Source organism: Aotus nancymaae, unplaced genomic scaffold (assembly GCF_030222135.1).
Source record: "Aotus nancymaae isolate 86718 unplaced genomic scaffold, 86718_ANA_hifiasm-v0.15.2.pri h1tg000022l_1, whole genome shotgun sequence".
Taxonomy (NCBI): domain Eukaryota; kingdom Metazoa; phylum Chordata; class Mammalia; order Primates; family Aotidae; genus Aotus; species Aotus nancymaae.
Window position 1 is genome coordinate 31,939,977 of NW_026988435.1, and position 144,179 is coordinate 32,084,155.

The following is a 144,179-nucleotide window of genomic DNA, read 5'->3' on the forward strand; positions in this document are numbered from 1 at the left end:
CACAAAATTACATTTAAAATGGTCACAAATATATTTAGCACTAAGAAAAAAAATAAATTCAAGGTCAGACTGCCTAAGAGCTAATCACAGCTCTGCTACTCTCTGATGCTTCATTTTCTCATTTTAAATAGAGGCAAGAAAGTAAGTGCAGTGTTTTAAAACATATCCACAAGTTTTTTGACATGCTTTCTTTCAAAAGGTAATGTCTAATTCCCTTCCCCCTGAATATGGACGGGACATAATGACTCCCAATGAATAGAATGTTGCAGAAGTTGTGCCCATATGAGAAAAAAGGAGAGAACTAAAATTGACACCCTATCATCAAAATTGAAAGAGCTAGAGGAGCAAGATCAAAAAAACTCAAAACCTAGCAGAAGACAAGAAATAACTAAGATCAAAGCAGAAATGAAGGAGATAGAGACACGAAAAACCCTACAAAAAATCAATAAATCCAGGAGCTGGTTTTTTGAAAAGATCAACAAAATAGACAGACCACTAGCCAAACTAATAAAAAAGAAAAGAGAGAATAACCAAATAGATGCAATAAAAAATGATAAAGGGGATATCACCACAGATTCCACAGAAATTCAAACCATCATCAGAGATTATTACAAACAACTCTATGCACATAAATTAGAAAACCTGGAAGAAATGGATAAATTCCTGGACAGTAGTCTCCTCCCATGTCTAAGCCAGGAAGAAGTCGAAACCCTGAATAGACCAATAACAAGGTCTGAAGTCGAGGCAGCAATTAAGAGCCTACCACCCAAAAAAAGCCCAGGCCCAGACGGTTTCACAGCCGAATTCTACCAGACATACAAAGAGGAACTGGTACCATTCCTACTGAAACTATTCCAAATAATCCAAAAAGAGGGAATCCTCCCCAAATCATTTTATGAGACCAACATCATCCTAATACCAAAACCCGGCAGAGACTCAACAAGAAAAGAAAACTACAGGCCAATATCCATGATGAACATAGATGCAAAAATCTTCAATAAAATACTGGCAAGCCGATTACAACAGCACATCAAAAAGCTTATCCACCATGATCAAGTAGGATTCATCCCAGGGATGCAAGGCTGGTTCAATATACGCAAGTCTATAAATGTAATTCACCACATAAACAGAACCAAAAACAAAAACCACATGATTATCTCAATTGATGCAGAGAAGGCCTTTGACAAAATTCAACAGCCCTTTATGCTAAAAACACTCAATAAACTAGGTATCGACGGAACGTATCTCAAAATAATAAAAGCTATTTATGACAAACCGACAGCCAATATCATACTGAATGGGCAAAAACTGGAAGCATCCCCTTTGAAATCTGGCACTAGACAAGGATGCCCTCTCTCACCACTCCTATTCAATATAGTACTGAAAGTTCTAGCCAGAGCAATCAGGCAAGAAAAAGAAATAAAGGGTATTCGATTAGGAAAGGAGGAAGTCAAATTGTCTCTATTCGCAGACGACATGATTGTATATCTAGAAGACCCTATCACCTCAGCCCAAAATCTCCTGAAACTGATAAGCAACTTCAGCAAAGTCTCAGGATACAAAATCAATGTGCAAAAATCACAAGCATTCCTATACACCAATAACAGACTTAAAGAGAGCCAAATCAAGAACGAACTGCCATTCACAATTGCTACAAAGAGAATAAAATACCTAGGAATACAACTAACAAGGAACGTAAAGGACCTCTTCAAGGAGAACTACAAATCACTGCTCAACGAAATAAGAGAGGACACAAACAGATGGAGAAACATTCCATGTTCATGGTTAGGAAGAATTAATATCGTGAAAATGGCCATACTGCCCAAAGTAATTTACAGATTCAATGCTATCCCCATCAAGCTACCAATGACCTTCCTCACAGAACTGGAAAAAACCACCTTAAACTTCATATGGAACCAAAAGAGAGCCCGCATAGCCAAGTCAATTCTAAGCAAAAAGAACAAAGCGGGAGGCATCACACTACCAGACATCAAACTCTACTACAAGGCTACAGTAATCAAAACAGCATGGTACTGGTACCAAAACAGAGATATAGACCAATGGAACAGAACAGAGGCGTCGGAGGCGACACAACATATCTACAACCACCTGATCTTTGAGAAACCTGAAAAAAACAAGCAATGGGGAAAGGATTCCATGTTCAATAAGTGGTGTTGGGAAAACTGGCTAGCCATATGCAGAAAGCAGAAACTGGACCCCTTCCTGACACCTTACACTAAAATTGACTCCAGATGGATTAAAGACTTAAACATAAGACGTAACACCATAAAAACACTAGAAGGAAACCTAGGCAAAACCATTCAGGACATAGGCATAGGCAAGGACTTTATGACCAAAACACCAAAAGCATTGGCAACAAAAGCCAAAATAGACAAATGGGACCTAATCAAACTCCACAGCTTTTGCACGGCAAAAGAAACAGTCAATAGAGTGAATCGGCAACCAACAGAATGGGAAAAAATTTTTGCAGCCTACCCGTCTGACAAAGGGCTGATATCCAGAATTTACAATGAACTAAAAAAGATTTACAAGAAAAAAGCAAACAAGCCCATTCAAAAATGGGCGAAGGATATGAACAGATACTTTACAAAAGAAGACATACATGAGGCCAACAAACATATGAAAAAATGCTCATCATCACTGGTCATTAGAGAAATGCAAATCAAAACTACACTGAGATACCATCTCATGCCAGTTAGAATGGCGATCATTAAAAAATCTGGAGAAAACAGATGCTGGAGAGGATGTGGAGAAATAGGAACACTTTTACACTGTTGGTGGGAGTGTAAATTAGTTCAACCACTGTGGAAAACAGTGTGGCGATTCCTCAAGGACCTAGAAATAGAAATTCCATTTGACCCAGCAATCCCATTACTGGGCATATATCCAAAGGATTATAAATCGTTCTACTATAAGGACACATGCACACGATTGTTCATTGCAGCACAGTTTACAATAGCAAAGACCTGGAACCAGCCCAAATGCCCATCGATGATAGACTGGACAGGAAAAATGTGGCACATATACACCATGGAATATTATGCAGCCATTAAAAAGGAGGAGTTCACATCCTTCGTGGGGACATGGATGAACCTGGAAAACATCATTCTCAGCAAACTGACACAAGAACACAAAATCAAACACCACATGTTCTCACTCATAGGCGGGTGTTGAACAAGGAGAACACATGGACACAGGGAGGGGAGCACTATACACGGGGGTCTGTTGGGGGGGAGGGGGGATATTGGGGGGGTGGGGAGTTGGGGAGGGATAGCATGGGAAGAAATGCCAGATATAGGTGAAGGGGAGGGAGGCAGCAAATCATACTGCCACGTGTGCACCTGTGCAACAACCTTGCATGTTATTCACATGTACCCCAAAACCTAAAATGCAATAAAAAAATAATAATAATAATAATAATAATAATAAAAAGAATGTTGCAGAAGTTGTATTTGCATAATTCCCAAGCTTAAGTTAGAGCAAAAGATGATTCAGCTTCAACCTGACTCCCTCTCAGGATAATCGCACATAAAACACAACAGCCAAGATGGGTGAAACCCAAGTGGCTAAACAGAAAGGCCATGTAGAGATGTTTTGACTAAAAGCCCCAACAGAGGTTTCAGCCCACAGCTAGCATCATCTGCCAGACATACAAGTGATTGGGTTACAGATGATTCCAGTCCCCAACTTTTGGGGTAATACAATTGATGCCAAGTAGAGCAGAAATATTTGTCTACACAAGCCTTACCTAGATTGCAGAAACTTGAAACTTAAGTAAAATAAATTTTGTCATTATTTTAAACCACTAAGTTTTGGGGTGATTTGTTACATAGCAATAGATTGCCACAACATAAGGATTTCCAGAGACTCTCCAGTTATTACAATAAGAGAACTTTGTGGGAATCTCCATAATCTCTGGACCTACTCACTTGGATCTTCGTACCAAAGACAAGTATGTGTGTGCACTTAACTATTGATGAGAGCTTCTCAACCATCAAAGAGAACTCTGAGAAAGTAAGCCAGAATACCATCAAAAGCCACAGAGAGGATTTAAGAGGCTGAACCTAATGATCTAACTTGGAATTTGACCAAAACTCTAGGGTTGACACTTCCAGCTCTTTTTAAAACGATGTCATGGGACTTTCAATAACCAGCCTAGATCAGGACTAGAGCTGGCCAAACCATCTTTATGTGAAATGGAACACCACTGCAGAAAAATAGGCCAATGAATTTTGAACTAGAAAGCTTTGGCTTTAATTTATTTTGACCAGAATTCTTTTGAACAGAAATGTAAATCAAATTTCTAAGTTGGCTTCTAAGAGACATGAATGGCTACAGGTCAGTTACAATTGGTTAATTTAAGGTTCATTCTGAAGTTCAACATTATAAGATGGAGTGGGAAACAGAATGGCTACACTTTTTGATCTGACTATTGGGATAAAAACCTCTATGACTAGGACAATTCTTTCATAAAGACAAAGATAATACTAAGAATAAAAGAGAAAAGAGAGAATAAACCAAGAAACACAGGATTGTAGCTTGATGATACAACGTGTGGACGTTAGGTATGAAAAGAGAAGGTGTTGGTTATATAAGTGAGTAGGTGTGAGTGAATATAAATATTGAAATTAAAGAACAAGGCTTACAGAGAATGGAATGTCAGAAAGTCCTTCAACTTCATTTCTTTGCAGCATCTTTTTCCTTTCTGTAAACTACATGCTTTAGTGACACTGACCTACTTACTCATCCTTCAGTTTGCCATTTTTTCCAAAATGACATAACTTTGCTACTCTAGGACCTTTTCCTAGAATGTTCTCAGAGCAGTGTTTTGAAGTAGAAGAAACTTGGTGTCATGCAACCATGGATCCAGGGGTCACATCTGTCTCTATCTAACTGTGTAAACTTGAGCCATTGTTATTTATGATTAGTAAGACAATATTCATGGAACACTGACCACAATACTGCAAGACAACATGTAGAAAAGTTTAATAAAGATTAATCTTCTCAGTGCCCCCAATTTACTACTCCGTGACTTCTACTTAGGCTTTACAATCCTGTTGCAGTATCACCTCCTCCAGGTAGTCTTTGCCAAAGCCCCCAAGCAAAGTTTGGTATCTTTCTCCAAGCTGTCAAAGCATCTTAGTTATATTGTATGGTCTTAATATAATTACGTGTCTATCTACCCCATGTGGATTTGGATTTTATCAGTTCCTTGTGTTTCGTACCTTCATCATGATAGTCTAGGGATTTTTGTTTTGTAACAAAGGCATTAATCAAGATGACATTTATAAAAATTAGTATGTACTATTTGAGAATGTTGAAATGTGGATCACTCAGTTCTTGGAAGTGTTATAGCCTGCATTGCAAAGACCATCGCTCTCCCTCCTCTTGTTCCCATTTGCCCAGATATCACCGTTATTTGATTTATGGGGGGCCCTGTTCTTCTTTATGACCCTGCCTCTCATCTTCTCTCAAGTTAGTTTCTTTTTGTAAAACTATACCTTTGTTAATGAAATATGACCAATGGACTCTATGAAGTACTCTTGAAACATGTAATATAACACATTATACACGGCCCAAAGGGGTAGTACTAACTACAAAGGATGGAAAACCCACTACTATAAAAGTTTACTTTTAGGAATGTGTTTTTAGCCTATGTTTTCATCTCAAAAATGGCTTACACTCTGATCCGTTTACTTCAATCTACATATTCTTAAACTGCTAAATTTCTAGAAATAATTATAATACAGCTAATGTTTACTTAGTATTTACTATGGCACAACACCAGAAAAGCTTTTTATGTGTCATCTCATTTTTATTGCTATGGCAAACTCACAGGAGGGAGATTATTATTACGTCAATTTCACAGATGAGGAAGTCCAGCCATCATTTGACTAATTCTAATTTAAAAGCCTGGTTTGCACATTGTACATTATTTATACATGGACTTATATATTGACACAATTAGCCACCACCTAGGGTTTATGATTTTTCATTATTTTCTTTTCTAAAATTTAGGTGCATAAAGAGCCTATGTTAAGATTTTTCTAGCTATAAATAAAGTAGCTTTGCTTTTCTGATTGCCTCCTGTCATTTTACAGGAATGCATATAAATAGGAAACCAAGCATATACATTTTATTAAAAATAAGAAGCAGACAAAGAAAAAGTCAAAAAAAGTTCAAGATGGATGATTTTTAGTACAGGCACTGAAGGGGAGGAACCACGGCAGTCAAAGGGTTACACGAGAACATACAACTTCCTGAGCAGTTGAAATAATCGAAAAGAAACAGAAGCTATCCTAACAGTAACATTTATTTACTTTTACCGAAGTAGTAGGTGTCTAAGATCTACAGTAAGCTACTGATTTTTGCATTTACTCTACTGACTTCCTTGAAATAAGCAGAAAACTAGTCAAAGGTAGCCTTCTCAAATTACTTACATTTATTATAAGATTATTCTACCATAACAAACAAAACTCCAAAATAGAATAATTTGATTTTTGTGGACCAAATGTTGTTATTTATACACACTCGTTCTTCTTGACACACATTTGCTTTAGGGTAGAGGTAGAAGACCTTAGATGGATTCCTATCATGGTCTATTAATGCCTTAGGCCATTTGAGCTGCTATAACAAAGTACCTAAACTGAGTGGCTTATAAACAACATAAATTTGTTTCTCAAAGTTCTGAAGACTATGAAAAAGAAAGCCTTCAGTTGCCAGCAGATTGAGTGTTTGGTGAAGGCTTAATTTCTGGCTCATACACAGTGATATGGTTTGGCTGTGTCCCCCCAAAAATCTCATCTCAAATTGTAATCCTATGTCAAGGAAGGGACCTGGTGGGAGGTGACTGGATCATGGGGACAGTCTCCCCATGCTGTTCTCATGATTGTGAGTTCCCACAAGATCTGATTGTTTAAAAGTGTTTGGCAACTCCCCCGTCACTCACTCACTCTCCTGCTTCCTTATGAAGAAGGTGTCTGCTTCTTCTTTGCCTTCTGCCATGATTGTAAGTTTCCTGAGGCCTCCACAGCCATGCAGAAATGTGAGTCAAACCTCTTTTGTTTATAAATTGCCTAGTCTCAGGTAGTTATTTATAGCAATGTGAAAATAGACTAACACACACGACACCTTCTTACTGTGTCTTCTCCTGGGTATCTCAGACATCTTTTATAAGGGCATTGATCGCATTCACAGAAGCTCTGTACTCATGACCTAATCACCTCCCACAGCCCATGCCCTGCATCCTATCATAACCTTGGGGATTAGTTTTCAATATATATATCTGGGGGAACAATACTCAGACCACAGTAAATAGCAGTGTCTTGTGGGGATAAAGACTTGGGGCCCTTTTTGCAATATATCAAATGAATGCTTTCTCCTGGGTAGCTTCCTAGGCCATTGCTCTAGATTGAATCCAAATAAGAAATCTCTCTTGGGAGAAAATTCCAAAAACTAGACCTTCCAGAAAGAGGACAGAAGAGAGAGCACATAATCTGCATGTTTCAGTGGGACCAATTACCATGGACTGTAAGATATCTTATGCTTCTGTACTGTAATTAGTTCCTCCAAGAATTTTGCTGTTCACACCCTTGATAAGACTGCTTGCATGCAAATTATAAAACACCAATATATTGTTTCTAGATATGATTAGTTCCTATGCTGGTTCTATTATCTTACCAAAACTAGCATTTATAGTCATGCAAATGAGGTATCGCTAATATACTGATGCTAATAAGTTTAGTGGTGTTGATTAGTGGTATGGCCAGAAGTAGACTTAGAATCATAATTCATGCAGTCAAACACTCTGCAATTTTGCAGTGAAACACTAGTAAAAGACATCATTTTTGAGATCAGAGTGTCCTAGACTTAAATACAGCCTTTGATATTTATAAGATACATCAAAATAATTAACCTCTTTGCATCTTATTTTCCATCCATTTAAACCAAGAATAGTAATATTTTCCCTACAATATTATTTTGAGAATTAAACACTACAAAATTCATGATGCACACATTCGGAATATAATAAAAAATAATTAATATTATTGTAAAAGAAAAAATACCATAGAGAAAGTCAAAACACAAATGAATTTAAATGATTAACAAAAACCAATAAATGCCTATAAAGGAAGGACACATTAATAGCCAATTACCAATATCAGAAATAAATGTAATGATATCACCATATATCTTACATACATCCAAAGGCTAATAAGAAAATATTTTGAGTAAATTTATGCCAATAAATTTGATAAGTGAAACAAAAATTTTCTTGATAAAACATAACTCCCCAAAAGTGACACAAAAAGAGACAACGTGAATAGCACTAAATAAATTGAGGTCATAATTTAAAACTTTTCTACAATGGCACAAAGAAAGCCTCAAATCAAGACGACTTCACTGATGGATTCTATTAAACATTTACAATCAGTTTTATATAAACTCAGAATATAGGAAATAAGGGACTACTTCCCACATGGTGTTATGAAATTAGAAGAACTCTGATGCCAAAATATAATTGAAGTATTATAAGAAAAGGAATTACAGATAAATATCTCTCATGAAAATAAATGTAAATATTCTTATCAAATATTTAAGTCAGATCAACAATATATGAGGCTAATACATTATGATCGAGTATTCAATATTTTACATTTGTAAATCAGTCAACATAATTGATTAGCAGTATAAAAAAGAAAAATCATGTGAACATCTCAATGTATGCAGAAAAAGTTTTTGACAAAATTTAACATCAATTCAGGATTTTTAAAAAACCTCTTAGCAAACTATAACTACAGAGTAACTAAATCAATCTTACAACAGGCATCTGCAAAGAAACCTATAGCTAACTTATTTCTTAATGGTGAAATATGAACACTTTCCCAGATCAAAGATGTCTACTTTCACCACTTCCATTTAATATCATATGTAGGCTCTGCTGAAGACATAAGGTTGTTAAAAAGAAGCAAAGTAATAAAGGTTGACCAGAAGGAAATAAAAATGTATTAAGAGACTGTATGACTATATATATAGAAAATCCTAATGAATAGTATTGATATTCAGAATTTCCCAAATGTCAAATTAATTATGTGCCAATATGCAAGAATAATATTCATTTATTGCCAATGCATTTTATCAATACCATATTCATCAATAAATTACATATTGTATTTAACCATTATCTGTACCTATGAACAGAAGAAGAATATTAATTCAGGAATAAAACATGTTGAGTATCATGTAACACACCTACCATCAAAATTAGTCCCTGCCCTCAAAGAGTTTATAGTCTTGAGAAATTCAAGACTTAATATGGGACTTAGATAACATTTACATTTTACAATTGAATTCACAATTAATATGCATGATGGTTCTATTTTCCATGAGCCACAACTTATTGGCCTCTGCTTTTATTGTCACAGATAAGTCAATTGTCCCCATGGCCATTTACTAGTCAGATGGCATAATAAAAACTAAATCAGAGATGTGATAAGTCATGGCCCTCTCTACTTAATGCTATAATCACACTACTGCACTACAGCCTGAAACCCTGTCCCTATTTAAAAAATTAAGAAAGATAACTTAGAAGGTTCTACTTCTTAAACTCTATAGCTTGTTTGCAGTTTTCTAAAAAAACTAAGTGAGTTTGAACAATGACATTTGAGCTCCCTGATTTTTGCTTGATACAATTTTCCCATTAATAAAAAAAATGTTTATGAGAATGAGACATAATATGTAATCAACTGGAGTTTTAGAAAACTTGGCATGTGTTAATATTTGAGAATCCCATTTATTTTTTATTAACCCTTCAAGGACAGAGAAAATCTTACAAATCCTGCCAGAAAATATCAAAAAGTTTGGGCTATTTCAGATGGTGATAACTGCCCTAGTGACTTTTAATTAGCCATATTGTGCCTACCATTTAGAATGTTTGTTTTGGCTCTTGGAAGATTTTCAGAAACAATTAATAATAAAGAGCTAAACCATTTACAGATGCACATAACCAAACCAAAATCAGAGTATTCAGAAACATGTTAACCCAAGTATGCAGATCAAACAAAACATTAAACTGGGCACACAGAACCAAAGTGCGTGGATGGGGGAACCTCCCCACCAGCCAAGAGAATCAGTGAGGAATCGTGCTACCCACCAGGGGTACTATGCTTTTTCCACAGATTTTTGCAATCCACGGAGCAGAAAATACCCTCGTGAGCCTACATCAGCAGGGCCCTAAGTCTCAAGCACAAAACCAGGTGGCTATTTAGGCAGGCACTCAGTTGCAGGAGTTTTTACATACTCCAGTGGCACCTGGAACTCCAGAAAGACAAGAGAACCATCCACTCCCATAGAAAGGGGGCTGAAGCCAGGGAGTGAAGCAGTCTCGTTCAGTGGGTCCCACCCGCAGAGAGCCCAGCAAGCTAAGAACCACTGGCTTGAAAGTCTCACTGCCAGCACAGCAATCTGGAGTCTTCCTGAGATGTCCAAATTCTCAGGGGGAGGGGTGTCCACCATTACTGTGGCTGTAAGTCAGTGGTTTTCCTCTGACAGTGCTAAGGAGACTGGAAGATTTAGACTGGGTGGGAATGCCTCACAGCACAGCAAAATGGCTTACAGACAGAACTCTTATCTCCCTAGGACAGAGCACCCAGTGGGATGGGCACCCGTGGCCTTGGGTTCAACAGGCTTATCTTTCCTGCCTGCCAGCTCTGAAGAGACCAGCTGATTCTGATGCGGGGGATTCTCCCAGCACACCACACCATTTCTGCTAAGGGACAGACTGCCTCCTCAAGCAGGTCCCTGATCCCATGCCTCCTGACTGGGTGAGACCTCCCAAGAGAGGGTCAACAGACACCTCATACAGGAGAGCTCCAGCTGGCATCATGTCGGTTGCTTTCTGGGACAAAGCTTCTGCAAAAGAAGCAGGCAGCAATCGTTGCTGTTGTGCAGCCTCCACTGGTGATACCCAAGTGAACAGGGTCTGGAGTGGACCCCCAGCAAACTGCAGCAGACCTGCAGAAGAGGAACCTGTTAAAAGAAAAATAAACAAACAGAAACAACAACCATACCAAAATAAAAGACCCCAAAAAACCCCATCCAAAGGTCAACAGCCAGCCTTTGTAGATGAATCCACAAAGATAAGAAAAAACCCACGCAAACATGCTGAAAATCCCAAAAGCCAGAATGCCTCTTCTCCTCCAAATCATCACAACACTTCTCCAGCTAGGGCACTAAACAGGGCTGAAGCTGAGATAGATGAACTGATAGAAATAGGCTTCAGAAAGTGGAAATTTATAGGACTAAATGCCCACATCAAAAAGCTAGAAAGATCTCAAACATCACAACTAAAAGAACTAGAGAACCAAGAGCAAACAAGCCCCAGAGTTAACAAAAAACAAAAAATAACCAAGATCACAGTGGAACTGAAGGAGATAGAGACACGAAAACTCCTTCACAAAATCAATGTATCCAGGAGCTGGTTTTTTGAAAAGATCAATAAAATAGATGGACTGCTAGCAAAACTAATAAAGAAAAGAGAGAAGATTCAAACAAACACAATCAGAAACAATAAGGGGGATATAACCACTGACTCCACAGAAATACAAATAACCAACAGAAGATACTATAAACACCTCTATGCACATAAACTGGAAAACCTAGAAGAAATGGATAAATTCCTGGACACATACACCCTCCCAAGATTGGACCAGGAAGAACTTGAATCCCTTAATAGACCAATAACAAGTTCTGAAATTGAGGCAGTAATAAACTGCCTACCAATAAAAAAAAATCCCAGATCCAGATGGATTTACAGCTGAATTTTACCAGAGGTACAAAGAGGAGGTGGTACCATTCCTTCTGAAACTATTCCAAACAATAGAAAAAGAGGGAATTCTCCCTTACTCATTTTATGAGACCAGCATCATTCTGATACCAAAACCTGGCAGAGATACAAAATAGAAAAATTCAGATCAATATTCCTGATGAAAGTTGATGCAAAAATTCTCAATAAAATCCTGGCAAACCAAATCCAGCAGCATGCGTATGTTCACTGCAGCACTATTCACAATAACAAAGACATGGACTCAACCAAAATGCCCATCAATGATAGACTAGATAAAGAAAATATGGTACATATACATCATGGAATACTATGCAGCTATAAAAAGGAATGAGATGATGTCATTTGCAGGAACCTAGATGAAGCTGGAAGCAATTATCCTCAGCAAAATATTGCAGGAACAGAAAACCATATACCACATGTTCTCACTTACAAAGGCAAGCTGAACAATGAGTACACGTGGACACAGGGAGGGGAACAACACTTACTAGGCCTATCAGAGGAAGGTGGTGGGGAGGAAAGCATTTAGGGAAAAGAGCTAATGCATGCTGGGTTTAATAGCTATGTGATGGGTTGATAGGTCCAGCAGACCACCGTGACACACGTTTTTCTATGTAACAAACCTGCACATCCTGCACATGTACCATGGAACTTAAAAAATAAAATAAAAATATTTATTTTTTAAAAAAAGACAGAGTTGCCAGTGGGATTTTTAAAAAAGAAAAAAGAGTTATCCATCTGCTATCTTCAAGAGCCCCACTTTACATATAATGACATACATAGGCTCAAAGTAAAGGGTTGCAGAAAGATCTACCATGCAAAGGCCAAACAAAAAAGAGCAGGGGATGCTATTTTTATATCTGATAAAAGAGATTTTAAACTTACAACAGTAAAAAAGAACAAAGAAGGACATTACATAATGATAAGGGGTTTAATTCAACAAGACTTAATTATCCTAAGTATATATGCGCCCAACACTGGAGCACCTAGATTCATAAAACGAATTCTTGGAGACTTATGAAGAGATCCCAATAACCATACAATAATACTCGGAGATTTCAACACACCACTACAATTTTAAACAGATCATCAAGGCAAAATACTAACAAGGATATTCAGGACCTAAACTTGACACTTGACCCAACAAAAACAGAATACATATTCTTCTCATGCACACATGGCACATACTCTAAAACTGACCACATGCTCAGCCATAAAGCAATTCTCAAAAAAGTCAAAAAACTTTCAAAATCATACCAACCACACTCTTGAACCAGAGCACAATGAAAACGGAAACCAATACCAAAAAGACTTCTCAGAACCATGCAATTATATGAAAATTAAACAATCTATCCCTGAATGACCTTTGGGTAAACAGTGAAATTATGACAGAAATCCAGAAATAAAGAACCTAAAGAAAACAAGATGCAACATATCAGCATCTCTGAGACACCACTAAAGTAATGATAAGGGGACAGTTTAGAGTGCTAAATGCCTACATCAAAAAGTTAAAAAGATCTTAAATTAACAACCTAACATGACACCTAGAGGAAAAAGAATAAAACGAGCAAATCAACTCCAAAGCTAGCAGAAAAAAAGATAACTAAAATCAGAGCTGAACTGAATGAAACGAAGATGAGAAAAACATGATATTCCAAAGATCAGAATGAAACCAAAAGTTAATTTTTAAAGAATAAATAAAATTTAAAGACTTGTAACTAGACTAAAGAAAAAAAGGAGAAGATCCAAATAAACACAATCAGAAATAACAAAGGGGCTATTACCATTGAGCCCACAAAAGTACAAAATAAAAACCTAAGAGACCATGAGGAACACTTTCATGCACACAAACTAGAAAATCTAGAAGAAATAGATAAATTCCTGGAAACATACAACCTCTTAAGATTAAACCAGGAAGAAATTGAATACCTGAACGGACCAATAACAAATTCTGAAATTGAATCAGTAATAAACAGCCTATGAACCAAAAAAAATAAATAAAAACCCTGGACCAGAAATATTCACAGCCAAATTCTACCAGATATATGCAGAAGAACTGGTCCCAGTCCTATTGAAACTGTAAAATATTGAAAAGGAGAGACTCCTCTCTAACTCATTCTATGAGACCAGAATCATTCTGACACCAAAACCTGGCAGAGACATCACCAAAAAAAAAAAAAAAAAAAAAAAAAATTCAGGCCAATATCCCTAATGAACATAGATGCACAAATCCTTAACAAAATATTAGCAAACTAAATTCAGCAGCACATCAAAAAGCTAACCCACCAACATCAAGTAGGCCCTATTCCTTGGGTGCAAGATTGGTTCAACATATGCAAATCAATAAATGCTGTTCATTACATAAAAACAACAGAAAACAAAAACCAATGACTGCCTGAAATGGATACAGAAAAGGCTTTTTATAAACTCATCCCTTCATGTTAAAGGCTCTGAACAAACTGGGCATTGAAAGTACATACCTCAAATAATAAAAGATACCTATGACAAATTCACAGCAAACATCATATTGAACAGGCAAAAGGCTGGAAACGTTCCCCTTGAGAACCGTGACAAGACAAAGATGTCCACTCTCACCACTCCTATTCAACATACTACTGGAAGTTCTAGCCAGAGAAGTGAGGCAGGAGAAAGAAATAAAAAGCATGAAAATAGGAAGAGAAAGTCAATCTCTCTTCATAGGCAATATAATTCTATGCCTAGAAAATCCAAAGTCTCCAGGATTTGACAATAAACTTCAGCAAAGTTTTAGAATACAAAATCAATATACAAAATCAGTAGCATTTCTATACAGCAATAATGTCAAAGCTGAGAGTCAAATCAAGAACACAATTCCATTCACAACAGCCACAAGAAGAATAAAATGACTAGGAATAGAGCTAATCAGGGAGGTGAAAGATCTCTGCAACGAAAATTACAAAACACTACTCAAAGAAACCAGAGATGATACAAACAAATGGAAAAACATTTTAGGCTTATGGATAGAAATAATCAATATTGTTAAAATGACCATACTGCCCAAAGCAAATTATAGATTCAATGCTATTCCTATCAAACTCCCAATGACATTTTTCATAGAATTAGAAAAAAAATTTTTTAATTTACTTGAAACCAAAACAAGAGACCAAATAGCCAAAGGAATCCTAAGAAAAAAGAACAGAGTTGGAGACATCACATTGCCCAACTTCAAACTATAATACAAGGCCATAGTAACTAAAACAGCATGATACTGGTACCAAAACAGACATATCAACCAATGGAACAGGCTAGAGAACCCAGAAATAAAGCCACAAACCCACAACTATCTGATCTTCAACAAAGCAGACAATAACAAGCAATGGGGAAAGACTCCCTGTTCAATAATGTTGCCGGGATAACTGACTACCCATATGCAGAATATTAAAATTGAACAACTACATTTCACCATATATAATAACCAACTCAAGATGCATTAAAGGCTTAAACGTTAAACCTAAAACAATAAAATCCTGAGTAGAAAACCTAGAGAGTACCATTCTGGGCATCAGCCCTGGCAAGACTTCATGAAGAAAACGTCAAAAGCAGTTGCAACAAAAACAAAAATGACAGGTGGATTAAACTAAGGAGCTTCTGCACAGCAAAAGAAACTATCAACAGAGTCAATAGACAACATATAGCATAGGAAAATATATTTGCAAAATATACATTTGATAAAGATCTAATATCCAGAATCTATAAGGAACTTAAACAATTGAACAAGGAAAATACAAATATAACCCCCTTTAAATAGACAGTAGCTATAAACAGACACTTCTCAAAGGAAGATATACATGTGGCCAACAAACGTATGGAGAAAAAATGCTCCACAACACTAATAATCAGAGAAGTACAAGTCAAAACCATAATGAGATGTGATCTCACATCAATCAGAATGGCTACTACTAAAAACTTTAAAAAAAAAAAAAAACCATGCTGGTGGGGCTACGGAGGGAAGGAAATGCCTGTACACTTTTTCTTCCAGCCACTGTGGAAAGCAGTATGGAGATTTCTCAAAGAACATAAAACAGAACTACCATTGGAACCAGCAAGCCCATTACTAGGTATATACCCAAAAGAAAACAAATTGTTCTGCCAAAAAGACAAAGGAACTCTGGAACTCACATATTTATCCCAGCACTATTCACAATAGCAAAGACATGTAATTAACCTACGTATGCCTCAACAGTGGATTGGATAAAGAAAACATGATACATATATACCATGGAATTCTATGCAGCCATAAAAAGAATACAATCATTTTCTTTGCCACAATATGGATACAGGTAAAAGCCATTATCCTAAGCAAATTATGCAGGAACAGAAAACCAAATATTGCATGTTCTCACTTATAAGTGGGAGCTAATCATTGGGTACTCATGGACATAAAGATGACAACAATAGAACTGGGTAATACTAGAGGGGAAAGGAGGGATGGTCACAAAAGTTAACAAACTAGCTATTAGGTATCATGCTCACTTCCTGCGTGATGGGATCATTCATAACCCAAGTCCAATCATCTCTCAATATACCCAGATAGCAAACCTGCACGTGTACCCTCTGTAAAATGAAAGTTTTAAAAAAGAGAAAAACGATAAAACAAAAATTGACTTAAAAAATAAAGATTTTGTGTTTTTGTGGACACAGGGAGGGGAGCATCACACACTGGGGTCAGTTGGTTGGGGGGCTAGGGAAGGGACAGCAGGAGGTGAGGAGGGATAACGTGGGGAGAAATACCAGATATAGGTGATGGGGGGATGGAGGCAGCAAACCACCTTGCCATGTATGTACCTATGCAACAGCCCTGCATGATCTGCACATGTACCCCAGAACCTAAAGTACAATTAAAAAAAAAAGATTTTGTGTTTTATCCAAATGACTTGCTTTGTTGCCTTTATTAGATTTTTGATTACTTAGGAAAATTGAGCTTTAACAAAAAGTTTTTTATAACTATTTAACTTTATTGCTTTTGAAGTTTTTTACTTATAACTCTGATTAAATGAGTGACTATTGTTTCACCACCACTTATGATCCTGTTTTGATCAAGTGTTTTAAACCTTTGAGCATCTTTTATAGGCTTCTGCAATATCAAAATTCTATACTAAGTCTTTTTAACCTTAAGTTAACTTTGAGACTTTCTTGTTGGTCTCCTGAAGATCTTCAAAGGATGTATGTATTATTTGGGGTAGATAATAAATGATTTGTATTATACAGTAAATTATATGAGAAGTATTTATTGTCAAATGATGTGATACTAGACCTTTCAGTTACATTTATGGATATGTTATTGATACAAATTTTCCAAATTGTATAAAATTCTTAAGAATCTGATATGACATCAGAAATAATTCTGGTTATTATGTTGTATCCATAAAAATAACCAAAGTCCCCTGTCAATTGCTAAGTAAACTTTCATCAGATTTTTAACCATTGCTATTTTAAGTCTCTGTTACCCCATAGTTATTGTTTTTCCTTTTCACTAAAAGCATTTGCCCTCAGATTGATGGAAAAAACTCTAACAAGTACACTTAAATATAAATTTCTAATAATGTTAAGATTTATTAACTTAAAAATTTTCCAGAACTCTAAGGAAGAAATTGATGGGTTCCTACAACTGCAAATTAAGACCAAACAAAATTTAAAAATTAATTATGTGATATAAAATAACATCCAAAGACAATATTTTTATAAATTTTATTTGAAATGTTGGTTCTTCAGTGTTCTGTTTTTCACATTGAGGGAAATTTTCTCTCTTAAGCTATGTATTGTTTACATCAGTTTGGTAAAGTACATTTTTATGAACAAAACTGGAAACATCTGTTTTTTTCTCCTTCCTTGATTCTTCCAAAATTCAAAAGTTATTTATGTGTATTATTTTGTGGTGGGGGGAATTATTATTTTTATAAGTTAAATTAGAATCTGATAACAAGATACAATTGGAAACATTGGCTATATTACCAAGGCTTGGATTAAAATGTTATATTTGTGAATGTGCTTTGAATGTCTAACTTCAAGAATTCATAACCCTACAGTAAGCGAATAAAAATTATCAATTCCTGGCAGACCCAGAAACCTTAAGACTGTGGGTAGAATCTAAAGTCTGTTTTGCTTTGGCTTTCTAACCTCAAAAGGTTTTTAAATCTGAGATCCCTATGTGATCGGTGTAGAGAGAAAAAGTTGTTTCTAAAAGGAAGATCATAATATACCTGTTATTAGGTCGTAGCCCTGTACACTCCCTTCAAACCTCCCTTATTGCTCAAAGATGGCTAAAAGCGTTTCGACACTGCTTCTAACTGTCATTCACTCTGTCCAACATGGAACCAGACCAGCAACCAGAGACAGGTTCATCCCAGAACTGAAGAACAATTGAAAACTAACCACAGGATGATTTGCCAGAGATGCTTTTGGGGGAAAACTTTGATCAAAAGAGGAAATATTAAAGTTGTCAGAATCAAAATAGAGTCACCTGTGATACATACATACACACACACACACACACACACACACACACACTAGAGCTGGGGAATGCCATGAAAGGAGATTTCTCATGCATAAATGACTGACAAGAATTATCACAAAGACTATGCAAAAATTACAACCTTGCAAACAAAATAGTCACCTGTGATACATACATACACACACACACATACACACTACACACATACACACACACACTAGAGCTGGGGAATGCCATGAAAGGAGATTTCTCATGCATAAATGACTGACAAGAATTATCACAAAGACTATGCAAAAATTACAACCTTGCAAAAAGGCTATACAAACTTACACACACACACAAATACTTCTGTAAGGTTATCTGCTCAGCAACTGCTTTTCCAGCCTTGGACTGGAGCCACTCTTATTGAGCCTTGTTGCCATGGATAATTATCCCAAAGCAGTAATGTAATCCTCCCTATTTTTTCTTTAAAGTACTCTGTCTTCCTTTACCTCTCTGTATATATACTTAGTTTACTGTGGCACACATATTCCCATTGCAAATCTCTATTTTATATAAAATAATTTTTCTTTCAGAGAGTCTCTCTTTTATTTAGGTTGAAAATTCAGCAAGTCCCATAGTAAATTGCAAGAATATCCTTTAACAAAGAGAATCGGTGTGCTTTTATTGAAGGCAACAAAGAAGCAGGGATTGCGGGACACTATTCCTCACACGGAAGTCAAGGGACAGAGAAAAGAACTGGAGGATTTCTCAAGCAGAAATGATCAACAGGCTGAGTTCTGGCACCTGTTTTATGCTTCAAGAAAGAAAAAGAAGGAATTGGTTCAGATACAGGAACCCAAATGCCAAGCAGTTGAAAGTAGGTAGGTATGTGCAGACTCCTCACACATGTGACAGAGGAAAAATGACTTGCACAGTTATGTAGAGCACTGTCTCTGTCCCCCCATTTATGGCTTAGGTTGCGCTTCTTAATAAACTTACAGCATGGAAAAGCCAGAGCTTCAGGTGATGAGGCTGCAGCCACTACAAGAGGTATTATCAGAAATTACAGAAAACAAATAAAAATGGTTATTTCAGTAGGTATAACTGGAAAGTTATAGATGATATAGTTTCACTTCTTTCTTTGTATAATTTCATGGGGTTGAATGTATTGCAACTGAAGTCATTTTTACTTTGTGTGTGTGTGTGTATTCTTTTGTATTTTTAGAAGACAGTGATTAAATTCATATCATCAGAGTCAGCAAAATAGAACGTAAAAAGGGCAATACAAGTATGTCGTTTCCACCTTACTGCCATTTCACAACATAAGGGACTCTTCTGAGCTCAGTTAATATTTGAGACATCAAACTGTTACGTTGCTCTGTTTCTATTAGTATTTCCATTATTATATTTATTATTATTTGTATTACTGTAATATATAATACATATTATACAATATATATTTTTAATTTTATATTTGATAACTATAATACAGACATATAGTATATTACAAATTATTATTTTATTTTATTATTGTATTTTATTCAGTCACTTTCCTTTGCTTTGATCCATAATAGCCCTTGCATATTTCAATATCTTATACCCCAAAATATATATATGCATTTGGGATGAGTTAGATAAGTAAGTCCATTTATATAGGAAATAACATTTTAGTTTATAAGAACTGAAAAGCTGCTCCCTCCCATATGAGTGGAAACTCACTTCAGGAAAAAAAAAAAATGCAACTCACCCTAAAATGTTGCAAGACTTGCCTTTGGCAGTGACCTTTTTTGTGCTGTGTATTCACTAAATTCTTTGAAGCCCTGTGGTGTGGGCCAGAACACTTGATTATGTTTTGATAAGTCAGGTTCACTGTGACCTTTTATGTTCTCAATTCTTAAGAAGATTACTAGCTTAAAATGTCTAATAATATTTTGTAGAAGGGAAGACAAATGGCTGTAAGCAACAAGATAAATAATTACTATTCCAAAACTGAAACTAAACAAATCAGGTTGGAAAAGGTGATTTATTGCTCCAAAAATTTCAAAAGGAGATCACATCAACATAGATTTATGAAAGTGTTATCAAATAACTGAAATATCTTGCATGTGATCATTATTTGGGACATACTGATCATTTTCAATATGATTTATTCATATTAGCTATCAATGTGTTAATATTTTTCCTTAAATGAAAATTAGTTGTGAAAAGCACCCAGAATATTATTATCATTGATTAGTCAAAAAAAACCCAGTGCTCTTTTCGTCATATAAACAAAATTCAGCTCTGGATGGTCACGGAAGCAGGCAAGCTAAAGCCTATAGAATTTAAAGCTGAGGAGACTGGAAAAGTTAGAGCCATCTTCCTAAAACTGTGTATGTTCAGTTGATTTTTCAGGAAGTTATGAAATTTGAGGAAGTTTACTGAGGAAATTTAGAGGCGACCCAGAGAAAAAGTTTAAACACATATTTAAAACTTAAAGAAAAACAATCAAATTATGTTTTATACTGTATATAAAAGCAAAGCCTTGAAACCAGACAAGAGTGGATTTAAAATCTAGCTTCCAGGTAAAACATGTATAGCTTACTAATATATTTGCTCTGAGCCTCAGTTCACTTATGTGCAAACTGGGGATTAAATAGCTAGTTGATTCTCATTTTTTATCTCATTTATTGCACATGCCAATTTAATGGAGTTGGAGTGTCCCAGTCCAATTTAGTGGTGTGTGCAGTAAATGAGAGAGAAATGAGAATCAACTATTAATTTTTATTGTTTTTAATAATGAATTTCTGTTATATGAACATAATAGTGATAATTTTTATTATGATAATTGAAAGAGTCTAAAAAAGATACTGCTATTCACTTATCTGATTATGTTTTTTATTAAGCCTACATTTAATAATGCACCTATGCAACAACCTTGCATGTTTTTCACATGTACCCCAAAACCTAAAATGCAATTAAAAAAATAATAATAATAATAATAATATATTTTCCTCCTAAGGACAAAAACTTAACATTTTACTGCTTCTTTTAACCTTCTCTTTGTTTCTTCTACTCTTAACAAGATAACTTATTCTTTTCCCTAAAAGTGATTAACCTATGCAAGATAAATGAAAGTTCAGCACCTGTTTTGCAGCTTCTAAGAGAAAGGAGTGCAGGGATACTTGTCCTGGTCACTCCCTATATTTCCCATGACTGAGATAGCTTCTATTCTTAATTAAATTTTTTAAATTTAGGATAAAAACTGATATATAATGTGAAAATAAATATGCATACATGTATAAATAAAATAAAGGCATGCCTAATGGTGAGATTAAAACATTAATCTTATTAAATTCATCAAAAGGCAAAGATGCCTATACTTTTTATTATTATTTAACATTTTCCTACAAATGAAATATTTGAACCAATGAAATATAACATTAAAATAGATGAGAGGGCCGGGCGCGGTGGCTCACGCCTGTAATCCCAGCACTTTGGGAGGCCGAAGCGGGTGGATCACTAGGTCAAGAGATCGAGATCATCCTGGTCAACATGGTGAAACCCTGTCTCTACTAAAAATATAAAAAATTAGCTGGGCATGGTGGCGCGTGCCTGTAATCCCAGCTACTCAGGAGGCTGAGGCAGGAGAATTGCCTGAACCCAGGAGGCGGAGGTTGCACTGAGCCGAGATCGCGCCATTGCACTCCAGCCTGGGTAACAAGAGCGAAACTCCGTCTCAAAAAAAAAAAAAAAAAATAGATAGCAGAAGGAAGCACCATTGCAATTGTCAATGATACGTTACATATCTAGAAGCCCCAACTGAAAATCAATGAAAAATTCTAAGCTCAGAACGGTGAGAGAGAGTCAACTTAAAATAGCTATAAATCAGTAGCCGGATGAAGTGTCCCAGTCTCTTGAAATTCAGTTATTATGAGCCATTTTATGCACTGTTGAAGTTCAAAGCTTACCTCGATGCCTTTTTAACTTCCAAGAGGTTTATGTTGCCATCCTCACATTTGACCCTGGGCTCTTGTTTTTATATATGCTGTGTTTCTCTCCTTACTGTATCATTTTACTTGAGTTTGAAGATCATAGGAAATATTGAATATATAGGCTTTAAAATAAAAGTATGCACAGAAACATAATTTATGAACTTACTCATTTTTCATCCATGCAAAAATCAGATAACATTTATAAAACTGTTAAATAAAAGAGCAAAACATAGTCTCTCTGCAATTTTTGTCCATTTATTGCAGGATAAATGATATAATATTTAAAATTGAAATAGGATGTCTCTTATTCCTCATTTGGTAGAGTGCTTATTTTATAAGTGTTAAATTTACTGAAATGAAGGAAACTGTGAACTCTATTAAAGAAATACGCCATTGGAATCTCTGTAAAACAAGATTTCTCTTTTATACCTCTTGGAAATTCTCACTCCAGATATGAGAAGAGAGATATTTGAATTCAATCTTTAAGCTGTAAATAATATAATCATCATTTCATGAACACATTAATATTAACTCAATGTTACAAAACCATGTATTTTTTCATTTTTACTTCATTTCTGCTATCTTAATAAACTGATATACCTATCTCAGCATTCCTAGACAGGCTATGAATATTCTAAATTACTAAAACTATACTTAAAATACCTTCTACAGAATACAGTGCAGAGATTCTTGGGAAGAATATCCTGAGGGAAAAAATGTTGCTTAAAGTAGTCCTTTTTTTATCAAGATTAACAAAGTTAAGTATAATTTTAATTAGTGCTTTGAAGTGCAAAGTTCCTTTTTTCTTTTCATTATACTTTTATTTCTTTTATTATACTTTAAGTTTATTGTACTTTAAGTACAGAACACGCATGTTTGTTACATAGGTATACATGTGCAATGGTGGTTTGCTGTACCCATAAACCCATCATCTACGTTTGGTATTGCTCTTAATGCTATCCTTCCCCTTGCCCCCCATCCCCCACCCAACAGGACCCAGTTTGTTATGTTCCCCTCCCTATGTCCATATGTTTTTATTGCTCAACTCTCACTTATGAGTTGGAACATGCAGTGTTTGGTTTCCTGAGATCATCACTGATCCCACAGAAATACAAGCTACCATCAGAGAATACTATAAACACCTCTATGCAAATAAACTAGAAAATCTAGAAGAACTGGATAAATTCCTGGACAAATACACTATCCCAAGTCTAAACCAGGAACAAGTTGAATTCCTGAATAGACCAATAACAAATTCTGAAATTGAGACAGGAAATAATAGCTTACCAACTAAGAAAACCCCAGGACCAGACAGATTTACAGCCAAATTCTATCAGAGGTACAAAGAGGAGCTGGTACCATTCCTTCTGAAATGATTCCAAATAATAGAAAAAGAAGGATTCCTCCCTAACTCATTTTATGAGGCCAGCATCATTGTGATACCAAAACCTGGTGGAGACATGACAATAACAGAAATTTTCAGGCCAATATCCATGATGAACATCAATGCAAAAATCTTCAATAAAATACTGGCAAACCAAATCCAGCAGCACATCAAAAAGCTTATCCACCAGGATCAAGTGGCTTCATCCCTGGGATGCAAGGAGTCAGTATAGAAGAAATACTTTTGAGTAGACCTCTTAAAAGATTTTAATTAACTTAAAATCCAGTAATTAACCAGAAAAAAATATTTGAAAATGATACAACATAAGTTTTAAGCACAAAGCTCCTTAAAAACTTTTAGATTTTCTTCCAAGACTTTCTCTTTTTGTTACTATTGCGTTGATTCTATGTGCCTGATATCAACCCTGTGTGCTTTGATCTGGACAAATTCTTCAAGATGGTTAGCTGGTCACTATTCAGGACAGTAACACAAAGAGGAAGATAAAATAACTGATATTTACTGAGTACCTACTTAACACTTGGGCTTCTACCAAGCACTTTTACAAATATGTTTTATCCACATGGTCATAGAGCACTGAGCTTAAGAAACCTGGATAAGATTAAGTGAAGCCAGAGTACAAAATAGATATCAATAGATATAAGGAGATTTATTATAAGGTATGGGCTCACATGACCTATGGAGGCAGAGAAGAACCATGATCTGCATTCCACAAGCTGGAGATCCACAAAATCCTGTGGTGTAATCTGAAGGCCTGAGAGTTGAAGAGCAGAGAGCAGAAGACCAACGGCCCAGTTCAAGCGGTCAGGCAGAGAGTGAATTTAACCTTCCTCCTCCCCTTTGTTCCATTCAGGCCCTCAACCAATTGGATGATGCCAATCGTGGACTCAGTAAGGCAGATGGCTCTGTTTTACTCTGCTTTTACCCAGTCCACCAATTCAAATACTACTCAGATTCAAAAAGACTTTTAGAGATACACCCAGAAATACTGCTTAATCAGCTATCTGGGCATCCTGTGGCCCAGTCAAGTTGACACATTAAATTAACCATCACAATCACTCTAAATTTTTTTTATCTTTTAATTGAGGTATTATTTACATCCAATAAAATGCACGGTTTAGTATACACTTCAATAAATTTTGACAAATGTATATCCCCACATAACTACTACCCAGAACATTTCCATCACTCTAGAGTTTCCTTCCTTCCTTTTTCCAATCTATCTCACTTCATACTGCCTCAGAAGTGGTTGCCTCTGTTTTTATTTCTGTAATGTCTTATAAAGGGAACCACATAGTATGTTCTCTGTGTCTGTTCTTTCACTCAACATAAAATTTCTGAAACACATCCATGTTGTTCCACACATAGGCAGCTTGTTCCTTTTATCATTGAGTGGTACCCTTTGTATGATCATACCACACATTGTTTAATTATTCACCAGTTGACTGATACTTGGATTTTTTTTCTCTTTGGCGTTATCATGAACAAAATTGTAATGAGCATTCTGGTATAAATTTTTTATGAGTATATGTTTTCATGGCTCTCATATAAATACATAGGAAAAAAGGTCATATTGTAAATATATGTTTAATGTTATAAGAAACTGCCAAACTATTGCCCCAAGTGTTTGTACCATTTTATTCTCCAGCCAGCATATATGAGTTCCAGTTCCCTCAGGACTCTGCCAATAGAACTGTTAGTCCTTTTAATTTCAGGCTTTCTAATGGGTAAGTGCTATATTATTGTAGTCGTCAGGAAAATACATTTCCTCAAACACTAATGATATTGACATCCTTTCCATGAATTTATTGGCCATTCATATATTTCTCTTGTGAAGTGTCTTTCAGTTTTTTGCCTATTTTAAATTAGGTTTGTCTTTCCTTATTGAGTTTTGAAGTTTTAAATATATTCTTAATACAAGTTATTTGTCAGATATATGTATTTTTAATATTTTTATCAATCTCTGTCTTATCCTCATTTTCTTAACAATGTCTTTGATAAATAGAATTTTAATTTTTATAAAATTCAATTTATAACTTTTTTCTTTTATGCTCTTTCTGCATCCTATTTAAGAAATTTTTATCTGTGCCATGTTTATGAAGATGCACTCTAATGTTTTCTCCCAGAAGCTCTTTAAGTTTAGCTTTTTTTTTTTTTTTTTTTTTTTTTTTTTTTTTTTATTGCATTTTAGGTTTTGGGGTACATGTGAAAAACATGCAAGGTTGTTGCTTAGGTGCATACGTGGCAGTGTGATTTGCTGCCTTCCTCCCCTTCACCCATATCTGGCATTTCTCCCCATGCTATCCCTCCCCAATTCCCCACCCCCCCCGCTGTCCCCCCCCACTCCCCCACAACAGACCCCCATGTATAGTGCTCCCCTCCCTGTGTCCATGTGTTCTCCTTGTTCAACACCCGCCTATGAGTGAGAACATGTGGTGTTTGATTTTGTGTTCTTGTGTCAGTTTGCTGAGAATGATGGTTTCCAGGTTCATCCATGTCCCTACAAAGGACGCGAACTCCTCGTTTTTAATGGCTGCATAATATTCCATGGTGTATATGTGCCACATTTTTCCTGTCCAGTCTATCATCGATGGGCATTTGGGTTGGTTCCAGGTCTTTGCTATTGTAAACTGTGCTGCAATGAACATTCGTGTGCATGTGTCCTTATAGTAGAACGATTTATAATCCTTTGGATATATGCCCAGTAATGGGATTGCTGGGTCAAATGGAATTTCTATTTCTAGGTCCTTGAGGAATCGCCACACTGTTTTCCACAATGGTTGAACTAATTTACACTCCCACCAACAGTGTAAAAGTGTTCCTATTTCTCCACATCCTCTCCAGCATCTGTTGTCTCCAGATTTTTTAATGATTGCCATTCTAACTGGTGTGAGATGGTATCTCAATGTAGTTTTGATTTGCATTTCTCTAATGGCCAGTGATGATGAGCATTTTTTCATATGCTTGTTGGCCTCATGTATGTCTTCTTTTGTAAAGTATCTGTTCATGTCCTTCGCCCACTTTTGAATGGGCTTGTTTGTTTTTTTCTTGTAAATCTTTTTTAGCTCGTTGTAAATTCTGGATATCAGCCCTTTGTCAGATGGGTAGGCTGCAAAAATTTTTTCCCATTCTGTTGGTTGCCGATTCACTCTATTGACTGTTTCTTTTGCTGTGCAGAAGCTGTGGAGTTTGATTAGGTCCCATTTGTCTATTTTGGCTTTTGTTGCCAAAGCTTTTACTTTTTTTTTTTTTTTTGGAAATGGAGTCTCACTCTGTCACCCAGGCTGAAGTGCAATGGTGCAATCTCGGCTCACTGCAACCTCCACCTCCTGGGTTTAAGCAATTCCCCTGTCTTAGCCTCCCAAGTAGCTGGGATTGCAGGCACCTGCCACCACGCCTGGCTAATTTTCTTATTTTTAATAGAGATGGGATTTCACCATTTTAGCCAGGCTGGTCTCAAACTCCTGACCTCAAGTGAGCTGCCCTCCTCAGCCATTCAAAGTGCTGGGATTACAGGTGTGAGCCACCGTGCCCAGTCCTAGCTTTTACTTTTTGGTCTATGATTCCTCTCAAATTAATTTCTGTGAACCATTACCTTAAAATGCTGAGATTTAATGTCCAGAATCTCACTTGTTCACCTTTGAAAATTAAGAAACCCTGGCACAGTGTTGACTAGAGCTACTTCCCTTAATAGAAAGTAAAGCCCACATATATCTATAATGAAAATCAGAGACAAGCATAACCATAGTCACTTGACAGTTTAAACATCCAAGGCCAGGATCTTCTCAATTCAGGCCCCACTCACTTACTCCATAACAAACTTCTCTTCCTCAGCATCTACTGCTTGTGCTGGGACCTTGGTCCTCCCATCACTCACTTCATTCTTTTCCCCACAGTTCCCATTCTTTTCTCTCTGAGATAAAGAAACTTCAAAATATACCTTGTCTCATGAAGAGGACAAAATTGTAAAATTGCCTTCAGGAAGATGTGTTTTGATATGTTTTATTTATCCATAAGAAACTGATAGATTTGCAATAAGCGTTGATATTCTGGGAAATAAAAAACCCTTGTTTCACCCCCTGACAACTTCTTATTTCCAAAACACAGAACCCATCCTCAACTCTTTCATTTTCTTCAACCACATATCTAGGGCTGCCAGATAAAATTCAGGTTTCCCAGCTACATTAGAATTTCAGTTAAGCAATGAATAATTTTTCATATCTATCCTAAATATTGCCCTCATATTTTTTAAAAAGTGATTTATCTGAAATTCAAATGTAACTGTACATTCTGTAGTTTTATGTGATAAATCTAGTTCCCCTACCCACATCCAATTCTTCATTAAACCCTCTAAATCCTACTTCCTCAATATTACCCAAGTCAGTCCATTTATTTCTATCTCTAGTACCCTTGCTTTTGAAGATGACACCATGTTTATATCCTGATTGCTTTGATGATCTTTTAATTGGCTCCCAAACTCCAATCAAAACAACTTTTACTCTCTATTAAAGCTAAAACAGTTTTTTGAAAACAAAGCTGATTGTATCACACCCCTTCAATTGTTTCTATTGCATTTAAGATCAAGTCTAAGCTCCTAAACTCAGCTATCATTGCTGTATCCTACCTCTAAACAATCACTGTCTTGCACTCTGCATATACTCCAGCCAATTTCAAAAATTTTTCAGACTCTGGAAAAAGCTTAACTCTGCCCTTTGATTCTAATATTTACATAGAAAATTTTTTCTATCTAAAGCATTCTTTCAGCCAATAACATAAATCTCATTACCCCTTTCTGCTGAACCTAGATCTTTTTGCTCTCAGATAGACCATTTTCCCTTCCCATGCTCTGCTCTGATTCAGTTCTCCATAATAAGGCTGTAATCACCTCCTATTCACCCTTCTGGAGAAGGAAGGATTTCCACCCTCAGGTGATGGGGATCGTTGAACATCCAACCCTGACACAGGACAGATGATATTGACAGTTGCATATACTCACAGACCAGTGGAAACAGACAAAACACACAGGGCCACGGGGGGTTGCATTGAGGAACCGAGTGAACAATCAGGAGGTGTGGGAGGCAGGCCTTGTAGTTTAAAGAGGTAGGTGCCCCCTGGGTCCCATGGGAGGATCAGATTGGCTCATTTAAATTATCACATGGGCTAGCAGAGAACTGAAATCTTCCACTCAGGGATAAGCAGGAACTGTCCCTGGTTTCCTTGACACAAAGGGTTGTTTGACCAGGGGACCTTCTCCATGGAGCAGAGTGGACCTTCTCCATGGGAGCAGGTATTTGTGAACTTGTGGTTAAGCCATTTAAGGCCTTCTCAGTTTTACCAGATGTTACCAGCCCTTAATATTGGGACTTAATTTTAGGCATGACACACAACTAATAAATTTGTAAGTATGTGCAACGGTTCATGCTTGCTTCCAGAAAGGCACCTAAAAAAATAGATTTATCTCTCCCCAAATTCAGATGTGGAATTCAATGTAACGTCAGAAAAATTGTCCAAGAGTTGAAAATGGGAAAAAGATGTTCCTTCAGTGGAGTTATGGACTCCAGAGGTTATCAGATTCTATTGAATGATATATTTTTTATTGTATTTGTAACAATTAGGCTATTTGTGAACTTGGTAGGGGTAGAAGTCGAGTTGTAGAAAATGGATGTAATAGATGTAATGGAAGTGATTTTTGTTCGTATCAATGAAAATAAATTCTGTTGGTAGAAATGTTTATTTCCACCCTGTAGATACCCTAAACATATGTCATTACATTATATTTTATTGCCTTATAAACTATTAACCAATTTTAGATTATACAGTAGCAAATTTATTTCAGCATTCTTGTGTGTGTTTATATACATGTGCATATGCATTTAAGATATATAATTGTATATTCTTCAAATTCTTCTTTGAACAGGTTTGAACTTATTATTATTTCTCTCATTAAGGAGTTTAATAACACCTTTAATGCATGTCTATATTTTCATGAGAGTCATGATTTTACCTTTCTGGAAGTAATACTTCAGCAACCATGCTTTAAATAAACCATAATTTAAAATATCTATCTTAGAAAAAGAAAATAAAAGTATACTTAAATGTAAATGTTGTCTATTTTTTAATAACGTTTTTAATAATTTGTAAATTCAAAATAATAAATATTTAAGAGAGCTAGGTAAACATATCATAATACAAATAGAATGGAACAGGACTGACCCATGTTAAGGCAGTGTGGCAATTTTTACTTATTCAAAATTGTGCATATTTGTTAGTCCGATTTAACACTAAGAGCATTAGCTCAGATCCAATTCTTTGCTCAGTGATGTTGAAAGTGATACCCTTGAGGCACGCAAAGGGCCCCAGTTTTGCTTCCCTTCATATTCAAAGTTTGACCTGCTCACTCTGGTGACTAAAGTTTCTGTGAAAAGAGCTTAATTCCCAAGTTCTCTTCATCCTGTAAGTAGCTTACATCATGACAAAAAATTTCAAGCATCAATTTAACTGACAAAGCGTAAAAGAAGGGAAGCAGTGAGTTTTCTTGTACAAAGAGTTGCTAGTTCACAATTCTGAATCTCTAGGAGATTATTAAGGAATCTGACAGTAGGCAAAAATGGAGATTTTCTTGTCAAAAGTGAACACCATCAATTTCTGAATATAGTTGATATGTGACTTGGCTTCTATCACTTTGTACACTTATGTACATGAACTGGTGAGAAGCAGTGTCTGTAGGCAGCAGGTGGGTGAAGTTCCTCTAAGAGAAGCAAGCCATTATCCCCCTCCAGCATGAATAGAAGAAAGAAGACCCTGGAAATATACTCATTTCACAGTCTCTTGGCCTGTTCCCATCGTGATTGGGGCCCAGAGAGTTGTATTTTTCCACCTTAGGGCACGGGGTAGTTCTCTACAGAGCCCAGCAAGGTCACATGGTTCAGAAAAGGAATGCAACCTGGGGGAACGGCCAGCAAGGGCAGGGTAGAGCTCTCCAACAGGTGGCTCCCTGGATCTCATTTAGCCTCCCACCCTACTCCCCACCCATTTGAGCAAAACAGTATTCCCTGGCTTCTGGTACACCATCTCAGTCATTTTTACCAAGTTTAACTGGCTTGGCTAAAATGAGAAAAGTGTAATGCATTAAAAAGAAGAAGAAGCAACAGCTTTAGTATGCACAGTAAAAGTTCCTGCCCTGTTCCCTGCAAAATCAATGAAAAGAAAATATCACTGAAATTCACCACACATTCAGCCTCCTCCATGAAACTCCCTCCAACCCAATAGTCAACAATTGTCCTCTCAAACCTGGATATCTAAAACACTTATTTTCTCCCCTGCCCTCTTTCTGCTGTGTGAATATCCCATTCCTGTTGTGATTCACAAGTTTCTCTATAGATGTTTCCCAACTAGACAGCAAAGTACAAAAAAAAATCCTGATGAATCATTGGTTGTGCCTCTTATATCCCCAGTTCCTAGTATGGCCTTGATCAGCCTCTATACATAAGCAAATAAGGGTTTGATAATGATGAATTTACTCACACCCCCATCCCCAGTGTGAATAATAGCCTTTGCTCTGGTACCTGGGAATCTTATTTTTTTAACTTCAGAAAAAAGATAAAGAGTAAATATCTTGTCCCTTAATATCAAAACTAAAGTCCTTTTTGTCAAGTCGTTTCACTGTGCACTGGTTACTACCTTGTCTGAATCTGGTGAGACAGAACATACTTCTTCATACACGAGTTACATGGAGTGGATTTATTATTAGGTTGGTGCAAAAAGTAATGGCTTTTTTACACCTAGGCAGCAAGGAACAAAAGCAGCCCAGGATTCATTACGAGCAAGTCCCCTAAGACTCAAGAAAGGTGCCCAGGGCAGAGGGAGTCTGGACTGAGCATGCTGCAATTACACCACAACTGAGGGTCCTAAACAGCAGCCCACCCTGGGTTATATACCTTAAGGGCAATGTCAGTCACTGCACTAAAGCTTTGAAGGATATACTGCTTCCAGGGAAAGAGGAACAAAGCCTGTTCTCCTGAGCCATTTCTCCCTAATTCAAGATGTGATATTCCCTGGGAGAGACAAGGACAAGGCCTAGATTGGTCCAGGCAGCTGCTCTCTATCTCAGGGTCTTGTATTCCCAGCACGTTCTGTAGTTATTCTTGAGAACTACAAGAAAGAAAGGGGTAAAAACTAAGTTGGTTTAAAGCCACCTAGAGAACTGCCCAGTACTTTTGTTATTTCAGGCAAATTAAAAAAGAAAATTGAATCCAGTGATCTTAGTGAATTCTGGAATCAATATGAAGCTTGCAATGGCTGATACATTTTAAAAAGGGGGAAAAGGTTTAAAACGCCCTAACAGTCATTATTGACAATGTAGATACAATCGCTCACTATGTTCCTAAAGACTAGAGAAAGTATTTACAACATGCAAACTGTATTGGTCTTATTTTTATGCTTTTCTTATTATATTATAACCAGCAGAGTGTGATCCAAATTAACTGAAAAGAAGCCACAAACACTGAAGTGGTTTTTTCACCGGTTGGGATTACTTTATTGCTGAGTGTAATGGAAACTGGAATAGCAAAGGACTGAGCTATTCAGTTTTCTGTTTGGGGACCACTCAGTTCACGCAGTTTAAACTGAAGCTGACACTTTAAATGAATTTATTAGTCTCACTTTGTTCCAGGACCAGACGGTAGTCCAGCTCACACCCATAGACACCTCTGGTCTAAATCATTTAATCCAGAAGGGACATATTAATATCATTTCTTTTTCTCTGATGGTAAGCTTTCCAAGGCCAGTTCTTGATTTGATGTCATGTTGTCACTTGGAATTGAAACTTCCATTTAAACCACCTGGGGAATCAAGTATGTTTTACCAGTAACATATTATTCTGAAAATTGCATATCACAGCCTTCAGAGTGAGACTTTTATAAGACAGAGGAGTCACCCTCTAAAGTTCTGCAGAGGGTCTGCCAAGGTTCTCAGTCTTAGACCTAAACATTTAAAGTAAGAATGAAGCCCTCCCAGAGGACTAAGAAAATCAAGTTAAGAGTACACAGTAGAGAATAAATTAGAAAAGATTGAGAGGAAATACTGTAATCAGTAGCTTTTTTCATCCAAAATATTTTATTTCATTGACTCCAAGATACACAATTAATTGTATCTTATAAACAGTAGTAGCCAGGCTGCTGTCACAATGTCATTGCTATTGTCTACATGTAGATAAATTTGGTTATTTTCCCTGCTGGTATAAAAAATCAGCTAGCAAACCACTTAAGAACTATTTGAGAAAGAAATATGGATCCTGGCTGTTATCTGAAAACCTTTTCTTTTATACTAGTTGATAATATCAAGACAGTGCAACAATTAAAGTTTACAGAATGGATGTCATTGGAAGAGAATTTCACAGACAATAGAGGAACATTCTCAAGAAATGTGGTACTATCAATGCTCTTGATGACAGATAGAGTTATTATTGGAAAAACAGTATCAATGAGACTGAGTGAAAAGGTATTTCTGAAAAGTTGCTATCTGAATGTGAAAGCATTTTTAGAACACTTTTAACAATTTATTTTATTTTTACATAGCTAAATAATTATATAAGATGAAAATATATCTCTAAATATGAAAGAGATATTTTAGTGATTACAAAATAAAAATTCTAAGTGAAAAGAGAGCATTATTACATGATTCAATTGGGAGTGTTTGTTAATAGTACATAAAATAATGGAGCTTCTTCCAATAGTTGGTGTCTTAATTTAACAACATACAATGGCTGTAGATTATTGAGCCAAATGGCAAGACCCAAGATGAAAACCCTTTCGAGAATTCTTTTCTCTTTTTATCCAAAGCATGCAGCCCTTGTGAAAAGTCTTCCCTGCCCTCTGGTCACCCCTGAATGAGAAAGTTTCAGGTTATTAAGGGGATCACAAAAGAATACAGACCTTGAAATAGGGCTATGGCATCAAAATGAACGTCTGAATAAAGTCATTTCCTGAACACATCATTTCAAGTTTTGCATAAATCATAGTGCTCAAGAATGTGTCATCATTTTAATTCTATTAAATAATTTCAGGAAACACTTCTATCTTTATACCATGATTAGAAGTCTTGTTAAGAAAGGTGTGTTTAGTACCATAGCCGTATTTTGCCCAGATTGTGCAGCATCGCATGGTCCTATGAATGATTTCTCTTTGTTATCATTAATTTATCATAAACAGCTGCCATTTTATGCCAAGAACAGAAAGCAGAGCATCTTCACCCATACAGCTTAGTATTTACATTAACAGAGCTTTGTTCTTTCACTATCTCCATTAATATAACTTTACTATTTCAGGAGTATAAAAGTTGCTAATCACTTTATTTTTCATGCTAGAATCATTTTGAACGGCCCTTCAAATTTTCAATAAAAAGAATCAAAAGAAAATGTACAGAAGTCTCTGAAACATATATGCCAAAATCATCGTAGTGCACACAAGTCCTACACAAGTATATCACAGTCCTTACCCAGTCCTAACCTGTACTGACGAACTCACCTTAAACCAGACTTCAAAGTCTCATAAATATTCCAATTTTACCTTTTCCAATCTAAGATACTATTAAAATTCTCTCAAAATGGTGCTTTTCTTACCCCAGTAAGAATAAACTCAATTTTGAATTACCAACAGTTAATTTTGGTGATATTTTGGTGGAGCTGCCATTCGACACCAAAGCTTATTTTGTATGAATTATCAACAAATTAAAGAGTCAGGAACTTGAATTTAAGTTGTAAAGATTTTGTTTACAAAAGCAAATCAGTAATAACAGAATCAGTACTTACTAGTACATTGAAGACAGTTACAGTTCGGCTCATAGGTTCTGGGTGTGATTGAGGGAGATAATTAAAATAATTCATTATCTCTAAAGCCAGTTGAAGAATTTCTATCTATAATATCTTAGATCAAAGTCTTTCTAAAAAATATCTCAAAAATGTCAGGAAAGCAAACCCTTTTAATTTAGGGGAAGAGCATATAAGAAATTAAACAGGGTCACATCTCATTAAAATGAAAACACCACTCCAGAGAGTAAAGTTCCTCACACTCTCAGGATTTCAAAAGGGCCTGGTGGAATGGTAATCAGTTGGCCTGGGGGAGCAGGGTACTGTGGACTAAGTCTTGGACTTGGGCAGAGTAGGAAAGCAAACTGGAGACAATCCTACATAAAGCTGGAGCTAAGAGAGAGCTCCACTATAAGGCAGGGAGTGAAATGGATAAAAAGGGGCACAACAGAGATAGGAAGCAAAGAAAATCATCTGTCTCTGCAAAACAAGAGAACGAAGTCATCTACTATGACGCAAATGTTTACTATGTACCAAAGAAAAAGCCAACACTGAGAAGTTTAGTTAAAAGTGGATACTAGCTGATAGCAGCCATGAGTACTTGGCAGAAACAAAGACAATTCTTTTTCAGATAAAAGTGTCTTCCACCCAAGCCTCACAGGACTTAGAGGTGATTGCCACTATATGCTCACAACTTTTTTAAAAAATCAGAAGTAATCCAATAAGTATATCACCTTCAGTGAAAATCAGCTAAAACACCAAACCAGACCCATAAAGGCTTCAGATATTGGAATTATCAGATAAAGAACATAGAGTACCTATGTTAACATGTGTAAGGAAATCAGAGAAAGATCAAAGCAATCCTATGAAAAATGACAAGGCAGACTTTTTAAAATAAAGAATTTCTAGAAATAAAATTGTAATAAGTAAAATGGGAAACTCAATGGAAACATAAAGTTAGCAGGTTAGACAAACCTGTAGAGGGAATTAGTGAGCTGGATGATAGATCTAAAAAGTGTGTATGGACAATAAGAGAGAAAGGTTCAGACACGTGGAGGAAAGAGTAAGAAAGCCCAATATTTGCCTATTCTGAGTTCTAGAGGCAAATTCTAGGGAGAGTAAGGAAGGGGAAACATAAAAATAGATAATGGTTGAAAATTTTACCAAATTATTAAAAGATATAAATCCTCAGATAAATGAAGTCCAATAAATCTTGAATAAAACAAATTATGATATAACCGTATTGAAAGGAAAGAAGAAATCATAAGGTACAATATCAGATAGTTCAATCCTCAGCCTCAATAATATCCAGAGTATATATGCCCTTAAATTCATGAATTATAAGATGGCAGGATGCATGTATTATTTACAATGCTAGTGATGCACAACTATTTGGCAAAACAACTGAACAATGCCTTTAAAACGTTGCCCCTCAGAAAGATTTGCGAGCAGGAAAGTGGTGGGATAGAGAAATGGTGCATTTGCAATAAGCATCTTTGTGATGTTTGAATTTCTAAACTATGAGCCTACACTAAAAATTAACTTAAAAAATAAACTTAAATTAGTGGAGCTAAACATTATGAATATGTTTGTGAATAAAAAGTGGACTAAAAATTTCTATCACAGTTTTCAAAGAAAAAGTCTTACACTACCATAAAAAGATTACAAATGAATCCACATCAGTCTATTCAGGCTGCTACAACAATATCTTAAACTGGTGTTAAAGCAAAATGAGAACAACAGAATAACTTGGGTTATTTCTTGCAAATACCTCTGATAATCATAAATAAAGCTTAAGTTGTCTTTCAAAAATAGTATAAGATGATTTCTTGCTACCAATACTCTGCCATCATGAAACCCCCATGGTAATAACCAATCACTGCAAAGGCTAAACAACTACCTCATTTGCATTTCATAAGCCATCCTATAACGCCATCACTTTCATCTAAAGATTCCTGGTTTGCAAACTGTTCTTTTATATCCACAATAAATTTTTAAAACTTTCAATTGTATCTGATTTTAATTTTGACGCTGAATAGATTATAAATAACAGAAATCCATTGTTCATAGTTTTTAACACTGGACAGTTCAAGACGCAGTCTCTGGTAGAGTCTGTGTCTGGTGAGAACCCACTTTCTGGTTCATAGGATTGTGTTTTCTCACTGTGTTCTCACATGAGGGTAGCTATGAACTCCCTTGGGCCTATTTTATAAGGACATTAATCCCACCTAGGAGGGCTCTGCCCTATGACCTAATCACCTCCCAAAAGGTTCCACCTTCTAATACCTTGGGGTTAGAATTTCAACCTATGAAATGTGAGAGGATGCAAGCATTTAGACCATAGCAGCATCTGTATACTTTGTGTAAAAATAAAATATTTATGGTTACAAAAAAACTAAATTCAAGAAAACCCAATGGTAGATAGTTTAGCCATAAAAGATAAATTAGCAATCTTAAAATTGCAAGCCATCCTATTTCATAGCAACACATGGTAAATGGAGTAGCCATATCAGACAAGGAAATGAACAAAAAAATACTTCAAACCCAGGCTTTATGATTCCACAACTCTTGCTCTAAAGTACTCATGCCAATTTATACCAAGCCTAATGTTTCCTTTAGAAGATTCATTCACCCAAAGTGGGTTGTGGGTTGTATTCAATTGATTTTTTATTATCTTACCCCAATCCTTATAATAGTTGTGATATATTTATATGGTAAATTATAAATGTAATAGATTAATTCATTGGTTTTTAATCCAATAGATTAGTTGATTGATCTACTCCTGGTGGTACAGAAAGTATATGAAATTCCTGTTACAAATTGCTGAGACGCTCAGTAGTAGTAGGCAACCTAGGACACTAATTTACTACATGTGTAAGCCAGCTTTTCCTCCTGGCATAGGTTATTTGTCCTTTCTTTCCACAAGTTTCCAATTGTGGTTTCTAATGGGTGTGTCCAGCCCATTTCTTAATAATTAACTGTTATCCCACTAAATGGCATTTTCAACTATCTACAAATGCCAATGGGTTCGGATTTTTTTAATTTAAGAAGTTGATCTACAGTCTATCATCTCTTTACTTACTATATAATGAAGATTCCAGAAATTCAAAATGCAAACTGTTCAGAAACTCTTCTAAGCCCAAACAGATAAATAAATGATCAAGTTTTATTGACCATCATAGTCCCTTAGAGGTGACTCATTTGCTTGCAGAGATTATAATAGTGTACTCTGGTATTCTCCACATGCAGAATATATGCAGAGAGCATTCTGGTCAAAAGACAAGGAGAAGTGTGATGTTGCAAGACAACTTGCATGCCAACCCCAGCTGTGGCTGGCAAAAAGATCAGTTATTAAATGCAGGGTGTTCTCTCTTCCTCCCCAGTGAGCATCTGAGACTAATATAAGCTCTTGAATAGCTAAACGTTCATAGATTTCGAAAGACAACCTCTTAGATCTTTTAAAGGTAGACATAAATTATGAGGCAAATAAAATTCACACATAGTAAAAAGAGACTCTCCACATTCTTGAAGTAATATTTAGGCAAACTGGAAAAAAAAGTGTCCTAAGAAAGCTGATTTTGGGCACCAAAAAGGCCTATTAAGCTTCGTGCTCTACCCGTTACTTCATTTAGTGGAAACTAGCACCCTCACACTACAGGCTTTGCCCAGGAGAACTTTAGGCAGTTCCTTACACGTCGATGCTTTATTCTGTAACAGCTACACATATTTTCTGTGACCCAACACCCTGATTGATCTAGGACAGCTAAGGGCTGAAAATCTCAAAGTTTGTCATCCCACTCAGTAGGCGACCAGAAATTAAACAGAAATTCTGCCTACTTTAGATTTTTTGCTAGCAAACTGGAAGCCATTATAAGTACTACCATCTTTATGGCAACCACAAAATGCTGGAAGTTTTCCCATAGTACCTCATCTCATCCTCTGAGATAACTGATTTATTTATTTTACAAATAAGAAGATAGAGGATTGGGAAAATTAAAGAACTTGCCTGAGGTCACAGAAGGATGTTCAGATCTAATGTCCACATTCTCCCTTTAACTTTACCAAGGTATTTCTCAGAGATTTACAAAGAAGGACTCATCATAGAAGTTTGCCTAATCTGAAAAGTCCATCAAGGTGAAAATTCAATGTCATTATTGAGTAGGCCAGATACTAAAACGACCACATTTAGTATTCAATATTAAAGTCTTAAAGTCTATTTAAAAATCATCTGCTTAAAGACCTAAAGGCCCAGTGTATTATCCCCTAATAATGTATGTTTCTACTTTAAAAAATGCAATGCCTCCATAAATACAAAAGAAACTCCTTTCAGAAGAATCTAACCAGTATTCAATTTATATTGGAGTAAATCTATACTGGTGAGAAAAGTGTCTCATGCCTCATCTGAATTGAATAGTTAGTACTTTTGACCATAATTAGAGGAGTTAAAAATTATAGTATAAATTATACTGCATAATTTTCTTAAAAGATTTCAAAAAACATAATCAATGACCACATTATCCTGATTAGGATATCATTTTTCAGGCATAAAAAGCCACCTAATGTATATTCCTATAATTAGAATAATTTACTTAAACCACCAAAGCCTGATCTTTTGGAAACCATAACCACAGTAACCACCTCTGGTCAATTTCTGCAAATAAAGACCAATATGATCATTCCAAAAAAACAGAAGCCAAAACGTCTCTATGGCATTCATCATTTGGCTGTCACTGTAGAGTTACTTCTCCCACAAGCCTGTGTCTTTTATGTCATATCTCTACATACAGCAATTGCTTTGCACTTAATAGGTGATTTTAAGAACATTTATTAGCCTAGGTAACATGACAAAACCCTGTCTCTACAAAAAAAAAAATAGTGTGTGTGTGTATAGATATATATATGTGTGTGTGTGTGTCTATACACACACACACACATATATATATATATATATATATATCAGCACACCCTGTAGTCCCAGCTACTCAGGAGGCTGAAGTGGGAGGATCACTTAAGCCCACTGCACCACTGTGTTTGCACTACTGCACCACAACCTGGGCAACAGAATAAGACCTGTCTCAAAAAGAAAAAAGAAGAACATTTATTAAATGATTAGAAATCAGAAGTCTAAGCCTTTGTCAATATTTTAATCAGGTTATTTGGCTTTTCTTGCCATTTAATGGTAGGAGTTGCTCACATATTTTCAATATTAACTGCTTATCAGAAAAATGGCTTGCATTTTCTTACTTGTTTTCTTTGCTGTACAGAATCTTTTTTATTTGATACAGACATATTTCTTTATTTTTGTTTTTTTTTTGCTTTTACTTTTAGTGTCATGTTTAAGAAATTGTTGCCAAAACTAATGTTATGAAGATTTTTCACTATTTCCTTCTAGAACTTTTACAGTTTTGAGTTTTAAATTTAATTTTGAGTTAGTCTTTCATATGGTGTAGAATAAGTGCCCAATTTCATTCTTTTGCATGTGAACATCTAGTTTTCCCCAAAATCAGACCATTTGTTGAAGAGACTGTTCTTTCCCCATTGTGTATTCTTGGTATCTTGTCCAAGATCAGTTGATCATATATGCGTGAGTTTATTTCTGCTATCTCTACTGTATTCCATTCATCTTTATATCTCTTTTTATGCCAGCACCATGCTGGTTTAATTACTATAGCTTTATAATATATTTTAAAATCAGGAATGCAATGCCTCCAGTTTTTGTCCTTTCTCAAGATTGGGTAGTCAGAGTCTTTGGCCATTCAGAGTCTTTCATGATTCTATATAAATTTTAGAATTTCTTTTTCAATTTCTGTAAAGATATATCATTATAATTTTGATAGATTGCATTGACTCTATAGATTACTTTGTGGAGTACGGACATTGTAACAATATTAATTCTTTCTAGCCATGAACACAGAATGTCCTTCCACTTATTAGTCTTCTTTAATTTCCTTCATCAATGTTTTGTAGGGTCTCAGTGTGCAAGTTTTTCACTTCTTTAAGTTTATTCATAATTGTTTTATTATTTTTGATGTTATTAGAAATGGGGTTTTCTTCATTTTCTTTTCAGATGGTCCATTGTTAGTGTATAGAAATGTGACTGATTTTTGTATGTTAATTTTGTATACTGTAATTTTGCTGAATTTGTTTAGTAGTTGGAAAAGCTTTTCTGTGTGTGTGTGGAGCCTGCAGGATTTTCTATATAGAAGATTATGTCAGCTACAAAAGATCATTTTGCTTTTCCTTTCCAATTTTGATGCTTTTTATTTCTTTTTCTTACTCAATTGCTCTGGTGTGCACTTTCAGTACTATGTTGAAAACAAGTAGCAAGAGTCAGTATCTTTGTTTTTCCTAATCTTAGAGATGGCAAGAATGTGGAGCAACTATGCAAGATTAATAAGTTTTAGAGATCTGCACAACATTGTATCCATGTTTACAATATCATACTAGGTGCTTAAAAATTTAAGAGGGTAGATCTCATATTGTGTTCTTACAACAATTTTTTAAAAGACAACAACATTTCAAATACCAATATTGTAAATAGAACATATGATATTATTCAATAATTCCATTAATCAAACAATATTTATGAAAGTACTCTTGGACATACCAAGCCATTAAGAATCAGCCTATAGCTTTAAAAACCTTGGGGTCTCATAGAGAATTTCAAACAGGAAGCGACCTCAACCAGCTGGAGACATCAAGAAAGAGTTATTTGGGTAAAATGACATATTATCTGAGTTTGAAATAAAACTCAGATAATATGTCAAGATTTAAGCCAGTTTGAATGAAAACTAGCTTAAATCTTGAAAGGCAAAGATGTGAAACATGGTATAGATTACAGCAATTAGAAATTTAAAGTTAGTTTATATGAGAAGGCATCTGTATTAGTCCATTTTCACACTGCTGATATAGACATACCCGAGACTGGGAACTAAAAGAGGTTTAATTGGACTTACAGTTTCACATGGTTGAGGAGGCCTCAGAATCATGGTGGGAGGTGAAAGGCACTTCTTACATTGTGGCAGCAAGAGAAAATGAGGAAGAAGCAAAAGCAGAAACTCTGATAAATCCATCAGATCTCACGAGATTTATTCACTATCCCAAGAATAGCACAGGAAAGACCAGCCCCCATGATTCAATTACCTCCCCCAAGGTCTCTCCCACAACATGTGGGAATTCTGGGAGATACAGTTCAAATTGAGATTTGGGTGTGGACACAGCCAAACCATATCATTCCACCCCAGCCTTTACAAATCTCATGTCCTCACATTTCAAAATCAGTCATGCCTTCCCAACAGTTCCCCAGTCTGAACTGATTTCAGCATTAACCCAAAAGTCCATAGTTTTAAGTCTCATCTGAGACAAGCCAAGTCGCTTCTGCCTATGAGCCTGCAAAATCAAAAGCAAGCTAGTTACTTCCAAGTTACAATGGGGTACAGGTATTGGGTAAATATAGCCATTCCAAATGGGAGAAATTGGCCAAAACGAAGGGGTTACAGGGTCCATGCAAGTCTGAAATTCAGCAGGGAAGTTGAATTTTAAAGCTCCAAAATGATCTCCATTGACTCCAGGTCTCACATCCAGGTCACCCTGATATAAGAGGTGGAGTCCCATGGTCTTGGGCATCTCTGCTTCTGTGGCTTTGCAGGGTATAGCCTCCCTCACACCTGCTTTCATGGTAGCATTAATTGTCTGCAGCCTTTCCAGGTGCACAGTGCAAGTTGTCGATGGATCTACCATTCTGGGGTTTAAAGGACGGTGGCTCTTTTCTAACAGCTCCTCTAAGCAGTATCCCAGTAGGGACTCTGGGTCGGGGCTCTTACCTCACATTTCCCTTCTGACTAACCTAGCAGAGGTTCTTCATGAGGGCCCTGCCCTTCCACCAAACTTCTGTATAGGCATCCAGTAGTTTCCATACATCTTCTGAAATCTAGGCAGAGTTTCCCAAACCTCAATTCCTGACTTCTGTGCACTTGCAGGCTCAACATCACATGGAAGCTGTCAAGGCTTGGGGCTTCCACCCTCTGAAGCCACAGCCTGACCTCTACATTGGCCCCTTTCAGCCACAGCTGGAGCTGCTGGGACACAAGGCATCAAATCCATAGACTGCATACAGTACAGTGACCCTGGGTCTGGCCCATAAAACACTTTTTCCTCCTGGGCCTCCAGGCCTCTGATGGGAGGGCTGCCATGAAGTTCTTTGACATGGCCTGGAGACATTTTCCCCATGGTCTTGGGGATTAATATTAGGCTCTTTGCTACTTACGTATATTTCTTCAGCCAGCTTGGGCTTGAATTTCTCCCCAGAAAATTGGTTTTTCTTTTCTATTGCATAGTCAGGCTGCAAATTGTCCAATCGTTTATGCTCTGCTTTCCTAATAAAACTGAATGCCTTTAAGAGTACCCAAGTCACCCCTTAAATGCTTTGCTGTTTAGAAATTTCTTCAACCATATACCCTAAATCATCTCTCTCTAATTAAAGTTCCACAAGTCTCTAGGGCAGAGGCAAAATGCTGCCAGTCTCTTTGCTAAAACATAGCAAGAGTCATCTTTGCTCCAGTTCCTAACAAGTTCCTCATCTTTATCTAAGACCATCTCAGCCTAGATTTTATTGTCCATATCTCTATCAGCATTTTGAGCAAAGCCATTCAACAAGTCTCTAGGAGGTTCCAAACTTTCCCACATTTTCCTGTCTTCTTCTGAGCCCTCCAGACGTTCCAACTACTGCCTGTTACCCAGTTCCAAAGTCACTTCCACATTTTCAGGTATCTTTTCAGCAACGTCCCACTCCACTGGTACCAATTTACTGTATTAGTCTGTTTTCATGCTGCTGATAAAAACATACCTGAGACTGGGAACAAGAGATTTTGTTGGACTTACAGTTCCACATGGCTGGAGAGACCTCAGAATCATAGTGGGAAGTGAAAGGCACTTATTACATGGTGGCATCAAAAGAAAATGAGAAAGAAGCAAAAGCAGAAACCCCTGGTGAACCCACCAGATTTCATGAGACTTATTCACTATCACAAGAATAGTACAGGAAAGACCAGCTCCCATGATACAATTACCTCTCCCCAGAGTCTCTCCCACAACATGTGGGAATTCTGGGAGATACAATTCAAGTTGAGATTTGGGTGGGGATATAGCCAAACTACAACAGCATCATAATCTTACTGGAGAAAAAGAAGTAGTATTATACATAGCAAAATTTCTGAGAACTATTGTAAAATGCAAATAGCATAATTTTGACACATTTAGGGGGATGGGTGAATTTAGAAGGGTTAAAATGAAAAGCTAATTTCATTTACCTTCAGATCATTATATGTTTTTATTTAGTAATTTCCTGTGTCTGAAGCGAGACAAGGTTTACTGAGCACTTTATACATGCAAGTACTATACATATACCATTAATCACTACTGTCCAACAATCATCCAGATCAGTATTATTATTATTATCACTACTTAAGGTAAGGCTTAGAGAGGCTATGTAATTTGAACAATCATACAGCTAGCAACTATTCAAGGATTCAAAATCAGAAAGTAAGTTACCACTACACATTTATTAAAATGGATAAAATTCAAAAAATTAACAATACTATTTGCAGACAAAGATGTGGACCAACAGAAACTCAAATGCATTGCTGTTGAGAATAAAAAATGGTACAGCCACTTTGGAAGACAGTTTGAAAATTTTTTACAAAGCTACACATAGTCTTACTATATAACCCAGCAATCAAGCTCCTAGATATTTACTCATAAGTGAAGACTTATGCTCACACAAAATCCTGCACATGAACATGTATAGCAATTTTGTGTATAATCACCATAACTGGAAGTAACCAACATGTCTTTCAATATGCAAACAAATAAGCAAACTGGGCACATCCATACAATGGAGTACTATCCAGTCATAAAAAGGAATGAGTTATTGAGCCATACACAATCATCTCAAATTAATATCCCTAAGTGAAAAAAACCAGTCTGAAAAGATTCTATACTATATATTTTCATTTATGCACTTCATTCAAGTTACTGATGGACCCTGAAAGTATATTATTTGCATAAGTAAGGAGGTCATGCATCATTTTTTTTCTCACTTGGCATACAAAATTCTTCAAAGTCATCACCTTGTTCATCATTATTACTGAACATACTCACAGACCAGAGGTTGTGCCAGGCATGCAACAGCTATGTCTGTAGTCACTATGCTCCAAGCATTGGCAACAGCATATATATGCCATTCTTCATGCTAACTTTCTTTTGAAAACCTTCCACACCTAAGTGTCTGTTCACTGCTGTTAGCCTGTTGCTCAAGGAAGTGTTTTTTATATTTAATCTTCATTGATCTGGTTACATTGGCTGAATTAATGCAGTCATATCTGGGAAAAAGTACATGGTATAGATATTATTTTTTATGGGAATTTCAGCCAGAGGATCAGCCAAATCGTTGTGAAGGAATAATAAATTCTTGCCATCCAATCATTATCCAATCCAGCTTCCCTGCAGTCAGAGGAGGTGCTGGCACAAAATGTTTGTGAAACTAATCAGAAAAGATGTCATTGGTGATCCGTGACTTCTTGTTAGCATAATAATAGACTGGTAAGAAATTCATTCCTTGAAAACAGAGAGGATGCAAGCTTTTGTCTAAGCAAAGTTTACACTTAAGTGTACTTGCTGCATTAGCACATCTCAGCACAGTTACTCTGTCCTCGGCATCCTTAATTCCTGGAGGGGCTGTCTCATCAGCTGTAGCAAGTGTGTTTTTGGAGCAATAACGCTCAAGCATTCATGTTTTATAAGCATTATAGACTTGTTCCATGCCAAATTTTTATCAGTGATGACTTTGGCAAACTCATCAATTAATAAATTTCCCTGCTGCTTCATGATTGGCATATGCTTTATGAACACAAATCTTTAAAAACTTAATCCTCTTTTCTTAAATTTCTGCAACCAGCTTGTTACATATATTTTCAGTTCCCTACAAATTTCAGTTCACCATGATAGAGCTTTGCTTGTTTCATGATCGGTATACCATTAACTGGTGTCTGCTCTCCGCAATGCTAATGGATCACTCTTTCAATACATAATCAGGATATTCATGTTTAGCTTTTTTCAGTGTTTTTCTATTTTTCATTGATGTTTCTTCATTACCATCAGCACAGAACTTCAACGGTTCATCTTTCTGTTTCTTCAGGTTGTATATGGTAGTTATTTCAATACCATTTTCTTCTGTGAGCTGTTTCACTTACACTGCTGTCCAGTTTCTCCAACAGCTTGACTTTCTGTGCTACAGAAAAACATTAACGCTTCCTCTTTTTCTTACACTTTCTGATGATTCCATGTTCACAAACTGTTTCATGTATAAAATTATTCAAAATATTATATCAGCCAGGTGTAGTATCACACACCTATAATCCCAGCTACTTAGGAGGCTGATACAGGAGAATTGTTTGAACCCGGGAGGCAGAGGTTGCAGTGAGCCATGATTTGTGCCATTGCACTGCAGCCTGGGTGACAAAGCAAGACTTTTTCTTTTGAGAAAATTACAAATGGAACTACAAATGTAATTTTATGTTTTGCTTAATCCAGTAACTATGGCTAGAATCTGTAAAAGATAATTTAAATTCAGTCTTGGCAGATGGAAGATACACTGATTTTAATTCAAGATATATCAAGAAATCACTGTATGTTACTGGGAATTTTAAAAGAAGTACCTAGATGCACAGTGTGCTCCATACTGAAAATGGAAAGATACTCCTGGGAGTTTATAGGTCCCACAGTTTCAGTAATAATAAATAATTAGAATCAAGTGCCACAAATATACACATTATTTTTTTAAAGATATATAATTTAGAAAGAATTTCCTTAGCTTTTTTTTTAATTCAGATCCCACCCATCTATTAAACTTGCCTATTTTGATTCCTACTCTGTCAGTCACTGAAGTTGGGAAATCAATGACCAGAGCATTCTGCTCCGATGAAAGAAATAGATATGCAAAACAAATTCCTTCAACACAGTAAGATATGATAGGCAAAGGGAACAAGAATGCAATGAAAAAATTTGGCAAAAGCACCACAGAAAATTTAATATTTGAGCTACGTCTTGAAGGATAAATAGCACATCGACAGGTGAAAAATAAAGAGAATGACATTTTAGATGGAGGGAATTTCCTGAACAAGCAAGCCCATAGCTTAGTCTTAGAACTGTCAGGCATCTGTTAAGGCAGGAGGTGGGTGAGAACAGAAAAGAGACTACACTGGAAGGTAAGAGAGCACCATTGTAGAAAGTCTTATAAATCATGCTAAATAGTTTCTGCTGTATTTAGTACACAAGGAGTAACTAACAGAAACTTTACATCATTCAGGGAAGTGATCAAATTCTTTTTCTGGTTGTTTTCAGGAAAGACTTGACAAACAGCAGACATTGGAGGCAGAGTAACCAGTTAGGTTTCTGTCATGATGCTATATGGAATTCATCATAAACTAGGCAGTACCAGTTTGGAAATGAAGAAGAAAATCCTGATGGGAAAGACATTTGAGATAAGGAATCAATAGGACATTCACACACCAGGGGTCTTATTAGAAAGAAGAGAAGTTTTTTTTTTTTAGGCTAAGAGAGATCTGATCAGGATTTTAGGCTGGTGGGAAAAGAGTCATAAGAGATGAATTTTAGAAGTTTCTAAAAGAAAGGAGATGAGATGAAGTTTTTTTTAAATATAAAATTGCAAATTCTAGGTAGAAATAAATATAGATCTTTCCTAGAGATAACAAGGAAATATGAGTTCAGATAAGATCATTTGAAGTTAAGGATGGAAGAAACTTAAACAGAAATCGTCATTTTTGCCATTGTGATAGGAGCAACTAAACAAGTATGAACTTAAACAGAGAAGTGAGAGCTGAAAAGTTACACTGAGGAAGGGAAAAGAAAGCAGACTAAGAAATGAGTTTCAGTAAGAGCCTAAAAAAAAGATCATAATCATGTATGAAATGACTGCTAACTCACAGGTGCACAGGAAAGTGTTCACTCAGCAGGCCTGGGTTGCTCAAACTGAACATTTCCAAGAAAATCCCATCTTCAGGATTTGCCCTGGAAGATGAGCTCTAAGCCTTTGAAAATATTTGCCTTATAAGAGTCTTTTGTGTTCCTGAGGCCTTAGACCATGCAGCACTAGTTTGATCACAAAGTTTATGATGATGATATGATCTATGGTGAATGATTTTTTAATGGTTGCATATGAATGACATGTTTTCCTCTGAGGTGCTGGAGTAGGAATAGCTGAGGTCAGTCAGATAGTCATTGTATGTCTTTGTGATAAATCTCCAAAAATAACCCTGGATACCATGATTCAGGTGAGCTTAACTGGTTGGCAACACATCCTTGGAAGTATTAAGCACAACCATGCAATTCCACTGTGAAGGACATCTGCAAGCTCATGCCTGGTTTCTCCTGGATTTTGCCCTATGCACCTTTTCTCTTAGCTTATTTTAATATTTATCCTTTTACTGTAAGAAACCATAGCCATGAGTTAATGAGTTTTCTGAGTCCTGCAAGTACTTCTACTAAATTATTGAGCCTGAGGGTGGTCTTAGGGATCTCTGATTCTATAGATTACCCATTCTGCAACTCCAAGTCAAAAGCAATGAGTAGAAGTTGACTGGAAGTTTTCCTCAATCGCAGAACAGTGAGTGAAAAGAGTTGGGACACTGGGAACAGAGTTATAGAAAAAAATGCCACAGAATCCAACGTAAATTAGCATTAACATGAAGTCAAGATGGAACAGCATGCTGAAAGAAGAGTCCTCCCTGTAGTTACTGATAAGATCAGAAAGAAGAATAGTGGCAGTGAAAGACTGAAGGTAGTGAGGACACGATGTTGGAGCTTAGCACTTCAGAAATGATGGGCAAAGTTGCAAGGGATCCTAGGGTTTAGTCTGCACCATGGAACTAGTACACAGATTGAGAGTGAAGGTAAAAGCAAATATAGTTGAAAGGATTCACAACTATGATGCTAATGTGGTCCAGGGTACGTGCACTTGGAGGTATACAGAAGACAGTGAAATAAATGAATATCAACATTCTTGATGGTCAGGTAGTATTGTACTAGTCCACTTTCATCCTGCTGTTAAAGACATACTTGAGACTGACAATTTATAAAGAAAAAGAAGTTTAATGGACTCATAGTTCCATGTAGCTGGGGAGACCTCACAATCACGACGAAGGCAAAAGGCAGAACTTACATGGAGGCAGACAAGCGAGAGAATGAGAACCAAGCGAAAGGGGTTTCCCCTCATAAAACCATCAGACTTCATGAGACTTATTCGCTGTGGGGGAAACCACCTCCATGATTCAATTATTTCCCACCGAATTCCTCCCACAACAAGTGGGAATAATGGGAGCTACCATTCAACATGAGATTTGGATGGGGTCACAGAGCTGAACCATTTCACTCTGCCCATAGCCCCTCCAGAATCTCAACTCCTCACATTTCAAAACCAATCATGTCTTTCCAACAGTCCCCCAAAGTCTTAACTAATTTTGGAATTAACTCAAAAGTCCATAGTCCAAAGTCTCATCTGAGACAAGGCAAGCCCCTTTTACCTATGAGTTGGTAAAATTAAAAGCAAGTTAGTTACTTCCTAGATACAATGGGAGTACAGACATTGGATAAATATACACATTCCAAATGAAAGAAATTGGCCAAAACAAAGGGGCTACAGATACCATGCAAGTCCAAAATCCAATGGGGCAGATAAATCTTAAAGCTTCAGAATTATGTCCTCTGATTTCCATGTCTCACATCCAGGTCACGCTGATGCAAGAGGTGGGTTCCTACGGTCTTGGGCAGCTCCACCTTTGTGGCTTTGCAGTGCACAGCTTCCCCCAGCTGCTTTCACAGGCTGACATTGAGTGTATGCAACTTTTCCAGGTGCATGGTGCAAGCTGTAGGTGGATCTACCATTCTGGTGCTTGGAGGACTGTGGCCCTCTTTTCACAGCTTCATTAGGCAGTTCCCAAATGGGGACTCTGTGTAGGGGATTCGACACCACATTTCCCTTCTGCACCACCCTAGCAGAGGTTCTCCACGATGGCCCCACCCCTGCAGCAGACTTGAGTATGGACATCTAGGCATTTTCATACATCTTCTGAAATCTAGGCAGAAGCTCCCAAACCTCACTTCTTGACTTCTGTGCACCTCAGGCTCAACACCACATGGAAGCTGACAAGGGTTTCACACTCTGAAGCCACCACCTGAGCTGTACCTTGGCCCCTTTTGGCCATGGCTAGAATGGCTGTGATGCAGGGCACAAAGTCCCTAGGCTGCAAACAGCAGGGGTACCCTGGGCCTGGCCCATAAAACCTTTTTTTCTTCCTAGGCCTCTGGGCTTGTGAAGAGAAGGGCTGTGTCAAAGGTCTCTGGCATGCCCTGGAGCCATTTTCCCCACTGTCTTAGTGATCAATATTTGGCTCCTTGTTACTTATGCAAATTTCTACAACTAGCTTGAATTTCTCCTCAGAAAATGGGTTTTTCTTTTCTATTGCACTGTCAGGCTGCAAATTTTCTGAACTTTAATCCCCTACTTCTCTTTTAAAACTAAATTCTTGTAACACCACCAAGTCACCTCTTAGACGCTTTGCTGCTTAGAAATTTCTTCCACCAGATAACCTAAGCAAAGTTGATCTCTCCACATTCTGCCTGCTTTTATTCTGATCGTGTTGGCATCTGATTAGACTGTGCCCACCAAGATTAAGAGTGGGTCTCCCTTTCCCAGACCACTGACTCAAATGTTAATCTCCTTTGGCAACACCCTCATAGACACACCTGGGATCAATACTTTGCATCCTTCAATGCCATCAAGTCGACACAAAGTATTAACTGTCACAAGTACTTTGTTTTAACAACTTTCCCTTCTGACCTACAACAATATATTTCCCTTTCCTGGTCCATTTCTGTTTGCAAACAAATCTGCTATTACTCCAACATTAAAGAAAGGTTAATTCTTTCTTAATCCTACTATCTCTTCCCACCACTGTGATATTTTCTATTCCCCTTTACAGAAAAACTCTTCAAGCATTCTCCGACCTCATTGTCCACCAGCTTCTCCTCTCCCATTTGTTCTGGAATCCATTCCAATTAGGTCCTTCTCCAGCTACTCCATCAAAACTGCTCTTGTCAAGATCAGAGAGCTTCTTGTTGCTAAAACCAAACCAGTTTTTTTCATTTTACTTGTTTGTTTGCAACATTTAATGCAGTTGGACACTCTCTCCTCCTTAGATAGGTTTTAATTGGCTTCCAGTAACTACACTTCCTACTTCACAGGATCTCCTCAGTCCTGTGCAGTTCCCTCCTCATCTTCCCCTTTCCAGGTTGAAGTATTCCAGGACTTTGACCTATACTCCCTCCCCTAGTGCTTCAGCCTCATCTTTTTAATACCATCTATATGCTTATAACTTCCAAATGTACTTTTATGGCCGTTTCCCCTGAACTCCAGACTCCAAATGCCTACTCAATATCTTTACTTGAATGCCATATCTAAAACCAAACTCCTGATCAGCCCAAACCTTCACTCCTCCATAATAATAAATCTCAGTTAATGGTTACTTCATTCTTCTGGCTGATTAAGCCAAAAACCATGGAGTTATCCTTCACTCAGGTTTTTCTCAAACTAAATGTTTAATCTTCTAACATATTATGCGTCAACTCTGCTTCAAAATGTATTCAGCTGCAACCATTGCTCACTACCTCCAAGGCACCAGCATCACATGCCTGGTTCCTTTCCTCACCCTCATGCTCCATCCCAGCATATTCTACCCAGCAGTGAGAGGGATCCTGGTAAAACACGATCAGGTCATGTCACTTATCCCCAAGCACTACCATCTTACTGGGAGCAAACATCCAAATCTGCCAGTGGCTTTCAAGGACCTGCATTTATTGAACCAGTAGCATTCTCACTGCACTTCCCCTCACCCGCTGTTCCCCAGCCTAACTGACCTCTTTGGTGCGCCCTGGCTTTCTACACCAGCTGATTCCTCTTCTTAGAACATTAGTCTCCCAGATAACCATGTTTCTCTCCTTCAGCTTATTAGGGTTTTTGCTCAAATGTCATCTTCCAATTGAGATTTCTTTTTCTACTAACATTTTTTACTATTTGCAATTTTACAATTGCACTTCCCCCGACTTCACCACCTAGTGATCCCTACCTCCTCCCTTGGTTTTAGTTTTTTTCTCCCTAGCAGTAGTCACCTTCTGACCTCTCTCTCTCTCTCTCTCTCTCTCTCTCTCTCTCTCTCTCTCTTTTTTTCTGTGTGTGTGTGTGTCTGTCTGTCTGTCTGTCTGTCTCTGTAATTTATTCATTTAGCATTGCTCTTTCTTTCTAGTATGTAAGCCCCAAGGGGCAAGGAGATTTTCTATTCACTGCTATTTTTCTAGCTCCAAGAACTGAGGCTAGCACAGGCTACGAAGTACTCAACAGAGACTGTATGTGTTGAATGAATGAATGTCTGAAAAGCAATGGAAAGTGTTACATAACTGATCATTTTGTAATCAGTAGACTCACCACTAAACCCAGCCCTTGGACACATCCTGTTATAATCACGTCTGGAAGCAACAAGTGTGAGGACCAAGAAACAGCTGCCCAATAGAGCACTGTCCTTCTTGTAGTGAATTATGCAATGCTTCTACCATTTAATTCATTGTACATTGTCATCAGATAACGGCTTGTGCAAGCCCAATTTCCTCAGTGGAAAGAATTCCAGCTTCCTAAACAAGGAAAACTTTAAATTATATATTCCTTTAACTATGAAGGAAAAAAAGGACTATCTCTGCGTCTTTTTCTTCTTGGAAAACTGGACTTCATAGATTGTCTTTGGTAACTTAAATATACGGACTGTGCTTTTTAAATTACTGTATTCATTTTTACATGTTTTATGGAGCACCTACAATGTCTTCATTTATTATTCAATTATTAAGTATCTTATATATGCCAAGGGATGTGCCAGATTACTCAATAAAACTCACATTTTACTTGATTTCAATGTTCATTACAATAAAAATTATATAAAATAAACAAATAAATATCTGGGACTTTAGAATTGTTATATTCTACATTTTGTACATATTAATTCTAAAAGTGAATAATGATTCACTGCATGCCATTCTAAGACTTTGCCTCCAGAAATCCACTAGGACATCTCTGATGCTCCCATGCTGTTTTCACTATGAATGCACAATTGTAACTACAGCCTTAAAAGTGCATAGAAATCAGGAGAGAAGTTCTAGGTCACAGTATGAAAAATCTGTGGCACATTAGAAGGCAAGATCCCTGAGCCAAAAGAGGGTGAAAGGAATCTTGCATGTGTAGTGGAAATGATAGATAACAGTTTTAGCCTTGGGACCAACCTCAGGGGAGGAATGATTAGAGCCCATATCACTAACCCTCCAGCCATCATATTCAGTTAGCCACCACTGAATGGCATGAATTTCATGCAGTGCATCTGAGCAGTCAACAAGAGGAGTAGCCTGCTAGACACCCAGTGCTTCTCCTAGACCCCTTTGTATTCCTTTTACCATTTCTGTACTTTACTGCCTATTTTCTCCCAATGGTCAGCACCTGACACTGGTCTTAGGACAACTGCCCTCAGGGGTTCCTGAAGCCCATTCGCCTGCAGGCATCATGGAAAGCCACAGGTGCTGGGGAGTTCTAATCTCAATGAGGAAAGTTCAGCTCCTTGGCCTCCAGTGGAGACATACTAAGGCTTAACTCACACACCAGCGTATCCTTGCAGAATCAGGCTGACCATATCCTCAACAACTCATTAGCTGCATCCCCATTCCTGCCCTGCTTCTTCAGCCCTCCAATAAATTTCTCTTGGGAACACTTCTCTAATAAACCATTTGCCACTAATCCTAATCTCAAAGTTCACTTCCAGGTAACCCAATCTAGGTCACCCTTCTTAGTCTCATTTTCAAGCAGTGCCTCGTAGAGCCAACCCCAGGAAGGTTTTTGTTTACTGAGTTGTTTTCTGAAGGAACTCATCCTGCCACGACATTACTCCCACAGTGTCATTTTGTTTCAGCAGCTCAGTTGGAATCTGCACTTGCAAAAAATGAACTTTCACTCTCAGCTCAAATATAGTGACAGCAGTGTTGTCTTCAGTTGTCTTTATGGCAGGGCTCTGGTTCCCACCTGGTTCATTCCAAGGTACGGGTCTACCCAGAAGTTGGTGGTGAGCCATGCAGGTGGCCTGCCTAAACTCTTCCATGCAGCAAGCTCTGCATACTCATCTGGTCCAGGCAGGCCAACTGCTACAGGGAGAGGTCAACACAGCCCTTAGAATTCAAGGATTCTATGGCTGGAAGATCATGCAAGTCATCCTGGTTCAATCCCTACTTCCTGAGGAGAAAATTGAGGCTCCTCATCGTCACACAAAGTTTTGTTGCCCAATCTGAGATCAGAATCAGTGTTCAGACCCTCAGTCTTCCCTGCTTCATGCAGAACTGGATTTTGTCTTGTTTCCTTTAAAAGAGGTCCCTTTAAATTTCTGCCGGTCACAGGAGTAGTTTGTACCACACCCTATAAGAAAGACAGATGGAGACTTTCCAGGCTAATAACAAATTTGATTTTCATTCAGAAAATGTCTAGAGTGGGTGAAGATAGAACATGTCCATTTTATTCCACGTTGACCAGTAAATGACCTGGTATACAAACTGCTCAGCAATTCTCCTCATTTTGCAGATGAGAAAATAGGAGCTCTCTGTAAGTTACAATGACTTAACCTGAGATCATATGGTAAAAAATATTTTCAGGGTATACTCTACATAGCACTCTGCCTCCCCAAAGCCTCACACCAGTTGCTCTTTAGCTTGACACAGATCTTCCGAAAACGTCTTTGTCCACTCTCCTGCTTTGGTAGTACAGTGGAGTGGTCAGAGTTGAAGCCTTCTTTGATGCACTGGGACCATGTTGTGCCACTGACAATTGTTCTTGAGCATGAATTTTTCTTGTACGGGTCTGTGCATGTAGCTATCTGAAGGAGACAGGATTGTCCTAAATCTGCACTAACAACAGAGTATGTCCTTGGACATTGCTTTCCCTCTGATTTTAGGCATGTATCATGTAGGATTGATCCACATGTGGATGCACTTATGTCAACAAAAAGCATGCATAATTTCAAACATTCAGGCCTTGGTCTGCTCTTGCTCATAGCACCTCCACACAGCCAAGGCAGAATTCCCATTTGGGAACCAGAAGCTCTGCAAAGGAACTCCACTGGCAAGTATTAGAATGCTGGTCTTTTTGCCAGACCCACGACTTCACTGAGCTCAACTGCACACAGATATTAATGCTGAGTTTCAAATATAGTGAAAGCGGAAGAAGGACAGATTGTTCCTCTGTGTAGTGGTTTCATTCTGAAGAACCCTCTTTGAAGTCAAGGAAATAGATGCCTGCAACAGATAGAGAGTGCAGTGGAGAATGGCACTCATGTGTCACTCTTAACTACTTTCAACTTGGCTATTTTTGAGTCAAATATCTTCAAATATGTCAGACACTTGTTCTAATTAAGAATAAAGGCCGGGTTGGAGATCCAAGATGGCCGCTTAGGAGGAACTCGGGAATGCAGCTCCTAGAGAAAGCACAGAGGGTGAGTGGACGCCGTATTTCCAGACTGATTTTTACTGCCCACAGAACAGGAGATTCACACGCAGAGAAGCCACACGGGTCGCCAGCGCCGCTGGCGCCGCTGGCTTGAACGGCGCAGCCGCTGGGCTGGCACCCTGAGGCAACGGCTCACTGTATAAAGTGAGAGAGTCTGAGTCCCCTATAAGCCAGCAAGGGGAGCTGAAACGGGGAGCCAGGCCAGCGCCACGAATCTCAGAGCCGCGGCTTTAGCCAACGCAGCGGCTCCGGAGGCAGATCGGATGAGACGGTGTCCCCTCTTACCCAGCAAGAAGACCTGAAACACAACTGAAACCGGGACGGTCCAGCTCTGTGGAGGAGGGGCGTTCTCCATAGGCACCCTGCTGTTCTGTACCAAGGCAATCCGCCACTACAGAGACTCCGTCACTACAGGGGCGGGCCAACATAGCGGAAGCAGTTCTAACTACACCCAGAAGTTCACACGGAAGCTGGGTGGAGCCCACAGCAGCTTAGCGAAGCCTCTGCAACCTGAGTGTGACTAGGCTGCCACCTTGTGGGCAGGGAAAACAGCAACCGCACAGGGGAACATCAGAAAACAGTAACTCCCTGGGACAGAACACCTCGGGGGAAGAGCAGGGGGTTTATGAGTTCTGCCACAGCAGACTTAAAATTACCAAAATCAGAAAGACAACAACTACAAAGTCAGCAGGTGGAAAAATCCACAAAGATGGGAAGAAACCAGCGCAAAAAGGATGAAAACACCCAAAACCAGAACACTTCTCCTCCTACAAGGGATCACAACTCCCAACCAGCAAGGGAACAAGACTGGACGGAGAATGAATGTGATGAAATGACAGAATCAGCTTTCAGAAAGTGGATAATAAGAAACTTCCGTGAGCTAAAAGAACATGTTCTAACCCAATGCAAAGAAACTAAGAACCTTGAAAAAAGACTTGACGAAATGCTAACAAGAATGGACAACTTAGAGAGGAATATGAGCGAATTGATGGAGCTGAAAAACACAACACGAGAACTTCGTGAAGCATGCACAAGTTTCAACAGCCGAATTGACCAAGCAGAAGAAAGGATATCAGAGGTCGAAGATCAACTCAATGAAATAAAACGAGAAGGCAAGATTAGAGAAAACAGGGTAAAAAGGAATGAACAAAGTCAACAAGAAATATGGGACTATGTGAAAAGACCTAATCTACGTTTGATAGGTGTACCTGAATGTGACGAAGAGAATGCATCCAAGCTGGAAAATACTCTTCAGGATATTATCCAGGAAAACTTCCCCAACCTAACAAGGCAGGCCGAGATTCAAGTCCAGGAAATACAGAGAACACCACAAAGATACTCCTCTAGAAGAGCAACCCCAAGACACATAATCATCAGATTCACCAGGGTTGAAATGAAGGAGAAAATACTAAGGGCAGCCAGAGAGAAAGGTCGGGTTACCCACAAAGGGAAGCCCATCAGACTCACTGCAGATCTCTCAGCAGAAACCCTACAGGCCAGAAGAGAGTGGGGGCCGATATTCAACATCCTTAAGGAAAAGAACTTTCAACCCAGAATTTCGTATCCAGCCAAACTAAGCTTCATAAGTGAAGGAAAAATAAAATCCTTTGTGAACAAGCAAGAACTCAGAGAGTTCATCACCACCAGACCAGCTCTACAAGAGCTCCTGAAGGAGGCACTACACATAGAAAAGAACAACCAGTACCAGCCACTCCAAAAACACACGAAAAGGTAAAGAGCATCAACACAATGAAGAATCTGCATCAACCAAAGGGCAAAACAGCCACCTAGCACCAAAATGACAGGATTGAATTCACACATAACAATATTAACCCTAAATGTAAACGGACTAAATGCCCCAATCAAAAGACACAGACTGGCAAATTGGATAAAAAGCCAAAACCCATCAGTGTGCTGTATCCAGGAAACCCATCTCGCATGCAAGGATACACAAAGGCTCAAAATAAAGGGATGGAGGAAGATTTACCAAGCAAATGGAGAGCAAAAAAAAGCAGGAGTTGCAATTCTCATCTCTGATAAAATAGACTTTAAAGCAACAAAGATCAAAAGAGACAAAGAAGGACATTACATAATGGTAAAAGGATCAATGCAGCAAGAAGAGCTAACGATCCTAAATATATATGCACCTAATACAGGAGCACCCAGATACATAAGGCAAGTTCTTAAAGACTTACAAAGAGACTTAGACTCCCACACAATAATAGTGGGAGACTTCAACACACCACTGTCAATATTAGACAGATCAACGAGACAGAAAATTAACAAGGATATCCAGGACTTGAACTCAGACCTGGAACAAGCAAACCTAATAGACATTTACAGAACTCTCCACCCCAAATCCACAGAATATACATTCTTCTCAGCACCACATCACACCTACTCTAAAATTGACCACATAATTGGAAGTAAATCACTCCTCAGCAAATGCAAAAGAACGGAAACCATAACAAACAGTCTCTCAGACCACAGTGCAATCAAGTTAGAACTCAGAATTCAGAAACCAACCCAGAACCGCACAGCCTCATGGAAAATGAACAACTTTCTCCTGAATGTTGACTGGATAAACAATGAAATGAAGGCAGAAATAAAGACGTTCTTCGAAACCAACGAGAATGAAGACACCACATACCAGAATCTCTGGGACACATTTAAAGCAGTCTCTAGAGGAAAATATATAGCAATAAGTGCCCACATGAGAAGAAAGGAGAGATCTAAAATTGACACCCTATCGTCAAAATTGAAAGAGCTAGAGGAGCAAGATCAAAAAAATTCAAAACCTAGCAGAAGACAAGAAATAACTAAGATCAAAGCAGAATTGAAGGAGATAGAGACACGAAAAACCCTTCAAAAAATCAATAAATCCAGGAGCTGGTTTTTTGAAAAGATCAGCAAAATAGACAGACCACTAGCCAGACTAATAAAAAAGAAAAGAGAGAATAACCAAATAGATGCAATAAAAAATGACAAAGGCGATATCACCACAGATTCCACAGAAATTCAAACCATCATCAGAGATTATTACAAACAACTCTATGCACATAAATTAGAAAACCTGGAGGAAATGGATAAATTCCTGGACAGCTGCCTCCTGCCAAGCCTAAACCAGGAAGAAGTCGAAACCCTGAATAGACCAATAACAAGGTCTGAAGTCGAGGCAGCAATTAAGAGCCTACCACCCAAAAAAAGCCCAGGTCCAGATGGGTTCACAGCCGAATTCTACCAGACATACAAAGAGGAACTGATACCATTCATACTGAAACTATTCCAAATAATCCAAAAAGAGGGAATCCTTCCCAAATCATTTTATGAGACCAACATCATCCTAATACCAAAACCTGGCAGAGACTCAACAAGAAAAGAAAACTACAGGCCAATATCCATGATGAACATAGATGCAAAAATCTTCAATAAAATAATGGCAAGCCGATTACAACAGCACATCAAAAAGCTTATCCACCATGATCAAGTAGGATTCATCCCGGGGATGCAAGGCTGGTTCAATATACGCAAGTCTATAAATGTAATTCACCACATAAACAGAACCAAAGACAAAAACCACATGATTATCTCAATTGATGCAGAGAAGGCCTTCGACAAAATTCAACAGCCCTTTATGCTAAAAACCCTCAATAAACTAGGTATCGATGGAACGTATCTCAAAATAATAAAAGCTATTTACGACAAACCGACAGCCAATATCATACTGAACGGGCAAAAACTGGAAGCATTCCCTTTGAAATCTGGCACTAGACAAGGATGCCCTCTCTCACCACTCCTATTCAATATAGTACTGGAAGTTCTAGCCAGAGCAATCAGGCAAGAAAAAGAAATAAAGGGTATTCAATTAGGAAAGGAGGAAGTCAAATTGTCTCTATTTGCAGACGACATGATTGTATATCTAGAAGACCCCCTCATCTCAGCCCAAAAGCTCCTGAAACTGATAAGCAACTTCAGCAAAGTCTCAGGATACAAAATCAATGTGCAAAAATCACAAGCGTTCCTATACACCAATAACAGACTTAAAGAGAGCCAAATCAAGAACGAACTGCCATTCACAATCGCTACAAAGAGAATAAAATACCTAGGAATACAACTAACAAGGAATGTAAAGGACCTCTTCAAGGAGAACTACAAATCACTGCTCAACGAAATAAGAGAGGACACAAACAGATGGAGAAACATTCCATGTTCATGGTTAGGAAGAATTAATATCGTGAAAATGGCCATACTGCCCAAAGTAATATACAGATTCAATGCTATCCCCATCAAGCTACCAATGACCTTCTTCACAGAACTGGAAAAAACCACCTTAAACTTCATATGGAACCAAAAGAGAGCCCGCATAGCCAAGTCAATTCTAAGCAAAAAGAACAAAGCAGGAGGCATCACACTACCAGACATCAAACTCTACTACAAGGCTACAGTAATCAAAACAGCATGGTACTGGTACCAAAACAGAGATATAGACCAATGGAACAGAACAGAGGCATCGGAGGCAACACAACATATCTACAACCACCTGATCTTTGACAAACCTGATAAAAACAAGCAATGGGGAAAGGATTCCATGTTCAATAAGTGGTGTTGGGAAAACTGGCTAGCCATATGCAGAAAGCAGAAAATGGACCCCTTCCTGACACCTTACACTAAAATTGACTCCAGATGGATTAAAGACTTAAACATAAGACCTAACACCATAAAAACACTAGAAGGAAACCTAGGCAAAACCATTCAGGACATAGGCGTAGGCAAGGACTTCATGACCAAAACACCAAAAGCATTGGCAACAAAAGCCAAAATAGACAAATGGGACCTAATCAAACTCCACAGCTTCTGCACAGCAAAAGAAACAGTCAATAGAGTGAATCGGCAACCAACAGAATGGGAAAAAATTTTTGCAGCCTACCCATCTGACAAAGGGCTGATATCCAGAATTTACAACGAGCTAAAAAAGATTTACAAGAAAAAAACAAACAAGCCCATTCAAAAGTGGGCGAAGGACATGAACAGATACTTTACAAAAGAAGACATACATGAGGCCAACAAGCATATGAAAAAATGCTCATCATCACTGGCCATTAGAGAAATGCAAATCAAAACTACATTGAGATACCATCTCACACCAGTTAGAATGGCAATCATTAAAAAATCTGGAGACAACAGATGCTGGAGAGGATGTGGAGAAATAGGAACACTTTTACACTGTTGGTGGGAGTGTAAATTAGTTCAACCATTGTGGAAAACAGTGTGGCGATTCCTCAAGGACCTAGAAATAGAAATTCCATTTGACCCAGCAATCCCACTACTGGGCATATATCCAAAGGATTATAAATCATTCTACTATAAGGACACATGCACACGAATGTTCATTGCAGCACAGTTTACAATAGCAAAGACCTGGAACCAACCCAAATGCCCATCGATGATAGACTGGACAGGAAAAATGTGGCACATATACACCATGGAATATTATGCAGCCATTAAAAACGAGGAGTTCGCGTCCTTTGTAGGGACATGGATGAACCTGGAAAACATCATTCTCAGCAAACTGACACAAGAACACAAAATCAAACACCACATGTTCTCACTCATAGGCGGGTGTTGAACAAGGAGAACACATGGACACAGGGAGGGGAGCACTATACATGGGGGTCTGTTGTGGGGGAGTGGGGGGGACAGCGGGGGGGTGGGGAATTGGGGAGGGATAGCATGGGGAGAAATGCCAGATATGGGTGAAGGGGAGGAAGGCAGCAAATCACACTGCCACGTATGCACCTAAGCAACAACCTTGCATGTTTTTCACATGTACCCCAAAACCTAAAATGCAATAAAAAAAAAAAAAAAAAAAAAAAAAAAAAAAAAAAAAAACAATAAGAATAAAGGCCATGGTAAGTTGCGATTTTTTTAACTAAGTCAGTTTTTTAGCTCTTTAAACATGACTGAATGCATATGGAAGCTTTTGTTCAATATGAAAACCATATTTTTCCATCTTCATGAATAGCCAATCCAAATTTCCTCATGCTCAAATATTTATAGACACCTGTAATTCCAGCACTTTGGGAACCCAAGGCAGACGGATTACTTGAAGTCAGGAGTTCAAGACCATCCTGGCCAACATGGCAAAACTCCATCTCTTCTAAAAATACAAAAATTAGTTGTATATGGTGGCGGGCACCTGTAGTCCTAGCTACTCAGAAGGCTGGGGCAGGGAAATCACTTGAACCCAGGAGGGAAGCAGAGGTTACAGTGAGCCAAGATTGTGCCATTGCATTCCAGTCTGGGTGACAGAGAGGGACACCATCTCAAAAAAAAAAAAAAGTTCCAACAAAAAAATTTCAGGACAGATGAATTCACAGCTAAATTCCATCTGACATTCAAAGAAAATTTGCTACCAATCCTACTGGCACTATTCCAAAAGATAGAGATAGAGGGAATCCTCCGTAAATTATGCTATGAAGCCAGTGTCGTCCTAATACCAAAACCAGAAAAGTACATAACAAGAAAAGGAAACTACAGACCAATATCCCTGATGAACATACATGCAAAAATCCTCAAAAAAAAAAAAAATACTAGCTAGACAAATCCAACAGCATATCAAAAAGATAATCCACCATGATCAAGTGTGTTTCATACCAGGAATGCATGAATAGTTTAATATTTGCAAGTCAACATATGTTATATATCACAAAAACATGATTAAAAACAAAAATTACACTATCATCTCAATAGATGCAGGAAACAGCATTTGACAAAATCCAACATCCCTTTATGATTAAAACTCTCAGCAAAATCAGTATACAAGGGACATACCTTAAAGTAATAAAAGCCACCTGTGACAAACCCACAGGTAACATTATATTGAATGGGGAAACGTTGAAAGTAATCCCCCTGAGAACTGCAACAAGACAAGGATGCCCATTTTCACCACTTCTATTCAACATAGTACTGAAAGTCCTAGCCAGAGCAATCAGACAAGAGAAAGAAATAAAGGGCATCTGAATAGGCAAAGAGGAAGTCAAACGGTCACTGTTTGCTGATGATATGATCGTTTACCTAGAACACCTTAAAAACTCCTCCAGAAAGCTCCCAGAACTGATAAAATAATTCAGCAAAGTTTTCAGATGTAAAATTAATGTACACAAATTAGTAGCTCTTCTATACACCAACAGCAACCAAGCTGAGAATCAAGTTAAGAACTCAACACCTTTTACAACAGCTGCAAAAATAAAAAATAAAATACTTCGGAATATACTTAATCAAGGAAGTGACAGACCTCTACAAGGAAAACTACAAAACACTCCTGAAAGACATCATAGATGACACAAACAAATAGAAACATATCCCATGCTCATAGATAGGTAGAATCAATATTGTGAAAATGACCATACTGCCAAAAGAGATCTACAAATTCAATGCAATTCCCATTCAAATACCACCATCATTCTTCACAAAACTAGAAAAAAATAATCTTAAAATTCATATGGAGCCAAAAAAGAATCCACATAGCAAGACTAAGCAAAAAGAACAAATCTGGAGGCATCACATTACCCGACTTCAAACTATACTGTAAGGCCATAGTCACCAAAACAGCATGGTACTGGTATAAAAACAGACATATAGACTAATGGAACAGAATAGAGAACCCAGAAATACAGCCAAATACTTACAGCCAATTGATCTTCAAGATAGCAAAGAAAATTATAAAATAGGAAAATGACACCCTATTCGACAAATGGTGCTGGGATAATTGGCAAGCCACATATAGAAGACTGAAACTGTATCCTCATCTCTCACCTTACACAAAAATCAACTCAAGATGAATCAAAGACTTAAATCTGAAACCAAAAAACCATAAAAATTCTAGAAGATGACATTGGAGAAACCCTTCTAGACATTGGCTTAGGCAAAGACTTTATGACCAAGAACTGAAAAGCAAGTGCAACAAAAACAAATATAAATAGATGGGACTCAATTATACTAAAAAGCTTCTGCACAGTAAAAGAAATAATCAGCAGAGTAACAGACAATGCACAGAGTGGGAGAAAAAACTTCTCAATCTATACATCTGACAAAAGACTAATATCCAGAATCTATAAGGAATTCAAACCAGAAAAAAAAAAAACTGTCAAAAAGTAGGCTAAGAATATGAATAGATAATCCTTAAAAGGAGATATACAAATGGCCAAGAAACATATTAAAATTATTCAATTTCACTAAACATCAGGGAAATGCAAAGCAAAACCACAATATGATACCATCTTACTCCTGCAAGAATGGCCATAATCAAAAAATTAAGAAATGATAGATTTTGGCATGACTGTGGTGAAAAGGGAACACTTTTACACTGTTGGTGGGAATGTAGACTAGTACGACCATTATGGAAAACAGTAGTTTCCTTAAAAAACTAAGAAGAGATCTACTGTTTGATCCAGCAGTCCCACTCCTGGGTATCTACCTAGAGGAAAAGAAGTCATTATACAAAAAGATACTTGCACATGCATGTCTATAGCAGCACAATTCCCAATTGCAAAAATATGGAACTAGTCCAAATGCCCATGAATTAACGAGTAGATGAAGAAAATGTGGGATATATACATCACAATGTGGTACATATTTTCACAATGTAGTGAACACACACACACACCATGGAATACTACTCAACCACAAAAAGGAATGAAATAATGGCATTTGCAGCAACCTGGATGGAAATGGAGACCATAATTTTAAGACCATTATTTTAATTCAGGAATGGAAAACCAAACAGCATACGTTCTCATTCATGAGTGGGAGCTAAGCTATGAGGACACATAGGTATAAAAATGATACAACAGACTTTGGGGACTTGAGGAAAAGGATGGGGGGGCGGTGAGGGATAAATGACTACACACTGGGTACAGTGTACACTGCTCAGGTGATGGGTGCACCAAAATCTCAGAAATCACCACTAAAGAATTTATTCATGTGACCAAACACAATGTTTCCAAAAACATATTTTAAATATATTTTAATAGGTTTTGGGGAACAGATGATATATATATTTTTATGAAACCCCAGAGTGGCTTGAATACTGGTGGGTCCAAAGAGGTTCACATGATCAGAGTAACTTGCAGTAAATTTTGACTCTGGAATCAAGAACTTCTATATTTGCTGATACCAATGCTGCCCCCCATCCATAATGTAACTGTGACTATACATAGCTTGCACTCATTTTAGCCAGCAGCAAAAAGCTTAGTCAAAATAAAGAAACTTTTCAAAGTTCAAAGAGAAAAATTAATTAAAGTAAATAAAATAGGACACCATCAATATTTCCATACTATGGATGAGGAAACCATGGTATAGAGAGATTAAATAACTTTTTCAAATTACCCACCAGCAAAAGATCTCACCTTGTCTTCTCAGGATCCTCAATACTGTGGTAGCCTTCTCTCCTTTCTTTTTTTTTTTTTTGGCCCTTAACTAAAACTTACATATTCTGTGTCCCCAGGACCTATCTAACAATAAAATTAATTCACTAAAGAGAGTCATGCGAAGTCATTTAGCTTAATATGTCACATTTCCAAGATAACATTTGTATTAAATAAAGACCTCAAGTGTTTTAAAAGGAAAAAAAAAAGAAATGGAGTTAAACATGCAGACAATGTCCTCGAATCTAAGTTGCAGTACTCCTACACTGATGAAGCTTGCTGACTAGGATTTACATTTCCACTGTAAAGCATCACTGCAAAAGTGCAATTTCTTCAGGGAAAAAGATACCCATGACTTTCTTCCAGGGATTAAGTGCAGTGCTGTGTTTTCTTCATTAGGAGAATATTTTCTATAAACACCAACAAACCAATGCCTGTCTCTTGCATACATATTGCAAGGCCCTATTGCAGCAATGCATGTCAATTTATAATTCCTTTCCCTCTCTTTTTCTCCCCCACCTCCATCCAGGAATTGAATCCATAATCATAGTGTAATATACAAAACTTTCTAACCATGGTAGATAATTGACTGAGAAAAGAGGAATTATGTATAGTTTACAAAATTAGAACTACCTAAGATGTCTATTCCTATCTATGAACATATATATCCTTTACATTAGATTGATATATTTTTTTAAGTTTTTACAATAGTGCTTTTAATTTTTTTTCAACTATTAGCTATGGAGCATAATTTTAGTTAGGATTACTGCTTATAATTCACTACACTGTTTTTCACACATTAAAAAAAACTTACTGAAACCTGTCCATCAGACATTTTGCAATTTAAGAAAACTTTGAAATAAAAAGTTTTCCAGAAGTTTTTAGAGTGAAAAATACGATCAAATAGTATAAGTCAAGCCAAGATTTCAACTTGAGTCTTCACCATTTTCTTGGGCTCTATGGCTATTAAGAAAAACATGGTAGGCAATTTGTAAAACCAAATGACATTTTTTGGAAGAAAAAGTCCTTATATAAATTAGATTACAGTGACATTTTGCTGACATATGAACCACTAGAATATGAAACTTAATAGATGACATCTGACTTAAATCCCATCCAAGAACTTTGTTATCGGAAGTACCACAAATGCCTCCACATGGCACATGGCACAGGCTCACCTGGAGAATTAGCTAACACAGCAGCCTCTACGGACAGCAGGAAAGTGGTTCTCTTTTGAATTTCAAAACCCTTTAGAGCATTGAGTGATATTTTTCAATCTTGTAAGCAATGCTTTTTCAGTGAGACCTTTTCCCACTCTATATAAAATTCCATGACCCCTTTCTAATCTCCAAATGTTTCTCTGGAATGCATGGTTCAGAATGCCTCTTCTTGTCTACAGGGACAGATAACTGCAGAGTAGGAATGCTCTAGCATGGTGAGATACAAGGATAATATGGGAGTCTTCTCTCTATCCTCATTGATTAATAAAACTGACTCTTATTTGCCTGCAAATAAGGGAAGAACTTAATTCCCACTGCATTCAAATGATTCTTAGAAAGATCTGTAGTTCATGACCCCAAAGGGAACAGAAAGATGCAGGGAGTAAGATGCTGGAAGGAAGAAAGGAATACATTCTTCAGGATTTTACTAGGCCCATCTCTCTCTTTCCCATTTCCTTTCCTCACTCCTCCCTTTGCCGAGTCTATCCCTGAGACTCTGGCGGAGCAAGAAATGAAAGGAGTACTCAGACCCAAGTATTTTGCCTGAGAATGGCTAGGGGACTACTGGAGAGTGGGCAGATCTGATAAGCCAAAGTCATTTGTATTTATTCATTACTGGTATAATGTCGAAGACCTGCAGCCAACACAATTTGTGGGTAATTAACATTGTCTTCCCCCCTTGCAGGGAGCAGTCTTGTGGCAGATGATCAAAGGTCTGTCTCTGGATAACACAAGTAAATAAACTTATCTAGACAGATTTCTTTACACTCCCTTGTTACCTACTCCTCTCCCTTAGCCTCAAGTTAAGAGAATTAGCTGCCTTCGGCTTTATTCTCTTCCAAAGCTTTTGCAAGACCTTCCAACCTTCTAGAAGGCTTGCGTCTTTCCTTGTAGTTTCTCCTACCACCCTGACCAATCTCCTACACCCCTTTTCCCCTTCTCCTCTTCCTTCTCTTCCTTCTTCTTTTCCTCTCTCTCTCTCTCTCTCTCTCTCTCTCCCTCCCCCTCTCTCTTCCCCACAAACCCCCATCTCTGAGAACGAGATTAGACCACAGGACCAGCAAAGAGGAATGTTGAGTCACAGAGCTGGGGTCAGAAGCACACCAGCATCTGGACCAAAATGTCAGGAATGAACTGAGCTTTCAGACTCTGCTCATTACAATAAATTCTTGCCAAAAAAAACAAGTCTAAATTTTATTTCCCCTCTGGTTATTTCAAAACCAGGAACAGGGGTACTTTTCTTTGGTCCCTTGTTTAAATTTTATACTGGAAAACCCCAAGTGAAATCATTAGAATCATAATCCACATGGTATGGAATGCCATATTTGTCTGCCTTCCACAAGGCTAGAATTTTATTCATTAATGCATTATAATTAGATTCAAAATAGAAAGGCTTAATGATTGGTCATACATACATATATATATATATATATATATATTTTTTTTTTTTTTTTTTAAGACCGAGTCTCACTCTGTCACCCAGACTGGAGTACAGTGGTACATTCTCACCTCACTCCTCTACCTCCCGGGTTCAAGCAATTCTCCTGCCTCTGCCTCCCAGCTAATTTTTGTATTTTTAGTAGAGACAGGGATTCACTATATTAACCAGTCTGGTCTCGAACTCCTAACCTTGTGTTCCACCTGCGCCAGCCTCCCAGAGTGCTGGGATTACAGGTGTGAGCTACTGTGCCTGGCTGCTCTTATATTTTTAATATTATGTGTTATCTAGGAGCTAGTTCTGTGATCTCCAGGGTGGGGTAGATAAATCACAGAAGTCTAAGATAGCCCACTGAGGTATGAAAACAAGTTTTAAAAGTTCTGTTGATTTTTATAACAAGAAGGAAAAAATAATCATAACTAATATTTAAAGTACAAATAATGGCATCTTCACTAGGTCCATATATCAAGTGCCACTAGTCATGTTTAGTACATGAGGTCTCCAGAGGAAACGTTTTGTAATAAACAGGGGTTGACAGCGGGAGCTTCAGTCACTGATCACTTTTGGCTTACAGATCAAATTGTCTAGACATAATTTCTCTAATCCTCAAAAAGTAGAAAAGTAGCTTAAAAAGATTTTTTGAGGTTGAAGACAGTGCTAATAATATAAGCAAAATGAAATGTAGACCTAAGTCTTCTTCTGCTTTGGGAGAAGTTCTTTGCTAATCTCATCACGAGATTTTGAAAAAAATGGCAATTTTCATCAGATATGACAAGAAGTCTTGCCACTGAAACAATAAAAACATTATTGTAAATATGGATTTATATCCAGCAGTATTGAGAATGAACCTTGCCTTAAATGTATTAGCTAAAGATAATTTGTAAAAATTAGTCTTGCTTGAAAAGGTATGAATTTTTATGAAAAGTCTTATACCAATAAAATGTTATATTTTTAAGAAACCGTAGTTTTTAAAATTCTATTACCTGCAAAATTCTCTAAAATTTCCCTGATACATCAAAATTTCCTGTGCTGAAATGGTAGCCTATGCCACTGTAGTAAGGCTCAAAATTATCAGAAAATTATTCTTTTAACAAGTTGAAAACTGTGTTCTTGTAATTTGTTTTTCTATTTCTCGGTCATTTAAATATTTTCCAGATTGAATATTGCCAGTTCCTATCCTGTAAGTACCATTTGTATATCCTTTGCTATTCTAGTTTCTCATTTGTGGATGGATTCCAGTTTCTCTCTCTCCAGCTCAAAAACCTCAACACATCACTCAAGATTGGATCTAATCATTGTGGCAGGCAATAAAATAATTGTCATTCTTGCTCATTTGCTTCACAAATATTGAATAAGAAACCATCATATGCCAAGCACTTTTTCAAGGCATTGAGGTATAGTGATACGAAGTATATAAAGTGTTGCTATGATAGAGCTTAGGCTCCAGTGAGCTGGTAAGAAAAATAAATAAACAAACAAACAAACAAGAAAAATAAGACCTAGACATAGGAACCAGAAAGTGAAATACAACAAGGCGATAGGTCAGAGACTGACTTAGTGGCTAATTTGCATTGAGTGGTCTGGAATAGCCTTGCTGAGGAAGGTTACATGTATGCTAAGATCTAGGTGCACCTTGCCCACAGAGGCACAGCTAGTGCCAAGGCCCTAACATGGGAAGCAGTTTAGCATCGAGAAACTGAAGCACATCTGGCATGGCTGGAGTATAGGGAGGCAGGGAGAACAGTGTAAAGTGAGACTGGGGATGCAAACAAAGACCAGCTATTGAAGGGCCTTGCATGACACACTAAGAATGTGTTATTTTGTGCTGATTTCATACTGAAGATCCTTAATGGTGTCAATATCAAATCTCTCACTACCTCCCTTTCACAACTTATAACTACTTACTGCTAATCAGCCACCCATTGCTGTAAGCTCTCAGATTGCCACCTCTAGTTACAGTACTATGGGTTCTCTCAGCTCTACAAAGCATTGGCCATTGCCACATGGAGAGATGCACATAAAAGTGGTTTCTTCATAATCCAAGTAATCTACTGATTCTTGCTACCTTAGCGGCTCATGATGTGGCACTTCCTTGTTCAGTGCCTGGACAAAATAATAATTCTAAAGGTCTTAAATTAAAATTGTAAACTATTCCTGGAATAGCAAAATGAGAATGCCTGATTAATCTCTAATGTGCTGGCATTTGGTATTCTTGACTGTCTTTTTTTTTTTTTTTTTTTTAGACAGGATCTCTTACTCCCATCACTCAGGCTGGAGTGCAGTGCATGATCGTGGCTTACTGCAGCCTCGACTTCCCAGGCTCGAGTGAAGTGGCATGATCATGGTCTCCCACCTCATCCTCCTGAGTAGCTTGGACTGTAAGCATATGCCACCAAGCCTGGCTAATTTTTGTACTGTTTGTAAAGATGGAGTTTCACTATGTTGCCCAGGTGGGTCTCAAACCCCTGGGCTCAAGTGATCCTCCCACCTCAGACTCCCAAAGGGCTGAAATTACAGGTGTGAGCCACCACGCCCAGCCTTGGCTGTTTTAAAGTTAAAAAGAAAAACAGGACAAATAAAATCAAGAGTTATCAAAAGTAGCACAAGAATTTTAAATTAATAGTATGAGTGGTACAATAAGCAGTTCTCCTTGAAATGTCACTTAAGAATTTCAAATACCTCATAGTTTCTTCCTCTGCCACCTCACTTTTCAAAATAAAATGTTCAGGTTTTCATGACTTACAACTGTATATTCACAAAAACAAATATGTTTTTTGCTTGAACTTATGAAAGGAATTTGCTGACCTATTTTCTTGTAGTTACCGTGCACTTAATCTTGATTAATGGCTTATATGTTGACACATAGTTCATAGTTTGTTTCACACTTCTAAATCATTTTCTACTATAAATAAAAGATTTGTGTCAAAACTGTACTTGGAAATTTTATTTTGAATTGATTATTAAAGCAAAGCGAGGTCCACTAGTAAAATATTGTTGAATCACAGGTGAACCCCATTTAACTGTATATTTTGGATTGATCTCCATTTTCTTCACAATTACCATGTAAATTGATATTGTTGGAAAAACTGGTTTGTAATGTGTCAATGATTCTATAAAACACTATCCCGTAACTCATCCTTGCACATATGAGTGCATATCCTCTGGCACTTTTACTTTTTGACAGTACATTGGCACACACTCACTCAATGCTAGTGATCATTTTTTACATTTATTAGTGTGACCGTGGGAAATTAACCTTTAGTTCTTAAATTTTCTGAACTTAAGTTTATATATAATAATAAACTAACTTTTGATGGGGTATTCCATGTACATTGGTTATTATGAGCTGAATTGTGTCTATTAAAAAAAAAATTCACGTAAAGTCCAACCCCCAGTACCTCAGAGTATGACTGTATTGGTGAGAGGATCTTTACAGAAGCTATGAAGTTAACATTAGGTCACTAGGGAGGGCCTTAACCTAATATGACTGCTGTACGTATAAGACGAGGAAGTTTAGATACATACATGCACAGAGGGAAGATGATATGAAGACACAGAGAGAAGACTGCCATCTGCATGCCAAGGAGAGAAGCCTGGAATGGATTCTTCCCTCATAGACCTCAGAAGGAATCAATCCTGTCAATACCTTGAATTAAGACTCATGGCATTCAGAGCTTGGAGAAGATATACGACTGTTGTTACAGCAGCCCTAGCAAATGAATACACTGGTTTACAATAAAGAGTCTGCAAAGATTAGAGACAGCTCATATAATTTTTTGCCTTATAAGAAGTCATTTTCTGGCAATATATATTTAAGAGCACGTGAAGTAAATACCATAAGGTGACATAAAGGCATTGAAATAACAAATGAAAGCCAAAGCAAATTGACTGCCTTTTTGTAAATGGAATTTACTTTCACCAAATCACATGGTCCTAAAAAAGATGACATTTGTGAAGCATTCATTTTACTACCCATTGGTGCTTCTCACAAAGATACTAAAACAAACTAGTAAAAGAGCTCTTAGTCTTTTCTAGGCATTGGCTACCATCAAAATCTTCATTTTATTTCTGCTCTTCCTTTATATACCTTCTTTCACAGTCCTTTAATTTTGGGAACAGACTGCATTTTTATTACAAAATGACTGAATAGAAGAACTATTGATTCAGTGCTTTCCTTTTTTCTCCACTGTCAACAATAATTGATGTTCCTATTGAAGTAATATGGTTTTAATTTCAGTTTGGGTTGCTAAGGACTAAGAATAGCATGCGAATCAATAGAAGATTAAGAAACTATTATTCCCACAAACCATAATCCGAGATAAACACCATATGACTTCGTAAATCTAAGGAAATGTCTCTTAAAATTCTACTGCCAGGAGATTTTGGGCTGAGACAATGGGGTTTTCTAAGTATACAGTCATGTCATCTGCAAACAGAGACAATTTTACTTCCTCTCTTTCTACTTGAATACCTTTATTTATTTCTCTTGCCTGATTGCCCTGGCCAGAACTACCAATACTATGTTGAATAAGAGTGGTGAGAGAGGGCATACTTGTCTTGTGCCAGCTTTCAAAGGAAATGCTTCCAGTTTTTGCCCATTTAGTAAGATATTGGCTGTGGATCTGTCATAAATAGCTCTTATTATTTTGAGATGCATTCCATCAATATCTAGTTTACTGACAGTTTTTAGCATGAAGGGCTGTTGAATATTGTCAAAGGCCTTTTCTGTATCTATAGAGATAATCAAGTGGCTTTTGTCATTGGTTCTGTTTATGTGATGTATTACGTTTAATGATTTGCATATGTTGAACCAGCCTTGCATCCCAAGGATGACACTGACTTGACGAGGTGGATAAGCTTTTTGATGTGCTGCTGGATTTGGTTTGCCAGTATTTTTTTTTGTGTGTGTGTACTTTAAGTTCTGGGGTTTATGTACAGAATGTGCAGGTTTGTTACATAGGTATACACTTGCCATGGTGGTTGGCTGCATCCATCACCCTGTCATCTACATTAGGTATTGTTCTAATGCTATCCCTCCCCTAGCCTTCCACCTCCCAACAGGCCCTGGTGTGTGAAATTCCTCTCCCTGTGTCTGTGTGTTCTCATTGTACAACTACCACTTATCAGTGGGAACATGTGGTGTTTTGTTTTCTGTTCTTGTGTTAGTTTACTGAGAATGATGGTTTCCAGCTTCATCCATGTCTCTGCAAAGGACATAAACTCATCCTTTTTTATGGCTGCATAGTATTCCATGGTGTATATGTGCCATATTTTCTTTATCAAGATTTTTTTTAGCCAGATGGGCATTTGGATTGGTTGCAAGTCTTTGCTATTGTGAACAGTGCCGCCATAAACATACGTGTGCATGTGTCTTTATAGTAGAATGATTTATAACCTTTTAGGTATATACTCAGCAATGGGATTGCCGGGTCAAATGGTATTTCTAGTGCTAGATCCTTGAGGAGTTGCCACACTGTCTTCCACAATGGCTGAAATAATTTACACTTTCACCAATAGTGTAAAAACATTCCTATTTCTCCACATCCTCTCCAGCATCTGCTGTCTCCTGACTTTTTAATGATCGCCATACTAACTGGCATGAGATGGTATCTCAGTGTGGTTTTAATTTGCATTTCTCTAATGACCAGTGATGATGAGCTTTTTTTCATATGTTTTTTGGGGTTTTGCCAGTATTTTATTGAGGATTTTCACATTGATGTTCATCAGGGATATTTGGCCTGAAATTTTCTCTTTTTATTGTGTCTCTGCCAGGTTTTGGAATCAGGATGTTGCTGGCCTCACAAAATGAGTTACAGAGGAGTCCCTCTTTTTCTACTGCTAGGAATAGTTTCAGAAGGAATGGTACCAGCTCCTCTTTGTACCTCTGGTAGAATTCAGCTGTGAATCCATCCAGTCCCAGGCTTTTTTTGATTGGTAGGCTATTAATTACTGCCTCAATTTAAGAACTTGTTATTGGTCTATTCAGGGATTCAACTTGTTCCTGGTTTAGTTTTGGGAGAGTGTATGTGTCCAGGAATTTATCCATTTCTTCTACATTTTCTAGTTTATTTGCGTAGAGGCGTTTATAGTATTCTCTGATGGTAGTTTGTACTTCTATGGAATCAACGGTGATATTTCCTTTATCATTTTTTATTGTGTCTCTTTGAATCTTCTCTCTTTTCTTCTTTATTAGTCTGGCTAGTGGTTTATCTATTTTGTTAATCTTTTCAAAAAATCAACTCTTGGATTTATTGATTTTGTGAAGAGTTTTTCATGTCTCTATCTCCTTCAGTTCTGCTTTGATCTTAGTTATGTCTTGTCTTCTGCTAGCTTCTGAATTTTTTTTGCTCTTGCTTCTCTAATTCTTTTAATTGTGATGTTAGGGTGTCAATTTTAGATCTTTCCCACTTTCTTCTGTGGGTATCTACTGCTATAAATTTCCCTCTTAGCACTGCTTTAGCTCTGTCCCAGAGATGCTGATACATTGTGTCTTTGTTCTCATTGGTTTCAAATAACTTATTTATTTCTGCCTAATTTTGATATTTCCAGTAGTCATTCAGGAGCAGGTTGTCAATTTCCATGTAGTTGTGTGGTTTTGAGTGAGTTTCTTAATCCTGCATTCTAATTTGATTGCACTGTGGTCTGAGAGACTTTTTGTTATGATTCTTTTGCATTTGCTGAGGAGTGTTTAACTTCCAATTATGTGGTTAGTTTTAGAATAAATGTGATGTAGTGCTGAGAAAAGTGTATGTCTTGTTGATTTGAGGTATAGAGTTCTGTAGATGTCTATTATGTCCACTTGGTCCAGAGCTAAGCTCAAGTCCTGAATATCCTAATTAATTTTATGTCTCATTTATCTAATATTGACAGTGGGGTATTAAGTCTCCCACTATTATTGTGTGGGAGTCTAAGTCTCTTTGTAGACTTGCATTATGAATTTGGGTATATATATATATATATATATATTTAGGATAGTTAGGAGATATATATATATATATATATATATATATATATATATATTTAGGATAGTTAGCTCTTCTTGTTGCATTGATCCCTTTACCATTAGGTAATGCCCTTCTTTGTCTTTTTTTATCTTTGTTGGTTTAAAGTCTGTTTTATCAGAAATTAGGATTGCAACCCCTCCTTTTTTGCTTTCCATTTGCTTGGTAAATATTCCTCTATCTCTTTATTTTGAGCCTAAGTGTGCCTTTGCATGTGAGATGGGTCAGCCTAAAATCTACTTAAGTTAATAATCAACTTTGGCAAAGTCTCAAGATATATCAATGTGCAAAAATCACAAGCATTCCTATACATCAATAACAGACAAACAGAGAGCCAATTCATGAGTGAACTCCCATTCACAATTGCTACAAAGAGAATAAAATACCTAGGAATACAACTTACAAGGGATGTGAAGGACCACTTGAAGGAAAACTACAAACCACTTCTCCAGGAAATAAGAGAGGACACAAACAAATGGAAAAACATTCCACATTCATGGATAGGAATAATCAATATCATAAAAATGGCCATATTGCCCAAAGTAATTTATAGATTCAATGCTATCCCCATCAAGTTACCATTGACTTTCTTCACAGAATTAGAAAAAACTACTTTATATTTCATATGGAACCTAAAAAGAGCCTATATTTCCAAGGTAATCCTAAGCAAAAAGAATAAAGCCAAAGGCATCACAGTACCTGACTTCAAACTATAAGGCTACAATAACCAAAACAGCATGGTAGTGGTACCAAAACAGATATATAGACCAATGGAACAGAACAGAGACCTCAGAAATAATGCCACACATCTACAACCATCTGATCTTTGACAAACCTAACAAAAACAAGCAGTGGGGAAAGGATCTCCTATTCAATAGATGGTGTTGGGAAAACTGGCTAGCCATATGCAGAAAACTGAAATGGGACCCCTTCCTTACACCTTATACAAAAATTAACTCAAGATAGGTTAAAGACTTAAACATAAGACCTAAAACCATAAAAACCCTAGGAGAAAACCTAGGCAATACCATTCAGGACATAGGCATGGGCAAATGCTTCATGACTAAAACACCAAAAGCAATGGCAACAAAAGCCAAAATTGACAAATGGGATCTAGTTAAATGAAAGAGCTTCTGCACAGCAGAAGAAACTGTCACTAGAGTGAACAGGCAACCTACAGAATGGGAGAAAATTTTTCCAATCTACCCATCTGACAAAAAGCTAATATCCAGAATCTACAAGGAACTTAAACAAATTTGCAAGAAAAACAACCCCGTGAAAAAGTGGGCAAAGAATATGAACAGACACTTCTCAAAAGAAGATATTTATGCAGCCAACAAACATAAACAAAAGCTCATCATCACTGGTCACTAGAGAAACACAAATCAAAACTACAATGAGATACCATCTCATGCCAGTTAGAATGGTTATCATTAAAAAGTCAGGAAACTACAGACTGGTGGAGAAATGGCAACACTTTAACACTGTTGGTGTGAGTATAAATTAGACCAACCATGTTAAAGATAATTCTGTGATTTCTCAAGGATCTAGAACCAGAAATATCATCTGACCCAGCAATCCCATTACTGGGTATACACCCAAAAGATTATAAATCATTCTGCTATAAAGACACATGCACACGTATGTTTAGTGCAGCACTGTTCACAACAGCAAACACTTGGAAACAATCCAAATGGCCATCTGGATAAAGAAAACTTGATAAAGAAAATGTAGCACATATACACCGTGGAATGCTATGCAGCCATAAAAAAGAATGAGTTCGTGTCCTTTGCAGGAACATGGATGAAGCTGGAAACCATCGTTCTCAGTAAACTAACACAAGAGCAGAAAATCAAACGCTGCATGTTCTCACTCATAAGTGGGAGTTGAACTATGAGAACATATTGATTCAGAGAGGGGAATTTCACACACTAGGGCCTGTTGTGGGGTACGGGGGTAGGGGACGGATAGCACTAGGAGAAATACCTAATGTAGATAATGGGCTGATGAGTGCAGCAAACCACCATGGCAGGTGTATACCTATGTAACAAACCTGCACATTCTGCACATGTATCCCAGAACTTAAATTATAAAAGTTAAAAAAAAAGAAACTCTAGTGCCAACTTGCAACGCGAAGCAAATGCCAGCAGTTTCAGACTCATGAGTAAGAAAAAACTAGAAGTCTGTACAACTCAGAAAAAGTTACTGTTTTATCAGCAAAATAATTTTCATGTGTGTTCTGTTAGCTGTATTAACTGGAGTGTATGAGCCATCTTTTAAAAAGAAACAAATGACAATAACAAAGTTCATTTCTAGTCTTGTAATGCCAGAAGCACAGAGAAAAAAATACATTCATATTTTGTACAGAATTTTAGAGAAAGTTTATGCTCACATCTAATATGAGAATTTTGAATGCTAAAGCAAAGTAGCCTCTCCTCTCCATTGAGAAGTTCCATCATCCTGTCCATAAAATTGGTGATTTGACAGAGTTCTAAGTCAATCACTTCTCTCCATAATATGTAAGAAGTCACATTCTTTTATTCCTATCTAAAACAAAGGTTAAGAGAATGAGAATGTAAACAGAGTTCTGTGGGATCTGTTTGCTGCTGTCATAGAAGGGGAATATTCACCTAGTCAGAAGAGGGTGGTTTTTAGGACATGGTGACACCTACAGTCATGTGTCTGGTCCCATCACAGTCCCAAGACAATGGCCTGTTTTGTTATCAGGCTCAAGTCAAGTGACTATAATTATTTGGGATCTAGACACGCTAGAGAAGGACCCTGGAAAGAGCTGGGAAGAATATCAAATGCCTGGCTTAATGGGCTGGAATATGGAACCAGACACAGACAGAACTAGGAACACTAATCAGGAACCCAAGGCAGAAAGCCAGATCACCAAGCAAACTAACAAGGTGGGCTGTCTGCACCTGAGGCACTCACACTTACCCATGATTCTGGTTGACTCCACCAAGCACCAAAGAGGTCAGCCACAGACCTAGGCCTAGGCTAGGCTTCTGTACTAAGCAGAATTAGCTCATAGATGTCAAGGCTCAGCCAAACTAGGGACAAAAGGCAAAGTGTAAGAATTTTGTCTGGTAGGTAAGCAGATATATCTGCATTATGCTACTTTGGTTTACTATTAGAACAGGCCTCAGCCTTTTTACAAATCCTCAACCTTTTACAAATTGCTAAGGTTGTAATGCACCCATCTTACTGAAACTAACGAAAAGTAACATTGTCAATAAGCTCTGCCCATAGGTCAGTAGAAAATGACAAAAGGAGAGATTAGATTCAAAAACAAACAGGAAAGTTTCTGCAGAGCTGTCTTGTTTCAAGAATAGTTAGTTTAGGAGAAGGATTATTCAAAAATTTTCTACAAAGAAAAAAGCTAGTTATTGCAAAAGATACTTGTGGAACTTACATTAAAATAAGCCCAGCAATCAAAATATACTTTTAGAAGATTCTTGAAATTATTACAACATGTAGGAACCCTAACACATTCCAGTCTAATTCTTTTGTTTTTCTTATGAGAAAACTAAAATTCAAAGTGATTATTTTTGGTGCCTCATGCCTGGAATCTCAGCACTTTGGGAGGCCGAGGTGGGCAGATCACTTGAGGTCAGGAGTTTCGAGACCAGCCTGACCTACATGGTGAAACCTCGTCTCTACTAAAAATACAAAACCTTAGCCATGAGTGGTGGCACATGCCTGTAATCTCAGCTACTCCAGAGGCTGAGACATGAGAATCACTTGAACCCAGGAGGTGAAAGTTGCAGTGAGCTGAGGTCTGGAGTTGCACCACTGCACTCCAGCCTGGGCCACAGAGTAAGACTCTGTCTCAAAAAACAAAACAAAACAAAAAAAAAAACAGAGATTATTTCTGTTACCTTATTTGGCAAGGTAGGTAGATTGAGGTAGATAGGGAATGATATCAGATGGAAATATGGATTGACACAGGGAAATGAAAATCACCAGAAATGTAAAACAACAAGGATGAATATATATTGAAAATATCCTGTAAAAGAAAGGATTTAAAAAATCATTCTAAGATAAAAAAAGCTGAAAGAATTTGTCAGCATCAATCTGCACTAAAAGAAATGCTAAAGGCCATTCTCCAAGCTGCGGGAAAAAATGATACCAAATAGAAACTGAAAAATACCAAGATTGAAAACAGTAAATAACAAATACATTTTTATTGTTGTTCTTGTAATTTCCTTAAAAGACAACTGACTATTTAAAAATATATATATTAAGTGGTGGACTTTTTATGTTACATGTAAAAGATGGCACAAAATGCCACAAAGGATGGGTGGAGTGGAAAATAGAATTAAACTATTATAAGGTTATTGCAATGAGAAGTGTAAGTGTTAACTAGGAACTGTGAACTGTGAGGTAGTAAACTTCGATAAGTTTTATGGCTAGAAAAACTACTAAATATTAATAAAAGTAGTATAGCTAAGAAGCCAATAGAGCAAATAAAATAAATACTTAAAAAATTTTAGTTCATTATTAAGAAAACAATATGGTAAGCCACAGAACAGGAGTAAATCTTTGAAATACACATATTCAAAAAGAGCCTATATCACAATACATAAAGAACTCTTACAAGTCAATAATAAGAAGACAAACAATGCAATAAAAAAAAAGGAGAGGCCAACCACAGTGGCTTATGTCTGTAATCCCAATAACTTGGGAGGCTAGAGTGAGAGGATCATTTAGCCAGGAGATTGAGACCAGCCTGGGAAACATAGCCAGGCCCCATCTCCACATAAACAATCAAATAACTTAAAACTTTTAAAAATGGGCAAAAAACTTGAACAAGCAAAAGAAGAAATACAAGTAGCCAAGAAGCACATGTAAAGATGCTAAAGGTCACTAGTAATCAGAGAAATGCAGATTAAAATTGCAATGAGATACCACTTCAAACTCACTCATATAATATGACCCAACAATTCTAAGTTTTTAATTTAAAAAAATAAAAATTTATATTCACAGAAACATTTGTATATGAATATCTACAGCAGTTTTTTCATAAGAGCTAAAAACTACAAACAACCCAAATGTACATTAACAGCTGAGTGAATATGCCAATTGTGGTATAAATAAAACACTGATCAGCAATAAAAAGGAACAAACTACTGAAATAAGCAACAACATGAAAGAATTTCAGTGATACTACATTGAACAAAAGAAGCCAAGCACAAAAGAGCACACATGGTATGATTCCATTTATATGAGATTCTAGAACAGGTAAAATTAATCTATAATCATAGAAATCAGAGCAGTGTACTGCAAGGGGCATGAGAGAAATTTCTGGAGTTACGGAAATGCTACCTGCTTTGATCAGGACAGTTGTTGCACAAGGGCATACGTTTGTCAAAACTTAATAAACACTGAAAATGGGTGCATTTCCTATTACATAAATTATGTTTTGATAAATTTGATTTAAAATAAAATTAAAATGTGCTCTGAGCAAAAATTGACAGTAACAGTTCTTGTCCATGCTCCAACAACAACCATCTGTTTCATTTTAGCCTCCCCAAGTTTCAGTATTCCAATAAGTAAGATGAAGTAGTTGAAATGAATTATTTATAAGCTCTCTTCCATTTGAACTGTTTTTAACGCTAAAATTAATGTAAGTCAGGTACCATCCATAAACGTTCTATACTTAGTGTTACTCATGTACCTTATATATATAAAGATATATGTATATAGTGAGGCAGGAGACTAGGATCTGGAGGCTGAGAACCTAAGGCCAATTCACATTGAACTCCTAGAACTAAATCAAAAGGAAAACCCCAAGTTTCCACACCTAAGTAACAAAAGGACCAGAGGCTACTCCCTTTGCAACCTCCCTGGCAGATGGAAAATTGAAAGTACCACTGATTGATTGCTTTCCACAACCAATCAGACATTTGCATAGGGTGTAAACTTTGTAACTTCACTTCAGTCTCTGACTGGTTGCTTTCCACAACCAATCAGACTGATTTCAAGCCACTACTTCATTTGCATGGGGTGTACATCAGGTGTCCAATGGGAAACCTCTAGAGGGTATTTAAACCCCAGAAAATTTGGTAACTGGGCTCTTGAGTCCCTATGCTCAGCCCATTCCAAATCTGGGGAGTGTATTTTCATTTTCTTTTTTCATCAATCTTTTTTTTTATACATTAACTTCTGGGGTACATGTGCAGATCATGCAGGTTTGTTACATAGGTATACATGTGCCATGGTGGTTTGCTGCATTCATCCCCCCATCACCTAAATCTCTGCTTTTGTTGCTTCATTCTTTCCTTGCTCTGTTTGTGCATTTTGTCCAATTTCTTGTTCAAAAGCCAAGAGCCTGGAAATCCTCCACCAGTAACAATAGCATATGTATCTATACACCTATACACATATGTATATAAACAATGCATATATTTATATACACAGAGTATAAGAAGCTTCCTTTTTATTTGACATGGTAACTTAATAGTATTGATATTTTAAAATATCAAAAATGTGGTGTTTTTATTTCATAAATGTTGGATATTGGCCGGGCGCGGTGGCTCAAGCCTGTAATCCCAGCACTTTGGGAGGCCGAGGCGGGTGGATCACGAGGTCAAGAGATCGAGACCATCCTGGTCAACATGGTGAAACCCCGTCTCTACTAATACAAAAAATTAGCTGGGCATGGTGGCGCGTGCCTGTAATCCCAGCTACTCAGGAGGCTGAGGCAGGAGAATTGCCTAAACCCAGGAGGCGGAGGTTGCGGTGAGCCGAGATCGCGCCATTGCACTCCAGCCTGGGTAACGAGCGAAACTCCGTCTCAAAAAAAAAAAAAAAAAAAAAAAAAAAAAAATGTTGGATATGGTGTTGATCTTTGCAACTACTAGGAGTTAAGGATTGCTTATTTTGACCACTTTACTATAAATAAAGGCAACTTTAGTTTCTGTGATATTCTTAGGAAGTCAGATTAGATCATAGGTTCTACAAAGGTTTTCTTGAACACTCCTACTGCTTAGAACAAGTGAGCTTCACATGCTGCCATTGGCTTTTTCAGAATCACAAGCAGCATTTAGCACCCTTCATTCATATGTTCTGGAATTAACTGTGTTCATCCACATCCCTAGTCATCATTAATTGAGCTTGCAGTATTCATAGGACATCAGAATGAAATAAATCCCAAAACATTAGTTAAAGCAGGGATTCTTGAAGTTACCTGTTCGTAAGAATCACCTGCTCCCACCTCCAACAGACCCAGTGAGTGAAAATTCCTGGGAAGGCCTGGGATCTATATTTTTTAAGCACAGCTCTTCTTCATTCCACCCCACACGCAAGAACTTTTAAGATCAGGGAAGTCTGGGAAACATAGGCATAATGTGAGAAACCATAGAATTTACCCCAGAGTCTTGGCAGGTCTCTTCTCAAAGACATTTGACGCATTTAGCGTGCTTGGATTTGGATTACCTCCTTTTCAAAAGTCTCATTGGTAATTAGAGAAGAGGAGGTGGGTGGCAAATTATAACCAGACAGCCAGATTCTGAAGCCAAGAGAGACACTGCTGTGGTGTTTTCTTCAGTTATAAGTAAGTGTGCCTAGGTTCAGCATGGTCACGCAATCACCTCAACATCAAGCAGATGTCCAATCCAGATCCTACACATCAAAATAAATCATGGCATTTTTCATTCAAAATAGCCAGAAAGTGCACTTCCAAAGCAAAGGCCCTAATGTAAACAAATGTTCATGTAGACGTTGGGTATGTATCTGACAGCCAAATATTGGAACTATGCAGAGCAGCTAGAAGAGTGGACCGCAGGCAGGGTGGCAAGTCCAGAAGACAGCTCACTTAAAACATCATTTTTAAAACCTACATTCTTAAAGCCTTAAAGACAAGACTCAAATCTGATCCAGGAATAACTGTAGCTGCCATCTCTAATTTAAAAGGCAGGTGATAATCTCATTTTCCAGCCCTCCTGTCATGTGAAGGTTATTTATCTTTCCATAGATCCATAACCTACCACTATCCAGGTTTCCTCAGGAGCATGGAAGGCATTTAGTGGCTACATAAGCCAGATCAGGGGATTGAAGGACAAGCTTAGTCCACGGTCCAGAGGGAATCAGTACAGCTCAGTCTTCTCAAAATCCCCTGTGCTCAGTTTGTTATGTTGGTTTAACAGTGACTAAGGAAACAGGAAGTCACTAGAGAGTAATGAATCTCCCCAAGGAAAGTATGTGTGCCTCTCTAACCAGCTTCAGTGGGGTTGGGGTGCAGAGGAAAATTTAGATATTCCAAAACTGACAGGGAAATTTTGATCCAAATCTCTCCCTCTTCCTGGTTTATAAATGGACAGTTTCAGAGGGACCAGCTGGTTCAGTCCCAGGAAAACTTCAACATCAGACCAGGAAAGGAGACAATATCCAAAAGATTATCTGTGGAATCAGATGAGATTGTTTTTATTGTAAAAGTTCTGGAAATTCTTTAGCAAATGTGCTAGTAACATTCTTAAAATATCAAAACCTGTAAAAGTTTTTCTACTTCTGTAACATTGCTTGGTCAACCACGATTCTCTAATTCAATAACTTCCAATAAATGAATGCCAGGTCTTTTCAAAAATACATATTCTAAACCCCACCTTAATTCAGTGGTCTTGGATGAGATGTGGAAATATGTGTAGTAGAAACCCTGACAAAATTATAACTAGCCTACAATTTGCTCAACCCAAAAGTTTCATAAAGCAAGAAACCAGCAAGAAAATATGACATATGTACATCTTTAACACATAATACTTTATATGAAACTAAAACATAAACACATGCATTTGACAGACTTTCATGTCGAGTATGGGCTTTTTCTCATATAGGTCTAGTGACTAAACAGTAAAGCCATCTTTCTTGTGTATTTCTCACACAAAGTCAAGATATACAATTTCCAGTTTCAGTTTCTTTGAAGTCTTGAAGACTTTAAAGAAACAGGAACATAACCTCTTAGATTTTTACAACTTTCTAATCACTTACAGTTGCCTTGTCCACATACAACAACAAATAAATGGTATCACTCTCTTCACACTCAGATTGCATCAATTTACATTACTTACATTGCATCATTAGCAGGCTTAGGAACAAACACAACAGTAACTGGTAAGCACATACAATCAAGCACAGTGTGCAGAAATGCTCTGGAATACTAGAGAATTAGCTACAAACCAGGATTAGTCAGCTTGCTGTGGTCACTAGTCAATATCTTACTGAAGCAAAGGAGAAAGTTTGTTAAACAAGTGAGTTGAATAAGACTCATTATCTCTGTACGATATTTCTGAAGAGCTCTACACATAAACAATAATGATGGTTATCTAAGTCTGGGAAACATTACCCGAGATCAGAGTTTCTCAAACTTAAATGCGCATACAAATTCCCTGAGAGTCTTATTAAAATGCAGATTCTAGATATCAGTATGTCTTGGGTGGAGTCCCAAAATCTAACAGTCTCCCAGCTTTTATCAGAGTAAGAGATCTAAATGAGCTCTCTACAATGTCACAGGTTTTATTCAGTTGTGGCAGCAAAATTGTAGCTGAAAGTGGATTTTCTTGTATTTTAACCGTTTTAATTAATTTCAATTTTTTTAAACAGAAGAGTTTCTCAACCAATTATTTTCAATAACAGTGTAAGATTTTTTTCATTTTTTTCCAACCATTTTCTGAAATAAAGCTTCAGTTTAGTAGAAAGAAGTGTTAGGGAGCAGTCACAAATGTGGCATTTTCTATTGATGTCAACATTACCAACTCTGTTCCTCTGTCCACACAGTAAAATAGAAATCAATCTATTTGTTCTTGTAACTTTTGGCTTACAGGGGAGAAAGTTATATTTACAGAAAACTTTATCAGGATGCCTTCTTCTAACTCTCTCTTCCAATTCTTGCTGTACAGTTTAAATTTAGCTAATAACAGTAGCTAACAGAAAACCAAAATAAGTGATTTCTTGGTAGCAAATGCCCCCGATGAGTCACCATAGAAAAGATAGCCCTGGAGCTTGACGGTGGGATGAGAGAAAAGTAGAGGCAGTGCTGACAGGTTTTCTCCTGCTGCAAGTGATTTATTTCAACTGTCAACACATCACATAAGAAATGTATAGTCAGAGTCCCATTTCCTCCCATTCCTATGGTTCATACCATGATCGCCACTTGATCAGACCCATTTTTTGAAATCCGTGGCTTTTCTCTAAAACCAGCCACCAAACTCTGATTGTGATAAACTCACCCACTGGATGAGATTATGGGGACTGACATCACTATAGAAGGAGCATTTGCTCCAGGTGGCCTGAGAGGAAGCAAGTCTGAACCTATGCACTGGAAGGGCGAGACTGGGTCTCTGTAGAGGTCAGGAATGCAGTCCTCAATTGTCAGAAAGTCTGCCAGCTCTAGTGTGCAGAGTCACGAAGAGAAAATTAACACAGCTGGCTCTCCGTACAAACCAGGATGCTCCACAAATACCTTATCTTTACTACTGACAACATTTACTATTGAAAATCCACAGGTAAGATCTTAAACTCCTGCTTAGGTGGAAACTGTGACTTTAAAAACACACAGGGCAATTCTCTGGGTCTATTTGTCTTCAAAATCACGGCAACTTTTTTGAGGAATAGAAGAGACTGAGCAGGAAGCCTAACAAATATATAGGCTGTTAGTAGCTAAGTCTGGCAGGGTAGTCATACCCACATTCCCAAGTATTTTTTTAAATACCAAGTATTTTTTAAAGTTCTGTTCTTTTAGAAACCAGAGAGCCCTTTCAGAATATAATAGGCACTGTGAACCTTTTTTCGGGACACAAAATCAACCTTCTGTATATGACTTTGAGATGACTTAGAGAGCTTTTTTCTCTGCATGAATACCAGGTTACAAATTCCCATTGTAATACAATATGAATAGTTCTCTAAGCCATTCCACAAAAAGGAAAGGTGTCAGTAAATAAGCACTGTATACTCTGCTCAGGGTAAGAAGCTCAGCCACTTCTGTCCTTCTGAAACCTATCTGCCATCAGCCCCACACCAGGAAAATGTTGGGGCGGTAACAGGAACAACCTACTGTGAAGTTCTGATAGTCACCAGCTTCCTGTGCTGGGGCCAATGGAACAGGCTTCGGTTATCTAAGATAATTCATTTGGTGCCAGCTACAGTGCCTGTTTCATTGTTCAGCGTTTCATGTTCGGGAACTCCTTTCTAATGACTGACTGCCTGTGGCGTCACTGCCATTCTGAATCATGCAAATGAGGATGTCATATCCTCTGACTCAAGATGCTTTATCTCATTGAAAATTATTTTGAGAACTGCAAACAGAGAGTTGGTCTTTCCTTAGACCTGACTTCTCAAACACATCACTTTTCCTTTTCTCATGGGGATCCAGCTGATGCTGAAGGAGACTCGGAAGTGTGCAAGGGGGAAATCCTATGGAATTGAGCTTGGGAAGCAGGCATTTGCTGGCAGGGACATTCTCCTCCTTTGCTGAGAGGCTATGGTCCACAGCCCTTGCCAAATCTGTTATAGTAGCTAATAGTACATTTCCATGTATGTACTTTTCTCCCAATTTTCCCCAAGGAAAGGGCGAGGCAGGATATGCACGCTAGCATGCAGGACTGAAATAGCCCTGTTTAAGTGTTAAGTATCTATTAAGTGAAGTTCCTTGACTCTGGGTATTCTGAGCACCAACGCAAAAATCACAGTATTCTGCACTAGTCAGGCAGCATCCCCCTAGGTCGACTACCTGTGTATTCCTGAAAGGCAGAATGCACAGGGCTTATGAAAACAGACATTATAGGTAGGATTTGAGTCCTTGGGCTTGTTGCGTGACTTACTGGTTATATGAACTTAGACAATTTACTGAACTCTCTGAGCTTAAATTTACTCATTTATAAAATGAGGTAATACTAATCTGTATCTCATAGACTTATTGTAAGGATAAAATTCATAAATATACTGCATACTAAGTTTCTATTTCAGCGACTGGCATATGTGACATACTGTGTGATGCATATGTTAAGTGCTTGTGATGATTAGCTGCTACTATTACACCAGGTATTCTTGAACATTTTTTTAACTCAGCAGCAAAGCCAGGAGAGACATGTGTTACGTTTAGTTTAAATGATAAAAGACAATATGCATAGACTTGGGAGTTTGGTAGTTCATCACACTGGGAAATGCTATAGCAGTTAAAAGTCAGCAAAGTTTAAAATTATCTCTGAATGATCTATGTGTTTAATGTCCTCATCTATTAAGTAATAATCAAGTCTTCCTCATGAGATTTTAATAGTACTTAAATCAAAGGAAGTTAAACATCAAGCCCACAAAGATTAAGTGTACAATTAGTCATCATTACCACTAAAAATTAATATGAGCTTAAATATATACAAACTATAGAATATAGACAGCAGGCATCCATTCATTTAAAAACTACTGATATTGCACTACTGTGTTCCAAGCATGGGTCTACACATCTTATTTAAAAATAACTCATTTAATCCTCATAATAATTCTAGGAGGTAGGTACTGTTACCTAGCGCTATTCTAAATACGAGGAAACAGACGCCACTCTATCACTAACTTGCAGACTCGGGATTCACTTATAGCTCCCAAAACAATGTTCTTTCAGTGCTGTCTAATAGAACTTTCCACAATAATGGAACTGATTTGTCTGTGCTGCCCAGTACAGAAAGCCCTGGGCACAAGTAGTAATTGAGCTCTTAAATTGTGGTGAATATGCTTGAGGAATAGAATTTTTCATTTCATCTCATTTTAATTAATTTAAATTAAATTTAAATAGCCACAGGTAGTTCGTGGCTATTGGACAACACATGCCCAGACCATCCTGCTGCCTTGCTTTATTAAAGGGCCAGTTCCACTGAAGAAACTAGTGGAGACCCTTGTCCACACTGTTCTTGTTCCACACTTGCCTGCACTGGTTGTAGTTTCTTCATTTGGGACCTTTATTACTATCTTCTTTAAAACATAAGTGGCCTTTTTTGATACATTGATTATCTTCAGTAAAAGGAGATTTTGCCTTCAAAATACTCCACTAATAATGGCTCACTCTGTAACTGTTTATCCCTTGTGCCTACTTGCTGTACTTGCTTGAAGTCAGACACTATTCTATAGCCATAGGTCACATGCAGACAGTTTTCTGCACATTTCTACCCCATGTTCTCTGCTTAGGACACGAGTTCTATTTTGCTCTCTTTTGTAGAGCAACTACTTTATTGTTGTCTGAGCTGAAAATGGAGGCTTGTTGGACAAAAGTAGCCATCATATCACTTTTTATGTAGTACCATCAAACTTGGCTTTCTATTGATCCACCAAATTATGCTTTTGCTTTAGCCTGTATTTCACAAAATTAACTACCCTAAGCATGCCTGTCTCATTCCAAATGGCCAGTCCCTCATCTCCAACCTCTGTCTCCCTCTGCACCACTGTAATTTGCCAAGTGTAACCTGTCCAAGTCCAGAGAGACTCAGGAAAACAAAAATCACAAAAAAGAAGTATTTTTTTTCTCCCGAGTTAAATTGCAACCAAGAAAATAATTTCATCTGAATGGCAGTATATGCATCTTGCTTTCCATTCCCATTTTATTTAATTATCTGTGTTGTGATGCTCTATCCAAACAAATGCTGTCCTATTTGTCATCAGGGCAGAGAGTATGACTCTGTCACTTTTACCCAAGTCCCTCATACAGCATTGCTTGTAATCAGCATTTTCAAAACTGCATTTCCAAAATCACAACTGGGATCATTTTGCTTAGAAGCCAAGTGACAGAAGCCTCACAGACAAACCTGAAATCTTAAACAAGCTTTAAAAGTATGGCATAATGATTATACAATAATGTCTAAAAGTGACTGGTATGTTCAGGTAGTTCAGTTTGATTTGCTGTGGTCAGAGTTGACTGGGTAGCTCATGTGCAAATCTTCTTCTAAGTCATTTCCTCTCTTTGTTTTCAGACTGGGTTTCCAAGCAAAATATTCATGTTTTTTTCTGTTAATAGACTGACTCAGCCTTGCCACAATTTTGTGGGCAGAGAGGGTATGTGTGTTATGTATTTATCTTATCCATCGTTGTATAATATTAGGGTGGTGATTCTGAGATATGTTAATTTTTCTTGTTTTCATTGGATTCTTTTCTTTCCAACCTTCATTCCTATTGATGTGTTCATAGGTTATCATTTGTGTGATTTTTGAGACACAGTGAATCAAAGGGATTAAAAGATCACTTGGATACACAATTTTTTCATTGATGTTAATAGTGGGCACTGGCCTCTGCATGTAACAGAAACTTTTAAAAAAGAAGAAGAAGAAGCTTCATGTATTGCTCTCAAGAGAGCTAACCTGGGTATAGCAAAAGATTTTCAGTCAGCACTTGCATGTATGGCTCATAAATGTTGAGACCTGAGCAGCCGTCCCTGCTAGGTGGGTTTCTATGGTTGGGTAGGAGTTTACTTTGAAATTAACTGTAGAATTTCTCTAGGAAGTCAAGCTAGATGAATTCATCAATTCTGAGTTCAGAATTATGCAAAAGTAAGACCAGTTTTAAGTTTCACATTTTGAAGCATTTTAATGTAAGCATGATAGTTTACAACTGCTGTGAGTGGGAAAAAATGTTCTCTGTGTTCTTGCTTCTAATTTGGTTTGAATCCACAATGTATATATCAATCAGAAAGCAACTCTTTGAATAGGAGAAAAATAGAATTCATAGACATGAAAATAAATAAATTAAAATCATGGGTATTTATTATTGATCTTTAGAAGGTACAAAGTAGCCACAAATTATGGGTACCATTTTCTTCCATATTTTATTTTTATATTCCTGAAACTTGGGGTATACATTTATTCAATAGTCCACCCTGCTAGGTAGAGGAAACACAAGAAAAATAGATATAAACTTTGCCCTCAAGAAGCTCACAATCTACTTAGAGGGTATTAACATAAATATTTTAAATGAAAGTCCTGGAGTGAAGTTATAGGAATATGAATGGAGTATCAGAAAAGCATAGGGGAAAGGTGTCTAACCCATCGGGCTTCCTAGAGGAGGTGGGATCTGGTCTGCAATTGAAGAATATGTAGAGGGGTCACTATGTGAAAAGGAGGTATAGGAAGAGCAAATGGGCTGAAAGGAGGAGCATGGTGCAGAGGAGAATGAAGTGTTCCCACACTTCCAGAGGGGAAACCATGAGGTAGAGAGTAATGAGAGCTAAGTCTACAGAGGCCAGCAAGATCCTGATCTCGAGGGTCTTATTTATAGCACATGGTGGAAAGAAAGCATTCTGGGGTTTTCAGCAAAGGAGAGGACATGTCTGATTTTGGTTTTAGTGGTGTGAGTTGGTTTGTGCTGCAAAACAAACTGCCTCAAAACCTAGAGGTTTAGAAGAATTAATAGCCCATGATCCTGAGGGCAGTTCTTCTGAGCAAATCAGCTCAGCTCACTCTTCCTGGCCCTCTCCTGTGTATGGGATCAGCTGCAAAACTGGCCAGTAGCTAGATGATCCAAGCTGGCCTCTTGTACATGCTGGTTGGAGGCTGTCTGCCGGAGCTCCTTGGTTTTCTGCCATGGGGCCTTGTATGCACCAGCAGGCTAGCATGAGCTCACTCACATGGTCTCAGGGTTCTAAGACAAGCAAGAGTGAAATCTGCCAGTGTATTTGAGGCCCAAGCTCACGATGTGGACAATGTTATCATCACCACATTCCATTTCTTAAAGCCAGTCACAAGGCCAGCCTAGATTCAAGAGAGATGTAGAGGAGAGGAATAGGCTCACTTTTAATGGGAGAAACTGCAAGTTTTACCAAACTGGCACAGAGAAGTACAACCAAAGACAAGAAAGCTAGTTAGGAGATACTGTGTACTGTCCCCTAAAGATGAGATAATGGGCCTAATCAAAAGAAGTGATAGCAACGGAGAAAAGGAAACCAAGTTAAGAAACCTTCATGGATAAAATGGCAGAATTTCATGATTGATTGGATCAAGATGAGGAAGACAAAATCTCTAGTTTGACCAAAAGAAAGATAGAAACTAAATATTTTTGTGCCTTAAGTGTTTATTGAATTATCTTAACAACATACCAATGGCCAATCCTTATGCAAGTATCAAATGTGCATCAAAAAAGTAGAGAAAAATGTGGATCAATTTCATTTATCTCATATTAAGTTAACACTCTCAGTTCTAGTGCCAATTAATGACCTTACCTTCAAGGAACTGATACTTCAGTCCAGGAAACAAAGTAGAAAATCAGGTAATAATAGAAAATAGTAACTTATCAAATGATAAAATATATAGTAAAGATAGAAAGTGATACAGAAAAGATAAGGAAAGTTCAGAAGAATCAGGGAGGTCTTCATGGAGCAGGTGGCACCCAAACAAGGTGGATTTTATAATCAAAAAGTCTCATAAATATTAGTATTATATTAATTTATCTGCGTATCAACTATCTGACTAGTATACATACTTTTTAATCTCTTTTCCACATTCTATTGTTAAGAGAATTGAAAAAAAAATAGTTATTTAAATCATGGTCAATATCCTGTGGTTCAGACGAGGAACCCTGATTAAGAAAATCTGGTTTACACATTATTTCTTGGGCTTCAGACTCTAGTTGTTAAAAATCTGTCAAAACTTGCGCCAGTAATGAGCCAATCATCCAGTACAAAGGCATGCTAGGAGCAAAGCCAGACTGAACCAAGAGAAGGTATTAGGAAACCAGCAGGGATCTGAGGGGGTGGAGGTTGGAGGGAGAGAAAGAAAGGCTGGGTTGTAATCCTGGAGACAAGGTCCTATTAGCAAAGAGGCCTAGGGAACATTCACTCCAATTTAGAAGAGAAAACAAAGTCTAGAGGAAACCCACAGCATCTGGCACATAGCAAATAACAATTTTTAAATGAATCTACAGATAGATAGATGAATGCAAACCAGGGAGTGTTGAGGGAAGGTATTAAGCTGTCATTCTGACAGTTTCACAGTGTGGAATTAGGAAATGAAGAGTAGCAGACACAAGCAGGAAGCACTTTCCACCAGCCTCCCATGATGACTAGTGCCCTTGGGAGATGGAGACACAATGGAGCGCCAAGATATTTGGGATCATCATGGCTCAGGAAGAGGGGTCACCATCTAAGAGTCCTTCAAAAGTGCCTGGAGCTCCTGTGTAAGGGCACAGGATGGACATGAATATTTCTAAATTCTTCAAATATCCAGCAAGGACATTATTCACATAATAATTCATTGAATTTGGGGAAGAGTTGAATCAACATGCAGATCCTAGAAACAATCAGAATGGTGCTACGGAGGAATCGAGGGCAACCACAAACCAGGAGAAACATTCTCTCCCTAAATCAAATTAAGGTACCTCTGAAATCCCTGCTTCTGCAGAAATCTAGCTACCTGGAAAGTCTCCTTTGACCACTACTACTATCACTGAATACTTCTTGGAGTCCCTAGTGGATGTCTAATCTAGGCTTCAAAACAAATCCAATCAGCTAGGACTTGGCTGATTGATCAGATGTTTCTTTCTCACCTGCCCAGCTGCCTTCTGGTTTACATGATATGCCATCATCCAACACCCTGCCTTTCATTCTAGGTGCATCCATTTCTTTCTTTTTTTTTTTTTTTTTTTTTTTTTGGAGACAGAGTCTTACTCTGTCACCCAGGCTCACTGCAACCTCCACCTCCTAAGTTCAAACAATTCTCTGCCTCAGTCTCCCGAGTAGCTGAGATTACATGCGCCTGCTACCACACCCAGTTAATTTTTTTTGCATTTTTAGTAGAGACAGGGTTTCAACATCTTGGCCAGCTGGTCTTGAACTTGTGACCTAGTGATCCACCTGCCTCACCCTCTCAAAGTGCTGAGATTACAAGCCTGAGCCACCACACCCAGCCGCATCCACTTCTAACTCACATTTCAGCTTCTGCCTGACTCTGGTTTGCCCTTCAGGAGATCATGGCTGCTGTGAAGAACAGTCACAGTGCCAAGTATGTATGATGTTAGGCAAAGACACTCTTTGACATTCTCAGGAGGAAATTAAAGGAATATTCTACCCTACCGCAAACATTAGGCATTTTAGTAAAAATTGTTGAAAAAATTTACTGTTAAGAAAAACTCACTAGTGTCTCTTTGTTACTGTTTTTTCTTTCTATTCCTTTTTGGGGGGGTGGGAGGCTTTTTTCTTCTTTTGTTTTGCTTTTGCTGCTATAAACTCACAAAGGAATAAAAAAATCTTTGTTACTTTGCTTTCACCACTGATAGAAGGTGCCAGCATTTGTGCCTTTTAAAGTGTAAACTCTCCTTCAACTATAACTCCAGGGGAAAGTACAGTTTTCATATTTCAGATCCATAAAGACAGAAGAAGTCAAAAAGAGTAATGGAAGGTAATGCTTTGAACTGAAGAGAAATGACCCAATTCCTGAGTTAAAAGAAGGCAGCGGTGACAATGAACTTGAACTGTGCCCCCTCCTACCCCCACACAAGGTCAGCAGAACCTCTAAAAAAAGGGGGGCTATATAATAGCTTGAGGCCTGACCACCTGGAAGTCTTCTTATCCTGAGCCCAGAGCCACTCACTTCCTATTAGAACAGATAACCCTAAACAATGAGAGTCTCAAAAGAGACAACCATGGGCTGAGGACCAAAGGATTTACCCCAATCTTCTGGATTGGAAAAGCTCTTGGTTGTTGTAAAGACTGGACACCCGCCAAAACATAACCAAGTTTAAGTATTCTACAAACCCTAATGAACAGGAACTGAGATAGCTATTTCACTTAGAAAAATACAGTGGTTTTTGCACACACAAGTGAAGCACAGTGATACCGATTATACAATTTCTTCAGTTTTTATTACCAAGCCTCTCTTTCTCTTAGCTAGAACTGGGCCAGGGATGGATCCAAAAACAAACAGAAACCCATATTCAGAGCAGCCACGTCCCTCACACAAACCACTGCTTTACTGTCAGGCCAAGCTTATCTTTCTGGATCTCTGTCCCTGAGGATAAATTCTCTCCCACAAGACTCAACAATGTCTCCTGCAAACAGGCCTCTGGTGTATCTGCCACATCAGTTAGCCAAATGTGCAGATGATTCTGAATTCCAGAGGTGGGTGAACACATGTGAGACTCAAGCCCTCACATTGGGGCTCAAAAGAAATTTGATGTTGGAAAAGTGGGAACCCCTGACAGTAATAAATAGGCATCTTCAGGAGCTGTCTGAATATTAATGTTCCATTAAATGCTGAAACAACCCCAACATCTCAGTGAACAAACACATTAACAGTTTATTTCTTGCTGCTCTAGGATGAATGCATGTGTTCCCCCAAAATTGATAAGCTGAAATCCTAACTCTGAAGGTGATAGTGAGGCAGGATAGTTCCCTTGACTCCCTTCATGGGCGGGAACTGGAGGGACTGACTTCAGTCAGCCTGCCACAGGCCACTCCTCATGGGAGGCAGCGTGCAAGCGAGTGTGGGAACCAGAGTGAACAAATGATAGAGGCACCTGGTCACTCTTCTCTGGTGGTAGCAGGCTCAATGCAGGCCCAGTAGCAGTGTCCAAGCACATTACCACCAATCCTGTTTCAGCTCTGCCATTTGGGGATTGCCAAGTGCCAACCAGCTCAGTAGAGGGTCAGGGTGGCAGCCCCTGCCCTCTCAGCACCCAGCTTCTTGTCCAGCATCCAGGAAGAATCAGGTCACATGAACTGTTTGAAAGGTGATGAATGTGGAAGACTATTGATCTCAGCATTGGGTGGCTTTCAGCAGAAAGGGATGGGGAGGTGATCTTTCCCTGAAGCCCAGCCCTCTCCAGTCCTGCCCTCTCCAAAGCTGTCCCATCTGAAGTTAGCTGTGTCTAACTGTAGTCTCTGACACTCAGTTGCTTCTCTGCTCACTGCTCAGCTGCTTGTATCCTCGACGCTCAGCCACTTGTGTTGTTCTGCCAGCTAAGTCTTTTATAGGCACAGGATAGGGGTGAGGCAGGCCAAAAAGGCACCATTTGGGTGGAAAAATATGGTCAGCTGTTTTCACTTAGGGTTGCAGTTCCAGGGTAAGGGTGGGGTTTAGCTGGGAGCCCAGCCTTTCTGTATCAAAAGTACTAGAAGCTTGGGCCTTTGGGCAATGGTCACATATCCTACAGTCTAAGGCTGGCTGGGTAGCTACTGCCCTCGTTCTTCACAGTCCTCACCAGTTCCTACTGCTTTGCTACACTAAAGGTGTCAGCAACCACTTATTGCACTTGCTGAGCACTATGGTCTGAATGTTTGTGCACCTTCAAAATTCATATGCAGAAATCTTCACTCCTAAGGTGATGGTGATAGGAGGTTGGGACTTCAGAGGGGGATTAAGTCATGGGGGTAGAGCCCTCATAAATGGGATTAGTACCCTTATAAAAGAGGCTCAAGAGAGACTCCCCACTTCTGACAGATGAGAAAACAGAGAAAAGATTATGTTGACTGAGTGCAGTGGCTCATGCCTATAATTGCATATCAGAAGGCTGAGGCAGGAGGACTGACTGAGGTCAGGAGTCCAAAATAAGCCTGGACAATACAGCAAGACCCCTTCTCTACAGAAAATTTTTAAAAATTATCCAGGCAAGGTCGTGCACACCTGTAGTCCCAGCTGCTGGGAGGCTTAGGTGGGAGGACTGCTTGAGCCTAGGAGTTCAACGCTGCATTGAGCCAGGACTACAGCACTGCACAACAGCCTGGGCAACAGAGTGACCAGTAAGCAAGCCCTTACCAGATACCTATCCTGTAGGCCTTAACCTTGGACTTCCAAGCCTCCAGAACTGTGAGAAATGAATGCCTATTGTTTATAAGCTACCCGGTTTATGATAATTTGTTCTAGCAGCCTGAATAGACTAAGTCACAAGCTCACATAAGAATCAAATGAAGTCAGCAGGAATCTCTGCTCCATGTACTCATTCAGGGATGCAGTTTCCTGCCATCTTGTGGTAGCAGCATGTTGTAAGGCTTCATATTCTTGTACATTAAGCCAGTGATAGGATGAGAGCATGAAGAACTACATGTGAGAAGGTTCCATGGCCTAAGACTCGAGGTTGTGTGCAACACTTACCTCCAAATTCCATTGACATGAATTTGAGCACATAAAACCCCACTGTACTGGTCTGTTCTCACATTACTATAAGGAAATACCCAAAACTGGGTAGTTTGTAAAGGAAAGAGGTTTAATTGACTCATAGTTTCACATGGCTTGGGAGGCCTCAGGAAACTTACAATCATGGTGAAGGGCAAATGGGAAGCAAGGCACCTTCTTCACAAGGCAGCAGGAAGAAGAATGACCACAGGAAAAACTTGCCAAACGTAAAACCGTGAGATCTCATGAGAACTCACTCACTATCACAAGAGCAGCATGGGGGACACTGCCCCCATGACTAAATCACCTCAACCTGGTCTCTCCCTTGACATATGGTGATTATGGGAATCACAATTCAAGATGAGATTTTGGGTGGAGTCACAGCAAAACCATATGACCCATCATCCCATCACCATCACTTATTGGCCACTGCAAAGAAATATGGGAAATTGTGCCTAGAAATTAGTGGAAATTAGTCTGGTAAACAACTAACCCATTTCAAGTCTCAGCCACAGAACATCATAGCTCTTTCTCCCTGCTTATATTTCTTCACTCTCCTGGATTAAATGAGCTAATAACTGAGGAAATAACAAAACAAAGTATTAAATTCTGACTACTTTCCAATGGCCTAAACAACTCACAGAATCTTAATTCTTTTGTGAAAGTTAAATCCTGAAAACATTTAGGTAGATAAATTTCTCATTCCAATAACTATTTCATAATAAATTGCTAATTTGTTCTGGTGGTTTTGATGACTAGGCAATGTAAAATACTGGAAATCTAATTTTTCGTTTCTCAGAAATGTACCAATACTGCCTCACTCCATATTTTTGCTAATCTGATGAGAGATTGGCATTTGAGCTCAAGAACCTCTCTAGATTGAGGCCAGTGCTCTGGGGCTTGGAGACTTGGCTTTGGGAAGCCAAACCGCAGATCCAAAGGTTTCTTGGTGCGTTATAGGAATGGAACTGAATGTGCATGCCCTTGGGGTAGGAGTGTCCTCATCAGGGAAGCTACAGAGTTACCTCCTCCTCATCTCAAAGACTGTGAAGTGAGTCTTTGAGGCCAGACAGGTGATCTGCTTGTCCTCCCTTTGGGAGTTCCGGAGACACACAGGGTACACTTTCCTGCCAGACTCTGTTGAATACTTCATGCTGCACTGCCCTTTTACTAACTGCATGCATCCCCAAGCTTACACCAGGAAACTCATTTAGGGATGGTCTCAGATAAGACTTCTCTTAATATTCTATGAATTTCATCTATCTCTGTCAGTCTCTGATTTCTATAAATGTCTTCTACTCTAAACACATTTGAAATTATTCCATTTATCTCACTGTCAAGTTTTGTCAAAGATCCTGTTCAGTTAGAGACTGCCAAATACAAGGTAAGAATAATTCAAAAGTTTCAGAAACCTATGAAAGGTGCTGAAGGATTAAGAAAAACTGACACAAATTTCAAAGGAGGAAGAGTCAAAAAGAATTTTTCACATCGTGGCTCCTTAAATTTCTGCAAATCATCAATGTAGCTGTGTTTTTTTTTTTTTTTTGCAACACAGATTCCTGAGCCCCACTATTATGGTCTGAATGTTTGCATCCCCCGAAAATTCGTACGCTGACAGTTGATCACCAATGCAATGATATTAGGAGGTGGGGACTTTGGGAGGTGATCAGGTCATGAGGTCAGAACCCTTGTAAATGAGATTAAGGCCCTTATCAAAGAGAGTTGAGGGAGGCTGTTTGCCCCTTCAATCATATGAAGCTACAACTAGAAGGCGCTGTCTCTGAATCAGGAAGCAGGCCCTCACCAGATGGCAGATCTGCCAGTGCCTTGCTCTTAAACTTTCCAGTCTTCAGAACTGTGAGCAGTAAGTTTCTGTTGTATATAAGCCATCCATGTTTGTTATCAGAGCCCAAAAGGACCAAGACACCCACTATATACCTATAAATTCACTTCTCTTAAGGATAGAGCTGGGATTCAGAATTTTTAAACAAATTCCCCAGGTGATTCTAACTCATATTAAAGCTGAGAATCATGAAAGAAAAGGCTAATTATGCATCAAAAGAAGGTTGTGAGGGTCACTTGATGAAATATCCGTATCTTGAGAGAGAACATCTGGCACACTTTTATGGAGGTTTGCTATCTGTACATTATCATTATAATATGAGCAGCATGTGGATCACTATGAAGAGAAAGAGGGAGGTGCCCCTTCCTCCTGCATCAACCTGTCATCTCAGGGAAAGCCTGATGTCCTAATAGATAACCCATAAACAGTGAGCTGGGTGATTCACTTAAGCATATCCTGAAGGACACCATGCCCTATCCCTGCTTCATACATAGAAGATTAGAGTGGGAGAAGAGGCTATGAGGAGACAAACTGCCTCTTTCTTAACATTTCCCTGAGAGTGGAGGGAAGAGGGACATTGAACTTGTCCTTCCTCCTTCAAAGGCTTGACCCAAGAGACTCTCTCATAAAGTTTGAGGGTATTTCAGTTATCTGTTGCTATGTAACAAACCACCCCCAAACAAAGTGGCTGAAAATAACAATGTTATCTCCATGATTCTACCAATTGACTGGGTTCAGTCAGATGACCTTATTTGGTATTTTTCATGTATTATCAGTCAGGTGGCAGCTGGATTTGGAGATCACTGAAGGTTTATGGGCCAGGTATGCAAAATGGATCACTCATATGACTAGGAATTAATGCTGAATGTCAGCCTGGAGCTCAGCTGGGTTGTCAAGCACAGCACATGTATGTAGCCTCTCCATTTGGCTTAAGCTTCCTGCAGCATTGGTTGGGGCATGGCAAGTCTGAGAAGGACTGAGCCAAGAGCGAGCCCTCTCATGAACTAGTCTCATAAGTCCAAGAACATCCCTTCTGATTTATTCTATTGGTTAAGCATGTCACTTGGGCCAACCAAAATCCAAGACAGGAAGAAATAGGCTCCTGTTCTTAATAGGGGGTGTGGTAAAGTCATATTGGAAAAGATTATTAAGGGTGAGAGACTGTGGCCACCATCTTTTGAAAATATAATTTTCTATAGAATGTGGATCTGAAATATTGTACAGAGATTGTTTTTGTTTTTCACCAAGGGAAATTGGAAGGAAATGCAAAAGGTATCCCAGATTCTGAGGATGAGCTAATACAGGTCCAAAAGGTGCTAGAGAAAGTAGCACTGAGGGAATTCTTAGGGGCCAGTCAAAAATTCCACCCAACGTCAGCTCCTTGTGGTTCATTGTGCCTTGGAATTATAGCAGAGGGAACAAAGGCTGGGACCATGCATTGCCTGTAAGAACTCCCCGGGGGTGAGGGTTAAGGGCTGCAGAAGGCCACCCTGCAGACCTCTTACATGAAATGAATGGACATCACAACCATATACACACATACCCTGTTCTGACAGCAAAGACCAACACAAAAGGCCCTCCACCTCTCGTTTTCACTCAGGCTTGGGATGCACTGAGTGAAAAGGGATTGCTCAGAGCATGAACAGGCATTAGAGCAAGGACAAGAGGGCGTGATTGAGAGAAAAATCTCCAACCTTCCCTTCTTCTCTACCATGTTCCTTGAAGCTGAGTTGAAGACCGTTATAGGGGCTAGGGATTCTTGAATGTGACTGAATATTTACTCTGCATGAGACTTGAGAGTATAATTACCAGATTAGCATGCAAATCACTAACGAGGGCTGAATTTATCAGCAGAGGCTGAGATTTCTTAATGGTGTTTTATACTTTCACCTTTTTCCATACCTCTGTCCCATGCAAAAGTCCCTGAAAAATGTTGGGAACTTGAAAAATTATGACAGGAGCTTGAAAATAATCTATTCCATTTGGACATTACTAACATGCTCAGATTGCTCCTTTGAACTTTCTGTATGTAAATATTTTTTTGAAATAAAACATTTGACTCACTTTCTACTGGGAAAATCCTGAGAGTTAAATCTAATAGTTGCACCAGAGGTGTTTCTTTGGCAAAAAGTAGGTTAAGTATGGAGTGTTCTGGTTCAATAGAAATACCTATTTTTTCCTGGGAATAGAGCTGTGTGATCATTTACAAATGTCTGTCCTTGTCACTAATCTGTAAGATCCCTGAGGACAGAGACCAAATCTGCTTTGCCCATTATTGATTGCATCTCTAGCACTTAACTTGGTGCCTCTCACCAAGTTAAGGAAGGAATTCAGGGAAGGTTTGTTACATAAATAATTGAATTAGGTTGATGAGTCAAAGAAGCCCAGAACTCTAGCACTAGAAGAGACTTTTGAGAGCATTTAGTTCATTCCACATTGTGATTCTGAGATCCACAGACATTAAAGAACCTACTCACCATAAAGAAGTATGTCAGTGGTGAAGCAAGAAGTAAAACTCAGGTCTCTTGTCTCTGAATTCATGGATTTCCCAAACATACTATGTTTTCTTCTCTACACCATAGTAAAACAGGAGAGCTGAGTACAACCAGACAGATTGAATCTGGCTGTCTCCAGGGCAGTATAAACATTGCTTTTCCCCTTTTTCCTTAAAGTGATGTCATTTAAATAAATTAAAAGAGGAAGATCATGAGTAGAATAGAATCTTCACAAAAACTAAACCCATCTAGAAGGAAATAATCAGGGTGCAAAGGGGGCTCCTGTCTGACCTGATTCAGGAATAAGTATAGGGTACACCAAAGAACCAAAACATATCACCTCAGTGAACAAACCCTTATTCATTTATTCATTTAACAATATTCACTGAGCAGCTACATTGTGACAGACACTGTTTTAGGAAATGGGAAGAAGTAATAAATAAGACAAAGTCCTTTCCCACAAGTAGAGTATATTCTAGTTCAGGAGGCAGAAATAAACAACTACATGAACAGGAGCATTTCTGAAAGTGATGAGTAAATTGGAAGTGAATAAATGTTATGCTGGGATATGTGGGATATGGGATAACCACTGGGAGAGGGTCTCCTTTGGAATAATTAGGAAAGCTTCTCAAAGGCGCTAACATTTCATTTGGAATCTACGAAGAAAAGGAGCTTGCCATACTGAGCACTAAGGAAATATCATTCCAGGCCAAAGGATCAACAAATACTAAGGTTCAGGGGCAGTAAGAATTTGAAGGAAGTAGAGAAGAAAATCAAGGCAGAGGAAACAGCTTGAGGAAAAGCAAAATAATAAAATAATAAAATTTTAAATAATAAAATTGTACTTAATTTTTTAAATAACAAAAACTTAAAAGTATGAAACTACATGGCATGTTTGGAAACAAGTAATTCAAATATATGCATGGGAATGAGGTTGGAAAGCAATGTTGAGAGGCTATAAAGAACATTTGAAAGTCTAGACTTTATTCTTCAGACAATGGGAAATCAAGAGAAATGTTGAAATGGATGAATGCAGGAAATGGATTGAAGCGTAAAGAGGCAGGGAGTTCAGATAAAAAATATTGCCATGGTCCATTTAATATTGGAGGCAGAATCTGCAGAGTGGTATTGGTCATGGAAAGGAAAAGAGAGAATTAAGAGACAGTCAAGTGGAAGCATAATGTGTGAAGTGACCAATTAGATATAGGATGAGAGAGGGAAGGAGTCAGAAAACTTTATGGTTTCCAAATTGGACAATGGGGGAGTGGAAGTACCTATAACCAACATCTGGGGGAGCAATTGTGTGGGATGAGTTCAGGTGAGATCATACCTGGAGGGTTAGACATCTGTGGAATATTAGAGAGGGGTGTCCAGCCAACTATTCAGAGTTGAAGTCTAGTCTTGAGAAGAAAGAGGTAAAGATGTAGATTTGGAAGTCCTCGGCATAGCAGTTGAATCCATGGGGGTGAATGATGTTAACTCAGAAGATGAAAGGAGCTTGAGGACACAGACAGTTGAGAAGAGGCTATGAAAGATATGTAGAAGAGAACGTTAGGGGATGATTTCATTTCAATGGTGAGAGGACAAAAATGAACCATCAAAGGACAATAAAGAGGGGGTGCGGAGTGGTGGGGGGAATTAGAAGAGAATATTATGTCAGAAGTTATTGAATGAGAGAAGAAGCAAGAAATCAAGAACGTCAAAAATACCGTCAAGAGCAGAGTAGACTGGAGTTGGCATCGTGTAATTGTTATTTCTATGGACCAAGTAAATCCTATTCAGGAAGATAGTTAGGGCTGCGTTGCTATTCTGAAAATAAGTATAAATTGTGCTGGTCAAAGTACATAGTTTTCTGCTCCAATAAAACCTTTGCCAGCTGTCAAATACCAGTCACTTTAAAACATAATAAAGACCTATTTCACAGTGAGAAGTATTCCTTTTCCACCCAGACTCCATGTAAATTATGGATAAAGAATGTAGCAATTGAATAAATCACTGTACTTTTGAACTAAGCCATATGAAGAATCTACGAGAAGTGTGATTTAAAAGAAAAACCATAAAAAATATTCTGCTTATTGTTGAACTGAATCAAGGCTTTTATGGAAATAAATGTGATAGTTTATCAAAAAGAGGGTATTTGGAACAGAGGAGAAATAAAACAGAATAAAGTAGTATTATTTAGCTTCTAAACATTGTCACTTTAATTAAACATTGTCTTTTAATTAGAAATCGTTTATGGATTTCTAATTAAAAGTTGCAGTTTGAGTTTAATCAAAACTAATACCTACCACAAGAATGATTTCATTTTTATCTCCTCTGTATAATTACCAAATTGATAAATATCTTGCATAGGGCATTATCATGAAGGTCATACCATCCGCTTTCAAAATACCTTGTTTTCCTTGGAATCTCTCTATATCAACCACCTCAGAGAATCTCTGTTAATGTCATTACAGAGAAATAGAAAATAAAATATGCCATGCTATTAATATGCCATTAATTTGCAAAAGAGAAAAGTTTAATAGAAATTTAAATAAAAGGAGTAGGTGGGGATGGGAAGAAAAAACATATCAAAATGCAAAAATCAAGTAAGACAACTTGTTCAAATTCCAGCAGTCCACAACATACCACATTATACCTGTCTTATAAATTTTCCTCTAAGCGTGGAGTAGAAAATTAAATTACCACATTTCTGTGATTTAAGGTCTTTGGATTTGAGTTGAATAGCTGTGTTTCTGAAGTTGCTTCATTACATTTTTTCCTATGGAGGTAAAGCTTTTATTTTCAGAATTATTCACACCGTATTTTTAGTGCCCTAAGATCTTAAAACACAAACAGTAGTTGCTGACTTTAGTAAAACATAAGAAAAGTTAGGTAATTTTTATGATACTGTTGATCACCTACCCAACATTTCTTCCCTTTTTCCTTTCAGAGTGTTGATTTTATTTAGGCATTCACTCTCCCCTCTTCACTGGGGAAATCCTGATTAGCCTAAGCCAATTTTGGGCGTGTCATTACCCAGGAAACCAATACCAGGATGAACCTATGACCTAAGTTAACCCGATCAGATTGGAAAGAAGGGCTTATATTTTCTTCCTTTTCTTTCTCTCACCCCTTCCTCCTTCCCTCCCTTCTTTCCTTTCTTCCTTCCTTGTCTTTCTTTCCTGCTGGACATGAACAAGGAAGCATGAAGTCCCAGCTGTCACAGAGAGCCATCTTGCTCCCATGAGGAGAACCCATTTTAGAATTAAGAATGGCAGAGCAGAGATAGAGAAATAACCTACATCGTTGAGGACTCCATTGAGTTACTGCTCATTCCACCTGAAACTCACTTTACCCTTTGGACTACCAGAAATAAAGGAAAATAACTATCATTATTGTTTATTTTCATTTGAGTTGAAGTTTTCTGCTATTGGCAGCCAAAAGAATCTCAAGTGATAGAATATATATATAATTTACCTAAACTCTGAAAAATAACATTATACATTCACTTTATTTTTCCTCGCAATTTCTAGTGGCATACTTCTAATATATTTGTGAACATAAAGGCACACTAATGTCAAATTATGTACCAAATATAATCTAGCCAAGTTATGACTAAAACTTCCAGAGCCCAACATACCGACCACATATGACAGTCCTTGAAGATATTCCATTCCCTTTGGTACTGACTGTACATTTTTAATCACAAAATCAAAGAAATTCAACATTCATAGCACCCCAAATTCCTCCACTTTGCCACATTTCTGTAGTATCACCCTAGTCACAATCACCACAATTATTCTCTCACCTGAATGTTCTTCCAGCTGGTTTCCCTGCTGTTGCTTCTAAAATATATGCTTTCCACAGAAGCTAGAATAGCCTTCTGAAAACATAAACCAGATTATACTGAGATAAGAGATCAGAGACTACAGGATTTATTTTCCAATCTCGAAGGGATGTAATGAAAAAATCAGCAGAAACCAGCAGATGGCCAAGAAAGCGATCCCTAGCTGCCCTCATTGCTCATTAGCATAAGACATTCCCACCAGTGCCATGACAGCTTGCAAATGCCAAGCCATTATCTGGAAGTTACCAACCCTCCCCATGGCATTGACCCAAAAGTTACTGTTCCTTTTCTAGAAAGTTCTAAGTAACCCACCCCTCAATTTGCATTAACCTGCCCCTTAATTTGCATGTGGTTGAAAGTGGGTGTGACTGTGAAGAGAGTTGTCAAGAGTCCATACATTGCCAACTCTGGGCACACTGCCTATGAGTTAGCCCTGCTCCACAAGGAGCAGTACTGGTCACTAAAAGATGGCCGTCTAACACCACTGGTTCATCCTTAAATTATTTCCTGGGTAAAGGCCAAAACCCTCCAAGGCTAAATCCCAGTTTTGGGGCTTGTCTGTCCTGCATCAATATTGCTTGTTTAACATTCTCCAACATCTTCCACCATGCTCAGAAGAAAACCCTAACTGCTTACTGTGGTTAACAAAGCCCTGCAAGATCTCTCCCTTCAAACTCCTTGGACCCGTGTCCATCCACTCTCTCCTTTATGCACTAGACTCCAACTAAACTGATCTGCCTTTCCATTCCTGGAACACACCACCCTTGTTCCCAAATTGAGGATCTTTGTCCTAGATATTCAACCCACCTTGAAGGCTCATCCTTCTAATATTTTTATGGCTAATGTCTTCTTTTCATTCAGATCTTTTTTAAAAAGGAAACATCGTCACAGGGACTTCCCTCAATCACCCATAGCTTCTCAGTCAACTGTGTAGCACTTCTGTGCAACATTTCTTAACATCTGACAAGTTCCTTGTTTGTTTACTGTCTCAGCTGTCCACATGAATAAGTAAATGAAAGCGTATCTGCTTCCATAGAAATCTTGGACACTTGATATATGCACGACTTTGTGTTAGTTCAGTTGTACTATAAGGAGTTTTGAAATCACAATTTTCACCTGGACTAGGTCTAATACACATAAACGCAACAAAATCAGATATTATTGGGAAATTATGTAAGCCTAAATGATCATGAAAAATGTATCTGGCTCTATGATTAGCAAAAGAAAAAACTATAAACTAGTTTATTTTTATCCCTTGAAGTCATTAGCTTTAAGTTAAAAAGACTAATGAAATAAAACAACTTCAAATGCTAACCTATATGCAAACAGTGTTTACCAACTGGAATTATTGTTGACCAACAGTATTTGAAGGTCACTAACAAAAATGATGTGACAATTATCAAATGAGCAGAAAATACAGCAACCATGAAGAGGAAGATCTGAGAAAATATGTGGATTTGAGTCACAGAACATTGCACTGGTCTCACCGTGTTCTTGAAGGCCAATCAGAACAGGTCCTTACAATGAAAGAGCATTTAGTAAGTTATGGATCCTGAGCCATATCCTTATAGGCCATTAATTTATTACTTTTAAACACAGCACAGTTGTGCAACTAAGTATAGTGTCTGCCTGCACAGACTCTAAAAAATGTTTAAGTCTTTGATAGCTTTCAAGGTTATCTCCAGCACTTTCTTTCTCTGCTTAGTTTCTCACTTTGGAAGGGAAGGAGACTAAAGGATAACCTTTCACAAGTAAACATCCTTTTTATGCTGGTAGAAAAGGCACGAAACTTAGAGATCCATAAATTTATTTTTCACCAGCACCCAAGTCAAGGAAAGCATAAGAATAGTTTCTGAGCAGATGTTTTCTCCAGTGGAACTTGCTGGAACAAAGTTTCTCAGTTTAGAAAAAAATAAAACATACATTTTAATGTATTCATCTTAACGTCCTGTTTTCAGTGCTGTCCAAACAAAAACCTGGCTACAGGTTCAGACTTATTGAAACAAGTCAATGAAATCTCCTTGGAATTCATAATTTTAGCACAAAGTGCCCAATTTTAGAAAAGTGGTTCTGCACAGTAGGTTAATACATTAAGTCAGTTGTTCTTTGCAATAGGATTATTCTAGATACCTAAAAACAGAAGCTTGGCTGCCTAGAATTCCTTATGCCAAGGATACAAAATGCTGAATATAAAATCCAATTTCCAAATGCTTACTTGAATATCTATTTTGACCAGGTATGTAAAAGACATGTACTTGCTGAAAACTTCATGCTGCTTAAATATTCATCTTTAATGAACTCACCTGGAGACTAATTCACTCTGAAAGCAAATATTTACCAAAAAAATTTCAGGTCAATAGACGAGTATTATAGAAAACTTACATGTGTTCTCAAGGCACATTTTGAGCCTAACATACCTTTAAAATACTTCTCTTTTTCTATTAAAATATTATGACAAAATGTTCTACTGTTGGAAAATAATCAAGTCCCTCCCTTCCTCTGTTTGTCTATTCTATTTTTCACTAACTTCAATGAATGCAATAAGATTTTTATTTTGAATTTGTTTTGAACAAACTAGTATAGAGCGAAAAATGAACAAATGAAAACTATGTGGTTTGCTGCCTGAAGCAATTGCTTGTAACTATGATAGTGTCTAAATGCATAAAAATTTGCTATAAATAAGAAAAAAATAAATCTGACTCTAAGTAGTTTTAAAAATCCATTTGAATTCATCCAGAAGAATAGGAAATATATTTTCTTTTCCAAATCCATCTCAATTGAATTAAAAACTCTTTGAGGGCAGGAAGTAGCTCAGACTAGTGGGCAGAACCTTGGAAATTTGAAATCAGACAAATCAGGATAGTAGCCCAAGTATTCAAACCTAGAGAGAATAAGAAACCTGGCAGAGGTCACGCAGTGGTTTCTTCTTCGCTCTAGGTTTGAATTTCCCAACTGTAAGATAAGATTAATAATAACTACTTCACATGATTGTGATGTGCATAAAAGATCTTAGTGTCTGACTCATGATATACTCCAAGTCAGCATTAGCTCTCTGATATTCCCCGAAACACCCAACTCAGGTATTTATATAGTGGATACTCAATAACTGTTTCCTGAATGAAATAAAATTAAATGCTATTTCCACTCTATAAAATATCTGCATTTATATAAGAAATAATTACAATTAGTAGGACTTTTGCCAACTCTCAATTCTTTCAAACTTGAGGTTGCTTCTACTTTCTCATGTGTACGTATCCTATCTTACTTCTCACCCTAAACCAAAATGTAAAATTTGTGCATGGTTATAATCTATTTAAATGTATGAAAAGTCACACTTTAAATATGCAACTGAGTTTTGTCAGGATAAGAAAGTCAGCATTATGAGAAGAATGAAAAAAATATACAAATTCAGGCTATACAAATAGAGGATACAGCAATGAAGGTTTAGATGATGGCTGAGGTATCTCTTAACTACAGAGGGAAAAGTCATTTATCTCTGGAAAGTTCAAGAAAGGCTGTCGACCAAAGGCGATATGGTACAAAGACTTAAGTGTCAGAAAGACCAAGGTTCAAATCTTAGCTCTTTTACTTAACCATTGGGTAACTTTGATAAATTACATAACTCTCTGATCCTTCATTTCTTCAAGAGAAAAATGAAAAACACCTACCTTCTAAGACTACTGTAAACACAATAATATTTGTGAGAATTCTGTTTTATAATAAATGCACAATTATTAGCTTTTATCAATATGCACTTAAGTGGCATGAATAAAGTAACGCTTCTTGCTGATCACTTTTTATCAGGCAGCATATTAAATTCATGTTTTCTCAACATTATATTAAATTGTTTTCATACCCAACTATTTTCCATTGCATAAACTTCCTAAACAAACATCAGCTGAAATTTCCTAATTTAAATGATCAGTTTCTTGGTCCTGCTTAGGTAAACAGATCTGTATAAAGAACAGAAGAGTGATTAAACAGTCAAGAGTTAGCAGAAAACCCTAAGAAAAGGAAAGGTCAAAAACTGAATTATATACAAGTTGTCTGATCAGCTCCTAAATAATAGGAAATTTACTCTTTATCCAAAAGGGCAGCAGTCCTCTTGTACCTTAATTATGCCAATGGTGACTTCAGAAAGGAATTAGCTTTCCCTACTATGAAGATCTAATCCATCAGTTTGTAACTTTAATACTCTGACTTCGTGTCAAAGGAGAAAAATCTCAACTCAATTACCCTACCAGAAAACACAAATAGGTTGACATTGGCAGACTACACCACCACCATGAAAATCCTAACTGCAGAGAAAAGACAAAACAAAACACCTCTGCAAGTCAGAATACTTGAGATGCATCACTTCATAACTTGGATGTTTATTCTTTTGTTTGGACAAAGCATACTAGAGTTTTTTTTTTAATGTTTATACTTCAACTCATCCATACTTATAATACCCAAAAAGCAGCCAGCAACCCAAACCTTTAAGGCTGCCAACCAGGAAAAATAACTTAGCACAACAATTATCTTTTTTAACCATAAATAATGTTATCTTAGGCCAAGCTTCCTAGATAGACTTGGATTGAAACAGCTCTTTACCCTAGGGCTATTAACTGTATAACATGTATATTGAGAGGAAAAAGGCAAAAAGAAAAATGCAGATGAATTAAATTAATGCTTAAAATACCTCAAATTTTGAATAAATGGGGACATGGACTTTTTGAATAGTAGTTCTGTGAATTAAGACAAGCCATTTCTTGCTATGTGTGCAAAAATCCTAGAAGTTGTGGGATGCTTAAAAGTATGTTTATGACTCCAAAACTCAAGTGTGCATGCCAAATATAGGTTGTAGAGACAGATCTTAACTAATGTCTGTTCTGTAGTTGGCTCTCACCAAAATAATAGGACCTAAAAAAAAAGAACATTAAAGGCATACTATCCAAAACCCAAACAACTTTGTAACTGGAGTACTAATAAAAGAATAACTGGAACCTCTAGAGTTCCAGTAGCTCAGTTTGGCTAAAGACTACTTCAAAGGATATTAAAAATGCTCGAAACCAATAGAGTGGGAAAGTCGGTTTGTGGGCCCTAAGAAAATGCAGAGAATAGAGTTCTGATTCAATGTGGCTCCTGATGAGGTGGTCAGAGGAATAAGTACAACCCGCTTCAAGTTAAGCTGAAGCCTAGGTGCTTATTTTAAATTGCCCTAAAATGAGCTGAAAGGACTTCTGGTGCAATTGCCATGTTGAAGATCTTTGTTCTGCCTGAAGGAGGTTGTAATCTGGTCCTGCTCTCCTGACTCCTTTTGCCTAAAAACAAATGACACGTAAACCAATATGACTTCTATGTTATACTGCCATGATTTTAACGTCTTATTTACCAATCCATAGGAGCTATTTGCAGAAAATTCAATTAGATTTTAAGAAAGCATATTATATTGCTGACTTGTCCCAAGCTCATGACTGACAAAAACCTCTTGCCCGTTTCATGTTAATTAATATTAAGGCACATCATGTCTGCTGCATATTTGTACAGTTGATCTTTAGACTGATTGAAGCACTATAGATTAATTGCTGTTACACTTCACCTTGTTAAACCTGGTCACTTATTTTACGTGAGTCTGATCTCGATTCTGCCATCTAATATATTAGCTAAGTTCCAAAGTCTATGTTAACTCTTTGTTTTCTAAGCCTACCAGCAGTGTTGAGTAGGTATAATCTCAAACATTTGCTGCATGTAACCAGCTATGTCCTGACAGTCAAAAATATTGATTTACAAACTGTCATTCAAAAATTTACAAATTCTCCTGTATATATTATCATCCTGACATTTTTATTTTTGTCCACAAAGATATTCTCTCTATAGCATAACAGACTAATGTATCTGTCTGATAAACTAGTTTCTTCTATACATTTTCCTAATCAGTCAGCCTAGAAGCTTTATTCAATAAAGAAATTTGGGAAATTTGAAAAGCCTTGTTCTATGTGATATAGTAATAGTCCACTGCAAGCGCTTCAGCTTTCTCAAAGAATTCAAAAGATCTCTTTTAATTAATCAGAGCATTTTGTTCCAAATGGATAATCAAGTTCATCAGTCTGAAATGTTCAAAATATTTTTATTAATTTAGAATGGTGATAACTATTTAGCCAGAATTTGCCCTTTTCTCATTGTTTAGCACCTCTATCTTCAACCCAGGCATTTTAAAAATGCCAAAAGAAGTGAAGAAACTCATTGCCACATTTTCTGTTCATGAGGAAAGGTAGAAACCAAAGAGAACTATTTGAGTATAGAATTATTTTCCATATTCATATACCCTGGATTCAACATTGCAATATAATGAGTAATTAAAATGAGTCGGATGTGAAGATCTGGGGTATATTTCTAACAAAAGAGAAATAGGTAATGAGACATCTCATGCTTAGCCCATAGGATAACATTATTTTTCACAGTCCACTAAATAAGTATCTCAATATTAGATAAGGTAAGTCCTCTCACCTAGTTATTCATCTTCAGTATTGTCTGGAATATCTCTGGTCTTTTGCCTTTCACATAAATTTTAGAATTATCCTAACAGTATAGTTACACACACATATGTGCAAGCACATAAAAAGTGCTAGGATTTTGATGGGATGGCACTGAACCTAAATCAATTTGGGGAGGATTGAAATATTGAAGAGATTATAGCTTTCTATTTATTAGATCCTTTTTACATGTTTCTCAATAATGTGTTGTAGTTTTCTGTATGGAGGTTTTGTCCAACTTTCAATAGACTTATTCCTAATATTTAATATTTTATATTATTGAAAATGGTATTATTAATTTTAATCTTTCTTTTTTTCTATAGTGTAAAATAAAACTGATTAAACTGAAATACAATGATTTTCCTAAACTCACAAATCAGTTCTCATAATTTATCAATTGATTCTTGGACTTTTCTACCTAAAACAATATCATCTGTGAATAATCACAATTTTGGTCATCTTTATAGCTTTTGTTTCTTTTCATTGCCTTCTGGAAATGATAAAAACTTCCACTAACACGTTGAACAGTAAATTGGGCAAACTTTACTTGTTCCTAATCTCAAAGGGAAAGTTCTTACTATTTTACCTTTACATAAAAAGCTAGCTGCAGGATTTAGGGTAACTACTCTTTATCAGATTGTGAATTTTTTTCAATATAAACTTCTATCTATACTAAGAATTTTCAATCAAAAGTTTTCTCATAAATACCTTTTATTATTTTGAGATACGTTTCATCAATACCTAGTTTATTGAGAGTTTTTAGCATAAAGCGCTGTTGAATTTTGTCAAAGGCTTTCTCTGCATCTATTGAGATAATCATGAGGTTTTTGTTTTTGGTTCTGATTATATGGTGGATTATGTTTATAGACTTGTGTATGTTGAACCAGCCTTGCATCCCAGGGATGAAGCCTACTTGATCATGGTGGATAAGCTTTTTCATGTGCTGTTGCAATCGGTTTGCCAGTATTTTATCAAAGATTTTCACATCTATGTTCATCATGGATATTGGCCTGAAGTTTTCTTTTTTTATTGAGTCTCTGCCAGGTTTTGGTATCAGGATGATATTGGTCTCATAAAATAATTTGGGAAGGATTCCCTCTTTTTGGATTGTTTGGAATAGTTTCAGAAGGAGTGGTACCAGCTCCTCTTTGTATGTCTGATAGAATTCAGCTATGAACCCATCTGGACCTGGGCTTTTTTTGGTTGGTAGACTATTAATTCCTGTCAACTTCAGCCCTTGTTATTTTTCTATTCAGGGTTTCAACTTCTTCCTGGTTTAGGCTTTGGAGGGTGCAAGTGCCCGGGAATTTATCCATTTCTTCCAGGTTTACTGGTTTATGTGCATAAGAGTTGTTTGTAGTAATCTCTGATGGTAGTTTGTATTTCTGTGGAATCAATGGTGTTATCCCCTTTATCGTTTTTTATTGCATCTATTTGATTCTTCTCTTTTTTATTAATCTGGCTAGTAGTCTGTCTATTTTGTTGATATTTTTTGAAAAACAGCTTCTGGATTTATTGATTTTTGAAGGGTTTTTTGTGTCTCTAGCTCCTTCAGTTCTGCTCTGATCTTACAGCAAACCCATAGCCAATATCATACGGAATAGGAAAAACTGGAAGCATTCCCTTTGAAATCTGGTACTAGATAAGGATGCCCTCTCACACCACTCCTATTCAATATAGTATTGGAAGTTCTAGCCAGAGCAATCAGGCAAGAAAAAGAAATACAGAGTATTCAGTTAGGAAAGGAGGAAGTCAGATTGTCTCTATTTGCAGACGACATGATTGTATATTTAGAAGACCCCATCGTCTCAGCCCAAAATCTCCTGAAACTGATAAGCAACTTCAGCAAAGTCTCAGGATACAAAATCAACGTGCAGAAATCACAAGCATTTCTATATACCAATAACAGTCTAAAAGAGAGCCAAATCAAGAGCGAACTCCCATTCACAATTGCTGCAAAGAGTATAACATACCTAGGAATACAACTAACAAAGGATGTTCTTCAAGGAGAACTACAAACCACTGCTCAAGAAAACAAGAGAGGATACAAACAGATGGAAAAACACTTCATACTCATGGTTAGGAAGAATCAATATCGTGAAAATGGCCATACTGCCCAAAGTAATTTATAGATTCAATGCCACCCCATCAAGCTACCATTGACCTTCTTCAAAGAACTGGAAAAAAAAACACCTTAAACTTCATATGGAACCAAAAAAGAGCCCACATAGCCAAGACAATCCTAAGCAAAAAGAACAAAGCTGGAGGCATCACGCTATCTGACTTCAAACTATACTTTAGGCTACAGTAATCAAAACAGCATAGTACTGGTACCAAAACAGAGATATGAAATGAAACAGAGCAGTGGCCTCAGAAGTAACACCACACACCGAAAACCATCTGATCTTTGACAAACCTGACAAAAAGAAGCAACGGGGAAAGGATTCCCTGTTTAATCAATGGTGTTCGGAAAACTAGCTAACCATGTGCAGAAAGCTGAAACTGGACCCCTTCCTTATACCTTATACAAAAATTAACTCCCTATTACTGTTTTTTGAAAGAATTTGTAAATAACTGCCAGTAAGTCTTTTTTAAAAATGGGACAGAACTCAATAGTGAAGCTATGTGAGCCTGAAGTGACCTTTGAACAAAGAATTTAAATATGAACCAATTGTTTAACACTTAAGGAACCACTTATATATTCCACTTTTTTAGGGTCAGTTTGGTAAATTTTTTTCTAGAAATAAGTCCATTTCTTCTAAATTTCCAAGTTTACTGATCTTGAGTTGTTCAAAATATCTTATCTTTCTAATGCCTATTGGTTCTATGGTTATTTACTGACAATATTTGTGCCTTCTCTATTTTCCTCATCATTCTTCCTAGGAGCTACCAAGTTTATTAATCCTTCAAAATAACTAATTATTGGCTTTGTTTGTCTTTTCTTCTGTCTTTGATGTCTAATTAATTTATGTTGTCTTTCTGATTTTTGACGTTTCTACCATCTTTGTTTTTTACTTTCTGTTCTTTTTCTAACTTCTTGAGATGGACACTTAAATTTCTAATTGTACATTCACCTTTTCTGAAATATTTAGTTAAGGCTGTAAATGTTCCTCTAAGGGCTACTTTATTTATAACTATTTATGCAATATTTCACTATAATTTTATCATATCATTAATTTTTAAATATATGGGATTTGAACTTAACTGCATTGTGATCAGAGAATCTGTATTTTTCAATTTTGTGATTATGCTAATGACTAAGAATGCTAGGTTTTGCTGACTCTGTCTTAACATTAACAATGACAATAACACACACACACACATATATATATATATGTATAAATAGATATATATTCTCTTTTCTTGAGGAAGCTCATCCTGAATCTCTTCTATTTCATTTCCTGGTTCTAATGAAGTTTTTTTACTCATGTTTCCTTTCCACTTTCAAAATTCCTCATTTCTCTATTCCAGTACTGTCTGATGGAACTTAATGTGATGACAGAAATGTTCTGTATCTCAACCGTCCAAGACAGTAGCCAGTAGCCACGTGTGGCTGTTGAGTGCTTGAAATGTGACTAGTTTAACTGAGAGACAGTTTTTATATTTTATTTATGTTTAATTAACTACATTTATATCTAAGTAACCAAAGTGAGTAGAACTACCATATTGAACAGCACGAGTAAAATCAACCCATTCTCTCTCTGTTAGTTAGAATGCGGTCAGGAAGAAGCTATTTGAACAGAGAGAAAGTACCGTAAATAATTGTTAACTAAGTATATGTTTTGTTAACTAGAGAAAAAGGGAGACTCTAAGGCTTCACAAAAGTGGCAACTGTGGGAAACAACTGCCTTCTCCAGAGCTGAGGGGAGAAAATAAGGAGTCCAGAGTACTAAACTTAGAAGGTTGGGGAAGAGGCCCATCAAGCTGGAGCAGATCTCTGAAAGGGAAAAGAGGGTGGGTGGGAGAGGGTCATGCTGATAGGTGTAAACTGTACACTACCACCTGTATTCAGCTGTTAGATCCTGAAAGAATTGCTGCTGTCAAGCTGAAGAAATGTTGCTGATGCCCCACTGATAGAGTTTTGCTCTCACAGGAGCCAACTGGAAGGAGCAAGTTTGTCACCTGCCTCCTGCCATGCCATCTCCCTGTTTCTCCCTCTGCTCGCAGAGTCTAACAGTAAGCATTTCGCAAAGCAAAAAGGTGGCTTTCAGAGTCCAGGTCCAAGCACCGTGAAGCCAGTCATAGAAAGGTGCCTTCAAAGTTAAGAACAAAAAACCGACTGATATGGTTTGGCTGTGCCTCCACCAAAATCTCATCTTGAACTGTAGTTCCCATAATTCCCATGTGTCATGGGAGGAACCCAGAGAGAGGTAATTGGATCATCGGGATGGTTACCCCCATGTTGCTGTTCTCATAATAGTGAGTGAGTTCTCATGAGATCTGATTATTTTATATGGGGCTTTTCCCTCTTTATCTCAGCACTTCTCCTTCTTGTCATCACGTGAAGAAGGACGTGCTTGCTTTCCCTTCCACCATAATTGTAAGTTTCCTGAGGCCTCCCAAGCCTTATGGAATTGTGAGTCAATTAAACCTCTTTCCTTTATAAATCACCAAGTCTCAGATATGTCTTTATTAGCAGCATGAGAACGGATGAATACACAGACATACTCTCTTATCTGTTTCTCCATTCTCCTCTCCTGTCTCACTTTCCCCAAGCCCAATCTTACTTGCTCCCTAAGAGAGAAAGCATACCTCTGAGAAACTTCTGCCACCTCCAGCACTGATCCACAGTTTCTTAAATCTTTGTTTCAACTTCAGGGGGAGATAAGGGAGAAAAATAATCTCTCAATGGATGAGTGAAAAAATGAGAAGAGAATAGACAAAGAATAATCTCATGTAAAGATATAACTCTACCATGCTCTTTTCATATTTTGATGAAGACACTTTTAGAAGAAAGGCATAATTTTCTACTAAAAGAGAAATGAGCAAGTGCAATGAGAAGTGTAGTGAAGTTGCAGACATAAGTAGGGACCATGGAGGACACATGCCTGTCTAAAGAGGGCAGCAGCTATCCAGCCAGCCTGGGACTGCAGTGCGGTAATGTGAGTCCAGTGTTCCCAGATCTCCTAAGTTTTTGAGAGATGCCAGAAATCTGGATTTTTATGTGAGAACATCCAATTTCAAAATGTTGGCTCAGAAAAATTTTAAACATTGTACCAGCCAAATGAAACACTGTGATGGGCCAAATCTAGCCTGCGGGCCATGGTTTGGGACTTTTGCAGTGCAGCACGTGGACAGAAGGGTCTCTGCGGCAATGATATACGGACCTGAAGTATCCATCCCATCACATGGCCCATCGGCAAGAACAGACTAGTTCAACATTATGTGACAACCCTAATTTTAATGCAACGTTGGGTACTTGGGATGGGTTTCTTTTTGTTGCTGTTTTTGTTGTTTCTCTCTGTCTTTTTTGTTATTGTCATTGATGACGTTAAGACAAAGTCAGTCTAACCTAGCACTGTCAGCCACTACCACGATTACTCACTTCAATGTGGAATTAATTTAAAATGAACACTTTGGAGGAAATAAACTGTATACATGAAATATATAATCATTATTCTGAGGGTTTGGCATTTACTTCAAGAGAGCAAGCATCTCTTTAGTTTCTAAGAGCAAGAGTCCATCAGTGCGGCATGTAGTCAAATATGCAAACTGAAGGCAAAATACTGATATACATAAATATATATGCATTGTACATATAGTATGTTCATATATAAAACCTCATGGTCTTTAGCAAAAACTTTTGTACAGCTGTGTTACAAAACAATGAAGTATATTGCAAAATAAAATGTGTAGACATTAAAATTGGAATTAGAAGTTGTATAATATGTGTTGATATTTGTCAAATCTTTCAGTAAGTTCTTTGATGCTTGATTCTTTCATTTGTTTGGGTATCAGAAAATCTTTTTCCCATATGGAAGCTTTACACATATTCCTAAGCCACATGGAATAGACACTTTGACTTGTATGCAAAAGATTTGTGGTCTTTGCAAAACCATTATAATTTCTCTTTTGGTACAGTTGAAACCATAAATAAATATGTGTACATGCATTGTATAAATTGTATCATATGTTTCTGAGTATCTTACTTGCTCTTACTCAAGAAAAATAAATCACTACATAGGCCCACACTTTAAAGGAGCAGTAGATTTTATTTCTCTTTCTTCTTTCTCTACCTTCACCCAACTCAAATTAGCACTTTACTTACACTACCATCAACCATCTATACTACAGTTTATTCTTATAAAATAGGGATAGCACAGAATATTGAAAGCATGACTTTTTCCTTCTAAAACTTTGTCTTTTAAAAAATATTTATTTTTATAAGCTAAAGAGAAAAGATAATCACTCTACTAGAATTCTAGCAGACTATATCTTCGGGTCCTTCTCTATATGCTCTACATTTGTAATAATTCCTGCATGCTTCAATCTCTAATAATAATCATTTCACAGGTTGAAATGCTTAGAAAGGAAAATAAAGTAGACCTTTAGATTACAATAGCATTGCTATATTATTAATAAATGCTAGGTTTTGATACTAAGGGAGGTAGATTTTGTTTAGAAAATTACTATAGTTTTAAAAATTAACATTTATTATAAACTAGTCAAACTAATCCATTGTAAGACTAATCCAATGTAAGACTAATCATTGGATTAGTCTTGAAAGACTAACCTTACAAGACTAATCCAATATAAGACTTACAAGACTTACTTACAAGATTAATCCAGTGTAAGACTAATCATTGGCTTTTAATAACTGAAATTTGTCACATGTGGATCTGTGAGGCAGCCATGGTGACTATGCTCCAAGTTGTATATCTCATTCCTGTTCCTCACTCTAAGACTTATAATGTCTCTCACAGGCTGATGCAGCTGTAGCCACCTAAAGAACTTTTCAACTCAACATACAAATCTTACTCCATTTATAGCTCCAGTTACTTTTAAAGTGGCTTATAGGCCAGGCACAGTGGCTCACACCTATAAACCCAACACTTTGGGAGGCCAAGGCAGGTGGATCACTTGAGCCTAGGAGTTCAGCACCAGCTTGGGCAACATGGTGAAACTTCATCTCTACTACAGATTAAAAAAATAAATAAATAAATAAATAAAACATTAGCCAGTAGTGGCGGCATGCACTTGTAGTCTCTTGAGTCTGGGAGGTTGAGGCTGTGGTGAGATATTGTGATCTCATCACTTCAATTCAGCCTGGGTGACAGAGAGAGACCCTATTCCAAAAGTAAATAAATTAAAAAATAGACTTAGATTAATTTACAAACACATTTGAAAATTTATTTATATTTCTTCAAATATTTTATTGCATTTATACATTTGGGTACTTTATACACTTGGGCACTTGTAAAAAAATATAACCTTTCCAACTGCTTATGTAATTCTTCTCTATAAAATAAACTTCTATGAGGAACATCCATTACTCTTACATTTTCTAATATTATTGATAAACTTCCATCTTTGACCTTAAAATCCCAATTCTAAATTGATTATGCATGACGCATACTTTAAATGAGAATCTATTTCCAATATTGCAGATGGGTCTCAACTTAGGACCTATGATGTTCCCTGATGTCCCTGGACTTTTGAGTTTGTTCCCATTTGCCTGGGCTTTCAAAGGAAGCAGATTTCTTCTTACTCTGTCTCCCATTTATCTTTTTTCAACATTTAGGAAAATGTGTGGCTTTGGTGAGAAATTTACAGGATTTGTTTTCTGCCTTTAATTGTTAGATACTCTTTGCAGTACACATTTAAGACTCTTTAAAGAAGTTGTATGTTCAATTTTTACTGTACATCTAATACCAGAAAAGGAGTTTAGGTTGCTAATACATGCCTTTAGAGAATCTGATATGCAAACAAGAAAAAATACACTTCAGGCAATGTAGCCTTAATCAGTGCCAGATAAACAGACTTAGGTACTTTTTAGTATATCAAACTAGTTTCATACCACTTTGAAAAGAGACATTAAATGATTAGATAAGTAGATCTACTACTGAAAACAGTTAAGAATTTGTCCTCTACTTAATCATTAATAACAGATGAGGGCAGGTTTTCCTATATAGATTTGTAATATATTTGCCTAGATTGAAACAAAAAGGTAATAAATAGCTTAACGGCTCCTTTTCAGAATTAGATCTCTCCTGATATATATAAATCCTGTTTAACCATTTATCTAACCATAGTGTATTCTCAGGAGAGACTAGAAAATATAGTTGTTAGTTCTTATCTGGTCCCTTGGACTTACTATACAGAAGAGAGAAGGAAAAATTCATTTCAGAGATTTCTATATTACAGGAACAAATCAAAAAAACTAGTGGTTATTCAGTAATCTGAAAGTATTTTTTCTTGAAAGAAACAGAAGCCATGAGGTATGGAGCCCAGGACAGCAGAATTTGGAATCATAAAACCCTGGTTCAAATGTTGGCTCTATCACTTAACTATGCAACTTTATAAAGACCTAATCATCTGGTTCATAAAAGAAGATAATAACTTTCCTATAGACTTGTTATTAGAAATAAAGATAATATATATAAAATGCCTCAGAGTAGGTCCTGATGAAATATATGCTCTTGTTTTACATAATTTTTAAATTGCTATTTCTCCCTGTGCAAGCTGTATCTCATTGCCATGAACTCATGGAATATATAAACATGAGTTGTTTTGACAGATTTTTATTCCAATGATGTGTTTTGCTAAAAAATATATAAGCCACCATCAGGTTTCTGGGTCAAAGTGAAATGAGAAGCCATAATTTGTGTTTCTTTGATGAAAGAATTAGAATATGGAGGAAAAAAAGTATTCTAAACCATAACTATGAGAATGGAGAGAAAGAAAGAATAAAGAAGCAAATGTTGCAGCAGATTGTCATTCACTCTCAAGAATGTGTTGAATACACATTTTGCTTCTGAAATCTGGAATCCTTCTGTTCTAGGTGAAAATTACACTGCTTTTCCAGAAGAAGTATTTATGTTGTTCCATGTTATTTCACATTGCATGCCTGTATCAAAATATCTCATGTACCCCGTAAGTATATGCAACTACTATGCACCTATAAAAATGAAAAATTAAAAAAATTAAAAGTTACAAAAGTAAAAAAGGGTGAAATTCATTTTTAAAAAAAACTATTCTAGAGGCAATAGAAACGAGTTCTGAAGTTCATCTTCCCAGTGATATGGCCTCCTAGCTGTGGGATCTGAGTTATGAATGTGCGATCCTTCAAGTAAGGTTAATAATAGTCACTACCTCATAGTGATTTGCTGAGAGTATTAAATGAATTAATACATGGAAAGTGTTCAGGATGGTGCCAAGCATATATTAATATTTATTCAGTATGCATTGTTATTATTGCTAATCAATCCAACAACGAAAGAGAAAAAACTTGTACTCTGGGAAAAACGGAAGTCCTTCAGGGGAAAATTTAGAATGAAGACCAATCCTGAGAGTGTTCTAGATCCTGGTCAAATCTCATTATAAGCCCATTTTCTCCATCTTTTCAGCATTTTCAAGCAGGTTAAGTCAAATTAGAACAAACACTAAAGATAACCTCAAATAAGGCATTAAAGGTATCTTGAAATCTAAGAGTAATATGGGAAAAGGTATTTAGAGTACCATATTTTATCCCAGTTTTGCTGTGTTGTTATTGGATGTATTTTTCAGCTTTTGCTGCAATAATGCTCTATAAGCAATACCAAAATCTCATTGGCTTGTAACAACTGAAAATTGTTTGCCACACATGGATCTGTGAGGCAGCCATGGTGACTATGCTCCAGGCTGTATTTCTGCTTCCTGTTCTTCAGTCTAACACTTATAATGTCTCTCACAGGCTGATGCAGCTGTAGCCACCTAAAGAAGTTTTTATCATGGCAGAGGGAAGGAACACAAGAGAAAAAGGCCAATGACTTAAACAAATTGAAAACCTTATTTGAAGAGGAAGTAGGTCACTTCTGCTTACATTTCACTGGCCAAAATAAATCACATGACCAAGTCCAATAGCTATATAACAAGGAAGTACATGCCTCCTATTCTTGTATGGTCAAGGGTAGTATTTGCTGAACAATAATACAATTGATCACACTTGCCAAACTACCAAGGTTTTTATCAAATTCAAGACATACACTAACCACCTCAATTAACCTTACATTAGTGATATAGGTCTCAACTGTTGAAGAGCATCAAAATCACCTGGGGAAATTGTTAAACATATAAACGGCTTGGTGTTCCCACAGTGATTCTGATGTAATACATTTGAAGATGGGACTAGGATCTGTATTGTTACTAATTTCTTCAGTAATCCCATCATACACCAAAGTTTGCGAATCACTGGTTTGCAGAAAGTTATGCCTAGAGATCAGGACGAGTCACTTTTGACAGCAGTTGCCTGCCTACTTTTTCTGACTTGCTGTCCCAGGGAAGAAGGGAGGATGACACAAAAACATTCCCACCTGCAAGAAAGAAGAGAATAAACCAGGCCCAGTGCAGGGGCACATGCCTGTAATCCAGCACTTTGGGAGGTTAAGGTGGGTCTATAACTTGAAGTCAGGAGTCAGAGACCATCCTGGCCAACATGGTGAAACCCTGTCTCTGCCAAAAATACAAAAATTAGCCATATGTGGTGGTATACGCATGTAGTCCCAACTACTTGAAAGGCTGAGAGGCAGGAGAATTGCTTGAATGCGGGAGGCAGAGGCTGCAGTCAGCCAAGATCGTGCCATTGCACTCCAGCCTGGGTGACAGAGTGAGACTCAAAAGAAAAGAATAAACTGGAATTTCTGATGGATTGGGTGTTGACTCTCAATTCTTTCCCCTCCATGTTTTCATGCCTTTGCCATTTGACTTTGCAGCGTCTCCCACTGTTTCCCTACCTTGTGGTTAGACTTAGCCAGGTGATTCACTTGGCCACTGAGATATGGGTGAAGTAACAGTTTGCCAGTTCCAAGCTTAAGCCACGTTCCTGCTTACCCTCTTTAAATGTACCTTGAGAACAACTTTTCCTGGTAGCTGCTGCCAGTCCAGACAGGACCCCAGAATTAACATACATTATCAGCCTAAGCCCAAGCAAGAAGTCAAGCCCAGCTGGACCCAACTTGAGGCAGAGCTACCTAGCCGAGACCAGTTAGGTTAATCCATCTCCATATGAAATCCATACATGTCAAAGAAAAACTGCAATTTTGAGTCAATAATTTGGGGTGACTTGTCACTCAGCAAAAGCTAAGTCATATTTTCTCCCCAATTCTAGCATTATTTGGGTAGCAAGAGTGGGAACTCATGCTCCCTACATTGAAAAGAGGCTCAGACTTTAAGCAAAATATTTTCCTAATTTTATGAAACATTAAGAATATATACCATTAGGAAGTATCTTCATCTGAATTCACAGTCATTTATTTGAATATACCTGAAGAACATAGTATGTGAAGGTAGAAGGGTTAAATAAGAGAAAAAATGAGTATTTAGGTCATACAACAGCATCACTTTTTTTTTCAAAATAGAAAAAGATTGTTGTACAGAATCCAGCAATCCTGGTGGAAATACTCTGCAATGGAAGCATGTTTTCCATTAACTTAAATACTGTGTTAACCTCAATCAAAAATACACTTTCTTAAACTGAATACAGAATTTACAGTTTTGAGAAACAGAGCCTGCAGTCTAAATGGGCAAAGGAACTGATGCAAATGACTCTGTCCCACATGATTAAAAATATTCTTAATTTTATTTTGTAAAAATGAAATTGAAACCTAAAATAGAACTTATTCTGTCCCCCAACCAAACACTTTAGCCATGTGTGATATCCTTTACATCTCTAGAGTCCATTTTCTTTCCTCGTTGTGTACTGTCCTGAGGCCATAAGGACATGATTTGTCTCTTCAATAAAACTACTCAAGAAAATCTTCTCACATACAGACTTTTGGAGGCTGACATTGCAAGGCAGATCTTTCTACTAAACTAGTGAATCTGAGAAGTATCATCAGAACTCTGTCCTGTTAGAAAGTGTATTAGTCCATTTTCAGACTGATACAAAGAACTTCCCTGAGACTGGGTAATTTATAAAGCAAAGAGGTTCGATTGACTCACAGTTCCACATGACTGGAGAGGCCTCAGGAAACTTAGAATTGTGGCAGAAGGCTAAGGAGGCATGTCTTACATGGTAGCAGGCAAGAGAGAGCATGTGAAAAGGGAACTGCCAAATGCTTATAAAACTGTCAGATCTTGTGAGAACTCCCTCACTATCACAAGACAGCATGGGGGGAACCACCCCCATGGTCTAATCACATCCCACCAAGTCCTTCCTTCCACACATGGGGATTACGGGGATTACAATTTGAGATGAGATTTTGGTGGGGACGCAGAGTCAAATCATATCAAAGAAAGTGATGCAACAGGTAATATACTGTACCTGAGTTGCACTCTGGGCTTTTGGGCTTATTGGGAGTGTCTTGCTATGAAGAAGAAAGATGTATTGTATGGAACGAGGAGCAGGAGCCCTCGTGGAAGGACTCAGGTCTCAGAGACTGCAGCCAGCTTTGTATCTTGCCTGTGGTCCCTATATTTCTCCTGTACTTTATCTTTGCCCTTTGAGGGGCCAAGCAGATGGGAAACTATTAACCATGTCTTCGAAAGAAAGTGAGAACAGGCAGTGGTGGGACAGAAATAGTGCACTGGAGGAAGAAAGAGTAAAGATCCAAATAAGTCCTATCTGAAAACCCAAGGTAATAAAGTGGGTCCTAATTATGAGAGTAAGATGTCAGGTTAACAGTACCATGCATCCTCTCTTTGCAGGCAGCCCCTTCCTCTGGCTGCTAGAAAAGGAAGAGTCCTCTTCATATACCCAGCCTTAGAGGTGAGCAAAGACCAACTCTGTTTTCATTCAATATGAAATCAAACATTTCTGGGACTAGATGAAGTTATTTCCCAGCCCAGAAGGCTATGATGACAAATACAATCTGGATTACTGGCAGTGGAGTAGGAGTTGGGTGGGCAAATTACCTGGTGTTTATAATGTGTTTAGAAGACCCAGAGTGCTTGATGCTATTTCCCAAAAGGCTGAGTTCAGTATAGCAATGCCAGGGATATCATCATTCCATAAACCTCATTTACACCCTTAGTCACTAGGAAGCTTGGCTTTTTTATTACATCTGACTGTTGCTTCCACAATCATAAACATAATCCTCTGAATCATTTCCACTCTTTGAACTGCTGGTTTTAATGTCATACTTAAATTCTGCCATAGCACTATATTCATAATTTAATTTGCAAAACCTTTAAACCAATATATGGTATCCCCTATCATTTCACTGAAAAACAGAAAATTGCCAAATTCTGTGACTTATTCGTTCTACAGTGGAGCAGAACAACTCAAGACCCATCGATTATATGACCAGTCATAGCCATTTTTAAAGCACACATTGTTTTTCAAACACCAGAGCACATTAGATAGCAGGCCCTTTTGCAAAGCAAACTCCCAAAAAAGAAACAAAAGCTTAAATGGTTACCATTCGTGTTAAACATTTCTCTAGTTCTCTTTTCACTTTAAAACAAATTTTAAATCATTTGGAACCTCTCTTTGCTGAGTCCTGTCCTCCACAGAGACTTGTTCTCTGTCTTTTTCCCACCCTCTGTCTCCCTCAGGTTAACAACAGCCCCAAGTACCAATCTATGAGGGATGCTGCCTATCACTAGGGTGTTAAATTTCCACTGGAAATTTAAGGTGGAGAAAATGGTATTGATCATACTATTTTCCAAGGAGAGGACTGCATATATTTAGAAGGAGAGCTTTAAGTCATTTGTAGCCAAAAGGACTCTTGAGATGAATCCTAAAATTGCAAATATGTTTGCTTCTCTGCTCTGTCAGAAATGTGGAAGGCTCTTGTTTGGTAGAGAATATGCAAGTTTTGTGGCCTGAGCAGAATTTCTCTATTAATAGAGAAGAGAGCAGGCTCTCCAGGAGGTGGTCTTCCTCCTCTTGTTCCCCAACCAGTATACACCCCTCCTTTAAATTAAATGTAAGGAGAATATTTAAAGGCAATGGTTTAATGTGGTGCTGTATTAGTAGACTATCCAAGACACCTGTACACCTCAAGGCAACCAAATGCCCTGATCTTTTTCTCTTCATGACTCTGCTCGCTCTTTCCATTTTTCTTGACTTAATTTAAAAATTAAAAATGTAATTCTTCCCTCACAGATGTGAGCTAAGTCTCAGCTCTTCCTTTTATCTCCCAATTCCTGATTCAACTAAGCAAACAAAAACTACCTTTCTTTTCTATTCTTCCTTCTACATGATAAATGCAAAAAAGAAGGAAGGGAGGGAGGGAGGGAGGGAGGGAAGGAGAGAGGGAGAAAGAAAGAGAAAATAAAGAGAAAGAAATAGAGAAAAAAAGGAAGGAAGGAAGGAAAGAAGGGAGGGAGGGAAGGGGAAAAGGGAGGGAGGCAGGCAAGAGAAAGAGAGATGAAGGGAGAGAGAGAAAGAAAAAGAGAGAAGAAAGGATGGGAGGGGGGAGAAGGAAAAATTGTCTAAAAAAATGCACAGTGGTGTTTTAGCAGTCATTTAAATGAATCATTCGTAACTGTTTTCTCCAATCAGAAGCTTGATTGATTCAGAAAATCTCGAAGTATTTAAAGAAAAAAAAAATTGTCTGACACTATTTATCTTTGCATTACTGAAAGTGGATTTAAATCTACTTTTTCACTTCAAAAATAAACTTCAGATAAATTTGTATTCTCAGCAACAGTCCAAACTCAAACACTTAGCTCACATATAACACACATATATGGTCATATGACTACATGACTTGAAAAAGCTATGTAAGTGAAAAATGCGTAAAATAAATAGTTTCTCTTGCATTGTAATTGACACTGTTCTTCAAGGTTTGAGGATAAAACGTTCATTAAAATTAACCACTCAGATAACTCAGATGGTAGTGTCGGACGGTAGCGAACCAGAGAAACTCCATCTTAAATAGGAGCTGGGTAAAATGAGGCTGAAACCTACTGAACTTCATTCCCAGAGGGTTAAGTCACAGGATGAGATATGAAGTCAGTGAAAGATACAAGTCATAGAGACCTTGCTGATAAAACATGTTGTAATAAAGAAACCAGCCAAAACCCACCAAAACCAAGATGGTGACAAGAATGACCTCCAGTCGTCCTCACTGCTACACTCCCATCAGCGCCATGACAGTTTACCAATGCCATGGCAACGTCAGGAAGTTACCGTATACGGTCTAAAAAGGGGAGGCATGAATAATTCACCCCTTGTTTTGCAGAACATCAAGAAATAACCCTAGGCTGGGCACGGTGGCTCACGTCTGTAATCCCAGCACTTTGGGAGGCCGAGGCGGGTGGATCACGAGGTCAACAGATCGAGATCATCCTGGTCAACATGGTGAAACCCTGTCTCTACTAAAAATACAAAAATTAGCTGGGCATGGTGGCACGCGCCTGTAGTCCCAGCTACTCGGGAGGCTGAGGCAGGAGAATTGCCTGAACCCAGGAGGCGGAGGTTGTGGGGAGCCGAGATCGCGCCATTGCACTCTAGCCTGGGTAACAAAAAGAAATAACCCTAAAAATGAGCAACCAGCAGCCCTCGGGACTGCTCTGTCTATGGACTAGCCATTCTTTTATACCTTTACTTTCCTAGTAAACTTGCTTTCACTTTACTCTATGGACTTGCCTTGAATTCTTTCTTGCTCAAGATCTAAAAACCCTTTCTTGGGGTCTAGATTCAGACCCCTTTCTGGTAACAGTAGCCATGGTCAAAGACTCTCAAAAGCATAATTCATTCAGAGGCAGGCAGACAGAAGGAAGCTTGCCCTGCTTCTCTGGAGTAGGATGGAAGGCTCACTTCACTATCTCACTCCTTGACTGCCATCTGCATTAATTTTTTTCTGTTTTTAGTTCTTTTGTATGCAGATTTGAGCACCCATCTTGAGAACTCTTTGCTAGACCCACTATGTTAGTCCATTCCTGCTATCACAAAATATCTTAGACTGGGTAAATAAATAACAAAATTTATTTCTCACAGTTCTGGAACCTTGCAAGTCCCAGGTCAAGGTGATGACAAGTTCAGTATCTGGTGAAGGACTGTTTCTCACAGATGGTGCTTTCTCTGTGTCCTCACATGGCCAAAAAGGCAAGGCAGCTCCCTTCAACCTCTTTTATGAGAGCATTAATCCCACCCATGAAAGTGGTGTCCTTATAGCTTAATCACCTCCCCAAAGGCCCCACCCCTTAATACTATTGAATTGGGAGTTAGGTTTCAACATATGAATTTTGGGGTCACATCAACATTTAGATCATAGTGCCCAGTAACTCTGAATGATTCATTAACTACATAAGAACCTAGGGGTTAAAACACATGGGTAAATTATAGCAAACTTATACTTAGTGTGATTTTAGCACATTTACCAGGTGCTTTAAACAACTGGCTTATTCCTCCATATCTTCCTCATATAAGAAGACAGAACAAGTTACTACTCTTTTATGTACAAGGATTATGGAAGTGAAATAGTAACCTTTTGCTGCTTTAAACAATATATTTATTCAGGCCAGGCATGGTGGCTGACACCTGTAATCCCAGCACTTTGGGAGGCCAAGGCGGGTGGATCACCTGAGTTCAGAAGTTCGAGACCAGCCTGGCCAAGATGGTGAAACCTCATCTCTACTAAAAATACGAAAATTAGCCAGGCATGGTGATGCACATCTGTAATCCCAGCTACTCAGAAGGCTGAGGCAGGAGAATCTCTTGAACCCAGGAGGCAGAGGTTGCAGTGAGCCGAGATTGTACTACAAAACTCCAGCCTAGGCAACAGAGTGAGACTCCATCTATATATATATATATATTCAAATATGATAATACAAATGAAAAATGGATTAATCCCAAAAGATAATAAATTAATACATCTCAACTTGACAACTCACAAATTATGTCAGGCAGAGCACAGCCTGACTCATTACTCCCTCCCAGTGCCCCTATTTTGAAAAACTCATGATCTAACTGTTATTAAGTGTTTTAAATATCTAAAGTGACTGCCAACAAAATTGTCAACAGTAGAGCAGTATATCCATCATTGGCAACAAAAAGAGGGCAAGTTGAACACAAATATTACAAGATAGAGACAGAACAAGGAACATTTTAACCTTGCTCAGGGCATGCCCTTAGAAACTATAAGAATGGATGATGCATCAAGATTAATTTGATGGCTTGTATTTCAACCAATAGGGCAGTTTTCAGGAATGCATATTCTATCTTGGAACTGGGAGAGGCACAAACCCTGGGCCCAGTCCATCTTTGGGGATTGAGAACAGAGTTGAGAACTCATCTTATTAATAGTTTCTGCAGTATTGGACTGTGTGTTTTTAACTTGGAGCCAGAGAGAGTTTTCCTCACCCGCAGAGAGGAGAGTAAAAGTAATCCAGAATGTTGCATCTCTGTTAGCTCTTTGTAGAAGGGCCTGGAGCTGCTACAGGAAGTTTCTCATTTGGAATGCTGAAGTTCTTTCTTTTCTCAGGCCACTTTCCCTTGCAAGTCCAGCTGGGCACTACCCTGCCCCCTGGAATTTACTTCAACACAGAACCCTTCATGCTTAACCCCAATTCCAGTGTCTGGGCCTTCGGAGTCAGAGCCAAAGTTCAGCAGCAGGTAAAGCACAAAATTCAGCAAGGTGGAATTTGAAGCAAACTGCCCTGGTATATGTTTACTAGGGCTGCCATAACAACGTACCACAGACTGGGTGGTTTAAACTACAGAAATTTATTGTTTCACAATTCTGGAGGTTGAAATCCTGCTATCAAGGTGTCAAGGTTGATTTCTCCTGAAGTCTCTGTCTTTGGCTTGTAGATTCTTGTGTCTACACATGGTAGTCCCTCGATGTGTGTCTATGTGTCTGTTGAAGTTAGGACTTCAACGGGAGCTGAACATAACTGCAAAAGACACAATCCCAAATGCCATCATCTTGAAATCCTGAAAGATCAAAATCCTGAAAATATTGAGCCAGCCAGGTCAGAGGGGGTCCCCAGAGAAACTCCAACTGGCCTGCACACTGGGAGGGGCAGGCACTAGGGTGGAGCCACAGAATTTGCACCTTTTCAGCAGTGAGGAGCCGGGCCCCTCCTCTCCTCCTAGGTGGTACCTGGGATTTACTCTGCTAGGCAAGAAGCACACTAGCAGGACCGTGGCTTGGCAGAGGGTCCCTGTTTCCCTTTATCCCCCTTTTTGTCCAATAAATTCCATTATTCTCACCCTTCAAATTGTCTGTTAGCCTAATATTTTGTGGCCATGTGACAAGGACCCCTGTCTTTAGTGGAACTAAGAAGAGTATCCTACATCAATATAATTCTGGAAAAAAATGACTTTAAAAATTCTCTAAAAGATTTCTGTTTATATTTTAAAGGCAATTTATTTCAGAAACCCACAAACACAAGAGAACACTTCATAGGCCACTTTACACAATAAAATAGGTAATAACAAGATACACATTTTGGCAAGCATAAACACTCAGGTATACTAACAACAGTCAGACAGGTATAACAGTTATGAGCAGATGAACTATATTCATAAAGAAATAGGTCAAAAAACAAAATGTATGAATGTTCATCACTGTGGCTGGTAACTGTGTGAACCAGCTTTATAACTACAGTCATCTGAAACACTGTGATGAACAACCCACATATTCTGATAAGATTGATCAAAAACCATGATGGGTCAGTGCTGCATCATCACTGCATGTAGCCCAAAGAGCTAACATCTCAAGAAATTTTATCTTTCACAAATGCAAATATACTAAAAGGATATCCCTTATGTGACATTTATGCATACACGCACAGTGTTTATGCACCAAGTCAACATTGTGATGATGCACTTTCATGGAGTCACATCTGCAAAAAATTACATAAAACAAATTAGAACCCTCTGAAAGTCTTTATACAATTTATATCTCCAGTTATTAGCAATTATGAAAATGAAATATATAGCATAGCACATTGTAAAAATTAATGCCAACAATTTAAAATAGTGAAAAACATTAAAAAAAAAAAAACAAAAGAAAATTTAACATATAAAAAAACACACTGCAAAAAAAGATTGTGGGCAATTGCACAGAGACAGCCCCTAAGAGCTAACTTACATGATCACTAACTATATTCTGAAGTCTTGCGTCATGAGAAGCTTCTTTTTATCTTTTGGGATATGTATCTCCTTGGAGAATATGTGGATATTTATTCTCTATGTGGCATTGTTCTTTTTGAAATTATTCTATAATTCAGTAAACACCAACATGAGCATTCCCATTTTAAACTATTAAACTTTCCCGTCTTCTTGCCATGCCCGTATGTTTCGTTTTGGATATTCAGAAATCCATTCCACATGCACCTATATGCCGACCACACATTTGGCAGAAACAATACTGATGATTCAACAGCAACACCGTTGTGTGTCTTCTTGTCATACCTCACACATAATTATTCTCAAACACTAAGTAACTTCTCTGGATTCTTCAGGCAAATCAGCTTTAATTCATTAAAATCTAGAATGTTGTCAGCTGGGAAGGAATGTCAATGCAGGTAAATGACACATTTTTTAAACTGAAGGTTTTGCTGGGCCAATTCATCCACCTGAATTTCCCTCCAAATGCATTAGGCTGAACGGAAAAACAAACTTCATTGGTAATACCTTGAAATTCACTTTTAGAATCCTTGATGACACCTAATTTCAAGTCTGTCATTATGGTTTGGGAATTCAATTGAAATTCGTTTTCTTCTGCATAAAGACTACAAGGTAATAGTTCAACCTGACATGATGCAACCATCCTGTGACTGTGATTTTCATCTCTTTAGACATGAGGGATGTTATACTGTAGAGATTTTGATCGTTTTGGATGTCAACTTTGAGAGTATGACATTCAGGATTGTCTTTCAGGATTATGCTCCAAACCTGACTTCAACACATGAATGGCAGATGCACGATTCCGCCCACAGCACTTGGGAACTCCAGTAGACCACAGGCTCATTTGAGCTCCGAGGTCCTGGGTTGAACATCCAACTTCCCTCCCTCACCCTGAAGATCAAGTACCTGTGGAATCAGCTCTATTCGACAAGCAACGGTTATGCACACTTAGATTTCTAGTGGCCACCGAAAAGGTTGAAATGGTGTCAAAAGTAAACAAAGCCAGACATTAGTTAAAGAAGTAAGGACAGATTTTCATTAGTAATGTACTATTGCAACAGGGAAATAAGTTCTGCATGAACCAAAGTCAACTTCAATTTGTGAAGAGGTGACTGGTGTTTCAAAGGGAGAATGAGAGAGTTGGGAGGGGGTGGGTATTAGAGTCAGGGAAGTAAAAAATTACAAAAAACAGAAACAGGGAATTGGTTCGTGTGAAGCACCTCACGATGAAAGATTTCAGAATACAGGGGTTGGGCCGGTTCAGGAGGCCGTTCCGCCGCAGGAAGCGCAGGCCGTCCCGGTAGCCCTGCTTGCACATCTCCCGCAGCACCATGGGCTCGGGCGGGAAGAGGGCCTTGGAGAGGCGGTAGCTCTCTGACGCTCGGCGCGGGCCCAGCCGCACGTTGGGCTCCCGGAGCCCGGCGGAGGCGCCCAGGCGTGAATGGTGTCCCTTTGGGCAGAGCAGGTTCAAGCTATTCTCCTGCCTCGGCCTCCCGAAGTTACTTCTTAGGGGCTATCTCTGTGCAATTGCCCACAATCTTTCCTTGCAATATATTTTTTCATATGTTAGATTTTTTTTTAAGTATTTTTCACTATTTTAAATTCTTGGCATTTTTTACAATATGCTATGATATGTATTTCATCTTCTCAGCTGATCATGAATCTCTGTGTCCCAAAATACCAGAAAGGGCAGGAAACTGAAGAACAGCAAGACAAAACACTCATCAGAAAGTCACAAAGAGCCACAGCGATGACTCCCTCTTTTTTATAAATTTAGCTAAAGGCTGTGGTAAAGCGGAAAAGGAAAAAATATAATTAAGAAAGCATAAGATTTAAGACCCCACTGACTCTCAAACCGAATAAAGCCTGTTGTTGCAAACTTACCTAAACTAGTTCGGTTATGCACACTTCGATTTCTAGTGGCCACCAAAAAGGTTAAAATGGTGTCAAGAATAAACAAAGCCAGATGGTAAAGAGGTAAGAACAGATTTTCTTCAGTAATGTACTATTGCAATAGGGAAACAAGTTCTGCATGAATTGAACTCAACTTCAATTTGCAGAGAGGTGTCTAGTGTTTTGTTTCTTTGTTTGAGACGGAGTCTCGCTCTGTCACCCAAACTGGAGTGCAGTGGCACAATCTCATCTCACTGCAACCTCCACCTCCCAGGTTGAAGCAATTCTCTGCTTCAGCCTCCCAAGTAGCTGGGATTACAGGCACTCGCGACCACGCCCTGCTAATTTTTGTATTTTTAGTAGAGACAGGGGTTCATCATCTTGGTCAGGCTGGTCTTGAACTCCTGACCTCATGATCCACCTGCCTCAAACTCCCAAAGTGTTGGGATTACAGGCTTGAGCCACTGCACCCAGCTGACGTGTTTTAAAGGGAGAATGAGAGAGCAGGGAAGGGGCGGGTATTAGATTCAGGAAAGTAAAAAAATTACAAAAGACAGAAACAGGGAATTGATCCATACAAAATCCACCAGGGTTTGCTAACTGGAGCTTATCAGAGTTAGACTCCTTTCCTCCCACAGAGGCTGGGAGGCAGGGTCCCTGTATGCAGGTGTTGGCTGAAACAAACAGTACATCCTTTTGACAGCCTTGAGTGTTCTCCGACAAGCATTTTATATACGGGTCTAGGCTGATTCTAGGGTCATTCTTAGGAATGTTACTTTGAGCTATTAGAAACTATATTAGTGAGTGTTCAAGTCTTTATATGCCAGCCTGAGGCCTAGTCTAGAAGAGGGCTCCAAAGATCCTGGCTAGAGTTCGGTGAAGAAGGGAATCTGTTATGGTGAAATTGTACTACCCATACCTCACCATTAGGTTTGGTTTTGTTTTTGTTTTTTTGAGATGGAGTTTTGTTCTTGTTGCCCAGGATGGAGTACAATGGTGCAATCTCGGCTCACTGCAACCTCTGCCTCCCAGGTTCAAGCAATTCTCCTGCCTCAGCCTACTGTGTAGCTGAGATTACAGGTGCCTGCCACCATGCCCAGCTAATTTTTGTATTTTTAATAGAAATCGGGTTTCACCATGTTGGCCAGACTGGTCTGCAACTCCTGACCTCATGATCCGCCCACCTCAGCCTCCCAAAGTGCTGGGATTGCAGGCATGAGCCACTGCGCCCAGCCAGCATTAGGTTTTAATAAAAACAAATCTCAGCCTAAATTTCTTCATATAGACAGACATATAGTAGCAACTATTCATTAGAAAGAAAGCATAAAGGAGTTTATACTATTTGTTCTGCGTGCTGGATGAAGCCTTTTTAGGTGGCCCAGAGATGAAACATTCAGTTGAAATAGACACTGTGAGATTTCTAACATAGGATTTTGTGCTTACGTGGCACCATGCAGTCAGAAATTCTCCTAAATCAACATCTGGATTGAAGGGAATCAAACCACGACTGTCATCCTTAAAAATATGAGGCCTTCATGGGTCTTTACACTCCTTTTAAAAAAGGATGGAGAGACCCTAACTATTTTAGCCAATCCATATGTTCAAAATACGTTTAATTTCATCAATGAGAGCCAAAGCCTATTTCTAACATCCATCATGCTAACCAACAAACACTAGATTCAGTAATGGAAACCCAAAGTTATACGTGATATGCCAATTCATAGAGTTATCAGAGGTTGAACAAAAGGATATGCAATAAAGGGCATGCAGCAGCTGCTTCCACAGTGGGCCCTTCTCACATTATACCCCCTGCCACGTCTGAAGCGTGCTGCCCTGCTAGCATTATATCTGACCACATATAAAGTTAAAGCTCAAAGTATGTACTTTAGAGTAAATTGCAGATTGTAATACCTGTTTTATACAAAGTTGAACCATGGCAATGGCAAACACACTTCACCTGGGGCTAGGACCCCTGGGTCCTGATACTAGGGAAGCCACCTTAGACACACCTTCTCTTTGGACCTCATTTTCCTCATCTAGAAAATAAATGGCTTGACTTAGGTCAAATTTCTCAGATTTGTCCTACAGAAACTTAGGGTTTTATGGAGGAGCTTCAGGAATCCTACAAACCTGTGATACACATTTTTGTATCATTTATTTTCAACATATTTTTAAAGAAAAAAAATGAGAAAACACGATATGCCTGCCAGCATAGCATGCACACACCCAACAAAATTCAACAGAGTAAACTTAGTGCTACCAGACCAACTTGTTTTCTTCAATCTTAAAGTTTCTCTAATCCTATCTGTAAATGATATATAAAGATACTATAAACATGTGTTTGAGAAGGTAGATTGTAGCTCAACCTTTTTTGTTAAATTTAGACCTATGCATGTCAACTCACGTAAAAGTACGTGACGACGGATATGACTAGGATACAGGTAATGTACTCGGCTTAGTGCCAGGAAAGGCTTAAGGATGGATGCCCTCATCACAGCATAGTTGTCAGTTATACAATAGAAAGGGAAGGCCCAACATTCTGTGTGTTTATTGTAAGTTCCTGTTAGTTTGACTTTTTAATTTTAAGGCTAGTGTCATTGTTAAGTCTTGGGATCTTTGTATCTAACTTTCTTTTCCCCAGGTAAGACAAATAAATCCTTCTAAAGCTAAAAATTGGTATGAGTCACTGGTTAAAAATAAAGTTTCCAAGAAGATTTGTTGATAGGTGTGGTGAATGGATGTGGCTCAAGTTAAACTGTCAAAATGCCTGATTATCACCAGCTGATTTTTCAACTAGGATTCCATTCACAGCTGCATGTGAAATGAAAGCAAAGTCTCTCAAACTACATAACACAACCTGAAGTCAATAACGTATGAGAGTACATTGCCCAGGTCTTCAAAATTATATCAAGTCAAAATATAATTTTGACTTCAAATATATTTCAATGTAAATGTGAAACAAAACACAGTGAACATATAACATGAACTCAGATTTTTCAACAGTAATTAACAATTTATAGGAAACATAGGCAAACAATATTTACATCTGACAACAAAAATGCATTAACTTTAATCTTCAGATGCTGCCTTATTGCAGGTCTGGGAGAAGTTGTTAGAAACAGCTTATTATATCCTGGACTCTTGACATCAGCAGGTCAACTAGAGTGCATGCATGATGAAGCAGGGACTTCGCTTGGTTAACTGCTGATCTCCAGAATCTAGGATGGCACATACTAGGTGCCCAATAAATGTTGGTGAATGAATAAATGTATGAGTAAGTTGATACAAAAATATACTTAGCTTTATCAATCAGGGCTCAGAGAAGAATCCAGGTATTTACATTACAGATGCATAAATATTGATTCTAAGAAATCTTTATGCTATGACTAAGGGAGCATTCAATTTTCGTAGCTGTCTCCATTTTATTTTTATATAATATGCCCATATAAGTGAATACAATGAAAATATATCCCTAGTAAAATACAGAACACACACACAATAGGAGAGGAAATATTTAAATGCATAGACCGGGGTCAGAAAGTGGTGATTTCTGGGCCAAATCCAGCCATGTCCATTAACTGATGTATTGTTCATATGCTGTTGGGCTACAATGGCAGAATTAAATATCTGCAACAGAGGCACTATGGCACACAAAGCTGAAAATATTTACTCTCTGGCCTTGTACAGGGAGAGTCTGCCCACCCCTGGTGTAAAGTATAAAATACCATCAATTAAGAAAAAATGTAATGACAATTATGCCAAAAAGGAGATTAAAATTATACCATTTTATATATAAAATGGTAGAAAAAAATCAAAGTGGTATTTTCTAAAAGCTATTGCCAAAATGAGCTGAAGCATTCCTTGCACACTATGAACTTGAGCATCCACTATACAAAATGTCCCTTGAAAGTCACACTTAATAACTCCATGAAAATTATAAATATTGACATTTAATCACAGATGTCACAGGGTTACAGTAATAAAAGCAGCAAGTTCAAGAATTTACTTTTTTATACCTACATTTTTACTATCCTTAGACATGATGAAAATATATATTATTTCAGCTGAGAAAAAAAATTTATTTTTTTCACAAAAAAAAAGGTTAAGTACCTTTGGTAAGTATCTTTGAAATATCACAGGAAAGCACCAGTTTGTATATTTCCGCAATTTTTTAGCCATACTTATTTGTGAAATAAAATACAAACAGGGAAAGCAACACAAAACAATGTATAAGGTGACAGCACCTGTGCTAGGCAGAATTCTAAAGACATCCTCCCACCATCCTAGTCCCCTGGTTATTCAATCAAACACTCACCTAAATACTGCTGTCAAGAGACACTGAAGATAGAACTAAGGATACTTATTATCTGACCTTAAAATAGGGAGCTTATCGGCCGGGGGCGGTGGCTCACGCCTGTAATCCCAGCACTTTGGGAGGCCGAGGCGGGCAGATCACGAGGTCAAGAGATCCAGACCATCCTGGCCAACATGGTGAAACCCTGTCTCTACTAAAAATACAAAAAATTAGCCAGGCGTGGTGGTGCATGCCTGTAGTCCCAGCTACTCCGGAGGCTGAGGCAGGAGAATTGCTTGAAACCGGAAAATGGAAGTTGGAATGGGCCAGGATCGCGCCAGTGCACTCCAGCCTGGTGATAGAGCAAGACTCTGTCTTAAAAAAAAAAAAAAAAAAAAAAAATACGGCGCTTATCCTGTATTCTCACGTGGGATCAATGTGATCAAATGAGCCCTTCAAAGCAGAAGAGGAAAGAAGAAGAGTTGCAACAGAGGAGAAATTTGAGTCATTCAAACATGAAAAGGACTCCACTTAACCACTGCTGTTTGAAGATGAAGGGGGCAATGTGTCTGACCTGCCTGGACCTTCATAACTTGGACCCCAAGGCGCGACCGAATTGGACCAGATGAAAGAGGAGTTCAGGCTGTATTGGAGAGTCTCCGGGCGGACTGGACTCGTAACGGGGGAAGAGTCAGCAGTCTCGCGCCGGCTTTCTTTCTTTGGCGGTTTTTATAGGGGTAGAAGGATTGGGGGAGTGGGAGAGCTGATTTGGCAGGTGGCTTTCCTCATCCGGAAGTTAGGCGCTTTCCATGTGGCTGGCGGGGGGGGGGGTGCCTAAAGGTCCTCCACCAGACACAATGTAGTAGTGGCCTTAAGAAGCTGAATATATTAGTTCATTTACACACAGCTAATAAAGACACACCCAAGACTGGGTAATTTATAAAGAAAAGAGGTTTAATGGACTCACAGTTCCAAATGGCTTGGGAGGCTTCACAGTCATGGCAGGAGGCAAAGGAGAAGCAAAGCCACATCTTACGTGGCAGCAGGCAAGAGAGTTTGTGCAGGGGAACTCCCATTTATAAAACCATCAGCTCTCGCGAGACTTACTCACTACCATGAGAACAGTAGGGGGAAAACGTCCCCTGTGATTCAATTATCTCCACCTGGCCCTGCTCTTGACAGGTGGGGATTATTAGAATTCAAGGTGAGATTTCGGTAGGGACACAGCCAAACCATATTACTGAGGGAGCTCCTAGATGATAGCCATCAATAAAACAGGATCTTCAGCCCTGTAGCCTCAAGAAACTAAATTATAGCAATCACCTGAATGAACTTGGAAGTCGGTTCTTGCTCAGAGCCCCCAGATAAAAGCCAAGATGACCAGCAATGTGATTCTAGCCTTGTGAGACTCACAGCAGAGAAGCAAGTCAAGCTCACCTGGTCTTCTGAACTACAGAACCATGAGATAATAAATTGTATTTTTTAAGCCTCTAAGTTTATAGTAATTTGTTACAGCAACAATAGAAGACTAATACAGTGCCCTTGACATCCTCACCTGAGCCAAGAAGTAGAGCTTTGCCAGTCACCTAGAAGCCGCCTCTATCTGGCTCCTTTCAAATGCAGCCACCTCTTTCTCCACAAAGAAACCACTCCCTTGTCTTTACAAAGCTTCACAATAATTTCTTTCTGCATTGTATAGTCTTATCATCAAAATGATAAGTCCCAGGTATTACCTATAATCTTGCTCAATTTTCTTAGAAATCAACATGTCTGTTACTTCCAATACACAGCATCTCCCTCCATCTCTTTCTTTTCCCAACAGTCCATCTGTGTAAAAACACAGCCATTTTAGACTGTAGAGCTTCTCTCAGTCAGGATTTTGTTGATTGATATTCACAGTGCAATTCAACAAGCTTCTCTGCGCTCTCTGTATTTGGCAAATTGGCAGCTAGATACAGTCTTGATCAGTCTCAGATTGCATGCCTTGATCAAGGTTATGGGTATTGCTGTACTTCTCCTTTTAGGAGGCATGTCTGGTTTTCACTCTGGTCATTACATTAGCAGCCCAATACCTAGATCTGTATTTCATGGGTGTTGCAAAATGATGATAATTCGATCAGTTCTTTTTCATTTATTCATTGGAATACTCTTTCTAAAGAGATGCTTCCCCTCCTCTACTATTGATTACCCAGTGAGATAGTTCATATGAGAAAGTTGGATTGAACGCTTGGGTTTTTCTCTTTCCTTTTAACCAGTTTTTGAAACAATGAATTGATTCATCATCTTCCAAAGATAATCAGTTAATTTTTAAATATGTTTATGAATTTAAGGATTTAAATATATCTGATGGGGTTCACTCCATGTCAATTAAAATCCTTATTAAAGCTCAAATTGTTCCATTTTTGGCTAGTGAGTTGGCCTCTTCAAGTTGATTTCTGAAGCCTTTTCTCATGACCCTGATGGTCTCTGATGGTTCCTGGAAATCTGGCATGACAAGGTGTTACAGGTTGGTCTTACACATATTCTACCCCTGAACCTGGAATCAGCCATTTCTCCAAAAAGTTCTGGTTGCCTCAGTGAAAAATAGTATTTCAATGCCACAGTCAGGGAGCTAGGATTAAGGATATTTTAAAAATTGGAACAAGCTCAAGTTGGCAATATATAGTTAGTGATGTTACCATCATTCAACAGCAGATACAGTGTCAACAAAGATGTTAAAATATAAAGTTTGGACCCCACATAGAGATCAATTACCTTTCACCCTTTTGAAACAACCTGTGAATATTTAACAAGACAACATTGGAGACAGCTGAACTTTCTTTAAATCACTTCATTAAACATTTCATTATTTCAGAAAATAATACACATTCTCACCAATGAAATTACAAACTAGCCAAAAAACAGCTTATTGGCTCTCTCCAAATTTCAAAGTGTATCATACTGAAATTTAGGAAGTTACCAAATCTTATTATTTGACTGGAACAAATGTTCTTCTCGTCTCTCAATCTTCCCAGGTGGGAAGAATTAATTATTCTTAATTGAAGAATACAGCAGAATGGTTAAATGCAAGTGTAAGGGCCAAATTATAGTCATTAATTCAAACACACTTTAACTGAAAGATTGTATCACCCATGTTATTCACAGTACTGTTGACCCCTGAGATTCCTTGCAGCCCTGGACATTATACAATTCTGTATGTATTATAAATTTATTTCAGAAAGAGACTATTACTCTAGACACCCACGAGATACTAATAGAGGGAAAAGAAAGGGATAGAATTTGGAACAAAGCAAAGCAATTGTCCTCAAGAAATGCAATGAGTAATGTACAGAAATGCAATCTAAAAATTAAAATAAAATGTAGAGCTATAGGCAACGATTAGAAATTCTATTCTAGGAATATATATACTGCATATACTTTACAATAAGGAAAGTAAAGTAAAACTAGAATATAAAACAATATTTGTATTTTGATACCATCTTCTTTTTTAAATGAAAGTATTATAAAACTAACCAAAGAATCTAAAAGGAGATAAACCAAAGTGATTAATAGCATGTTTTATTTATTTTAGATATTTTCATGTTGCAGTGATTTAATAGTTTTAAAATATTAGTATTTTAATTTCAACAAAATACATTTAAGTGTAAAACATGTTCTATGCAAGAACTTGTTTATGAATGCTTCTAGCAGCATTATTCATGATAACAAAAAAATCAGACAATTTTAATATATATCAGCTGATGAAAGGATGAACAAAATGTGGTATATTCAAACAAGAGGATATTATTCTACAACAAAATGGAATAAAGTATACACTACAACATGATGAACTTTGAAAACATACTACGTCAAAGAAGTCAGTCACAAAAGGCCACATTTTATATGCTTCCATTTGTATAAAATGTTCAAAATAGGAAAATCTAAAGTGGCAGAAAGTAGATTAGTGTTTCACCAGCAGCTGGAGGAGGGGGAGGAATGGGGAGTGACTGCTAATTAGTACTGGGTTTCTTTGTGGGGTGATGAAAATATTCTGGAATTAGATAGTGGTGATGATTGCACAACCTCAAGAAAATGCTGGAAACCATTGAAATTTACACTTTAAAAGAGTGGGGGGTCTGTGGTAATGAATTATATCTCCAGTAAAAACTTTTAAAATATATATATAATGTAGATGGTAAAATAATTCATTCAAAAAAGAAATATTTACTTTTTATAAAGATATCTCCAGATGAGAACAAGGGAGGAACTAGAAATCTTTACAAAGAAGGTGGCATTTGTGAGAGGTTTTAGGCATAGAAGCATGCACTATATCCCCAAGTTTTAGCAAACATGACAAATTATTAAAGCTAATGTTATCATAGACATAAGGACTTGGGTACTATGATTTATAACATTTTTAACCTAACAAGGATTCCTTTTTAAGCCCAATCAACTGAAGTAAAATTTTCTGCCAAACACTGGCTATTTATGGACAAGTCCTCAAAAAAATGAGGAATTTTCCAGGTTGTACATGTATTTCTTAACTAAAATCTCTGATTCTGCTTCAACATTTTCATTGCTGCAGGAATAATGTTAAAATGATGCCCATTAAGCATGCCACAGCCTGCCAGAATGAAGTACATTTTTATCTTTTGAGAATCACATCATTTTGTATTCATAGAACGTGCAGAAAAGCATGCCTTCTTCTTTATCATATTAAAGACAGTGAGCCCTCATCAGTTCAGTTGGTTTACCTAACTTGCCTTGAGGATAACAGTGACATGTTGGCAATCTCGTATCTAAGATGCACATATATCAATCACCTTTTATACACTGTCAGAAAGAAGGAAGAAAGGCTCCAATTTTGTCTTTCTTAATCAGTGTTTAGCTGATTTAAAATTCAACATGGATTTTTCACTGCTTTATCCATACAATCAATAGAGAATTTTTTTCAAAATATTTCCAGGAAAATCTACCCATTTAAAGATTTATTTACAAATGTACGAATAGTGAATGGTGTAAACAAAGCATTAAATCATTACCAAATATATCTGCTTAGCTATTACAAGGTAATTACAGATGCAGTTTCAAAAGTAGATTGCCAAAGGAAGGGTACCTGTTTGTAATTATTGGCCTGGCCTACAGTTTCTTGGATAATTCCATTCCTTAAGCACACTGGGCATTTATGCCAAGTACACTCTGAGGCTTACTTTCTGTTTTCTCTTCATTCTTTTAATGGTTAAGGTACATGCCTACCCTAAACAGTAGACTACCTAACGTGTGGAATTTGCTGTAACCTAATTTTCAGGAATGTCTTATAGGTCTGTGTGCCATATCTGTATAACTAACATACACATCATCTTTGAATGCTCTAAGTACTATGAGAAAAACAACAAAAGGAAGGTACAGGAAATCTTAGTATAGCACTAAGAGGTCATCAACATTACAAGCTCTCAACATTCTTTAGAGCCTCGCTCCAACTTTTATGGTTGAAGCCTTAAGCCCTTAATGTGGTTCACAAAACCAGCCATCACCTGGTCCCTGCCTCACTATGCCATCCTCTCTCTTCAACAGTGCATGATGCACTCTACAATGTAGTTATACTTGTATTTCCCGAATGTTCAATCTCTCTCCTCTAATTTTTTCATATTTTCTTCTCTGCCTGGAACATTTACCTCTTCTTTGTTCTTAGAGTAATTACTTCTTCAAGATTCAACATTATAAAACTTGGCCGAACTTTCTCCTCCTAGCTAGGCTGAGTCAGGTATAAAAGCCAATACGTGATCTTCTATCTTGACTTTCTTATGCCCAATACTGCCTGATGCAGTTAGTGCTTAATATTTTTTTCTGAATGAACAAATAATGAACCAGTGAAAAAAATATATATATAGCAACTTGTCTTAGTACATTCAGACTGCTACCAGAAAATACCATTGCTATAGTTTGGTTTGCTTAACCCCTCCAAATCTCATGTTGAAATCTGATCCCATGTTGAAGATGGGGCCTAATGAAAAGTGTTTGGGTTGTAGGGGCAGATCTCTCATAAATGGCTTGGTGTATTAGTCTGTTCTCACACTGCTAATAAAGACATACCCAAGACTGGGTAATTTATAAAGGGAAAAGCCTTAACTGACTCAGTTCAGCATGACTAGGGAGGCCTCACAATCATGGTGGAAGGTGAAAGAGAAACAAAGTCATGTCTTATATGGCAACAGGCAAGAGAGCTTGTGCAGGGGAACTCCCATTTATAAAACTATCATATCTCACAAAACTTATTCACTACCATGAGAACAGTATGGGGAAAACTTCCCCCATGAATCAAATATTTGCACCTGGCCCAAACCTTGACACATAGGGATTATTACAATTCAAGGTGAGATTTGGGTGGGGACACAGCCAAACCATATCATTCGCCCCCACACCCTCCCAAATCTCATGTCCTCACAAAACCAGTCATGCCTTGTCAATGGTCTCCCAAAGTCTTAACTCATTTCGGCATTAACTCAAAAGTCCATAATCCAAAGTCTCATCTACGACAAGGCAAGTCTTTTCCATCTATGAGCCTGTAAAATCAAAAGCAAGTTCATCACTTCCCAGATACAAATGGGGGTTCTATCAGTCCAATTTTAAACTGCTGATAAAGACATATCCAAGACTGAGTAATTTATATATATATATAAAAGAGGTTTAATGGACTCACAGTTCCACATGGATGAGGAGGCCTCACAATCATAGCATAGACATCCAGGCATTTCCACACAGCCTCTGAAATATAGGTAGAGGTTCCCAAATCGCAATTCTTGACTTCGGTACACCTACAAACCCAACATCATATGTAAGCCACCAAGGCTTGGGGCTTGCACCCTCTGAAGCCACAGCCTGAGCTGTGCCTTGCCCTCTTCTAGCCATGGCTAGAACTGAAGCAGCTGAGATGTAGGGCTTCATGTCCCGAGGCTGCACACAGCAGGCCACCCTGGACCTGGCCAAGGAAAACATTTTTTTCTCCTAGGCCTCCAGGCCAGTAATGGGAGAAGCTGCTGTGAAGATCTCTGACATGCCCTGGAAACATTTTCCCCATTGTCTTGGTTATTAACACTTGGATCCTCATTACTTATGCAATTTTCTGCAGCAGGCTTGAATTTCTCCCCAGAAAATGAGTTTTTCTTTTCTACTGCATTTTAAGTCTGCAAATTTTTCAAACTTTTATGATCTGCTTCCTGTTGAATGCTTTGCTGCTTAGAAATTTCTTCCCCCAAATACCCTAAATCATCTCTCTCAAGTTCAAAATTACACAGATATCTAGGGCTGGGGCAAAATGCAACCAGTCTCTTTGCATAGCAAGAGTGATCTTTGCTCCAGTTACCAACAGGTTTCTCAGCTCCGTCTGAAACCATCCCAACCTGGACCTGATTGTCCATATCACTATCAGCATTTCAGTCAAAACCATTAAACAAGCCTCTAGGAAGTTCCAAACTTTCCCACATCTGCCTGTCTTCTTCTGAGCCCTCCAAACTGTTCCAACCTTTGCCTGTTACCCAGTTCCAGTGTGTCTTCACAGTAATGAATGAGTTCTCACTCTATTAGTTTCCACAAGATCTGGTTGTTGAAAAGAAGCTGCCACCTTCCTTCTCCTTTGCTTCCTCTCCTGCCAGGTGATCTCTGCACATATTAGCTCCCCTTCACTCTCACCATGAGTGGAAGCTCCCTGAAGCCCTCATCAGAAGCAGATGCTGTCACCATGCTTCTTGTACAGCCTGCAGAATCATGAGCCAAAAAACAAAAACAAAACAAAAAAAAACTCTTTTATTTACTTTATAAATTACCCGGGTATTCCTTTAGTTTACAGTAACACAAACAAACACACAACCATAGACTGGGTAACTTGTAAACAATGGGAATTTATATCTCACAGTTCTGGAGGCTGCCAGTCCAAGATGAGGGCAGATTTAGGGTCTGGTGAGGGCCTGATATCTGGCTTATAAACAATATCTTTTTACTGTGTTCTCACCTGGAAGAGGTGAACAAGCTCCCATGGGCCTCTTCTATAAGGATACTGATCTCACTCATGAAGGCTTAACCCTCATGATTTAACCACCTTCCACAAGACCCACTTCTTAATACTATTGTATTGCAGATTAGGTATCAACATATGAATTTGGGAAGCACACAAACATTCAGACCATAGCACAGCATACAACTTTTAGCTGGAGCATGGGCTCAGGAGCCAACTGTGTTTGAATACAACTACTTACTAACTGAGTGTGGTTAGAATGGGCTTTTTAACCTCTCTTTAACTCAATTTTCTCATAAACTAGATATAGATAGATAGATAGATAGATAGATAGATAGATATAGATAGATAGATAGATATATGGCCGTTTTCATAACTTTAAATAAGTTAAAATGAAAAAATATTTAAAATGTTGATCTCATAACAAATAATATGTTAGTGCTTATTGATATTATAATTGTAATTACTTGTATTATAGCATGCATGCCAGGAATATAAAGACTTAGTCCCATCTCCCTCAAAAGGAGAGATTCTTTTTTAAATAATTATTTAATTTTTAAAAAGAAAGAAAAGAAATGAGGAATGACTATGAAACAGTGTAACTAATACAGTAAAACCACAAAAAGCTGTAAATAAGATCCAAAAACTGCAATTGCATAAAAGATTGAAGTATTACAAGAGTAATAAAAACTAACTTTTTATACTCCATCTTCTTTTAACTGTTTGAAGAAAGATATTTTCGCTGATTAGATGTGGCAAAGATAGACCA